We start from the raw sequence: 144,179 nt of genomic DNA on the forward strand, positions 1-144,179 counted from the left end.
AGCATTATCCTGCTAAAGGTTTGTAGGCTATGCAATTATGTTCAGTTATTTCAATTATTCATAATTAAATGGCAGATTTTTTTTTTTTTTTTTTTTTTTATGTCTGTGAATGTTTGTTAACTATCTGTTTGATTAAATTAATAAAATGTAGGAACAAACACTTGAGTAGCCTATTCATTAGTAACTGACAAGTAACACCTCAGTTACTATTAATGGTATATAATGTGTTTTCACTTTAGAATAATGGTCCAGATAACCTTTAACTCCCAAGGAAGGAAACAGTAAGATCTCATTAATAAATAATGCGTTACCTTGACCCTCACTTTAAAATAATGCCCCCCCCCCCCCCCCACACACACACACCCAGTATTAGCCTTGATTTAGTGACCTGTTACATTCATAAATTATTTCCCACAAAGAACCCATGCACCCACAGTAGGGTGCTTTTTGTGAACAAGAGCCTTCATACTCAACCCATTGTGTGCCCTCAGCACCTTTCCTTTATCACTGCCAATACTTCCTTTATTAAATTTCTTTTTCATTAAACTCCCACACGATTCTTTCATTTCATTCCTCCTATACTCCATCCATTTTTGCTTCCATTCAAACTGATTGTGGCGAAAAAGGGAGGATGTCCTCTCTTTTTTAGACTATGCCTACTTTACCTTCTATCCATCCTCCTGTAAATAACAGATGCTTATGTCACTCTCTAACTCCACCCCTTTACAGTTCATCCATCATTAAATAAATTAGTAATGCAATGGTTTTTGGACATCTACCATGGTATTTTCTGAAGTACCTTGGAGTAAATACACTATATTGCCAAAAGTATTCGCTCATCTGCCTTTAGACGCATATGAACTTAAGTGACATCCCATTCTTAATCCATAGGGTTTAATATGACGTCGGCCCACCCTTTGCAGCTATAACAGCTTCAACTCTTCTGGGAAGGCTTTCCACAAGGTTTAGGAGTGTGTTTATGGGAATTTTTGACCATTCTTCCAGAAGCGCATTTGTGAGGTCAGACACTGATGTTGGACGAGAAGGCCTGGCTCGCAGTCTTCACTCTAATTCATCCCAAAGGTGCTCTATCGGGTTGAGGTCAGGACTCTGTGCAGGCCAGTCAAGTTCTTCCATACCAAACTCGCTCATCTATGTCTTTATGGACCTTGCTTTGTGCACTGGTGCGCAGTCATGTTGGAACAGGAAGGGGCCATCCCCAAACTGTTCCCACAAAGTTGGGAGCATGGAATTGTCCAAGCTCTCTTGGTATGCTGAAGCATTCAGAGTTCCTTTCACTGGAACTAAGGGGCCAAGCCCAGCTCCTGAAAAACAACCCCACACCATAATCCCCCCTCCACCAAACTTCACAGTTGGCACAATGCAGTCAGACAAGTACCGTTCTCCTGGCAACCGCCAAACCCAGACTCGTCCATCAGACTGCCAGATGGAGAAGCGTGATTCGTCACTCCAGAGAAGGCATCTCCACTGCTCTAGAGTCCAGTGGTGGCGTGCTTTACACCACTGCATCCGACGCTTTGCATTGCACTTGGTGATGTATAGCTTGGATGCAGCTGCTCGGCCATGGAAACCCATTCCATGAAGCTCTCTACGCACTGTTCTTGAGCTAATCTGAAGGCCACATGAACTTTGGAGGTCTTTAGCGATTGACTCTGCAGAAAGTTGGCGACCTCTGCGCACTATGCGCCTCAGCATCCGCTGACCCCGCTCTGTCATTTTACGTGGCCTACCACTTCATGGCTGAGTTGCTGTCATTCACAATCGCTTCCACTTTGTTATAATACCACTGACAGTTGACTGTGGAATATTTATTAGCAAGGAAATTTCACGACTGGACTTGTTGCACAGGTGGCATCCTATCACAGCACCACGCTGGAATTCACTGAGCTCCTGAGAGCGGCCCATTCTTTCACAAATGTTTGTAGAAGCAGTCTGCATGCCTAGGTGCTTCATTTTATACACCTGTGGCCATGGAAGTGATTGGAACACCTGAATTCAATTATTTGGATGGGTGAGCGAATACTTTTGGCAATATAGTGTACCTTGGTACATGAAAATAATCATTGACTACCATGGTATACAATTTGATACCATCACTTTACCATATTCAGCCACTGCATTTTTATTGTAAAGCAGTCCTTACATTATTTTCTGCTGAGGTTGGTATACTATATTAAACCATGCCTCTCTTTTTTGTGACCTCTCATAGACGTTGGGTGGGGCTAAAATGGTTTGGGCTGGGTTGATTGATTGACTGGTTGATTTTGATTGATTGATTGATTGATAGATAGATATAATTTAGCCTGAAAGCTCTAGGATAAATTTAATTCAGAAAATTTGGTCTTGGTTTAGGGATTTTGAAAACACCCTAACCCAAGTCTGTTATAACAGAGAGACAGAGAAAACCAGACAGCAAAAAATGAAGAAATAAATTGGAAAACAGGCAACTTATTGTTTCCTATTTTGCACATACCAGGTCAGCAAAAAGATATTGTGTTTGCAGAGCTGTTTTTAGTGCTGGTACAGATGAGTAACAGTATCATGTTCCCAAAGGCACAAAGCTCACAATCAAACCACTGACCTCCTCACATCACACACACACAGAGAATCAGAGCCAGACTGCACTCATGAGCGTATTTGGTGGATAAGAGCTGGTAATTATGATTTTAGGCAATTTAAGAGCTTCATTATATAAAAATAATATAATGAATGCATGATTACACATGTACACTGAGGGAGATAAAAAATGTGTTAGGTAATTTCACTGTGCCGTGAAATGTCTGCCAACACCCAGATACACACTGTCAGACATCACATTCCACAATCCTGTATCAAATTATGGTGCAACGACACATGTGCGTATAACCCTGCAATCCAACTCACACACATGAACAAGCACACATCAATGCACCCTTTACCATGCTATGAGTAGTTGCTGGAGCCTTTGTGGTTAAGTGTAGATTTCTGTCGGTTTGGCTTGGCTGTTCTCTTTCACCACAAAGTCAATCAGTCACACACACAAATACACACACACACACGTTGAACACATGGGCACATGCACTTGAACGAATTAGATTTCAGCACACTTCATCATGATGATAGGGAATCAGAGAAATAGAAAGGAAAAAGAAACAAAGAGGATGGATGTCATCGTTAAATTAAAGGTTTCATTGCCATGTAATCATTACCATCCTGTTTGACTACACCCTGTGCTTGAGCCCTGATGTGTCTGAACTGTGAATTATAGTGTGTGTGTGTGTGTGAGTGTGTGTGTGTGTGTGTGTGTGTGTGAAAGTGTTGCGATTGAGTCTGGCATGGGTTTATCTCTGTGATTTCCTTACATGGGGTTAACAAGCAGGTTTATTCAGGGGGCAGATGGAGCCCCCATTAGTCTGACCCCTCCAATCACAATCTAGCCTGGGATAATTACAGGGGTCTGGGGGGGGGGGGGGGGTTAGCAGGACAGCCATTGTCATGGTGACAGGAGGACTGATGTTATCATGACATCACACAAAGAACAGAAGTTCATTCTGTGAGAGGCATTGCAGTGCATTCCACAGCCATCCTGACTCCAATCTTATTCCCACACATCACTCACTTGCCTAAACCCACCTGAAAAATTTCAGAGTTTCATATAAACGTACTAGAGAGCATTCCAATAATATGAAAGTTAATAATTATCATACAAAATTATGAGCTTTGATATTAACATTTAATCTATTTCCCATTCCAGTAGTTAGGCCATCCCCCTATATTACGGTACCTGTGCATTAGGTTTTCCTGCAGTATTCCTACATTTAAATGAACCTTTCCATTATGTCTGTGTTAGTGATGCCATGTTGACTTTTGTACAAATTGTAATTTCATTCTCGCCATGCAGATTTGGTCATCCTTTTAATATATGCTCTTAAATTTGTTTGACCTGACTTGATAAAATATGTTCCCATAAAAAATAAAAAAAAAATGGTGAAACCTGCTTAGGGTATTTTAAAAGAGCATTACTTACTTACTTACTTGTTTTGCTCTGGGTTGAATATCACTGCATTCAATACTGTCAAAGAAGCTTCACCTCAATCATCAAATGGTCAGGCTGTTTTCTATTGTTTACTGATAAAAGCACAAAATATGGAATATAACATTTTGAAAATGTCACCATAAATAACCGCACATACCTGTGCACGCTATTTCAATTGAGGTTTGTTTTCTTCATTGTTTTTCATGTCAGGATCTTTCTCTTCACACATGGCAAACATATGAGTGACCTTGGGCATCCCTTTGTCCTCTCCTACTCAACCTTTATTCCTCTTCTTTTGGCTCTGTGTCTAAATGAACTACCTCACACTCCCTAAGCGGTGCACTGTTTCCACAGCAGGCTGCCCATCAAACAGTGTGTGCTCAATGGCCTGTCAAGCTGACCTCCATGACCCACCCTCTGTAAGACCAAACCACCAATCACATCTTTCTTGTTTCACCCCTGTGACACTGTCATCTTATTCCCTGCTGTCCTCAAGATGACACCTTGTACTGAGGTGTGGTGAACTCTGCTAACCTGAACTACACTGCAATTCCAGTGAGGGGCCTCATTTCTCTCCACACTTTTAATCACATACAAGCACACACGTCTATGGGTGATTTCTTTGAAGGGGCACTTACTACTTCGAATAAAAAAAAAATTAAATGGAAACTTTTTCAAACAATGTTCCATTTATGTTCAAACATTTCTCACATATCCTGGAATAAGGAGCTGATCATGGCCTTGATCAGTCGTCAAATGGACTTTCGGAACTGTATGTGATGGTAAAGATGTATGATGGTAACGACATTTTTCAGTTTTGTGGGTCAATCCTGGTAAATTGTTCCTTTCAACACTATTAATAATGAGGAAAAAAACAAATAGAGATACACATTTTTTAAAGCTTTAAAACTTAAAAAAGACAAGTTCCCTGTCTAAAGAATCCCCTGTATACACAAGAGATAGAACACTTCCGTTAAGCTAATCTTTATATTTGGAAAACTTCATGAAGAAATGAAAAACCTGTCATATTAGACCTGTAGTTCAGAGCAAAATTTTACTCATGCGAGAAAATGTTAAAAATGCATATAAGAAGCAAATAAAGCTGTAGGAAAGTTATTCTGGCAAAGGTTGAGACTCAGTAAAGTGAAGAAAGATGCTTATCGTGATGAAAAGGAGAGGTCTGTTTGAGGTATAGCCTGCCTGTTTCTTGAGAAAATCTGACCTCCAATTAAACACAAATGAGGAGAAAAAATGTGTTCTTGTAAAATACAGAAATAGAAAAAAATCAAAGGAGAAAGAAAGACCCTTGCAGAACAGACTCGGGGCTCTGTGTTTGTTTCAGGGAAAATAACTTATTCCATAACACAGGGAAACAATGTGTTTAAAACAGCATCAACACATGGAGACCTGTATCAGCATCTGAAACATTCATGCATCGTTTCTATAGAACAATGCTTTTAAAAGCTCTTTTCAAATCTGTTTTACCATGGTCTGTTTCTTGTATTGACGGATATTTACTTTGCTCAATCTCTCAAAAGCACAAAGCTGGTTTTAGCTTGTGTTTGCCACAAAGCGAGAGTAAGTTCGCAAGAGAGAGAGAAAGCAAGCAAAAAGAAAAAAGAAAACAGACAAAGAGCAGACAACAAAGAAAAAGACAAATTAGATAAAACAGACAAGAGACTAACTCTAAGCTACCACATCCCAAATGACACACCAAACCCAAACCACTAGCAATAGATATGAAAATAAACTATTACAAACAGGTGTTTAGCTGTGTCCTCACACTGTGTGCATTTGTCTTTATGCTAAAGTGGGGGCCCCTAGAAAGCTCAGTGGACCCTGAAACACTCAGTGGCCCCAAAGCAATCATCTTAGAGAAAGACCCCCAACATCACAAACTCCCAAATCCAGTAACCCTGACCAGAGCCACGGGCAGCAGAACCTCCACGAAGGGGCTGGGCGTCTCCCTACAGCCAGCCCAGAAAGAGAGCAGGGAGGGTGGAGGCCTCAGTAAAGGACAGGAAAGAAAAAAATAGAATGGACCCAAAAATAAGGGCGAGGGAAATGAGGGGATGAGAGATGGAGAGATGAAAGGAGAGACAGAAGGTGTGGTGAGTGATGCTGTGAGCCATGGGATGTAGTTTCAAGTGCCTGAATGGGAGATAGAAAGAATGAGAAAGTGATATTAACCAACTGTGCCAGAATGACATAGACGCGGTCCAGCTTTACCCATAATCCACCTTCCATTTGCCAATATTTTATCACTCTCTCTCTCTCTCTCTCTCTGTAATTAGTTTCACCATGACAGCAACCTTGCCACAGAATGTGTCTTTAATAATGCAAGGACTCTATTTCTTTTTCTCTGATTCTGACTAGCACTACAATTTGCCATTAAGATCAGATTGCATGCATGGGTTGGAAGGCAGCAGGGATGTGGAAGGTTGCCAAGCGCCATGTCTGTGATGTGGTAACACACTGCTTATCCGAAAACTCTAAGAAAAACATGTGCATAACTCATATTTCGGTGAAACGGGTGCTACGGTAACCCTGCTAATTAGTAGCATTTGAAGCTAATATACAGAAACACTTTAAAACTAACAAGCATGAAATGGAGTGTCATGCTCAATCATCCATGAATTCCTCTCCCATTTCATTTTTAATCATTTTAAAATGAGTAACTTTTTCTAGGTTAAAATACATTTCTCATATCCCAGATTAATATGCAGAGAAAGCTGTGAGTAAACAATTTGTAGATTCATTTTCTAGAAAACTGTAAACACTGGCTGAGTTCAGAATGGCATACTACTCATACTACTCTTTCTACTTGTGTCATATGGCAGAATCACATTGCCAGTTCAGAACTTGGCCACTGTGTCTCTGTGGCGTTATAAAAATTCCCCATTTTGTTTTGAGCAACCCATCCACACCATCACAATAACATTGACTGATCCAGTGGCGTGAGTTGGGGGTGACACTATTTGTTTGTTCGACCAAGAGCGTATTCAGAAAGTGGTTTGAAAACAAAGGTTTAATTATGCATTTTCGTTTGGTGGCACTAGTGTAGCAGAAATTACACATGATACACTATATTGCCAAAAGTATTCGCTCATCTGCCTTTAGACGCATATGAACTTAAGTGACATCCCATTCTTAATCCATAGGGTTTAATATGACATCGGCCCACCCTTTGCAGCTATAACAGCTTCAACTCTTCTGGGAAGGCTTTCCACAAGGTTTAGGAGTGTTTATGGGAATTTTTGACCATTCTTCCAGAAGCGCATTTGTGAAGTTAGACACTGATGTTGGATGAGAACTCTTCGCTCTAATTCATCCCAAAGGTGCTCTATCGGGTTGAGGTCAGGACTCTGTGCAGGCCAGTCAAGTTCTTCCACACCAAACTCGCTCATCCATGTCTTTATGGACCTTGCTTTGTGCACTGGTGCGCAGTCATGTTGGAACAGGAAGGGGCCATCCCCAAACTGTTCCCACAATGTTGGGAGCATGGAATTGTCCAAAATCTCTTGGTATGCTGAAGCATTCAGAGTTCCTTTCACTGGAACTAAGGGGCCAAGCCCAGCTCCTGAAAAACAACCCCACACCATAATCCCCCCTCCACCAAACTTAACAGATGGCACAATGCAGTCAGACAAGTACCGTTCTCCTGGCAACCGCCAAACCCAGACTCGTCCATCAGATTGCCAGATGGAGAAGCGTGATTCGTCACTCCAGAGAACGCGTCTCCACTGCTCTAGAGTCCAGTGGCGGCGTGCTTTACACCACTGCATCCGACGCTTTGCATTGCACTTGGTGATGTATGGCTTGGATGCAGCTGCTCAGCCATGGAAACCCATTCCATGAAGCTCTCTACACACTGTTCTTGAGCTAATCTGAAGGCCACATGAACTTTGGAGGTCTGTAGCGATTGACTCTGCAGAAAGTTGGCGACCTCTGCGCACTATGCGCCTCAGCATCCGCTGACCCCGCTCTGTCATTTTACGTGGCCTACCACTTCGTGGCTGAGTTGCTGTCATTCCCAATCGCTTCCACTTTGTTATAATACCACTGACAGTTGACTGTGGAATATTTAGTAGTGAGGAAATTTCATGACTGGACTTGTTGCACAGGTGGCATCCTATCACAGTACCACGCTGGAATTCACTGAGCTCCTGAGAGCGGCCCATTCTTTCACAAATGTTTGTAGAAGCAGTCTGCATGCCTGGGTGCTTCATTTTATACACCTGTGGCCATGGAAGTGATTGGAACACCTGAATTCAATTATTTGGATGGGTGAGCGAATACTTTTGGCAATATAGTGTATGTTCCTTTTAAAACCTGCTGTCTGTAAATTCCAGTGGCGTGCGGTGCAGAAATCAGGTAACCCTTCAATATTAGTCTGTTCTTTTGAAGAAAATAATGTAATTCGGATTCTTCACTGAAAATCATCCACAGATTTAAGACTGCTTGCTCTGCATGTAGCTGTTCATCGTAGCCTCAGGTTGAGACAGAAACATGGCTGCAGGAAGGGAAACATTCCTGACTTGCGTTCAAAGCGTAACCCCTTCTCATTGGTTCTATGAAGTTGCAGAGTGCTGACACCCAAACCCCAAGGTGAAAATAATACATTTGATTGGTCAGAATTTCTGTCACTCTGCTAATACAAATGAATTACAGAACCCTTCAGAATCTCCTGTGAAGTGGGATGCAGTAACGCACAGCGTGATAATGAGACGTTTTGATTGGCTGTCACAGACTGCTTACACTCCATCAAACAGGTACAATATGAATATATTTATGGTCTACATTATATTTGTTTTTTAAGTTGCATATTTATGTTTTTTTAATGTATTAAATTATTAAATGCACATTCAGATTATAAACAGGGGAAAGAGCGTTTCATAATTTGAATAATGTTTCCGTCTCAGTTTATGTCACCCTTTCTCTGAAGGATTGAAGGGGCTGACTGGTAAATTCCACTAACAGAAAGAATCTGTGCAAGACTGTTCTGTTAGGTGAGAGACTTTGTGTAAGTGTGGTTTGCGCTCAGCTTTTTTGTGTCTGGGGAGAAGACGAAATCTTGGATAGTACCAAAGTAAAGGGTTGTGACCCCCATCCTGAGTCAATGCATGAGCTGCCTGATTTTCAAGACTGTCTGAAACTCACATTCTCTACGTGACATTAGAGCATGACACAAACATAATTAATGCATGAATAATCACAGACGATGCATGGGTACATACTGGAATGTGTGTGCTATGTGCATGCAATGAATTTATTGGGAAATACTGTGATATCTAAAACTGATTTCACAACTCCTACATGCTCAAACTAAAATTTCAGTGATGCTTAAATAGGAGAAAGTATTTTTTCACATTGAAAAATGACATACTTCAGCTTCAAAACACAGGGTTAAAAACCACAAATAGATGCCCAAGTTATGTTTGCCTTCAGTCTCTTATTCAAAAGACAGACAATACCCATACACACAAAGGAATTTCACTCCCTGTGAACCCCACACCAAACAAATTGAATAGGGATATGAGCTCTGAGGCATCTCTTTCAAAGCTGAATCCACGGAGGTGTGCAGTGTATGCGTTTGGGGCCAGCCATGATCTGAATGGCTTTTGGGGCCTGGTATGATGTGTTTGTGTGTGTTTGTGTTGTCGTTTGTTATAATGAGCATGCAGTATGTGTGTGCATGTGTTCATGACCGTGCAGTGTGGGATTTTGGTATCAATGGAGAGATGAATGGTGGATTATGCCTGAGCATAAAATAGAAAGAAAAGTGAAAGAGAGAGAGAGAGAAAGGGGCAATACAGCGGGCGAGAGTCACTAACAATATAGCCACCGGCCCACTTCCTGTTGATCAGCCAACCAGACAATTGCACAGAAAGAGAAAGAGAGAGATCAGCTTGTTAGACCCCATCTCACTTTCATTAGCTGGGATGAGCATTTAGTTCCAGATGGTCTTTGTAAAGCTTCAAAAGCAGCTAATTAAACCATTAACCATAAACCATCTGGGGCCAAAGCATCACCTCTCCATCCCCTTATTCCGCCTCTCTCTTTTCAGAACTTTCCGTTTTTCTCACCCATTACTGTTTTCCTTCACTCTCTCTTGCTTCTCGGGAGGCGGCTAATTGAGAACATATTGGTTTGTCTTTGCTGTGAATGTTCATTCTGCCTACTGATTTATTTAGAGTGAGGGGTGCTTGTCGGGGCAGTAAGTGAATTGCCGGGTGTTAACAGAACTCTTTCTGACTGAAGAATGAAAGAGAATGAGGGGGACAAGTGGTTGAGAAAAAGATTGAGGAATCTGAGAGTAAACAGATTGGGACATTTTTTTATGATTGCCATTCTCTAGGGTCTGTTTTGTCTGTCATCCTTCTCATCTGGACTTTATTTTCCATGAGTTTCTAAACTGCTAAGAGAAATGTGTTTGTGGGACACTAGTGAGACATGACCTAGTCAGAGAGAGAGCGATCAGAACCAAATCCAGATCTCTGTTTTTTCTAATGGAGTTTTTTATTATGTCTGATTCTATGGCTAACACCGTCCTGCTCACACACACTTCTTTTACCATTTTCCAACCAGCCTCTGAGCCTTAGAGTAAAATAAGTCATTTTTGCTTTTGTACCTTTAAGGGATAGTTCACCCAAAAAAAACTATTCTGTCATTATTTAATCACCCTAATGTCACTCAGAACCCACATGACTTTCTTCCACAGAACACAATAAGTGAACTTTTTAAAAGTCTTCACAGGATTTAAATGCTAAAATACAAACCCTCATTGGTCCTCATTGCATCCTGAAACCAAACGTCATGATGTTGTGTAGTCGCCATATTTGATTTAAGTGCTTTATTAATGATTTGATTCGGGAGTAGATAACGACTTAAATTTCATTCTGTTCAAAGCACAAAGTGATCATATCGCTTCAGAAGTCATGGAATATATTGCTTGAGTTGTATTGATTACTTCTGCTGGGGTTTAATTATGTTTTTTGGTTATTTTTCAAGCTAGACAGACCGGAATCACTATTCACTTGCATTATGGCAAAAAAAACAAAAAGTATAGACTTTTTCAAAGTTCTCTTTTTGTGTTCCACAGAAGAAAGAAAGTCATACAGGTTTGGAATGACATTAGGGTGAGCAAATAATGACTGAATTTTCATTTTGGGGAGAACTGTTCCTTCAAGTTCGGACTGATGTGATCAGGGACACTGTCAAAATAAACATCCGCCATTCTTGCCAAATGGTTAAATTCTTCACATTGAAAAATCTTATGATTAGTTATAGACAAACTGAAGTAACATCTATGATGTTTTGAAATAATAGGATCTATCCAACTTCCTCCTTATTAATTCAATGTGAAGTGAAGCGCAAGGTCCAAGCTTCTGAATGCCTAATATGCTTTACTGACATGGTGTTCAAATCTTTATCTCACATCAAAGTTGCAGGAGTTCAGAATGAGAGCTTAGTTTCAATAAATGGTATTGTTGGACTGGAAAGTAATTTCTGAATTCTGAAAGTTAAAGTATTTTTTCACAGAACAAGTACAATTCCATTTGTAATGATACAGTATGATCCCAGACCAAACAAGGGCCAGACCAAACTAACAGGACAACACTATTTAGGAACTGTTAAAAATTTTATCCAACAAGAGTGACTGATCATTGCTCTAATTTCTAGTTCTTCAACCTCAAAGGCAGCCAAATGCTGCATGCATTATTTCATGAGTGATAGATTTAAAGGTATCCAAGGATGTTAACACTCAAAGACTCTCAAGGGAAGAAGAGCTGTGCTCCGATTCTATTCAGACACTAGCATTCCAAAACCTTTTCTGGCATCATCACCCACTCTAAGATTCCGGTCTCCTGAGAGACAGAACTCTAACGATACAACACCTCATCAGAGAGAGTGAACCATGGGCCCCTCATTGATCGGAGACAAGCAGCACTCTCTGCACAGTGTGAGAAGGGTGATAGAGTAGGAGTAAAGGAGGGGTGGAGAGCAAAGAATGATCTGTTGCTGGGTACAGAAAAACTGGCAGATGATAAGAGATGAAGTGAATGAGAGAGGCAGATTAGCAGGGGTGGTCAGGGCATGAAGGACTTAAATGGATAGTTTACCCAAAAAAATGAATATTATGTCATCATTTACTCAACCTCATTTTGTCTCTCTTTGTTTGGAACACAGAAGGAGCTTGCTAAGGATTGACAGCCTCAGTCACCATTTAGTTTTATTGCTTCTTCTTTTTTTTTTTTCTTTTTTTTTTCACAAAATGAAAGCGAATGGTGACTGAGGCTTTAATTCTGCCTAACATCTCCTTTTGTGTTCAATGGGAAAAAAAAAAATAGGTCATGCAGGTTTGGAACAATGTGGGGGTGAGTAAATGATGACAGAATTTTAATTTTCGTTTGAACGCTTTAAGAGAAGAGGCAAGGGAACAGAAGGCTGCTGTTTAAAGGAAGAGAGAAACTGAATGTCTTTATGAAAGGCAAACTGAGAAATCAGGCTATTGAAACACACAGAACATGTGCTTTCTGACACTGACCGATAGTATTTAGAGAGAAAAAAACTTCAGAAGCCCTCTAAGACCCCTCAGACACACACAATCAACTTACTCTGTGCTTATGTGTGTGTGTTTTGGTTTTTGAGTATTAAGAGGACATTTTTTAGGTTATTCACTAGTAGTTACAAGGGTATTATGCTATAAAACACAATGTTTTTTTGAAAATGTAAAAATGCAGAAAGGTTTCTGTGAGGGTTAGTTTTAGGGGTAGGTGTAGGGGATAGAATATATAGTTTGTACAATACAAAAATCATTATGTCTATGGAGAGTCCTCATAATGATAGGAGTACCAACATGCTGCCCCCCCGCAAGATGCCGCCCTGGGCAACTGCCCATGTCGCCCATGCTTAAATCCGCCACTGGGGTTAGGTTTAGGGGTAGGGTTAGGGGATAGAATCTATAGTTCGTACAGTATAAAAATAATTATGTCTATGGAGAGTTCTCATAAGTATAGCCGCACCAACATGTGTGTGTGTGTGTGTGTGTGTGTGTCCCACTGTCTGGCTTTCTTTCCTTCTGAATCGTTCAAACATTCCAAGACTGATATTTATACTCCTACAAAAACAACCCTGTTGCTTCTATAAAGCTTTATAAAACAAAAACAAAAACAAAAGTTAAAACAAACAACCAATCACAAACTTAACCCAAACACCATCTCTCCTTTATCCCAAAGCTGTCCTGCAGAGAGAGAGCAGCAGTGAAGTCTGGAAATCTTAACATAAAGGACACTGAGGCATCTGAAAGATAGAACCAGGAACACAATCAAATCAGTAACACTAAATCTAATACAGCTTTAATAAAGCATGCAGGTCATTTCAAACAACATAACGTTGGATCTGATCACGGGTCTGTCTTAAGCGATAGTTCACGCTAAAAAATACAATTCTGTCATCATTTAATCACACTCCTTTCATTCCAAACCTGTATGACTTTGTTTCTTCTGTGAAACACCAAAAGACACATTTAGCAGAATGTCCGAGCTTTTTTCTTCTATTCAATGAAAGTGGATGGGAACCAGGAGCTGTCAAACTCCAAAAAACAAAAACAAAAAACATTATAGCATCATAAAAGTAGTCAAATTTATTTCTGTGCTATTTTCCAAATCTCCTGAAACCACATGATGGCTCTGTGTGAGGAAAATAAGGAAATATAAGTCATTATTCACTGAAAATCTTGCTTTGTATCTGTGGTCACCATTCACTTTCATTGTTTAATGAAAGGAGCAGCTTGGGTATTTTGCTATAAATACTCCTTTTGTTGTGTTCTGTTTGCAACAACATGCTGGTGAGTAAATGATGACAGATTTTTCATTTTTGTAGGGAACTATTCCTTTAAGACATTCCGAACTGAAAGACTTCAAGTACTAATTTCAAAAGTTCTGTGAACACATGTCAAACACACATGAAGTGAATATAATAAGCTTAAGATGAAGCGGAACACTGCTTAAGTATGCACATGATTTCATATCCACCTGTTGGCTGTATGCTTACTGTTTATCTGTGCCTCGGGGCTGAAGTATGTTCACTGCACTATAAGTACTCCTCTGACTTCACCAGTGTTAAACAGCCTTTTAATCTGAGAGCTGGAGTCATTTGTATTAGCATTATAGTGGTAACTCATGCAGGTCTGCGATCAGGAACATGTGGCAAACATTACTGCGGGTTTGTTTATGTTTACACTACTTTGAATGAGATCAGCCCTCTGATTGAAGGGTGATTACGCTGATTTTTTTCAGCAGTGTTTATCAGCCTATAAAGTTTGAAATTGTTCAAAAGGACAAAAAGTACCATGCTGAAACCATGTTTGTTTGGACATTTACTGTGTTAATATGGTTAATGTGGTAATGATTCAGTACCATGGCATACTGTATATCGAAGTACCATGGTGCTACAATTTAATACATTATTATACCATGGTAATGCTCCATTACTTTTAGTAAAGGGTGTTGGGAGTGTAACTAATGTCTCAGCAATAGGGAAAAGTGGTTAATGAATTCTAATATTACTGCTGCTTGGTTTATTAGATATGTGGAGTTTGTGTCTAAAAAAAATATATAAAATGCAAAACACTAAAGGGTCTCACTACTATTTGATGCAGTCAAAACTTCTTAAATTGTGGAACAACAACCTTAAACAAGCAACAGAGATGTTGTCAGTGTAGTGGTTAAAAATCTGGGCTGGCAATCAAAATCTTAATTTAGTTTGAGTCTTGGAGAAATCCATAAATCAGGGATTTGCTGAATTTCCCATCTTCCTTGAGCATGCACCAAATAACTAAAAATCTACACAGAGAGACACACACACTCTGGACATATCCTACCTTCAGGCCATGAAAATAAATATACAGTATATTAAACACATAAATATTAAAGGTGCTGTAAATGATTTCAGCCATTCTTCTTCCACAAGACGTTGAATTAGCAACGCCTTCTCTTTCCAAAACCATGCACTCCAAAGATAACAAATTAGATTTACTGAGACCGACATCAAGCAGAAACAGTTGTTTAAAACAACAGCAGCAAAATAGCACCCTCAGCAGACAACTGTTATAAACAAAATGGCTTAAAAATGGCGGTAAGCCTCAGCAGTTTGACAAAATGACTGACAGGTTGAAAGCATCATTGTCCGTGGACACATTTTATTTGCTGTTTACAGAGTCTAGTGCTGAAACAGAGACACATGAGATATCTTACAACACTTATTTCATTAATATATTTCAGGGAGTAAGAACACTTTTTGCATACCTTTCCATGAACAAAATCGCTTACAGCACCTTTAAAAGAAACGCTGTCATGTAGAGCCAGAAACATCTAATGCTGGACAAGCAGCAAAGAGGGAAGGGATACAAGAGGGCAAAAAACCATCTTACCAGAATCAGAATTAGCTTTATTGTCAAGTGTGCTTTTTTTCTTTCTTTCTTTCTTTTTGTGATAGAAGAAACAAGCAAGTGCACACAGAACATTTCAGTGAGACACAGAATATAAAACAAAGTAAGAGTATAAATAGAGGGTGGGGAGTTATATAAAGTTACCACAATAATGGTTCAGCCTGTGGGGGCACATACATAGTCTGATGAAGCCAAGGGCAAAACTAAGCTCATAATTACACAATGATAGAAAATTAAATTTGTATGTCTATACTCTGGTATGAGCCTGGTCATAAAGTGCATTGACTACTACACTAAAGACACCTACCAGTAAACAGAGTTTTTGAAATTACCAGAAAAAGAGAGCAATTAAGTTTGTATGCGAGGAAGTGTAATCGAGTCTAAATTACCCTGTTTTCACTCACAACGTTACACCCTATGATAAAATAAACCTAAACTCTTTTCCTAAAGGAATAGTTAACCTAAAATTTTAAATTATCCCTTCATTTACTGAAAAAAATAAATAATAATAATAATTATATATATATATATATATATATATATATATATATATATATATATATATATATATATATATATATATATATATCAGCTCTGTAGGTCCATACAATGCAAGTGAATGGTGATCAAATCTTTAAAGCTACAAAATGCACATAAAGGCAGCACAAAAGTAATCCATATGACCCCAGTGGTTAAATCCATGTCTTCTGAAGCGATATGACAGGTGTGGGTGAGAAACAGAAAAATATTTATGTCCTTTTTTATTACAAATCTTCACTTTCACTTGAAGGCTACTTGTTCAATTAAACATGCATATGTGGTCATGTGAAAATAATGTAGCATTGTACTATCTGATATATTTATTGTTGCATAATGCATTTTACGTACTATTTTTCAAGTATTCCTTGCATGTGCATTGTGATGTATGCTGATATATATCCCCAGTTCTAAGTGAGCATGCACAAACTCACAGATACACTACTGTTCAAACGTTTGGGGTCACTTGCCTTAAAAACCTTTTGATCTGAAGGCGTATGCTTAAATGTTTGAAATTAGTTTTGTAGACAAAAATATAACTGTGCCAACATATTTAATTAATTACAAAACTAAAATTTTATAAAAAATAAAAAAAAGTTTTTGAAATGGATGACTTGGACTGGGAATAATTAAGAAAAGCAGCCACTAATTGCCCAACATATAGATGGGAATTCCTTCAATACTGTTTAAAAAGCATCCCAGGGTGATACCTCAAGAAGTTGGTTGAGAAAATGCCAAGAGTACATTTCTGCAATTTCTAGGCAAAGTGTGGCCACTTTGAAGATGCTAAAATATAACATAGTTTTGATTTATTTTGGATTTTTTTAGTCACGACATAATTCCCATAATTCCATTTATATTATTCCATAGTTGTGATGACTTTACTATTATTCTAAAATGTGAATACAGATAAAAATAAATAAAGAATGAGTAAGTGACTCTAAACTTTTGAATGGTAGTGTACCTAACTAAACCTTTGCACATGTGCAAACACAGCATGAGGTTGTTTTTTTTTTTTTTTTGTTTGTTTGTTTGTTTTGTTTTTTTTGCAAATGCTTATTCAGTCCAGTGTAAAATTTTGTATAAAATTCTGTTTAATGTTTGGCTTCTCTTTGTACACTGAATGATGATGGATTTGTTATTTATTACAGAACACACACAATGTTTCAGCACCCCGTCTCACCCTAAAGCCCAGCAATAACACTCAAACGTTGACAGGAAATGTTAGTTCTTCAGAAGAGACTGAATATTCTATAGCTACTTCACTCCCAAGAAACGACAGAGTTACATGGCAAAACGGCAGGAGGGATGGAATGGAGAAACGAGAATATGACACAGAAAGGCTAAAAAGGAAGATGGCAGAATAATATGGTGAGGGATGGAGAGAGAGAGAAAGAGAGAGAGAGAGAGAGAGAGAGAGAGAGAGAGAGAGAGAGAGAGACTGTTTAACACATTTCAACAAGTGGTAATGCTATTAACTTAAGTTGTTTGGTGACAGTTTTGCCCTTTTTACCCAGTTTACTCTGAGCGATTACCTCCCCTGCCTGTGTCACCTAATGGACTCATCCATTACCGTGACATCCGAGCAGAGTGCGGCGGACCGGCCAACGAATGGAATCACGGGGGAGGATGGGTGAGATGAATTAATAGCTTTCAGCAGCATGCTAATAGCCCTAAACTCACCAAATACTTTTACCCTTCGGCCCCTAAACACACACAAACAAGGGCCGTTCACAGCCTATGAGAGGGTGACTAATATTTTCAGGCTTGCGTATCACTCACAACCACAGCCTTCACCAAATGCAGTAATGCAGTTCCCTTCCAATACTCATCTTAAACACAAAAACACTGGTGGAAATGCAAGACTATAAATCAAAATAAGAGTGTTTAATCCCCCCTTGTCACGCTTTAATCCCATCCAGAACTTTCTGTCCAAACACAATGATAACCACATACACACAAGCTTTTCATACCCCTTGCAATTAATTTCTGCTTTGTTTTATCATCAATTCCTGCTTGACTCTTTAATCTTCGCTCGTGAACATCACTTCTACCATCCAGGCAGCCAGAGAAGTGAGACCTTTCTTTTTTTCTATCTCTCTCATTTTTAAAGTACTTTATTGGCATGATTGTGTTTACATACAATATTGCCAAAGCATTAATACACAAAACAGATGACGAGACAATAATAATACAACAGTAACAAATAACAATAAAAATAGAAATAAAATAAGGTGCCAGGTTATGAATAAAATAAACTATAATAACAATATACACTATACAATATAAAATAAAATAAGCATTTAACTCTCTCTCATGCACAAACAAACACACAGTGGCAGTGTTCTCAGGTGACCCGCTGTGTCCTATAGCTTTCTCTGTAGGTCATTAACAATGCAATCTTAACTCTAACAGGACACAGTCTGCCCCAGGAGACCCTCTGCATATTGAAAATCCACATGCTACAATCGGCCATAAAACACTGTAAGATAAAGCTAGCTCGTGTTGCACATGCCATAAATTAAACAAATTAAAATATATAATAATAATAATAATATACAAATCACTAAAAACAGAGTCCACAACAGAAACATAATATTTGAATAAATCTGTCAAAGGGGAGTTTACATTTTGTGTTTTTGATTTTAAGGATAAAAATGTGGCAAAGTACAAAACTCATTCAAGGAAAGGAACTCTGACAATGAAATACACTACTGGTCAAAAGTTCTAGAACACATTTTTGTATTTTGGAAGAAACTGATGCTTCTGTTTACCAAGGATGCATTAAATTGATTAAAAAAATACCGCCAAAACATTAGTAATGTTGCAAATTATTATTAGAGTTTGAAACAAGTTTTTTATTTATTTTTTTAATCAATCTTTACTCTTGATGGCAAAGTCCCATTTTCAGCAGTTTACTAAGAAAACACTTTGTCCCCTAATGCTTGAGAAATCAATCATTCTAATGTGCTCATTTGGTACACAAGAAACTTTTCTTATTACAACAGTTGAAAACCGTTGTGCTAACTAATAAAGTGTGGAAATTGCAATGCAGTGTCCTTTTCCAGTTGCTGAAGTATTAAGTTCACTTGTCACTTTACACTTGCAAGTTATATTTTGGTTTTAAAAATGGCCAAAAAGAAACTTCGCCTGAAATTCATCAGTCTGTTGTTCTTTTGAAAGACGAAGGCTATTCCATGCACTGCTGTTTTGAAAGAAGAAAGCAAACTGGATTCAACCAGGACCGAGAGAAGAGGACGGCCCAGAGGCACAAAAACAAGAGACAGTGTACATCAGCATCTCTAGTTTGAGAAACAGTCCCCTCATAGGTCCTAAACTGCCAGCTTTAATGAACATTACATGCCAAATACTTGATCTGCTTTAAGTAGAGGATTCTTGGATGAACAAAAAGTTTGAAAAAAAAAAAAAAATACAGCATTTATTTAAATAGAAATAATCAATTTATATGCATCTTTGTTGAACAGAAGCATTTCAAAAACAAAAATGTCTTAGTATTGTAAAACTTTTTATGGGTAGTTTAGACCCCAGAATCTTAGATCATGTGAACTTTTATTGCAGCCACCATCAATAGGGTGCACACCTGGATCTTGTGTCTGTGTACATGTACTTCAGTCACAGTAACTGCAACACATTTCTCTCTTGTTTTATGTTTATAAACATCTTGGTACACATTTCTCTCTCGTTTCATTTTTATAAATATCTTAGTGTGAAACACAGGCCACAATGGAATGTTTAACATATCTGCAGATACATTTTTAGAAACTATAAAAAAAAAAAAAAAAAATGTATCATATTTTCTTCTATTTCCATTCTAAAAGTACATGTATTTTATTCTGAACTAAACTATTCTACAAACAAGCTTCACAATTATACAGTTAAGGGTAAAAAGGTAGTGAGGAGTAAACCTTTAAATCTTTCACAAAACAAAAAGCATGACTGTTCGGATTTTGGCTCAGATTTCTCTACATAATGATTCCATCCTTCGTCATTTGACCCATTATTTTGCTGGGCTGATTAAACTTGGACAGGTCTGCTCTCTAGTGGCCAGGGACCTGAATACTCTTTGGGTGCCCAGAAATATTAATAAACATTTAGTTTTGGCAAAAATGTCAATGATGATGTGTGCAGACAGAAAAACATCTTATGGATATTTTATGTGTGTTTGAGAACTTCAGTACTGAAACAGCAGATTTGCAAAGACCAAGAATTGTTGTTGTGAGTGCTGTCAATTTAAATGTTCTTTGAACCACAGAACAATGTTGAAGAAGCAGTCAGACTGAGTGCTGACTTTGGACAATGAGTGACCCTCATCACTGTACCATAGTAACCTGAGAGAGACAGAGAGATAGAGACACAGAATGTGGGAGAGACAGGAAAGCAGATAGAAATAGAGAGGGGGGGAAAAGAAAGAGGGTGAACAGAACACTCTGTAGAAAAGTGACTGAATCTGAATTTTCAGTGTGTGTGTGTGTACCTGACTGGTGTGTTCCTGCTCCTGAGTGCTTTGTAGAGCTCCAGGCCCTGGTGAGATGATACTCTCCTGTCTCTCCCACCCAACATCAACAACACAGGAGCGCGTATCTTAACACACACATAGAGGGAGTCATATTAAGGTAACAGGTCAACACATCATCAGCACTTTATCATGGCATGTACACAAGCTACCACATAAATATTTTCTCTTCGTCAATTTTCCTATATGTATGTCTGTGTGTGTGTATACGTATAATATACCTGTGCAGCATGTATTATAGGCGATTTCTCTAGCATGTCAGTGAGGGACTGTGATGTGGGCAGCAGGTCAAAAGAATACTGAATCCCAACAGAGGAATATCTCCTGTAATGTGCACAGTATCATTACAGAAACTATCCACCACTCTAAACTAAATACATTATATTATGGAATATACAACAGATTTAACATTATTATTTCAAAATACCACTACAACATCGTAGCATATTATAAGAGGATGTCCTGACTAACCCTGTAGTGCTGCACTAAATAACACTTATTATTTATAGGGATTGGACCAGAGGCGGACTGGCCATCGGGAGAACCGTGAGTTTTCCTAGTGGGCTGCCGTGAAACAGGGCCACGATATGATGAAGGGGGCCGCGATATGCAGAAGGGGACAGTGAAACACACTGCCAACAGCCAATCCCACCCCCCGAACTCCGATATATTACAAACCAAAAATATTACTAACCATATCAAGGCAAAACTCGATATTTCGAAATTCGCAACAATGTTTTCTGTCTATGTGATCATAAATGAAATGACCCGTCAAGCATTATAACTTTGACTTTACCCAAACTGCGCTTTTTTTTACACTGTTTACAGGGTTCGCACAAGGTCCTTAAAGTGCTGGGGTTTAGCTTTTAGAAATTTAAGTACTGGAATACCTGCAAAATCACCCTGTTTTGTTGAAAAGTGCTTGAGATTAAAACAGAACATTTCTTCCGTGTAATGTGTGTCCATCAAAGATGAGATCCCGCACATTTTATTGAATATTTGTGTCTTTTAAAATCCTTTGTTCTTTAAAGTCAGATAAAAAAAGTAACTAGAAATATTAATCACAAATAGCACAGATGCACTAAAAAAAAAAAAAAAGACTTCTCACTCGTTAATAATAATAAATAAATGAATAAATAAATCAAATAAATAAATGAATGTAACACCAGTGTAAGTCTGTGAGATGCACGTTAAACTCTTTAAGTGACAGTCCCATTTTAGCGCTTGTTATACAAAAGATTGTAAACTCAGTGTTATTTCTTGTAAATTGTAGACATTGTTTCAAACATTGACAGCTCATGTCATTATTATGAATAATATTAAATGACAGAATGTACAGTTTTTATATTTGAAAAAGTTAAAATGTGATTATTATAATCATGACAAAAAATTCTAAAATATAGCCCACTATTTTTGAAGGCTTATTTGTTTGTGGTCTTTTCTTACAGTGAAAGGTTATGAGAAACTTATTATTTAAACTTATATTGTGTATTAAAGCTTAAGTATGTAATTCCTGCGACACTAGCGCCACCAAACGAAATTGCAAAAATAAACTTTGTTTTCAAAACAGCTTTCTGAATACGCCCCCCATCTGCCGTTGGTCAAACAAAGAGATAGTCCCACCCCGAACTCACACCATTGGTTGAGTAACATTGTTGTGGCGGGTCTAAGCGGGACGCTCTAAACAGAGAACTTTTCAAAGTGCCACAGAAAGACGGTGCTTACAGTTTGAGAAAATGTACCTATGAATATGTGCATTTTGCGCAAACATTTTTCAAAAAAGACAAAATGTTCTGCCATACTTTGTCATTTAAGTGTTATTATACTATTGAATCATGAACCTCATATATATCGAACCAAATGGTGAGATAACCATATCGTCCCATCCCTATTAATTTAGAATTAAAGGGGTCATGACATGCCTATTTTTATTATTTTAATATGTTCCTTGAAGTTCACTTATAATATTAGCAAAGTTTTTTATACATAAAGCTGTCTATATTTATAAAACATGATAATTTTCCAGAAACTTTTGGTTTTGTATGGAGCTAAATAAAAGACAAAAGATTTGAATTTGAATTTTAGATGTGGCATTTAACAAAATTTAATTTTTCATGGCATATTTTATAGTTTTCAATTTGAATTTCATACATTTGAATTATAAACGTGGCATTTAACAAAATGTAATTGTTTTTGTGGCATATCCTATAGATTTGTATTTTTAAACAGCAGATTTTGTGTTCTGAATTTTTTTTAGAGGTGAAATTAGCTGTAAATATTCAGATTATAAAATTACAGCTAAAGAAGAAATTAAATATTTTAAAATTCAATATAGAATTAAATATTCTTAAATTCAAAATGCAGAAATTAAGATCTTACAGAAAGTAGGCCAGAGGTCAAGCATCCGGGTTCCACAGAGAAAAGTAGAGGGTTTCAGAGAAGTCGAACAGAGCATTTTGGCCAATCACAGAGCTATAATGGCAATTCCAGTATTTGCAGTGAAAATGTCAAATTTAACATATCAAGTACACATGACCAGTATATATCGAACTATTGCAATGAATTATCATAGACACCTGCATATTTTCTTCCACTTTAGATCGAGAAATGAACTTGCAATACAGACGTGACTGAAGTGGACATGAGTAAAAACTTTGTGAACTGAAATGCACAATCCAGAAATAATACCAGCCACATAATATAGAAGGGTTGACATTCCTAAGAACATGTAGTAATAATTTATTAATTGTTGTTTTCACTGTTGTTTTCAGCAGCACTTACTTGATGAGGGGGAAATCAAAACACAAAAATTTGTAACTTTGATCTCTGAAACATCTGTATGATACAACCATCATAAGATTAAAATTGCGATATGGCCTTGCACAAACAAAGCCGACATGGGCTGCATTTTTAAATATATAGTCTGAATTTACCATTTCAGAAAGTGCTGCGCGAGCGAGCTGTGCCCTGGTGGAGTAAAAGCGGAACACGCAGAGTAGCACAGCAATTATTATCATGTTACATTTCAAATCGCAGTTTGTCAAAATGGTCCCTTCTCAAATGCTGGCTATAATTGCAGTAACATGAAACAAGTCATAGATCAAAGCAATAGTCAATCATCTATCAGAATAATCATAGCAAAGGAGCGCTGATGTTTGTGATTCTCTCGTTGACATACATATGAATGCATTTTCATGAGTGTTTAAAGTACAGAAGGGAGACCATTTGTTCATCATACTCAGCATCAACATATGTTAGCTTTGTACAGAAAGTATGAATTTATTTGAATGAATATTGTTTTAGTGATATAATCTTAACTTCTAAAATGTTACAGATGTGACAAAGTGCTGAAACACAACAATATCATAAATGTGGCTCTTATAATGTAAAAAAGGTGCTGTTATGACAAAGTGTGCATATTTTTCAGATAATTCCTTATCTCTCTGGAAAATGATTATTGTTAACAAAGTGAAAATAAGTAGTTCTTCAATCCCTCTTTTGCATTTACAAAATATAGCTCTTTGAAAATTTTCATAAGAGGATAAAGCAATTTCCTTAAAAAAAAAAAAAAAATCCATTATAGCACTATAATACAGTGAAATCGAAATGAACAATTGAAAAGGGGTTTTGTGCCTTTGCTTAAAACTTTATTTTTACATGGTATGGTTGACATTTTCGTGGAATTGCTCACTACAGGTTTCTGACCTTTGTGAAGTTGGCACCCCATATAATTAAATCATTACCAAAATTATTCCATTCGTTTGTGCTGATTTGTGCCGTTAAAAGAAACACTAACTACTTCCCTTTCTTAGATATCGCAAAAAAACTTTTCGGGAGCAGAGATGTCACTCTCCACCCATCGTCCAAACCGTTCCAAGCCGGTGCCTTTTATTTGTGCTCGATTTGTGCTGCTTATATAAAACATCATAAAGTTTTCCTTGTATTCAACGAGATAGCTTTTGGGACCCGTGTGGTCACGCAGGCTACACTCCATGTCAATCACTCTCACCTGTCTTCATCGTTTATGCTGGTTTGTGCCGTGTTTGGTATTGTCAAAGCATTTATTATTCATGCTATCAAACTCCAAATGCAACAAAAAAATTCGTCAGTGTTTAAATAAAAAACAACAGCCCATCCCAAACCATATTCAATTTTAAAAGAAACAGATCAAAATAAACAATTAGCAATACACAGACACTTTTCGCACCATTTCTAAACAGCTATATTTTATAATTGCAAAAAAGGGATTGAAGGACTACTTATTTTCACTTTAACAAAAACATTTCCCAAGAGATAGGCCTAAGGAATTATCTGAAAAATATGCACACTTTGTCATAACAGCACCTTTTTTAAATTATAAGAGCCACATTTATGATATTGTTGTGTTTCAGCGCTTTGTCACTTCTGTAACGTTTTAGAGGTTAAGATTATATCACTAAAACAATATTCATTCAAATACTTTCTACTAAGCTAACTTACGTTGATATGAACAAATGGTCTCCCTTCTATTGCCTATTTTAAACACTCATGAAAATGCGTTACGGACATGATCGTTATGCTTCATATCAAATCATATGTCAACAAGAGAATCACAAACATCAGAACTCCTCCATTTGCTATGAATATTCTGATAGATTGACTGACTATTGCTTTGATCTGTGACTTGTTTCAAGCTACTGCATTTATAGCCAGCATTTGAGAAGGGATCATTTTGACAAACTGTGCGATTTGAACTGTAATATGATAATAATTGCTGCACTACTCCCTGCTTTTTACTGACCTGTTCTCTCCTTGCCACCTCACTGCTCACAGCTACTGGGCGGGGCTACGGATGTGATAAGTTAAAGTAGGCATTGATGTGTTGTTGTTGAGGAGGTCAGATGCAAATGTCTACCACAGTGTGACATCACAATGTGGAGGAAGTAGAGAACAAGTCGTTTTGGCAGCTTGGTTTAAACAAACGGTCTTTTTGCCGTGAGGAAGTTTTGCGTTCTGAAACTTACAGTATGATTTTATAATACAATGACCTCTAAAATGTCAAAAGATGAAGAAAAATTTGATTCCTCATGTCATGACCCCTTTTAAGTCTTTTACTGGGCCTGAATAAATTGGTTCTATGCATATAATAGAAAAGGTATAAAATAATTTATCTGAGCATTACCAGTCTAAAATGTCAGTGGTTCCGAGCAGCGTGGCTGCATTAATGACAGGGTTCCGTGCTGCACACACTCTGTAAAAATCTGGATACTGACCAATCAGGTGGCAGGCCAGAAAGCCACCATGAGAGCCACCCATTACTGCGATCCTATCAGGATCAAGTGTTGCATCATTCTGCAAAGCACACAACACAGCTCTCTGGAAAACAGGAAGAGAGCAAAACAGTGACAATTTGGTCTATGTAATTTGTTTTGAGCAAGAACGCTTTATTTGTTGTGTGTGCTTACCTGAACATCTTTGACGTCCTGAATGCCGACGTTTCCGAGTAGAGACTCTATGCTGTCCTGGCCAAAACCAGTGGAACCCCTGTAGTTAACTGTAATACACATTCTTAAATCACTTCTCAATATCTTCTAATGTTCGTACTGTGACAGTAGCTTTAAAATACAAAAACACTTACCCATCAGAATGGCAAAGCCCAGTTTGGATAAAGCAGCGGCTGTGGCATTCCATTCTGCAGCAAAATGACTGTGAGGACCACCTGCATACACAAACACTTCACTGATCACTAGCTATGTTTACAGTACATGCACTAATTTATGTCAATCCAAATAAATTCAATCCAATTACAGGTTCTGAATGTACTGTTTATATGTCCCCTACACTTTGCAATCCAATAAAAATTTTCATTTACATGTGCATTACATGTATTCTGAACAAAACTTCTGCGCATGCGAAGAGCGTCAGTCATCGAAGAAGCAGAGAATGGCTGAAAAAGTGAGAATGGCACCAAAGTATGCCAGAAAAGCTCTCTTCTTAGGCTACACACTCTACTCGGCAAACGAATAATTCGAAGCACCGTCTAATACCCTGACTGAGTCTGACTTAACCATATATTTGCCTCATGCCCATTCCTCCTCCAATATAACAGCAGGCACCTCTGCTCTAGTTGTGAGTACGAAGACAGGTGGGTGTTGTCCTTAAAAGGAGTTTACAGATGTGGAAAAGAAACAAAATATGGACTTTAAGCAGCAGCTGCAGACAGGATGCTACACAAAAATCACTAAGCAATAATGACGGCAGAATGGAGCATTTAACAATTTAAGAAAAAAGAAAAAGGTATTTAAAACAGCAAGAGAAGGGATGCTTGCAGTGTAAATAACGGTCAGAAGTTTCACTCTTGTAAGATATAAATAGCCTAGATATTATTATTAATAGGCTATTGATATTTTTGAGGTTTATTCAAAGCCTATAACCAACCCTGTGTAATAAATTTAACATGAGTTTTATGAAGGATTGGTAAGGCTATTTACTGTGCTCCATTTGCATTTTCTTGTAAAACATATTCTAACATTTACTTTCCTAATCTGTCATGTACTATCGACTGTCACTATGGCAGAGAAGAAATGCTTTAGAAATTATGGTTATGACTTCAGGAAGTGAGTGAAGTCACGTACATGCAATGGAACACAAAACACCGTAACCGCACCTGCTGCTTAAAGTCCCTATTAAGAATGACACAACGTTCTTTTTTTAATTATGTGATGTCATGAAAGAACATACACTACAGTATGTGCCCTGCAGAATATTCAGTGCGAGCCCGCATACCCGTAATAATGCATTTTCTCATTGCTGTGTGAAAATTAGGTTCCTGCAAAGAGTATCATGTATAAACATACCTACGCACCACATCTCTGCGCATGAGCGCAAGGTATTTTAGAATGTTACTGAGAAAGTAGTCGGATTCAAATGTTTACATGGCTCATATTTTTCTTTTAAACTCATTATTTTAGATCTACACCACCCCTTTCAATCGGATGGACATTTAATTCAGATCCAGCTCAATCGGTTAATTTTGTGTTTAAATGAAGGCTTTTCAATCTGATTGAGCCACAGTCGGATTATAAACGGATTATTTGGTTGCATGTAAACATGATTCCTGATGTCTGAAAAAAAAACTGAGGTGGACAAAACTATTGTTTGTGTCAGCCATACCATGTATGTTCACCACTAGAGGAGTTTTCCTTCTCTCGGGAGCGTACGGCTTCAACAAAATTGCTCCAAAATTCAGATCAGCTATAGAGGAGGCAAGGGTAGAGAGAAGAAAGTGTAAAATCACTAAGAAATATTGATGTACCTAATAAGTGTAAAGGAATTTCACACAACTGGAGTCATTCATTTTCAATGACAGCTGGTGATTTTCACTGACAGTGACCATCAGTGATGCGTTGTGGGCATTTCCAGCTATGCAACAAAGCTGACAAAAGTTTAACTTTATGCAAATGAGCATTAATGCAGCAACTACCAATAGGAGTGAAGATGGAATCTTCCATCTTCCAAAAATCCATCTTATTTTTACAGGCAAAACACCCCATTTGTAATCAGACTTAATAACACTATGGCCAAATGTGCATTTCACCAATAACGTTAGGGTATCCGGCAGTAGAAACACCCACTTCAGCCACTATGAGACTTCTAGCAGTAAAATCTCTGCGTTTGTGGATGGCCCATATGTGATACATCCAAGCTACTCACAGAACTGATGGTTTTCCTCTTGAGAAGGGGGCGTGATCAACATGGGCTGCCAATCAAATCCCTCATACACGTTTGCTCTGCCCAGATTATAAAGTTGCATGTCCTCAGCATGATCTACTGATGAGAGAAAGCCGACTCTCTACAGAACACATACAGGTTGATATGTAATTTCTACAAAAAAAGATTGCAAAAAAGCGTGCTCATGTGTGTTTGTGTACCAGGCAGGGTGGCTGATTTGGAGATGAGCAGCTCATCACCATCATGTCTTTCTGTATTGTCAACAGCTGCACACTCCCAAAGTCATCTAACAAACACACCACAGTAATCAATGACTGTCACAACAGGCAAGAAATCAAAACACACAAAATTACATAAGGATAACTTGTCAGAACACATGCTATATATACAAATACATATGCTCACACACACACACTACCTAGTCTTAGAGCATCTGTTCCACACACTTGTGTGACTCTTCCTGTACATCTGTTCACTGAGAACACTGCCTAGCAGAACACACAAATCACAAAAAAAAAAATCACAACTTACCACACGCTACAATCAATACTTTAGAAAACACAGAGAATCAGAGCTTTAAAATGCCCTGTGTTACTCTGAAGGAAACACTCTGGTCCCTAAAAAATTAACACATGTAATCATGCTCCCTGCCCCATATGTAAATAAGGGATTTTTCTATACCATTGGATCAATGTTTAATTGGCAATGTTCAATCATAAGGCAATACATAAACGATGTATTGATTTTATATTGAATATTCTATTCAATGTTCAACTTGTCTGCAATAATAATGTAAGGTCTTAAAATACCTTAACCCTAGAAGTTAACGCATATGTAACTTCAACCTCTTTAAATGCAAATGTAAATCAAAAAAAGATCCAGGTGATTATTCTTTGATTAACATATTTAAGGAAAATTAACTTGTAATAATTTGATTAGTAACTTAAATGTTAAAATAATTGATATATCTTTTTTCAGTTCTGTAGTAGGAATTATGTGTGACAGTGTAAAAAAGCCTGTATAACAGAAATATGGGCAATCCCATATGATTTTGGTGGCAATATGAAATGTCTTAACTCTACCTACACAAACACGTATAAGTGCAACAGACTGGGATAAAACATTTTTACAAAAAACTTGTAAAATGGCAACCTTACAGTCTTTACTTGCCATCTGACACTATTTCTATATTACTATATGTAGCTATCTATACTTGTTGGGAGTAGTCAGGCATACTGAAAAAAGAAAAGTTGCGGGTTCAAACACATTAAGTGGTGGTCCAGGAACTATGACCATTGTGCCCATTGAACAACCTGATAAAAACCCCTAAATCTTCAGATACACTGGCAGCCATAATTTGGAGTAATGTACAGATTTAGCTGTTTCAGAAGGAAATTGGTACTTTCACCAAAGTGGCATTCAACTGATCACAAAGTACAGTCAGGACATTACTGATGTAAAAAAACAGCAACATCACTATTTGAAAAAAAGTCATTTTTGATCAAATCTAGACAGGCCCCATTTCCAGAAGCCATCACTCCAACACCTTATCCTTGAGTAATCATGCTAAATTGCTAATTTGGTACTAGAAAATCATTATATCAAACACTGCTGAAAGCTATTTGGTTCGTTAAATGAAGCTTAACATTGTCTTTGTTTTTGAGTTGCCACAGTATGCAATACACTGGCATGTCTTAAGGTCAATATTAGTTAAAAAATGGCAAAAAAAAGAAACAGCTTTCTCTAGAAACTCATCAGTCAATCATTGTTTTGAGGAATGAAGGCTATACAATGCTTGAAATTGCCAAAAAACTGAAGATTTCATACAAAGGTGTATACAACAGTCTTCAAAGACAAAAGACAACTGCCTCTAACAAGGACAGAAAGAGATGTGGAAGGCCCAGATGTACAACTAAACAAGAGGATAAATACATCAGAGTCTCTAGTTTGAGAAATAGACACCTCACATGTCCTCAGCTGACAGCTTCATTGAATTCTACCTGCTCAACACCAGTTTCATGTACAACAGTAAAGAGAAGACTCAGGGGTGCAGTCCTTATGGGAAGAATTGCAAAGAAAAAGCCACTTTTGAAACAGAAAAACAAAACAAAAAGAAAAAGGTTAGAGTGGGCAAAGAAACAGACATTGGACAACAGATAATTGGAAAAGAGTGTTATGGATCTTAACCCCATTGAGCTTTTGTGGGATCAGCTAGACTGTAAGGTGCGGGAGAAGTGCCTGACAAGACAAATGCTACAGGAAGCGTGGGGTGAAATGTCACCTGAGTATCTGGACAAACTGACAGCTAGAATGTCAAGGATCTGCAAAGCTGTCATTGCTGCACGTGGAGGATTTTTTGATGAGAACTCTTTGAAGTAGTTTAAGAAGTTCTGAACATTTTTTTTCAAACTGTAATAGAAATTTTTCAAGTTATTAATGTCCTGACTATACATTGTGATCGGTTGAATGCCACTTTGGTGAATAAAAGTACCAATTTCTTTCCATAAGAGCAAAATCTGTACATTATTCCAAAATTTTGGCCGCCAGTGTATTTTCAGTACCACACTGGTTTCTTTGAAAAAAATAAAAATAAATCTCATGAAATTCTGTAAAATACAAATGATACTTGAATGTTTGATGTTTATAATTGTTCTTCATGGTTCATGTTTGTAAATATTACAAATAACAAATACTACTACAAATGTTTTGTCTGTTCACCTTATAGTTTTCACAGGCACTGCTGAAGAAGATTCTCTCACTGTCTGCAGACCAGCAGTGAGACGGCAACGATTCATATATACCAGCAAACTGACCTGTGGGGGGACATTGTCACTCACATCAATCTTAAATATGTGTTTGTGTGCGTATGAGTTCGCTTTCATCTAGATACCTTTTACTGCTCTCCTGACCACATCAACCAAGACTGAAGTGGTTCTGTTCTTCATGTCATACTAAGAGAGACAAAGACAAAACAGTTATGTTTGATAAACAAAAAAACTCATTTAGACATTCCAAAATGTTCCCAGGCATTCCAACTGTTCTTGTAAATGAATGATGTGTTTAGTCACTGATGTAAGGTCTCACCAGCATCATACTCAGGCACTGATGATGTGGTCCAAACACTTGTCCTTGCAAGTAGACGATCCAGCAGGAGTCTGGACTCATTCGAGGGCTCAACACAGACACGCCTTCAGACGACAAGCACTCTGACCAGGTCAAAATACAGTAAAGGACAGAGAGAGGTTACAGGACACGGAGACATTAGCCGCTTTTCCACCATCAGGCTGAACAGTTCTCGTTGCAAAACTGTTCCTTGCCGATCTGGGCCAGTTGCCACGGTTACAGTTTCCTTTTCCACTGTGGTGCAGTTGAATCAGGAGAATGTACATAACAGATCCGTCTTTTGGTGACAGCGTGAGAGGTAAACATTGGAGCGAGAGCACTATGGAGGATGATCGAGTTTTTAGGACTGCTTTTTACTCTGCGAATACACAGGCAAGGCACATCCCACATCGAAAAAGGAAAGCAAATGTGTATGCCAACAGACATGAACATGCAGAAAGGTAAAGTTCCCAGACTGGCTAAAAATTATATTTATTGACAAATTATTATACAAGTATAATATGAAAATAGTATATGAGAATATATTGATACAGTTTACGTTTTAATGAGCTAATAATCTACTTCCCTGACAAAAATGTGTGTAAAAAATTAAATGTAGGCTACAACACTAGTTAAACCATCATCATAAAATCATGAAGATACACTAAACATACACTATTTTTATTAACTTTTATTGACTTCATCAAATATTAGCGAACTTGAAAAGCTAGAAACTACTAAAAGTGCTATAAGTTACCTTGGCATTGGCAAATTGACAATCGTGAGTCGCCACGTACTAAAGCCATTTCACCAGCATGGTTTAGTATGGTTAGGTAACCGTGCCAAGAATTCCGGTCTGAGAAAGGTTTATAATTGTGCCGTGCCAAGCTGTGCTCATGTGGAAATGCTACTGTAACTGTTCCATACTGTGCTCAGAACCGTTCGCTTTATGTTGGTAAGTGGCTATAATGTGTTTTGTTTTACAAAACTGAATATCACTAGTCAAAAGCCCATAATTTAAAAACCAAGGTGAACACAATTACTTACAAATACGCATACACACAGTATCTGTTATAGAGAATCTTACCACAGTTCCCTTTCAAATCCAGGTAATACAGGGCTGATCTAGAGCAGGAGAAAATCAGCAACAAAAACAAAATAAAAAAAACATTAAAAGGGAATTGAGTTGTCTTAAAAAAAAGAAAAAAAAAAAAAAGCATGAATCAATCAACTGAGTTAAGCATGTCAGTTCATGTAAATACTGTGGGGTGGGAATTATTACTGAATTAATCAAACTGAATTCATATCAACTGACAGTCATCATTTCAGTTTAATTTAAAACGTTTATTAATGTTGACTTTTTCATATGAATTAACTTTTTAATTAAATGGGTTTATTTTCTGTTGAATCAACATTGGCATAAAGAATCGTGAAAAGTTACTGGTATTGGTATTGACTACTGAAGTTTTGGTTTTGTGAAAACCAGCATATTGGAACAAAAAACCAGATGCTTGAAGGGACTGAAGCATTCTCTAAGTTCTCTCACCTACGATTGGAGCAGAACTTCAGGCCCAATCTGAATGGCTCATTCCACTGGCCCACAAACAACACGCCCCGCCCATTAGGCGCCCACAAAGCCTTGAGAATAAACAATGATTACCACCTCGTAATTCAGGTTTAAGATTAAGCACACAGAAAGAATAAGCTCACCTGCCCTGGTGATATGTGAGGAGGGACACCAGCATATACGATGACTGCTCCTTTATTAAGATCAACTACACACAATACCGGACAGCATTTACCCATCAGTCCCTCTCCCCAGTCTTCAGCGTACAAATTCTTATCCTGACAAACACATACAGAGACACACAGTCTCATACACCCTAAATACATAGAAAAATCACAAGGACTAAAGGCCGATTTATACTATATATACTATATTATATCCTACGCCGTAGCCTGACGCACACCTCTTCAAAAATGTAACTTTGCGTCGATGAAGACGACAACAGCTGTGATTGGTCCACTTTGTTACCAGAGACCACCCCCCAGCATGACAAGAAATTATCTGAGGTAGTGGCGCATTTTCTCCAAGATTATTTTATCTATACATCTAAATGCACTGATCAGTGATCGTGTCACTTTGTGTTTAGACCCGTTTCGATTTTGTGAGCATCTGCTGGTTTTATATTCTGTTTTATATGAACAAGCGAAAATGCAATAAAAGATACATCTGTTTACATCTAATAAAAGTTTTTTTTTTATCAGGTCTTTTACTCTATATATCAGGTATATGAGTGAAACAATACTTGTCGTATTCTAATTCAGAACTTTCCGATCTGTATGATGTTATGGCCGTATGTTTGACAGTACGGTGTAAATAATATTTCATAAATTATGAAAACAGAACACTTAATTTGTCAGGAGATTAAAAAAGCACTTGTTAAGAGTTGGTTATTTTGCCTAAATGCACATTGAGGATTTAAACTTTAAAAACACACCCATTGTGTGTTGGTCAAGCAAGCAGTTATTGATTAATTTCATTCATTTTTCAGCACGGAGCATCTAAGTATGCCACATTATTATTATTATTTAAGCGAGTCAAAAGCAATCATACAGTCTATGCCCGATTTATTTTCTCTCTGCATGGCAGCAGAATGTATAATAAATATGTTCCTAAATACTACATACTTTGAACACGTTTTGTTTTCAATGCTTTAATCATTTAATAAATACTTTTGAATCCATGAATAACATTGCCTTTATTTATGAAGTGTACAGTTATTTCAGAAATTAAGGTATTTTCTTTCAAAATAATAGCATTTTGTCTGCGTACTCACAAATAACACAGACACAAAGCAGAACTATAAATGCAAACCAACGTGTTGGCCACTACGTGGACCCTACGGCGTAGGTTCAACGCAGAAGTATAAACGGCTTTTAGAGTTTAGACGTGATGCTTCATTCCAGTTAACTCAACACATATTCTATTGTATAACCATCAAAAGTTACTCTAAGAAAATGTGGTTGAACCTCTGTTGACAGATATCTCACCTGTTCCTCCAGCAACACTATCCCTCCATCCTCATTGGCTGATCCAAGTGATGAAAGCCCTGATGGCTCCACCCTTTTCTTCTCAGCAACATACAGTAACTTTTTTTCACATGGTGACCAGGCTAGACATGCGAACTGAGCTACACACACACACACACACACACATAAATGAGCATACATAATCAGACATATTTATGCACAAATGTTAATTGGTTTAATCATAGTAAATGATGTATAAAATGCAAACATAAACAGTGAAAGGGTCTCTCTTACCATCTTCATACACTTTTCCATGTTTATTCAGAGCTGTGAGGTCAAAACTTTTCTCCAAACCATTTTGACCCCATACCTGCCAAAAGGAAAATGAGGATTAAGTAAAATCCTTCCGTACTAAGGGAACATGCGAACGTCAGTAATATCTGTCATTACCTCCAGGTACTGATGTACTGCCTCTTCCCGGACGACAGCTCTAAGGGTCCCAGATGGAGATTGGCATCTAAGCAACCTGAGATTGAGGGATATATTTTGAATCAGTGTGCACATTGTTTATTTCAGGTTAGGGCTAGGTGATATATTGAGCATTCACAATATACACTGGTGGCCAAAAGTTTGGAATAATGTGCAGATTTTGTTCTTATGGAAAATAATTGGTACTTTTGTTCACTAAAGTGGCATTCAACTGATCACAATGTATAGTCAGGACAGTAATAACATGAAAAATTACTATTACAATTTGAAAAAAAAAAAATCTGAATTTCTTAAACTACTTCAAAGAGTTCTCATCAAAAAATCCTCCACGTGCAGCAATGACAGCTTTGCAGATCCTTGACATTCTAGCTGTCAGTTTGTCCAGATATTCAGGTGACATTTCACCCCACACTTCCTGTAGCACTTGCCATAGATGTGGCTGTCTTGAAACACTCTTTTCCAATTATCTGTTGTCCAATGTCTGTTTCTTTGCCCACTCTAAAATTTTTGTTTTTCTGTTACAAAAGTGGCTTTTTCTTTGCAATTCTTCCCATAAGGACTGCACCCCTGAGTCTTCTCTTTACTGTTGTACATGAAACTGGTGTTGAGCTGGTAGAATTCAATGAAGCTGTCAGCTGAGGACATGTGAGGCGTCTATTTCTCAAACTAGAGACACTGATGTACTTATCCTCTTGTTCAGTTGTACATCTGGCCTTCCACATCTCTTTCTGTCCTTGTTAGAGCCAGTTGTCCTTTGATTTGAAGACTGTAGTGTACACCTTTGTATGAAATCTTCAGTTTTTTGGCAATTTCAAGCATTGTATAGCCTTCATTCCTCAGAACAATGATTGACTGACGAGTTTCTAGAGAAAGCGGTTTCTTTTTTGCCATTTTTTAACTAATATTGACCTGAAGACATGCCAGTCTACTGCATAATGTGGCAACTCAAAAACAAACACAAAGACAATGTTAAGCTTCATTTAATGAAACAAATAGCTTTCAACTGTGTTTGATATTATTGCAAGTGATTTTCTAGTACCAAATTAGCAATTTAGCATGATTACTCAAGGATAAGGTGTTGGAGTGATTAAGTCTAGATTTGATCAAAAATGACTTTTTTCAAATAGTGATGGTGCTGGTTTTTTTACATCAGTAATGTCTATACTGACTATGACTATACTTTGTGATCAGTTGAATGCCACTTTGGTGAATTAAAGTACCAATTTCCTTCCGAAACAGCAAAATCTGTACATTATTCCAAACTTTTGGCCGCCAGTGTATTTGCCATGGCCTTGATGGAGATATACTACTTGATAGCGTTATACACTATATACAGTACCACTATATCTTCTTGGAGATAACCTTGTGACTATCACGATTTTAACGTATTTTTGATTTGGCGATTGAGTTTCACAAAAAGTGTTTCATTAGACTAATTTCACAATCCCACCTTGACTCATGACAAGAAGGATGAGGGTGTTAAGACAGATGTTTTAATAGTGTCTCTGATTTACGCTTCAATAGCAAAAATGGCGTAAGTTTGATTCGAGTGAATCAGTTCATAGTGTTACAATGAATTGATTCATAACTGATTCAACGAAGATAATTTTATATATATATGTATCTTCCTTCATTGTTCATTTAGTAAAAAACAGTATGGAAAGTATGTCTTCATTATTTTTACCTAGATTCTTCTGTACTTTACTTTTTGTATTGAAAATTTTGAATATAATCGGCTACAAAAGCTTAAATTGTTTGTATTATTACAGATTAAAATATTGTCAAAACCTGAAAAATATTGAGATTTCTTTAGCTATATCATTTAGCCTTAACTAAATTTAAAGATACATAAATGCTTGCAAGTAACATTCTCTTGTATCTATGCTGAAAGTATATGTTTGTGTACATGTGTATGTCTTACGCTCCCTGCATGTATGTGCTCGTTCCAGATGGAAGTACATATTCTATTATGCCATGTTTACACAGAAGTGTCCATTTCTGAGAGAAAAGTAATTTCACCCCTCTCTCCAAGTCACACTGACTCCAGCCTACAGAAAGAGAGAGAAAACCATGCATAATTACTGTAAATACTCATTAAAGGGATAGTTCAAAAATAAAAATCCTCTCATTTACTCACCCTCATGCCATCCCAGATGTGAATGACTTTCATCTGCAGAACACAAATGAAGATTTTTAGAAGAATATCTCAGCTCTGCAATACAATACAAGTGAATGGTGGCCAAAAAGACAAACTTTGAAGGTCCAACAAGGACATAAAGGTTAACTCCATATCTTCTGAAGTGATATGATAAAGATGTTCTTGTGCATTTATCCGCTTTTTCTTTTTTTATCCCCATTTCTCCCAATTTGGAATGCCCATTTCCCACTACTTAGTAGGTCCTCGTGGTGGCACAGTTACTCACCTCAATCCGGGTGGCGGAGACAAGTATCAGCTGCCTCCACTTCCGAGACCGTCAATCCGCGCATTTTATCACGTGGCTCGTCGTGCGTGACACCACGAAGACTCCTCATGTGGAGGCTCATGCTACTCTCTGCGATCCACGCACAACTTACCACGAGCCCCACTGAGAGCAAGAACCACTAATCGTGACAACGATGAGGTTACCCAATGTGACTCTACCCTCCCTAGCAACCGGGCAACCGGGCCAATTTGGATGCTTAGGAGACCTGGCTGGAGTCATTCAGCACGCCCTGGATTCGAACTCACGACTCCAGGGGTGGTAGTCAGTGTCAATACTCGCTGAGATACCCAGGTGGGGCCTTTATCCGCTTTTTTAAATTTTCAGATCGGAAGGTTATTTCATTTTAAAGGTGCTCATAACCGCCAATGTTTAACTAATGTTTTAGCACAGTGGTTGACTGACAGGTGAGGGGTGGTGCTTCACTGCTGTCCGGGACGCATTCAGGATGGATTAGCGTTTACACCTCCAATGCGATGTGGTCACATGCGTTTTTGACCTCATTCGTATGTGGTTTTTGTGATCTGATCACAAAACGTTGTAGACCTCATTTAGACCTGTATTAAGTGCTGACCACATCGGATCACCAAAAATGCATCTTAATACCAGGTGGAAACAGGGTCTTTCACTTTCATATTCAGCCACCTACTGGTTGGGGCTGGTCAAAGGTGGACGTTTATAGTAAAAACGGATTTAAATATTGATCTGTTTCTCCCCCTCACCTATCATTTAACTTCTGAAGACATGGATTTAACCACTGGAGTCTAATGGATTACTTTTACGCTGCCTTTATGTACATTTTGGACCTTCTGAGGTCTGGTCACCATTCACTTGTATTGTGAGGACCTACAGAGCTGAGACATTCTTCTTAAAATCTTTGTTTGTGTTCTGCAGAAGAAAGAAAGTCATACACATCTGGGATGGCATGAGGGTGAGTAAATGATGAGAGAATTGTCATTTTGGGGTAAAGTATCCCTTTAAGTAACTAAATCACAGAACTGTCCAACAGTGTTAGGACTCAGTGGCATTAGACTCACAGGTCAATATGGTAATGCACCGCTTTTCATTGGCAGTGTCCACTGGCTCGTCAGCGATCACAGAGGCAGAAATAGGATTGGGAAACCTGATACAGTGTCTGAACACATCTCTGATCTCACTCTCCATTGCAATCTAAAACCACAAACAATGCGTTAATATAAACAGAAAACAAATGTGAACAAACAACAGGAGTTAACCAACACTACATGAGAGCTCACACTGTGTAAACAGCCCTTAGTCAGATACTTCATATATTGTCTACAGTATGTCCAGTATAACATCTCAGAGATTACAGCAACAAAGCAGTATTTATAAACTAATATCATTTCTTAAATGTAACAGTTGCTTTGCATATTTGGAAACAGAATCATCAATTAGGTAAAATTTTTCACTAAATTTGCGACATTAAATAGCCTATTTTATCCCATAAGTCTTTATAACGAATTGATAAAATCAACGGCACTAGTACGTCTCGCGAATACTCATAACAGAGATAAATCCTATGAAATTTAATTCAACATGTTACTGAAAGTGAGAGTCCGTACATTACCAAGCAGCCCCGATTCGCACCTCAAAACAGAAGGGTGTCTTTTGGGCACAAATGAAAACTGGTTTATACAAAAACAACAGAGGCGACAGCGGAGCGCATCGTATCAGCGACAATTATCCACTGGCGGACTCAATTTATCATAACACTTGAATGTTTCGACCGTTTTCTTTGCGGACGCGTCCACTCTGAGAGCCGAGCAGGGGGTGTTCGGTTCGGTTCATCCACAATATTTCGACACCGTAGTCTTCATTTAACTGCGTCGATAAGTAATAACATCTCGGGTTTAATCACGGAATTTGAATGGATAGTATCACAGAGTACTGAAATTTGCTGCCCCTGAAAGCAGGAAAGTGTACATTTGTATTTCCCTTTACTCCTATGGAATCGTCCTCTCCCCTCTATAAAGAATGTGTACGTTGTTGTTGGTTAACTGTGATTAAATAGGAACATGTAATCCTTAACCAGTTAAGATATTGAATCTAAAATTATTTAAATTTTTACTTTGAATTGTTTCCCTGCTTAAAAAAAAAAAATAATAATTAAAAAAAAAAAAAAAAAAAAAAACAGAAACGCTAAAACCAGCCCAAGATTACTTTTAGCTGGTCAGGATGGGAGACCAGCTAGCCTCCCAGCTTAAACCAGTTTGGCCAGGCTAGGAGACCAGCAAAAACCAGCTAAAAAAACAAAAAAAACAAAAAAAAAAACAAAAAAAAAAAAAGGGTTCAAAACCCCTCTAAAGCTTAGGCTGGTCTTTTCAGCAGGGATATGTTCCGAATAGTAGCAACTGTCAGTACGTCTTGACTATAAAAAGTCAAAAAGAACTGCCAAACATCACAATAGCTGTATTTCTTCTTATCTCACCTTTTGTTGTTGTCGCAGAGGGAGTCTCTGCTGTTTTAGGTTTTTCACCTGAGCCGGTGCCGGTTTCTCTTGACTTGACACTTGCTCTGGGTGTTTCCTCCTTAAGTGCACCTGCAGATTTTTCCTGTGCAGCATTAAACCACAGAAAGGACACAGATCTTGTGTATCGGATCTTGACCTTAGTGGGACGGTGCTTTCAACAGGTGTGTGTCCAGAGATTTCATTAACCAAAGTCCGTATGGCAACATCAGTCTCTGTGGGGTGAGGGTTCTCAGCAGAATTGCAGACATTGTGATCCCCTACAGAGACACTGAGGTCTACCACTGAAGGCTTTCCTTCATCCATTGAGGCTTTTGATGGTTTATCTGTGCTCATCTGCCCCTCCACAATATCTCCATCAGCTACATTGAAGAAGAGTAATGCTATCAAGGTGTCTTAAAAGCAAATCATATATACAAGACTCACCATTATACTTCATATATTGGATCTCATTGTCTTGCTGTTTAGCAGTCTGTTTGACAGATAATCAGTCGACTGATCTGGTCTTTGATTTCAGAATCTAAAGTAAATCTATAATCTCACTGAGGAATGAAGCACAACATCAGAGCTTTCTGAAATAATGGTTTATGGGAACCAGATTCTGTTTGGATTGAGTCCTCACCTGTGGGACCCTGGCCCACCATCTCATTTTCAGACCCTTGGACTGCCATCTCTTCACATGTGGGCCCCTTGTCTACTCTCTGCTCATCTATAGACTGCAGGACAATGGGAGCCTGTAACAGCACAGGGTGAAAAGCATTTCCACTTGTGTTCATTTTAACTCATGAAATGAGCTTATTTGTCACCTGTTCAGGGAATGAGTGTTGCACAAGATAAACTTTTCTTTTCCCGTTTATCGGAGTGTCCCCAGAGACCAGGCTCTTGGCTCTGTCACTAACAGTCATATCTTCAGCACTGCCTGCCTCAGATGAGACTGCTGTAACAGTTTCTGACGCAGGTGAGCTCTCCTCTGATTTGACCTCCACTACCACTACCTTGGGTTTTTTGCTCTCACACATCAGCAGGTGTTTTAGAAATCCATCCTTCCTCATGAAGGTGGAAGTGCAGCTGATGCAGTGAAAGTGTGGAGCAGTTCGGCACTTTAAATGACATTTGAAAATAAAGAACTCTGGGGGAGAAAAAGAATAAAAGGAAAAGACACCACAAACTAACATTGTTGTATAATGTGTGAACTTCAGACATTTTTTTTTTTTCAAAATACTTTCAACATTTCATACAGCAGATGTTATCATCAACCTTAATGTTTCAAATAGAGTTCATTTTAATTTTATATGGATGATTGTGAAGGAATATTGCCAACATTTGGGTAAAATACTAATTTAAGTAATTCAAGATCAGAATAATCTAATCCTGTGATACATTACACATTCAAGTAAACACTATGAATTTAAATATGTAAATAAGCATGCTATAGAAAATAGTGCATAATGTATTGTTTAGTACTTGCCTTTGTGTCGTATTGCTCTTCTGCGGTGTCCCTGTAAATGTTTCAAACACTTGCTTTTGATGGTGGGTTTGAACATATCAGGCCCACAGTAAGGACAGTGGTACAGAGAACAACACTCCACACATCTTTTGACAACTGGCTGCTCCTCTCCTCGCAAAATAGTTCTGTGTAGCTGTATTAAATATAAAGACTATAACCAAATTCTTTGAAATGGGTGCTTTCTTCATGTTTACCGAGAACAGGATATAAAATAATCAATATGGGATTTTCAACTAAAGACTAAAATTAAGTTTTGTGACATTCAAAAAAAACAAAAAATAAATCTACACCAATTGTGAAATTTAATGCAGGATTAAGTCCATTACGAGGCCAGTCCCTTAAACATAATAAACATCAAAAGTTGATCCCATGAGGGGCTGCTCTTTCCAGACACCGATCTGCAGGCCTGCAGCTGGACATGTCCTGCCAGTGCATGAAGCGGTCACTCACCTGTAGCTTTATAAACTCTGTATTTCGATAAACATTCTTGTTCAGTGCGAGATTATAAGTCTGCCCTTATTGTAAAGTTAATATATATTCATAACAGTATTTACCTTAATTTAAACTTAATTTACCTCTGTGAGTTGACTTGTACAGCTGAACATTTTGGCTAAATTTGTGTTACACGCTAGAAACCGTGAGCCCGATTTGTTTGGACTGTGTTCACGCGAGACTACAAGTGAGAAGATAGATAGGCGGATAATTTCAAAATAAAAGTTACAAAATAAGAGTGCAATAATGAACTAAGTAACAGCTAATAATTTGTAAGTGTTATGTAACAAATAAATGCATACCATCATTCAAAATAATAATAAATAAGAACCGAACATCACCATAATCACTCTAAATGTTAGTGTTAAATGATTGAAAGTAAAACATTTTAGAGATCACACACTTCCATCATAATTTGTTTTATTTAAAGTCACCATGTCTTGGTACAAATACATTTGTTTTTTTGTAAAGAAAGCTTCCAACTGTGAAGGATTTTACACAACTGATTTACTATGGTTTCTTCCAAAATCATCCTTCATTACTTTCCCTCTAAACCATTCAAAGGTGGCTCTTGATATTTAGAGACATTTAAACAAATGTATGAAACATGACCTAAATCTCCAGAAACAAATTGAGGTGCAAGAACCATAGCTGACCGGTTCAGACTGGGAGATGGAGCCAATAAAATCTCATTATTTTAGCAGATGAGAAGAGTTAAAATGCAAAACAATGGTCGTTTTAGTGGCAGTGAGAAAGTTTCACGAAACTGTCGATACATACTCTGGCATTGTGCAGTCCAAGATATATTTTCATTAGTTTGCATGTTGAGATCACAGGTGAACCATCAATGTCCATTTATAAAATGCATATAGAAAAACTAGAAAGAATTCATGTCCCTTGGCCTCTTTGTAGAGCTGTAAAAAGTTAAGTTTCAGTGTTAAAAATTCTTTTTTTCCCCAAAAAACACTTGAGGCAGTAAAATAAGTTTCAACAGAAAAGCTGAATACAGCCTTACAAGAGGTTGTTACAATATCTTTACAATAAAAGATACCATATTTCATATTGGTTTAATTGTAGCACTCCTATCTTTTGCACACTATGTTAAATAAAACACACCGCATACACTAATGTGCACACGCCCAGTCTTTCACACTCACACACACATTTCCATTGTCAAGTCTCTGGCTTGGCAGTTTATTTCAAGTGAATGGAGAGGGTTTGGAGAGTTTGGAGGAAGTAGTATTTCTCTCACTGCATCTTCATCCTCACATCACGTCAGCACGTTTGTCCCTCACTTTGTTCCTAAGTTTAGTTCGAGCTTTGAATGCAGCAGAGTTAAACAGATGCTGTAAACAGACAAACCAAAGACTTAAACTTTTACTGTACAAGACAGGAAAATAAATCCTGAACAATTAAATATTGTACAATTATAGGTCATAAACACACACACACACACACACACACACACACACACACACACACACACACACACACACACTCTAAAAACAAATACGTCACACCTGAGGTGGTAATACGGTCATGACGCGCAGCGGATTTTTTCAATAATTCAATGGGACAGAGTCAATTATTCCCCTTATATCACGGTTACCACACCTTAAGACATCGTTCAGGGTTTTATCTCAAGACATTTTCTGGTTTTCGTCCCTAAAATGCTCTTGTGAGTGGAACTACTGTCACGGATTCGGCGTCTTGCTCTGATACAGCTCAAGCCTGCGTTGCTAGTTCGAAAACGTCACTTTAGAGCTAGCAACGGAGGATAGCTTGCGGTGCTTTACTGGAGCACTTGCTGGAGTAATAAGTTAGTGCATTTGTGTGTGTGAGTTTGTTTTTGAGGGATCGAAAGAGAGAAGCTCGGAAACTGACAGAGATCGCCTGTAGGATTACCTTTATTTGTTGCCACTCTCGTCAGAAGTAACATCGCTGCAAAATTGGCAAGATGCAAGTTTAAGCACTTCTCAGCAGTAGCGAGTGTTGCCATATTTCTGTTGTAAACCTTAACAACTGTTTTCAACCCCACTGAGATGCAGGAGCGTGCTGACATGACGGCTCTGTTTTTCGCTCGCTCGCGTGTGCGTAATGCGTATAATGTATGTGTGTCCACGTGTGTAGGAGTGTGTAAAAAGAGGGGAAATGCAAGGGTGCTTCCCACAGATATTCCAGATAATATAGAAACTGCTGTATTGATCAAGTGTATCTAGATTTGATACAGCTCAAGCATTCGTTACTAGTTCGAAAACATCACTTTATAACTAGCAACGGAGGATGCGCTACTTTTCGGCATTGGAGTAACGAGGCAGTGTGTGTGTGTTCGCGAGCGAGCGAGCGTGGGTTAGGGGTAGCGTGGTGCTTTCCATTATAGATATGTGAGTCTGATTAGGGCAAAGTACATTGAAACATAAAAAGTTTCACATATTAAAAGTTATTTCAGATAATAGAAACTGTTGTATTTATCAAGTCATGGGGGGTGCGGCTCTATTTGTTGGTCATGACACGAGTCTCAGTGTGTGTGTGTGTGTGTGTGTGTGTGTGTGTGTGTGTGTGTGTGCGTGTATGTGCATGCCCGTGCGTATGTATGTGTGAGCATGTGTAAGTGTGGGGGAGACAAGGGAGCTTTTCAACCGAAATTGAAATAAATGTAGGATATTATAAATATTGTTTGATGTTCTTAACTGATTTACTTTAACCAATGTCTTTGTTTATATAGTTATTTTGCAGTGGTAGCATGTACGGTGTGTGTGTGTGTGTGTGTGTGTGTGGGTTTAAGACGAGAGCGAAAGAGAGGGAGCCCAAGGACGCTTTTCAATTGAAATTTAAATAAATTTAGGATATTACAGACATTTTCATTCTTATCTGATGTATTTAACCAATGTCTTTGTTTTAACTGGTTATTTTGTTGTGGTAGCCTGTAGGGCTCTTTGAAATAACAAATAATTTAGCGAATTTATATGGAACCGTTATGTTGTCAAGACCTGGTTCTACTTCATAGCCATGCGTTTACTTGGAAAAATAATTGCACACCTTAGAATGTCCGTCAAACAATCAGAATCAAGCATTCAACAGACCCGTGGTATAGGTATAAGTATAAACATATATATAGAGAGTGTTCATAAATAATAGCATGGCTTCACTTATTAAGAGAAGTTTAATCAGCTTTAATTATTTTACTAACAAACTTAAGTTGAATCTTATTTTATTCTACAAACCAAAATTAATTTTGCACAGTCCATGATTTATGACACTTCAATGTGCAAAGGTAACAGTTTACCCTCTCTGTGCGGGAGATCCTGCTGGCTTTGACTGAGGCATCCAGGATGAGAGGTGGGCCCAGACCAAAAATATCCCTCAGCAATGGATTAAACTAGACACAAACATTCTACATTAAATAATATACTACATATAAGAGAAAACAAATCAATTAGAAGCTTGTCTAGAATATTAGCCTGTAAAATCAAACATGATCTGCTACAAATTTATTCATGTAACTGAGCTTCATACTAATCCATATGCAAATAGACAGTTGCAGTCTGTCCTCCTCACCTGTAGATGGTGTCTGACTCCCGACTCAAGCACCTCCTTAAAGGCATTATACATCCTGTGGCGCATCCAGCCATCAATGTAGATGGACTCAGTCCCAAACTGGATCTTTTCCTCTGTGAAATCATCATTCTGAAAACAAGAAAGGGGATGATTGAATGCAAAATGTCAATTTAAAATATAATCGATCAGGACAGATCCTGGATCAGCCCTGTTTATTAGCAATTAGGAATGGCATAAAATATAGATATATTGATTATTGATCGATATGTTATTTTCTTGATTCGTTTTTGAGGCATCAATATATTACCATTAGCACACATTTAAATCAAAACCCTTTTTTGTGTGTTTTCCAATTCACTGTCAGTTGGCCTTCCGTTCAATGTGGTCTGGCATAATAGCTTACGGAGACCAGAAGGGGTGATATAACATTTACTGTAGTTAATACTAGTGCCCGACCGATATATCGGTCGGCCGATATTAGCCTTTCACCCTGGTATCGGCGTATATTTTAGCGATATGCAGAACATATAATGCAGAAAACAATACTTTAGAATTGGTGTCATTACGTAGTTTGTCCAGCAGAGTGCGCTCCGACTCCATTGTTTCTGTAAACTGACACTGAACTGATGGTGGCTCTGCAGACAGGGCGGAGTTAAAACCGTGTGGATTTGAGCGATCTCTTCTCCTTAAATTGCTAACTAGTTTGTGAAATACATACTGGAAAGTTAATAAATTACCCCATCATTTTATATAACTAATATAACTTTAACCCTTTCCCTGAAAACCATGTCACTCATGTCTGTTTGTTATTAGCCAGCTATAGATTGTCAGTGTAGTCAGTAATGTAGCAGATTGATAGGTAAACATCAGAGCATCTTTTTGCAGCTCAGCAGACAATGGTGCAGTGGTGGATTGTGTCTGTTGAGTGTTGATTTCACGCTTCGCTGTTGCCTAGTTGGTGAGACACAATGCTGGAAAGTAAATAAATTCCATTTTTTACTCTCCGTGACAATGAGCTTATAGCTAACTAGCTAATCACGTAGCTACTTTCATTGTTGTCAGCTGAGTGGAAGCTAATGTGTAAACATGTATTCACCAAACTATTTTGTTCAGAATTCGCAGTTTGGTACCCCCCTCAACCGAACAATTCCAGTCGTTGCATTTATAAATTTAATATTTAAAAGTCTGGTTTTCCCGACATTAAAATAGGGTACGTAATAAAGTAGATTTAATAAATAGTATATTTGCCCTGTGTAAATAATAATATATAGGAACTGTATCTAAAATAAATGAGGGGTGATAATACAACAGACTGGAAAAATAGACATTTATTCATTTTAATATCATATATATATATATATACTGAATGTGTTGAAACTTGACACCGGGCGACGCACCCTAAAAATGGCACCGTTAGATCGGTTTCATACTGAAGAAGCTTAAGTACGTTTTTTTTTCTCTCTCTCTCGTAAATGTAAACGAGTGTAAATGCCAACATCATTATATATGTCGAAAGGACTGATGTCTGTCAACCAAAACATGAGCACATTGATGTCATTAAATGAGTCTGCTTTTTTATTCCATCAGTTACTCCTGGTTGGAGGCTTCCATATATGTATATGTTTAGTTTATACGTAGAGTTACTTCCTACATAAATTTAATGGTGCAACGCTCAAATATTTAGTAGAGCGTAAATTGTGACTTAGTGCCCATTTATGCCACAACTAGGCTAAGTTGTAACGTACGTATGGTGCAACCGGCCCCTGATGTTATTTAGCTATTTATTTTATTTTAATGTATTCTTTATTTAAATGGTCAGCATTTGACTGATACTAAACATACAGTACTGATGTTAATTAAGCTATTTATTTTATTTATTCTTTATTTAAATGGTCAGCAATTGACATACTAACAGTACTGATGTTTATTAAGCTATTTATTGTATTTTTATTTATTTATTTCTAGAATTTGATGACAATGTATAATAATAATAATGTCAAATGTTCTTTGAAAAAAATATTTAAGAAAGCAGCCTTCTGAGTACCTTTGCATAGTCATACTGGTGCAGAATCGGTGCACAATCTGCATAGAAAAGGTCTGTTTTCATTCCAGCTCAAAAATTAACTATATCGGTCACCATATCGGATATCGGTCACCATATCGGTAATCGGTGAATTTTCCCTCCCTAAAATCGATAACGGTCTCGGTCGGGCTCTAGTTAATACTGAAGGACACAGCAATGCGGTGCGGGCAGGTGGCAGTCCAAAGTTATGAATCTACTCACCATACACAAGTTACAAAGGTTTTTTGTACTTCAAGAATGAACAAAGTGACATTACTGATGAGTTTGCAGGTTAGTGTATGAAACTAATCTAACTGCGTAAACTGTGATTAGAAATGGGGACATTTACTTAGCAATTTCTCTGTATGTAGCCTTGAATAGGTTTCATTAAAGCTGTCAAACCACTAAAAGACATACTTGTAACTGAAAAAAAAAATCGTGTAGGCTTTATGAAAGATCCATATACAAAATATATCATCCAGTGATGGCTAGCATAAATAATCTATGTCCTTTGATAATTATTTGGGTTGAATTTAAAGAAAAACATTGAAAGTTGCAGTCCGTGGCGCTACACAGTTTTGAGCAGCCTCTGTAGTCTTAGCTGGGCGGGGTGGTGGGCGTACCCTCATAGAAAACAATAGTTTCACATTTTAGAATGTGTCTGGTGTGCGACCCCATTTAAGTTACCCTGCCACTCACATATTACAAAGGTTGTGTTGAGAAATATAGTAATGTGATTTGTTCTATTTTTGTGTATTTTTCATTCTAAATTGCTTTAGATCTTCAAACAAGATATAACATAAAACAAAGGCAACCGATTAACTGGAGATCAGTCTTTCACAGTGCTGCGGTGGAATTTTGGCCCACTCTTCTTTGCAGAACTGCTTTAGTTCGGCCACACTGGAGGATTTGAGCATGAACTGCCCGTTTAAGGTCCTACTACAGCATCTCAATTGGTTTCAAGTCAGGACTTTGACTCGGCCACTCCAAAACTTTAATTTAGCTTCTTTGAGCCATTCAGAGGTGGCCTTACTGCTATGCTTTGGATCATTGTCTTGCTGCGTAATCCAGTTGCGCTTGAGCTTCAACTCACAGACTGATTACCGGAGGTTCTCCTTTAGGATTTTCTGGTAGAGAGCAGAATTCATGTTTCCCTCAGTTATTGCAAGTCGCCCTGGCCCTGTAGAGGCAAAGCATCCCCACACCATCACACTACCACCAACATGCTTGACCATAGGCATGATGTTCTTTTTGTGGAATTCTGTGTTTTATTCACAGCAGATTTAACGGGACCCCTGTTTTTCCGAACAGTTCCACTTTCGACTCATCAGTCCGCAGAACATTCTCCCAAAAGGTTTAAGGATCATCAAGGTGTGTTTTGGCAAAATTCAGACAAGCCTTAATGTTCTTCTGGGTTAGCAGTGGTTTTTGCCTCGCCACTCTTCCATGGATGCCATTTTGGTCCATTGTCTTTCTGATAGTGGATTAATGATGCAAGAGAGGCCAGCTGTTCCTTGGATGTTGTCCTTGGCTTTTTTGTGACTTCCTGGGTGAGTTGTTGCTGTGCTCTTGGAAGGTCGGACACTTCTGGAAGGTTCACTACTGTGCCAAATATTAATCATTTGGAGATAATGGCTCTCAACTAAGGGGGCAAATTGGTATTGGATAACTTTTTTGCTTCAATAAACAACATTATAATTTAAAATCTGTATTTTGAGTTTACTCAGATTGCCTTTGTTTTGTTACATTTTGTTTGAATTTTTGAAACAATTTAGTATGAGATATACACAAAAACAGAAGAAATCAGGATTGGGGAAAATACTTTCACAGCACTGTGAGTCGGAGGGGGACCACTATGAAGTCAAGGTTATTACCTCAATGTAGTGCAGCACCTCTCTGAAGATTGAGCGTTGTTTCCTACGGTCGTTTTTAGCACGATGTTTATTTCCATCAGTTGCGAGACTCTTTAGACTGTCGCACAATGCATCACAGTCCTCGTACTCATACTCCTGAAACACAATACTCATTACATGTGTATTCACAAACTTTTGCAAACACATTCGTACACAGTAAAACCCATTTGACACTATAAAATACACACCTGATCAATGTCACGTCCCAGTTCATAGAGTAGAGCAATGGTCTCCCCCACAGCAATTCGGAAGTTCACCTCGCTGCTCTCCAAACACGCATGCAGACATGGCAAATGACTGAGAAAAAAAACAAAAAACAGAGATGGATCATATTAGAGACAACAGAAGATATCTTCACCCTTTAACTGGGTGTTGTCACATTACAGTAGAACCTGATGAAGGGGTTAGCCAAAACACAATAAAGCCAACACATTAAGGCTATTATTATAATGGCTTTTTAATTCATCGGCTTGGATTTCAGACTTTCATTAGATGATTTTGCAGGGAAACAGGCCACAGAACAAATAGGTTACTGTTAAAGGAATAGTTCACCCAAAAAGGAAAATTCTTTCATCATTTACTCACTCTCATGCCATCCCAGATGTGTATGACTTTCTTTAGCAGTACAAATATTTTTTTTTAAATATCCCAGCTCTGTTGGTCCATACAATGCAAGTGAATGGTTGCCAATTTTTTGAAGCTCCAAAAAGTACATACAGTAAGTCAGAAGTTTACATACAACTTGGCCAAATACATTTAAACTCAATTTTCACAATTCCTGACATTTCATTGTAAAAAACATTCCCTGTCTTAGGTCAGTTAGGATCACTACTTAATTTTAAGAATGTGAAATGTCAGAATAATAGTAGAGCATTATTTACTTCAGCTTTTATTACTTTCATCACATTCCTAGTGGGTCAGATGTTTACATACAATTTGTTAGCATTTGGTAGCATTGCCTTTAAATTGTTTAACTTGGGTCAAACATTTTGGATAACCTTCCACAAGTTTCTCACAATAAGTTGCTGGAATTTTGGCCCATTCCTCCAGACAGAACTTGAGTAACTGAGACAGATTTTTAGGCCTCTTTGCTCACACACACTTTTTCAGTTCTGCCCACAAATTTTCTATTGGATTGAGGTCAGAGCTTTGTCATGGCCACTCCAATACCTTGACTTTGTTGTCCTTAAGCCATTTTGCCACAAATTTGGAGGTATGCTTGGGGTCATTGTCCATTTGGAAGACCCATTTGTGACCAAGCTTTAACTTCCTGGCTGATGTCTTGAGATGTTGCTTCAATATATCCACATAATTTTCCTTCCTCATGATGCTGTAAGGCTGGCACCAGAATGTCTACAACCAAAAGGCGCCATTTCCGGTATAAGTCAAAGAACACTGCGAGAATCAACGTCATAGAACTCTCTCACAAAAGCTGAAATCTACACGTGAATATCACCACGTGTGATAAATTGCAAATCGCCTTGCTGCCCCCCCTTCTCTCTCCCCCTTCTCCCCTTCAACAGCTCTGGACCAACACAGAGACATAAGATTTATATTTAAAAATATAACAAATACCATGAAAACAAAGAATGCAACTGTAAGTGTTTGATGTCATTTAAGAGGTCTCCGTGCGACTGGTATAGTGGTCTCTTTCCCATGTTGATAAAACTAATGGTAACAAAGTTATAAGGTCTTTGCCAAATACTGCATAATTCTGGAGGTGTCTCCCCCTCCTTGACCTTCAATTGAAATGATCTCCTATATGTTAACAAGGTTAAACCCCAGGAAGTCAAGAACCCATTCACCCCCAAATCCTCATTGTTCAAAGGATAATACCATTTGGTACACAATGTTTATTCTGTCTAGATATTTAAGGAAGCTCTAGGGGATCTGTAAGCAGATCTCCCATGCTGCACCGCTGCATGTAGTTTTGACAGGTATGTTTCTCTGACCTGTCGTTTATTTTTAGTAATGCTTGTTTATTCTGATCATGTGAAATTGGCTTTGATTTGAATTTCTGCAACAATGTTTTATATCGTACCTGACAAATAAATTGTTATTATTTGATTTATTCTGAATTCCTCTGAAATCATTACTGGAGCTTTAATATAGGAGGAAGCCATTTAAAGACTCTCAGTTTGAATTTAAACCACACAGGACAACCAGGTAGACAACCACCTAGGACAGCCGGGTAGGATTTGAATTTCATTAGACCAGGGTAGACCATACTGGTGATTTAATATAGGAGAAACCACTCAGGACAACCGTGTAGGAGAAAGCCATTTAAAAGACTCTCAGTCACTGCTCACCACCCATCTTAGCAAGTTGTATGTACGTGACTAAGCGGCAATATCGTCTGGTTATGAGAAAAGCCAAACCAGACGATATTAGTTAACCCTACAACCACTGACTAAGAACGGAATTGGCTCTCCATTTTCGGGAGGTTTACATAATTTAATAACGGCCGGCGTAAGTCTCCAAAGATCGAAAGGACAATGAATAGAATTGGATTTAGAGTAATCAATAACCTAAAAATGTTAAATTAAAAGAATGATCAGAAATTAATAAGAGCTTAAATATAAATTAGAGGTCAACTTAAAATTGGAGTCAGATTAATATAAAATTGGAGTCAGATAAAGTGAATGACAGAATCAAATGTGTGAATTAACAATAATTGCTTTACTTCAGCGCTCAGAAAAGACAGAACAATGCAGAGACTTTCAAGAGCAATTTACTGAAGTTCCACTCCGGAACGGATAGAAAATGATCCCTCTTTTTACAATGCCATCTATTTTGTGAAGTGCGCCAGTCCCTCCTGCAGCAAAGCACCCCCACAACATGATGCTGCCTCCCCCATGCTTCACGGTTGGGATGTGCTTTGTTTCATCAGACCAGAGGACATTTCTCCAAAAAGTAAGATCTTTGTCCCAGTGTGCACTTGCAAACTGTAGTCTGGCTTTATGGTTTTGGAGCAGTGGCTTCTTCCTTGCTGAGCAGCCTTTCAGGTTATGCCAATATATGACTCGTTTTACTGTGGATATACACTACCGTTTAGGGTCACATACTCTTTTTATTTTTTTCACATTTTAGAATAATAGTAAATTCATCACAACTATGGAATAATAGAAATGGAACTATGGGAATTATGTTGTGACTAAAAAAAAATTCAAAATAAATCAAAACTATGTTATATTTTAGCATCTTCAAAGTGGCCACACTTTGCCTAGATTTTGCAGACATGTACTCTTGACATTTTCTCAACCAGCTTCTTGAGGTATCACCCTGGGATACTTTTTAAACATTATTTATGGAGTTCCCATCTATATGTTGGGCACTTAATGGCTGCTTTTCTTTAAGTCATCCATTTCAAAGACTTTTTTTTTTTTTATAAAATTTTAGTTTTGTAATTACATAAATTAATATGTTGGCACAATTATTGGAAATTGCTCCCAAGGATGAACCAGACTTGTGGAGGTCCACAATTTTTTTTTTCTGAGGTCTCAGCTGATTTTTTTTTTATTTTCCCATGATGTCAAGCAAAGAGGCACTGAGTTTGAAGATAGGCCTTAAAATACATCCACAGGTACACCTCCAATTGACTCCAATTAGCCTATCAGAAGCTAATTGCCTAAATGCATGACACAATTTTCTGGAATTTTCCAAGCTGCTTAAAGGCACAGTTAACTTAGTGTATGTAAACTTCTGACCCACTGGAATTGTGATTAAATTAAATCAATTAAAAGTGAAACTGTCTTTAAACAATTGTTGGAAAACTTACTTGCGTCATGTAGATATCCTAAATGACTTGCCAAAACTATAGTTTGCAAATATGAAATCTGTGGAGTGTTTAAAAAAATTAGTTTTAATGACTTAAACCTAAGTGTATGTAAACTTCTGACTTCAACTGTATAGCCATCATAAAAATAATCCATACGATTCCAGTGGTCTAATCAATGTCTTCTGAAGCGAAACGCTAGGTGTTTGAAAGATAGATCAATATTTAAAACTTTTTTTTTTTTTTTACTAAAAATGACTAAATGTTTGTTGATGAGGGTGGAGTTCAAACTGCCTCTGGCACCCATTCACTTGCATTTTATGGACCTATAGAACTGAAATATTCTTCTAAAAATCTTTGTGTTCTGAAGAGGAAAGAAAGTCATACACATCTGTGATGGCACAAGGGTGAGTAAATAAGAGAATGTTCCTTTTTGGGTGAACTAATCCTTTAACCTTGTCAATTGTTGACTGTGCATCCAGATGTCTGTTTTCCAGTTTTTGAGTGACTCACTGGTTGAGAATGCTGTCAATACGTGATGCAGGGCAGAGGGTGCAGAGCAGTGCCCAAGCCTGCAAGGCAGCACTGTGAAGAGCAGGGGTCCCAGCTTTGACAGAGGGCAGTGTACCATCACCCAGAGGATACGCACCCACAAACACACTCTCTAAATGTCCAAGAGATTTTATCAGGTCCTGAGACAGAGGCGTTAAATGTCAAGAAGCAGTGGATTTGTCAAAAAAAAAAAAAAAAATTATACTTCAATAAACATGCAGATCTATAAATATTCATATGCATTTTACAGGATGCTCAAATCTATCAAATTGGCACAGGTTTTGTTTGTTGAACAGAACTGATCGTACCTCTGCATCATCTGAGGCAGACACATAGCAGCACATACCCAGAGCTCGAGCACACTGAACAAAGATAAAGAGACAGAGGACAACAATGATTTTCATTGATCCATTAGAACTTCTAAAAAATTTGATATTTAACATCTTTGAGACACCATTTACACTCTGTCGTGCTGACAGGCTGGCACAGCTGTCAATCAGAATGGAGTTGAGGATGGGGCAGAGAATCTTGAAGCCCTCCTCGCCTTCGACCCCGAGCTGCACACACAGGAGAGCACACAGTGTAGCAGCAGCGGCCTGCTCCTCTCCTCCACCTTCGAAGAGACAAAGAGCACTATGGTCACCTTTCTAACCTACATATTAGATTAATCTTATAGTGCATATATATATATATATATATATATATATAAATAGTACATGGGCAAATAGTGCATTGTTAAGACATCTACACAGTGAGCCAAGCCACTTCATTTGCCAAGATCAGGGGAGGGATTCACGAAACGTTAAGAAAATTCTTCTCAACTATCATTTTCTTCTTAATCTCTTCTTCTTAATAAAAAAAAGGTTAATTGATAGATACATTTATTGTCATGATTTACCAGTGTTGAAGTACTGACTTTGTTGTATTTGACAAGGCAATCTCATGAGCAGGCTAGTATAATCAGACAATGAGCCTGTTCTTATGTTCTTAAGAAAATATAAGGATTTTTGAATTGCACTTTACATTCTATTGAACTTCTTATAATTTATCCTTAGAAATGTCAATTTTTTTTTCCTAAGAACATTTTCGTGAATCCGGCCCCTGGGTGCTGCAGTCAGGTCTGTGTCTGTATTGGCTTTTTCTCCCACATAATCACACGCACTATACAGTCTGTAGCAGTACCAAATAAATAAATAAAATAACAAGAGAAACGGGGCCCAAATCACTTAGCTTGTACTGTCTTTTTATTACTTTGTTTCATTAATTTTCATGTAAATGTTTTTATTCTACGTAAATATTTCCTATTCTATTTGTGTGTGATTGTAGAGCCATGATTAGTGATGTTCAAATTATAGTCCAATTTATTCAGCCAAGTGGAAGAAAATTCTACTACTATTTTCATCTCTGGCAAAACAAGCAAACAACAAAAAACACATACACAGGGTTCACATCCTATGACTTTTCCGGGCATTTGTAATTACTAATATTTAAACACAGCTAAAGATTTTTTTTTTAAATACTTTAGATTCAGACCAATCTGCTAATGAATTTAGACCACTTTGTGAACATGTTTCACCTGAAAAATTGAATATAACTGATTCACTGACTAATCAGACATCACTAAGGCTTTCAAGCAAGATTAAGCTCTATAAAAGAGCAATATCCAGCTAGCTCATGAAAGATTTTAGAGCAGAGAAAAACAAGAAAGAGAATTAAAAAAAATAAAAATAAAACAAATACTTCTCCAGGCCTTGAAAACACAAAAAAAAATTCCCTGATATTTGGACATTTCCCATGACCATTGGAACCCTGCATACATGAAGTACAACAATTTGAATACGTGATACAGAAAAATGCTCAGCGGGATCTTTTAGACTTCATACTCACCTTTCCTCAGGCTTCTTTCCAAACAGTCACTTATGGTGAAACGTCTCTCTAACAGAAAGTCATACAAGACTCTGGAGGAAAACGCCAAGTGCAGACTTTCCATCGCAGCCAGACGGGTCTTAGCACTGATAAATAGACAAACAGATAGTGTTAATCATGCCATATTAACCTTATAAAATCCTTATTTTGTTTTTTAAAGTAATCAGTTGCATCTGTACAACTCCGAACTCATTAACTGACTGCGCTTACATGCATTACTGACTCCCCCCCCGCCCAATTTGGAATGCCCAATTCCCAATGCGTTTTTAAGTCCTCGTGGTGGTGTAGTGATTCGCCTCGATCCGGGTGGCGGAGGACGAATCGCAGCTGCCTCCGCGTCTGAGACCTCCAACCCGCGCATCTTACCACGTGGCTTGTTGAGTGCGTTGCTACGGAGACATAGCGCGCGTGGAGGCTTCACGCCATCCACCGCGGCATCCGCGCACCCCACCGAGAATGAACCACATTATAGTGACCACGAGGAGGTTACCCAATGTGACTCTACCCTCCCTAGCAACCGGGCCAATTTGGTTGCTTAGGAGATCTGGCTGGAGTCACTCAGATTACTGACTGTTTTAAAGATGCATTTGAGCGTACTGATACCTTTTGTCCATTAGATTGTCGATGCATTGCTTCAGTTTGTCTTCTGTTTCTTCCTGAGCAGTCTGTTCATCCACTACGTCACCTGCACAGCACAGAATGTAGATGTGTGGGTGTTCGTTTTTGTGCTTGCATGTAAATATGAGTGGCTATATGCGTGTTTGAGTACTAATATGTATTTGCGGTTAGGTTTGTGTTTACGATTTGAGTATTAGTGTGTGTGCTTGTGATTACTACATGTACATTATGCGTATTTAAGTTAGTGTTTGTTTGTAATTGTGTCCATACCTGTACCATCCTCAAGGACTGACGCACTCTCGCTGGCACTGCTGAAGTGACTGAGCACCTCAGACGCTAAATCATCATCGCTCATACCAGACTCCACTTTCACCCCATTCCTCCCTGATACAGAGAGAGAGAGAGGGGAACAGGGTGAATAACATTGAATACAGAAGATTAGTTTAGTGGTTAAAAAGAAAGACAGACAGAAGGGAATGATCAAGAGGTATGAATTGAGGGGAATGGATGCGATTTCGAGAACGATCATTTGTATTTCAACTATCCACAGAGTTCATGTGCCTACACCCTCTGCTGGTACAACACCATGTGATTCACTTCATTGCTCACAGAATACAAACACACGTGTAGGTTTGTGAAACCAAGCAGGTCCCCGAGTTTAAATAATCTACAACTTCCCATTGACTTTACATTGAACTCTGACGTAATATGTGAAAAGTCTGACTGATCTGTGAAACTTTAAAGAGATAGTTCACCCCAAAATGAAGATTCTCTTATTATTTACTCACCCTCATGCCATCCCAGAAGTGTATGACTTTCTTTCTTCAGCAGAACACAAAGATTTTTAGAAGAATATCTCAGCTTTGTAGGCCCATTCAACCTTTGTAGCTCCAAAATCACATAAAGGTATAGTGACCGACCGATATATCGGTCCACCGATATTAGCCGTATATGTTTACCGATATACGCAGATATAAGCAACTTTTTTTCAGAACATATAGTGCAGAAAACAATGCTTTAGAATTGGTGTCATTACGTAGTTTGTCCAGCAGAGCGTGCTCCGACTCCATTGTTTACAGAGCTGACTCTGAGCTGACAGTGGCTCTGCAGACAGGGCGGAGTTGAGCGGTGTCTTCGCAGTAAGCTGCTAACTAGTTTGTGAATTACATAGTGGAACGTTAATAAACAATGACCCCATCATTTTCCCTTTTCAATATAACTAATATAACGTTAACCCTGTCCCTGACAACCATGTCACTCATGTCTGTTTGTTATTAGCCAGCTATAGTTTGTCAGTGTGGTCAGTAAACGTAGCATATTGAAAGGTAAACATCAGAGCATCTTTTTGCAGCTCAGCAGACAACGGTGCAGTGGTGGATTGTGTCTGTTGAGTGTTGATTTCACGCTACGCTGTTACCTAGTTGGTAAGACGCAATGCTGGAAAGTAAATAAAGTCCATCTTTTACTCTCCGTGACAGCGAGCTTACAGCTAACTAACTAATCACGTAGCTACTTTCATTGCTTGTCAGCTGAGTGAAACTTTGTGTGTAAACATGTATTCACCAAACTATTTTGTTCAGGATTCACAGTTTGGTACCCCCCTCAACCGAACAATTCCAGTCATTGCATTTATAAATGTAATATTTATGTCCTGTTTTCCACCGTTGAAAGTTTCCCCTGAACTTGTATAGCAGAATATGGTGTAACACCGCTGCCGCTGTTTTTCTCTCGTCTCGGCAGGTGTAAATGCTTCTCGTTTTACAACCTGCCAATAATTGACTGGCAGTATAAAATAGTCAGCATTTGACTAATACTAAACAATACTACTGATGTTTATTTAGCTATTTGTTTTATTTTTATTTATTCTTTATTTTCTCAGTGTTCATTTCTAGAATTTGTTGACAATGTATAATAATAATAATAATAACGTCAAGTATTCTTTGATAATATTTAAGAAAGCAGCCTTCTGAGTACCTTTGCATAGTCGGTGCAAAATTGGTGAACAATCCACACAGAAAAGGTTTGTTTACATTCCAGCTCAAAAATTAGCTATATCAGTCAACACATCGGTAATCGGTGAATTTTCCCTCTCTAAAATCGGTATTGGGCTCAAAAATCCCATATCAGTCGGGCTCTATGAAAGGAACCATAGAAGTAATCCATGAGACTGGTTAATAGTGGTTAAATTCATATCTTCAGAAATTATATAATAGGTTTGGGTGAGAAACAGAGCAAAATTTCCAAAAAGTCTTTTTTTTACTCTAAATCTCCACTTTCACTTTTATATCTGAAAGTCACATGTAGTGCCCATTTAGTGTCACTCACATATGAAAGTGAAAATTAAAGTGGAGGCTTGGCAGTAAAAAAGGACCTAAATATTGTTCTGTTTCTCACCCACACCTATTATGTTGCTTCTGAAGATATGGATTTAAACACTGGAGTCATATGAATAACTATTATGTTTCCTTTGTGATTTTCAGAGCTACAAAAGGTCTGATCACTATTCACTTGCAATGTATGGACCTACAAAGTGGAGATATTTTTCTAAGAAATCTTTGTGTTCTGCTGAAGAAAGTCTGGGGTGGCATGAGGGTGAGAAAATAAGAGAATTTTCATTTTGGGGTGAACTATTCATTTAAGAGGCCAAAAAGATGCACTGTAGGCATATTAACAAAAAATGCAGTCCTCAGTCAACACTCAGCTCTCTCTCTCATATATACTCTTAACCTCTTTAGCATCCCCATCCCAGAAACAGATTTGGGCCAAAGTTCAACGTGACCTAACACAAACACACATTCACACACACAATGGCACACCTGTTCCCCCCTGAGGTACCAAGAAGCCTTTCAGCTCATAACATGAAAGTGTCAAGCACATACAAATACTAGAATGTGCAAATAGTAAGTTCAAAAAATGATGAAGTGAATTATAACTATTTTAAATCAATAGAGCTAGGAAGACACCCTCATCAATAACACCATTTCACTATCTGCATTGATCCACTCTGGATCATGCATCTACTGAAACAGATCTCTTTAGTTTATGATCAGTTTAATCTCTGCATTGTAGGTCATGCAGTTCACACTTTAGAAATTATTTAAATTAAACCACAAGAAACTATTGGACGGCACTGCATAACGCGCTTTATCTGATTTCAAACAGATTTACAAGATATTGTCTAAAATCATCCTGTTAGTTTGGTTTCAGTTTTGTTGATTGTAGTCCTTGGCAGATTTTAATAGAGGTATTAAAACCTCTACTAACCAATATCTTATTCATAACTGGTTCACTGACTCTACAGCAGAGATATAGGGACAGAAATTGAGGCCCATCTGCTACAATTAGATATACAGTATCTGTGAGATACCTATTCAGGAAATTTTTTTTGAATAAACTCAGAATGAAGAATAACACAGGAATATGCCTTTTTTTTTTTTTTTTCATTCTGAAAAATGAAGAAAAGGCCTCACACTATCAGTTTAGTCAAATTAAAGACAGAAGTGGGAGTATAACAGCCCAAGAGAAATTGACATGTTTTGACAGTGTATCTGCTGTACTAATACATGCATAAACATACATACAAAGACATTGGATCAGCTGAGGAAGCAGCAGTGCATTTAGCACAGAATAAATGGCATGTGGAGGAAAAGTCTAGAATGGTTAGGAATTTATGGAAACACTCCACAACAGCCTCAGACTTTGCAAACAAGTCCGAATGTGTATGGAAATAGTTAGTCCAAATATTTTGACCCGAGTTCCAGAACCCTCCAGAAGCTTCGTCACAAAGTGGAGCTAAACGTACAACAGACTGGACAGATTTGAACATATGACAATGTCTGCACTCATCCAGAGGTGGTATATGCTTCTGGGGAATTTTGGTTCTCAAATTATCAATACCATTCAGTCAAGCATGGGAGGATGAATGTAAACAAATAGATATGTATTAGATGTAACATGGGTATTCGCATGCAGCTTTCTTTAATTAAAAAAAACATTAATGGGATGAGATGCATGAGGTCATGAACAATATCAGAGGTCATGCTACCTGGATGTGACTGGGCAGTCTTTGACAACTGCAGCTGAAGCACTTCCTGTCGGAGTGAGCCTGCTCACAGCGAACAGGAGGAAGAGAAAGATTAAACGACTCTCACAGCTAGTCTGATATCAGTCTGTAATTTTAAATGTTTAGTTCCTCTATACAATTACAATTCTGTCATAATTTACTCACCCTCATGTTGTTCCAAAACCATATGACTTTCCCCTCTTCAGTGAAAGACAAAAAAATATTTTTTTCCCCATGCAATTACAATAAATGGGACTGGGGTTATTTATACCCTATTTACAAACAGAATCAACCAAATCATTAAAATCATTATACAAGAACGATTTAGGGAAGGGTTAAAAGGTTAGTTCACCCAAAAATGAAAATTCCCTCATCATTTACTCACCCTTATGCTGTCTAAGATGCATATGACCTTCTTTCTTATGCAGAAAACAAATGATGATTTTTAGGAGTATATTTCAGCTCTGTAGGTCCATTAAATGCAAGTGAATGGAGGCCAGAACTTTGAAGCTCCAAAAAGCAGATAAAGTCAGCATAAACAATCAATCAAACTCCAGTGGTTAAATTAATGTCTTCTAAAGTGATCCAGTTGGGTTTTCGGGGAGAACAGACCAAAATATAACTCCTTTTGCATTGCACATCTTGACAGCAGTCTCCTTGGCGATCATAATTTCAAGCTTGATTACTCTTCCTATAGCACCATCTAGCACTCTGCATATGCGTCAAGCACTGGGAAGTGTAATCAAGCTAACAATCATGATCGTGCCTAGAGACTGCAATGGTAAGATGATTTGTTTCAGGAGACATTGATTAAACCACTGGAGTCTTATGGATTACCTTTATGCTGACTTAATCTCCTTTTCTTTTAAGCTTTAAAGTTATGACCCACCATTCACTTGCATTGTGAGAACAAACAGTGCTGAAATATTCTTCTAAAAATCTTCATTTGTGTTCTGCAGAAGAGAAAAAGTCATACACATCTATGATGGCATCAGGGTTAGAAAATGAGAATTTTCATTTTTGGGTGAACTATTCCTTTAAAATCTTGATTTTCTGCTGCTCGATACAGATCCTTAAATCCCAAGATCGATCGTAAATCACTTGCATATGCTACCAAATTTTGCACTTGTCAGCGATTGGCCACTGGTTGTTAAATGTTCAGATTTCACTCACCAGTAATTGAGTAGTATATTACCAAGTTCAGCAGCGAGATCCTTTCACTGCATAAGGGGAGTAAAAGTATGGTTTGACTCGTTCTATCTGTCCAAAGAAGAGTTCCATGCAACTCATTTGTCACTGAATACTCACTTTTAATACCCTTTCTGTTCTTTACAGTCAGTTGCCGATCAAAAAAAATATTTCATTCGAATCACACACAGCACGGATGTAAAGAAACCATGCGACTCCTCTCGTTAATGTGCGTTCATCCAAAAAAACATTGACAGTCACTGAACTGCTGCTATTCTTAAAGAGACAGTCCCACTTTACCACTTGTCCGCAATTTCAAGACATCATATTTATTGGCTGTATCTCGAAGGCTGTGTGCTCCGGAGGTTGTATTTGTTAACCCCATACATCACAGAGGCCGTCTCATTTCAGAAAATCATGTAGGACACTCCGAATGCAGCCTTCAAAAGCGACCTTCTGTCACAGGAATTCTGAGGATGCAAGAGGTGTATCCTTCATTGGCAATTGGGACAATTCTTTGCTTCAACATAAGCGAACATAATTTCTCTGAAAAAATGAAGCTAATTTACCCGAAAATGACGTTCAAACGAAATATTAATTCCTAAATTGAAGTACCTCAGTAGACGGGAGAGAAATATATAATCTAAGAAAGTTAAATATAAAAGTACAGCCGCAAAATCTATTTTCTTTTTTCTCTACATCATAATAACTCTCCTAAAGTTTACCTCAGAGATTCCCTTCTCACTCAGAGCGCTCATGCAGGTTGAAAGCGACACATGCTGTCATAGCAACAATGATACGTTCTGCTTCAGTTTGTCTTATGAAGGCTGTTTCGTTTAAATGAAGCTAATTCGAAGTTGAGGACCGCTACATACAAGGAACGCGTCCTACCTAGCACCAGCCTTCAAAACAAGACACACCTTTTGATGAAATACCGTACATGGAATTTGTGCTTTTGTAAAAATCTAAAATGAAACCAAAATTATTTTGAAAAAAAATCAATACCCACTCCTTTTTTGTTCACGATTCAGACACTGCTAGTCCTCTCATGAACACGCCAAGGAGAGCTAGGGGTGGATGTCAAGACTTTCTATGAATAACTTCAATTTAATTCCCTTCCTTAAACAAAGCTATTGTATGGCTTCAGAATAGAGGTCGACCGATATATTGGTTTTGCTGATTAATATGCACCGATAACAGATTTCTGGAACTATCAGTTATCTGCAAAAATCCACACCAATAGTTTTTCCCTGTTGTGTCCAGTGCTGCAGCGGCTGTTTAACACGGAGGATTTAAACTCAAGGTCAAATCCAGCCCGCCACCTCATTTCATGTCACCTGCGAGCTAATATCAGAAACATAGGATAGATACAGTCGGCAATGCGTCATACTCGGGAGCGTGGTTTAGCGTGGGGGAAAGCGAAGCCTTGTCACCATACATTATCCCTACATTCCTATGAGGAAAAAGGAGAGAAATATCAGACAAATTTGGCTATTTTAACAATGAAAAATTGTCGTTTTTGTGCTTCAAACAATGCAAAAAAAAAAAAAAAAAAACAATTAAAAATGAGTTTTTATTGCCCACAAACTGACAGAAATAGAAGCCTAAAGATGAGCACTGTGGCTGCAGTCGACCAAATGCTGGATCTGTGCTTTAATGTCTTTGAGAAACATCAGAGCAGATTCAAGACTAAATCGCAAGTTTGAATGCGGCACAAAATTCTGTTGCAAAATTCCAAATGTCTCTGTGATTATATGGTTTCAAATCATATGAAACAGCCCCTACATTCTAAACAGCACTGACCAAGAAAACAGGCGAAAACACTATCATGCAAACATAAATTAGAAGGCTTTTCAATCCACACATCACACACACAAACCTTTCAAACATTTACCATGGACTGACTGTCGTAACTATATTATCAGTGGTATTTAGACTACCGTTTTTCATTACAAATATGTCATAGTTTGTTATATAGAAACCACAGTCACTAACCATGGTAATTAAAAGTCATGCATGGTTTTACATAGGCTACATGTGGTCACCATGGTCATTTTACAAATGCCATTTCTAAAACTATGGACACGATGGAAGAAATATTATGCATTTTCATAATTATTATGGACCAAGCAGTCAGTTTTCCTTCTGTGTAAAATCTGTTCTCCTTTAATGGTCTCTGATTGTAAGAAAATGTAACTGGTTTTGTTTGCCTTAATAAATTCTAAGAGATGAATGTGCTATAATCAGTAGGAGCCTGATTTAAAGAAATCTGTAAAGGAGACCCAAATTAGTCGCACTATCAGAGTATTTCAATTTAGCCCTTATATGAATTAAGTGTTAATTCTTTTCACAGATGCTACTGTTAATATCATAATTTACATCTGCATCCCAAATTCTGTCAAATGTGAATTTCAATGCACAAAATATGCAATATAGCATGGGTGCTACCAAATCAGGTGCCAGTGCCACATTTTCAAACGGCCCTTCTAAGGCATACATAACGCTCATGTGGCCCCAGGCTAAAATTGAATTTAACACCCCTGGTTTAACAGAAAGCAGGTGTCTGAATATGCTTTTTAAAAGTTATTTTTAATTAGACACATCATCTAAAAAAAAAAAAAAAAGCGCTCCTGCACGAGATGCCGAATTAACAAAAACAAAGGGAAACAAAGACGTTCATCTGGTGCGCGTTTACATAGAAAAACAAATGGATGGTTGCAAAAGCATTTGGTGTGAACAGCCCCTTACAGTTGGTGGAAGTCTTTGGCCGTTGTGTCTTGCTCTCTTATAAGCGTTTCTCAGATTAAGCAATGAGTTGTTTAAATGCTTTGTCAGGAAAGATGTTCAACTTGGAAATATGTGTCTCGAGATTCTCGCGTTCGGTTCCAGTCTGTTTGAATAGCCCCTGGCCTGGGCTCATAGTCTGAGCAGCTTCACCGAGTTCAGCCGAATACCACTGCTATCTGGGAATATTTCTACTCTACATACAACTGTACTGAATAAAAAACAATGTGGTATTCCGCTGTTTTGCTGTTATGAAGCTTAAGTCTGGAGTAGTAGGAATCAGTGCAAATGTAACACCATGTGAACTGTCTATTGAAGCGTCCCCCCCCATTTTACTTTTGACCTAACATTTGAGAACATGGACCGACTAAAACGTATTTTATGCACATTAGTTGAAAATGAAATGCTCTTTTTTAACAGACAGGATAGGAAAGTTTTATATGCAGTAATATAACGGTGCTGAATGGTTTATGTATTTATTGCACACTCTTGTGGACTATTTAAAAATCAGCTGACTTTAAAATTTTAATATTAGTTCATATATATATTCATATCTATATATTTATTTCATTCAAAAATTGCAATACATTTTCATGGTTCAGTCAGTACTGTTTATTTTTGTAATAAAGTTCAGCACTATTTTACTTTGAGTGTTATTTTTTCATTCAGTATCAATTTTAAAAACTATCGGTTGATTAATCAGTTATCGGCAGGTACTGCCCAACTTAGATATCGGTAAAATCCACTATCAGTCAACCTCTACTTCAGAAGACTTGGAATATAGTGCATGATTTATATGAACAACTTTCATGATATTTTTATGGTGCACTTAGTATGTCCTTTTGAAACTTGAAAACCTCAGTCCCCATTCATTGTAAACACATGAAAAAAAAACAACCATTGCAATTCTTTAAAATTTCCCCCTTTGACTTCCACAGAAGAAAGTCATTTGCTTTTGTTAAGATATGAGGGGTGCCTTTACCTTTAAGTAGAACTGTGGGACAAGGCCAGCTGACAATTCCTGTTTTTGCAGTTTTAAGTTTTCAAATGACTTTAATTTCTGCCAACACTATTCTCCCTTTCAAAACAAACATGCATAAAATATGTCTTGGCTGTGTTTTAAACAGATTATATTTAAGATTCTCAATTACACAGAACTTCAAAAGACGGGTTGTCATCCAGACTCATCAAAACTAGCACTCGTCGCTGTCAATCTTGTCACGAGCGAGACCGAAGCAAAGCGTTTTTTGCGATGCTTGCATATTTGTACCGGGTGACGCCACGCGGCTCTCGTCAATCACCGGTTGATACGGTTTGACGGGATCTCCACATGCACGGGGAATGCGTGCACGTTACAGGATCCCGAACTGCTCAACCCGTTAACATATCTTTTTCTTTTTAAAAGTAAATCTCACCGCAACAAAGAGGCCAATTGCGGCATAAACAACATATGATACAACATCGCTCGAGTAAGCGGTCCAGAATGAGCTCGGAAAGGCCTGATTTCCGTGGCTTCGTGACACTTGGGCTAAATATACTCGAGTTGGCACGAGCTTCACCTTTCATGCTGCTGGAGACTGTGCGGCCCTGACATTCAATCATTTTACTTCTATCCTTACTGCTAGGGTTAAATGCAAACCACGTGAAACAAACAATCATCAAAATGCTTAGATTATAATGTGCAGTGAAAGTGTTTAGAAGAGGATTGGTGCTTGAAATTAACCTAATTCCCTCTTTTTGTCTGTTAATGCTCGAAAGGAAAAAGGAGAGAAGTGAAAAGTCACACAGTGAGCAGCAGATCCAATACTGATCCAAACATGGCTCAAAAGTCATTCATGTGAACACTTTATTAAGATAATGTATCATATTCCAGTATGGCCGAACTGTCCATGCATTGTAGCAATAAAGCGTTGTTATAATACTTTGATTGTCTGTTTAAAATGCATGAACTGACAGCATGGTAAGTTTAACTCACCTTTACTAGAACCGGTACCACCGCGTTTCCCCTTTTTATTTCGTGGCATGCTGACAGCCGGTACAGCTTCACCTCCAGCACCAAAACACCAAAGCCCAAAAGAGGCGGATTATAACGAATAATATAGTATGTAGGCAGTGAACTGTTTGTCAACAATCCCAGCCGAGAAATCCCTCCCAGAGTATCACGACACCGTGGTCTGGTGCAGTTTGGTCGCACGTTTCAGGCACCACCAGTGTTAAGGTGCGCGTCCCATCCGAATCAAAGAGCGAATGATTCTTCCTTAGTTTTAGTAATTATTATCTATGATTGTCCCCAGGTAACCGATATCTAATGCCAGGTTGTGATGAAAACTGTTTTTGGAAATGTTTGGGACGGAGTATCGTGCACGTTGCAGCTCCAAATTCCACCATCTTCCCTCGGTAAAGACTAGCGCAACCGGCACGCTCCACCTTCCCGTTTCAGTGTATAATGGGTATTATGGGTAATGTAGTTCTCTGTAGTGAATTAGAGTGAGGGCCGCTGCACGAGGGCGAGGATTGAGAACTACAACTCACACAACTGCAGCACACTCGGGGTTTTGGAAGGCGGAAGTAAATGTTTGCAGGGTAAACTTCGACAGCGCTGAATGGGAGCTCACAGCAAATATTATTTTCACTTACCCATTTACTCCAAGAGCAAAAGAAAAAAATCCATCATTAAGTTTGAATGACTTTCCAGAAGAGGAAAAAAAATAGAGAGCTGTGGATAAAGCAAGTCAGATGGGAGAAGATGCCAAATGTACTGTCACTCTCTCAGCAGCTGTAATAGAAACCCCCTCGCAGCTGTGGTAAATTCGTTTTTTAAAACTAATTCCAGGGTAATATAACACAAAGCATAATGTTATAAATTTACACTCAATATTTAAAAAATGTATCATATAAAAAACAAATCGCGAGATTTACGCTGCTAAATAAGGCGGAAACGCGTCATCACAGTCTGTGAAAAAGGTCTATAATCAACAGTTCAGAAATGTTTGGATTGACCAGTCTGAAAAAAATGTTACAGCTTTCAACAACTTTTTCGATTTAGAAACAATGAAAATAATTTGAAATGATAAATTTAACAGTAGACTGGTGTTTCGAAGGTATAAAAATGAAGATTTCTCATTGTGTGGCAGGGTGGAACACGTGACCTTCTGGTCTTAATTTTTACCAATCGTCTCGGTTACGTACATAACCTCGTTTCACTGAGACGAAGGGAACGAGACATTGCATGCTAATGCACATGGGGAACAGAATCCCTTCAGGCCGCACTAGGTGGATTTAATCGTCTTGCTCCTCTAAGGAACTTTATGATTAAATCATGCTTGCCTATAGAGGTGCTGGCTTCAGGTGCATGATACGCAGATATAGTCGCACATAAACTTTGAGCATTGACGGAGTGAGTCCTGCGTCTAATTGCTCTTGAAGAAATATGAGAATTTAATGTATGGGGCAGTTTACCGTCGCCGCTGAGGCGGCTGCCTTCGTTTGAAGATTTCTCATTGTGTGGCAGGGTGGAACACGTGACCTTCTGGTCTTAATTTTTACCAATCGTCTCGGTTACGTACATAACCTCGTTTCACTGAGACGAAGGGAACGAGACATTGCATGCTAATGCACATGGGGAACAGAATCCCTTCAGGCCGCACTACAGCACATAACCTTCTAGAGAAGAAACATGACGCAGCAGTCCCGCGGCACGGCGACCGACATGAGTATGCCGCAAGTGATGTTGGGCCAGGAGGGGGAGCACTCAGGATGAATATATGTACTATAGTCATATAGTATGAATTAACCCCTTCACGAACCCAGTCGTTCATTTGGCAAACGAAATAGCAAGCGCTCTAATCAGAGAGGACTTGTGAAGAGAGAGATGTTACATCTAGGTTGTAAAACATTGCAAATGTGTTTTAAGAAGACCATCCTGCTGCAAAACATATGTCTTGTAAAAAACACACCGTTCATCCATGAGGCGGCTATGCCTCTAGTTGAGTGTGCTTTAACACCAATTGGGCAGATCTTACCCTGCGATTCATAAGCCAGGGCGATCGCATCAAAGATCCAGTGAGAAAGTCTTTGCTTGGAGACGGACATTCCTTTTGTGCATCCTCCATAGCACACAAAGAGCTGATCAGACAGTCTGAACTGGCGGATCCGCTCAATATATGCGTGTAGCGCCCACACAGGGCATAACAAATGCAAGGATTGTTCCTCATCTGAATTAAATGGAGGAGGGAAGAAAGCTTGAAGGTGAACCACCTGCGCTCTGAAGGGTTTGGTTAGAACCTTAGGCACATAGCCTTTTCTGGGTTTGACAGTGGCTTTTTAAATGACCGGGGCCAAAATCCAGACATGAATTGTCGATTGATAGTGCATGTATATCACCAACCCGTTTGACTGAGGCAAGAGCCAGCAGTAGTGTGGTCTTAATGGAGACCATGCGCAAATCAACAGAGTTCAAAGGCTCGAAGAGGGGAGCTGCGAGCGCTTTTAGGACCAAAGTTAGGTCCTAAATTGGGACTGTAGCCGGCCGAGGTGGATTTAATCGTCTTGCTCCTCTAAGGAACTTTATGATTAAATCATGCTTGCCTATAGAGGTGCTGGCTTCAGGTGCATGATACGCAGATATAGTCGCACATAAACATTGAGCATTGACGGAGTGAGTCCTGCGTCTAATTGCTCTTGAAGAAATATGAGAATTTAATGTATGGGGCAGTTTACCGTCGCCGCTGAGGCGGCTGCCTTCGTTTGGGCCACGGTTTGTGTGGCTTTACCAGTGGCTTGGCGGCGACATTTGGCAGCACTGAGGCAGCTGGTGTGGTGTTTTTATCTGGGCACTTCTGCCTCTTTCAGGGGGGGTAGTTGGGCATAACCGTTTTCTTGCCCGTGATCCACATTGGAGAGGATGTAATCGCTGCGTGGGCGAGCCGAATAGGGTGCGCACCAGGATTTTGACAGATCCTTATGAACTTCAGGGAAGAATGGAGCAGAGCTACGAGACGCGGTCACTTGACGGTGTCCGGACTGCAGGAACCATTCATCAAGGCGAGATTGCGTAGGTTCCTTTGATATCGAGCTCTTCGACCGCCCTTGAAAGGACGCGAAACATCTCCTTGTCAGTGGTGCATACACGCTCCTCACTGGGGGGAGGGGCAGAAGCATCATCCAGACCACTCGCCTGATGCAGCGAGAGACATGACATCATCATCATCCTCAGCATCAGAACCACCGAACAAGATGAGGCCGTGCGCTTGCATGGAGATTGAGGGGCTCGTGGCCCCACCGTGCCTCCTCGTATGATCCCTCGGGTGTCAAAGAAGAGGTGGGTGGGAAGGTGCGTGAGGCTGAATCGTCCATCAGAACAAGGGCAATTCGCGAGCGAAGCGTCTTGAGACTCATGCCCTTGCAGTGAGGGCAGTCTGTCTCCATGAGAGCTGACTCTGCTTGGGCACGGCCCAGAGAGAATGCAGCTCTCATGCTGATCTGAAGGCAGTATGTGCCTCTCGCACAAGGAGCACTTACGGAAACAACATCTTTAAAAAGACGCGAACACATAAGTATACACACACACACACACACACACACACACACACAACTGTGCTCAAAAGTTTGCATACCCTTGGAGAATTGGTAATATATGTACCATTTTTAAAGAAAACATGAGTGAGCAGGCAAAACACATTTATTTGATTTCTTATAGGATTCATATTCAACTGTAGGTTATAACAGAATGGCACAATCATAAAACAAAACAGGGCAACAAAGAAAAAAAATGAAATGACCCCTGTTCAAAAGTCTGCATACCCTTAGTTCTTAATACTGTGTATTGCCCCCTTTAGCATCAATGACAGCGTGCAGTCTTTTGTAATAGTTGTCTATGAGGCCCCAAATTCTTGCAGGTGGTATAGCTGCCCATTTGTCTTGGCAAAATGCCTCCAGGTCATGCAAAGTCTTTGGTCGTCTTGCATGAACCGCACGTTTGAGATGTCTGCCAGTATTTTCTGATAACATGCTGCATTCATCTTGCCATCAATTTTCACAAGATACCCCGTGCCTTTAGAGCTCACCCACCCCCAAAACATCAGTGAGCCACCTCCATGCTTCACAGTGGGGATGGTATTCTTTTCACTATAGGCCTTGTTGACCCCTCTCCAAACAGCACTTATGGTTGTGACCATAAAGCTCTGTTTTGGTCTCGTCACTCCAAATTACAGTGTGCCAGAAGCTGCGAGGCGTGTCAAGGTGTTGTCGGGCATATTGAAAACGAGCTTCTTTCTGGCAACTCGACCATGCAGCTCATTTTTGTTCAAGTATCGTTGTATTGTGCTCCTTGAAACAACCACACCGTCTTTTTCCAGAGCAGCCTGAATTTCTCCTGAGGTTACCTGTGGGTTTTTCTTTGTATCCCAAACAGTTCTTCTGGCAGTTGTGGCTGAAAACTTTCTTGGTATACCTGACCTTGGCTTGGTATAAAGAGATCCCTGAATTTTCCACTTCTTAATAAGTTATTGAACAGAACTGACTGGCATTTTCAAGGCTTTGGATATCTTTTTATATCCTTTTACTTTTCCATCTTTATAAAGTTCCCTTGTTACACAGGTCTTTTGACAGTTCTTTTCTGCTCCCCATGGCTCAGCATCTAGCCTGCTCATTGACTATTTATACACATACACTAATTGCAATTTAAAAAGCCACAGGTGTGGGAAATTAACCTTTAATTGCCATTTAAACCTGTGTGTGTCACCTTGTGTGTCTGTAACAAGGCCAAACATTCAAGGGTATGTAAACTTTTAATCAGGGCCATTTGGGTAATTTCTGTTATCATTATGAATAGCATATTCATATTAACAACTATGTGATAATAAATGGCTTCATATGATCACTGTCCTTAAATAAAACTGTCCTTTTTTGCATGATCAGTCATATTTTCAAAATCAATGCCAAAATTTCAGTTTCTGCCAGAGTATGCAAACTTTTGAGCACAAATGTATATATACACACACTACCGTTCAAAGGTTTGGGGTCACTTGCCTGAAATGTTTCTCATGATCTTAAAAACCTTTTGATCTGAAGGCGTATGCTTAAATGTTTGAAACTTGAAACAAGTTTATTTAATATAAGTTTTTGAAATGGATGACTTAGACCGAATAATTAAGAAAAGCAGCCACTAAGTGCCCAGCATATAGATGGGAACTCCTTCAATACTGCATCCCAGGGTGATACCTTAAGAAGTTGGTTGAGAAAATGCCAAGAGTACATTTCTGCAAAGTGTGGCCACTTTGAAGATGCTAAAATATAACATAGTTTTGATTTATTTTGGATTTTTTTGTCACAAAATAATTCCCATAGTTTCATTTCTATTATTCCATAGTTGTGATGACTTTACAATTATTCTAAAATGTGAAAAATAAATAAATAAAGAATAAGTGACCCTAAACATTTGAACGGTAGTGTGTGTGTGTGTGTGTGTGTGTGTGTGTGTATATATATATATATATATATACACACACACACACACACACACACACACACACACACACACACACACACACACAAAATATACAATTGCTTTATAAGGATACACAACACCTACTGGAGCGCTGCAGGGAATCACTGCAGGGGAGCGAAGAGTCTTCTCATTGCCGTGAAGATTCCGCCTGCTGATTCGTGTAGTCGACGGTGAAGCTGTAGAGAGCTTCTAGACAAGAGATGTATCGCTGTGTTGAAGGAAGAATGTTCTGAGGTATGGTGTTTGTGCACCTGCTTTTATAGCAGACAGCTTCGTGCCTAAAAGAGCGGGGCTCAAACACCATAGCCAATATTAGAATATTGGCTTTATTGTAGAGAGGTTTCAACTAGGTCATGTGGAAGGACACTCGCCATATGCGTTAGCACGCTATGTCAAGTGTACCGAGTCGTAAGGGAACCACAGTTTTCCTGGCGGCGCCATGATGATTCTAATTGCCTGTTTTGTATTTCTGGTCTCGAGATGCCAAGTAAAAACTGCCAAAACAGGTGATCCAGAGGAGAACAACAACCATTTAAGTGTTACTTGGAGTAAAAATGAATTTCGGGCTCAACTTGTGCAGTCGTTGGCTGTCATAACTCAGAATAATTAATGATATCAGCGTAACTAACCTTAGGACCATCTCTTCATGTCATCGACACACTCAGGTGAGGCACTGTCTATATAAAAAATCTGTACTATAAGTATCGCCATATTTTTTGACAATTTTTATAAATGTATTACCTTAAACATTACTTTACCCACTAAGAATATACGTGAATCACTGGAGACTGGAAATTGAAAAGTCGAATCGTGGAACACTTCCACATTCAGGAAAAAGGTGGATACTCGTGCAGTCTTTTTTATCATACAGCTCATTCAGTTTAGATTCAGTTATTCACAATATGACTTGTTTTCCACTTTAACATTTTACTCATAACAAGTCGGCACATTTGTTACTCACCCCTTAAAAAATACAAATTCACAGACTGCAAATAGTAATCATAATTCTGAACTTACAACACAATACTAACAGTAAACTTTTGAATCAGGTGTGTGATTAACTGTATGTCCTTTACAGTTATTGCAAGACACTCAGAAGCCTTGAGAACAGATGTCACCTTCCCACACTCCAGCAAACAGATGTGCAGGTTCTCTGTTTACGAGCAATGTTTAAAAAACCAACACACACACACACACACACACACACACACACACACACACACACAAACATCCCATTTCCTGAAAATCAATTTGATCAGAATCTCTAGTGCAATGGCATAATGTTATACCAGTATGACAGACTGTAAAATATTTATGGAATATAATTTACTTTGAATTACGCAGTGTGTAACTGTTTAAAGTGTGCATTTGTGTCTGCATTATAGAATGTTTATTGTTGAAATGTGTCTTACTTTTCACTCTCTCTTATTTTGGTCTGGTAATCCAGTGTCTTGGACCTTCACTATTTTTTTTTCTCCCCAGTTTGGAATGCCCAATTCCCAATGCACTCTAAGTCCTTGTGGTGGCGTAGTGACTCGCCTCAATCCATGAGGCAGAGGACGAATCTCAGTTGCCTCCGCGTCTGAGACATCGATCCGCGCATCTTATCATGTGGCTTGAGCGCGTTACTGCGGAGACGTAGCACGTGGAGGCTTCACGCTATTCTCCACGGCATCCACGCACAATTCACCACGCACCCCACCGAGAGCGAGAACCACACATTATAGTGACCATGAGGAGGTTTCCCCATGTGACTCTACCCTCCCTAGCAAACGGGCCAATTTGGTTGCTTAGGAGTCCTGGCTGGAGTGACTCAGCATGCCCTGGATTCAAACTTGCGACTCCAGGGGTGGTAGTCAGCGTCAATGCTCGCTGAGCTACCCAGGCCCCCTTGGACCTCCACTATTAAACATTGCCAGGTAGGTCTATAAGTGACCCTCTCACAAACACAGATGTTTTTATCAGTCTATGATCAGTAGGTCTACTGGCCCGTGTAGTACTTGGTGGCTATGAATGGCATCTTGCTGACCACAGCTGGCACTGCTTTTTTCCTCCCTTCCACCTGGATTGGTTTGCCCACTTTATTTAAGCCAGCTTCTACATAGCTCATGGCAACGTTCTGTTTCAGGCAGGGGGAAGGGCATCCACTGGTGACCTCACCTAAAATAAAGGGGGTGGTGCCCATTTTTACAGATGCTAAAAAGGACTTCTGTCCAACCCATATGATTTTCATAGCAATTGGTTGCAAGACATGCAAGAACCAATGATGTTTTATGTAATTGATGTCAACCCAGTGCAACATGTCTTGATATGGCCTATTTGAATATACATGAACACGTATGAGATTTCAGAGCAAAGTCAAAAAGGGAACATTTTCAGCGAATGACGATTTAAATGTCGGTCTGTTCCTCACACAATTCGATTGTGTGGCTTCAGAAGACTTGGAATATAGTGCATGAGTCTTATGGACCACTTGTAAGATACTTCCGAAGCACTTTTTTGTCATTTTTGAAAACCAACAGCCCCCCATCTCCATTTACAGACAAAGTCATACAGGCTCGGAATGCTATGAGGTTGAGTAAACAAGGGCAACATTTTAATTGAACTATTCCTTAAATCTCTGCCTGTTACAAGAGCGTTTGTTACCTATAACAACTCAATGAAGGGTTTGTAACATGAGTGAAAACACAGGCATACATATGCAGAAAAAAAAAATTATTAGTACTGATGCACCTAGAGTCCACACTAGACTTGCTTCCACAGGTGTGGTGGTCTCATCAATATCCTTGCCATAGAGACAAAGTCCCACCTCCAGCCTGAGACTGTCCCTGGCACCAAGATCAGCAAGTTTCACCTCCCTGTCAGCTCACAGCTTTTCAGTCAGTGAGACAACATCTCCACTTGGTACTGAGATATGAAAAAGATCAGCAACATCTCCCTTTATATTCCATGGAAAAAAAGTCATGCGTGTTTAAAACAACATAAATGGTGACAGGATGTTCATTTCGAGTACAGTCAAGAAACAGAAAGGCAATCATAATTTTAGGCTACCGGCAGTTATTATTCATTAACATCAAAATCACACAGACATGTGCGCACACACACACACACACACACACACAGACCTCGACTCTATCCTCCCCTGTATATCCACAGCGGGTTAAAACATTGGTCATAAAGGTCAGCTTACTAAGGTCATCACACAGACCCTTCTGCAGAACCCGTGCTATTGACGGACCTGCATACATGAAAGTAAACACACATGAACATTGAAAAGTACACATAAACATTGAAAATTGTAAATTGCATTACACACACACACACCAATGCAAAATGTATAGTGTGGCTACTAATACCATGTAAATAAATACATTACATACCCATGTGTGTGCATAGTACATGCAATACAAACATATAAATCATGGCTGACTTACCCTGCAGAGCAATCAGACTTTCTTCAATGAACTCCAAATCTACATCATGACCTGCTGATTTAAACTTCTGCAATCTGACCTAAAAAACAAAAAACAAAAAAAAAACAAAAACAAAACCACACAAACTGAAACTTTTGAGCAGATACAAATGTGAACATAAATGTGTACAGTATAATATGAATAAACTACCAAGATTAAAGCATCAGATTCTCACATCAGAATATATTTTTAGTAAACTTCATAATTCAAGTAAGGAAAGAAATTTGATCGCCCCATAGTGGTCATTAGGTTTACTGTTCCTGGAGTCACTTCAGTGAAAGAACTCACTGGATTACTGAAACTGTACAAGAATTAGAGAAGCCCATCACAAATCTCCACTACATATAAAACTGTGGCTCAGTAACTCACATTTTCAAATTCTATCATGGTTAATAAAATTATTATCTTATTAATGGATGGCAAAGCCTTGCATAGACATGAAGGTTTGCGAAACCAAGTAAGGGATAACATATAGTCAATAGTCAGCTAATCGTTATTGAAAATGACACCTTGTAGGGTGATAAGGATGACCATGCAGTTTAGTGGTTAGATATTATAATATTTGACAGCAGAATGCCATGAACGCTCAACCAGAATGAAAAAGTTCATAGAGCAGTGTAAGAAGCAATTTTAAAAACTAACCTGCATATGAGCAGAATCTTTGTCTGCACAGCCAGCATTGGAAACAACATGCAGGTACCCTTGATCTGTTTTAGTCACAATCAGATCATCCAAGATTCCTCCTTTAATGTTTGTGAAGAGGGATAGAGTGCCCTAGAAAAAACAGGGAGAGAGAGTTACTAGAATTAATTTGGATAACTGAAAATATGGTTCTATTCTAAGTTTATATATATATATATATATATTAGTTAACTGAAATTAAATTCCATTAAAAAAAATGTAAAAACAAATTTAAAATGTAAAAAAAAAATCCATGAAATAAACTAAAACGGTCCTGCATTGTATTGAAACCAACAAAATTAAATAAAAATGCTCATAAAATAGTTTCACTTGTGCATGTTACAAAATATTTTTTGTTTCTTTTATAATCTCTGTTTGTTGCATCGTTTGGGGGTTCTTTAAATACAGTGCACTGCCTGTGGGGCAGCGGGGCCCAGCTAACCAGTGAGTGTAGCAGTAGCTATGTTTCCATTCAAGTTACTCATTTAATTTATACCAAAAAATTTGGAAAATTTCAAAAATAATATGCGAATAAAGTAGCGTTTCCATCCCATGTGTTCAAGAGAACAAAAATCGCCACTTCTGGGGAAATTGGCGCAAATGACAAATGAAAATGGAAGTTGAAGCCACCGTGGCTCTTTTATTAAATGTAATGAATTATTTGGGTTTAGAGTGCGCAGACAAAACGCTTTGACGAACCTAATTTATGCTAGCATTCAGTAGCAGAGGCCTTATGTCTGGGAGCCAAAGCATGTCACACAGTTCTGGGAGGTATAGTTGCCAATCATTTTGATGACAGGCATTCTGTACAGCTTTTCAGAATAATCAAAGCAACATTTGATGCTATGCGATGACACTGATGATATTCTCTGAGCGAATTATGTATTCACATGGCTTGTTGAGGTAAAGTCACATGACTTTTTTGATTTGCATCTATTTTCCTATATAAATTCTACAGGAATATATTCATCAGTATATGTTTTTCCCTCGTAGTTTACACGCATGTCTTCTAACTGAATAAAAATATTATCCACCTCAAGCCAGCATAAACGTTTTTAGTAGAGGTGGGGAAAAATAGCGATATGGTAAAGTATTGGGATATTTTTCCTTGTGACATTGTATCGATATTTGCATGCCAAATATCAATATTATTGTTTACATTTTTCCAATTTAATATTGTGGTCATGGGGAATTTTTTTTTTATCTTTGCCAAACCGACCAAGAAACTCAACAACAGTCCCTTAGAAGGTGCAGTTATAATGCTTTACATAATCACCCTCCCTTAATAAAATGTATTACGATTTTACAGTAGTAACATTAACTGAGGTATTTTGACAAATTTTAGTTGAAATCAATTATACTTTTGTGTATTGAAACTGTTGTAATAAATAATGTAATAAATAATAAAGTGTTAGGCTACTATTGTATTGCTACATTGACCTAACCACAGTAATAGGGAGCCATTATGGTGTTATATGCTTGTGGCTTTGCATTGTACATAGATATTAGGAAATAAACTGGCCTTGTTTTGTAAACTGGCACTTTTATATTAATTTAACAATGCATTTGATGATTTGGAAACAGTTCTCTTAAGTCCGATGAAGATGAATGAGAAACATTGAGTGAAAAATCGCAATACCCCAAAAATAAAGAATTACAATAATATTGTATTGTGGCCTAAATATTGATATTATATCATATCGGCAGTTACCTTGTGATTCCCACACCTAGTTTTTATGCACATTTTGGAGATATTATTCACATCTGGGTGTTTCCATCCAGCATTTTTATGCAGTATTCCAAAATTCTCTTATAAATATATGGATGGAAAACCAGCTAGTGAGATGCCCTCCAGCTCTAGTGGCAGACCAGGGAAGTCATCTCAACTGGTAGGCCAACAGATGTTGACGCAGTGATTTAATCATTAATGTGTCGTTTACTGTGAATATCTGTGATGATAGAAATAAAAAGAAAATGTTTACAGACTAAAATTAAAACTAAAACTACAATTCACTGAGCAACTCAACTAAATCTGACAAACACAGTTTGCAAAATAACTGAAACTAAACTAAATAATTTGAAATTGAAAATTAAATAAAAATGCTAAAAAAGTATTTAAAACTCAAAACTATAATTACCTTGTACTTGAGTTGAGATTTTTTCAGTTGTCAGTTCAGTTGACTCTTCAGACACACAAGCACAGGAAACATTAGCACAGTATTTTGTGTGTCACTTACCTGGTTGTCTTTTAGTTCAGCAATTTCTACAACAATCAGAAACTCCATAAACGTCACTTGGTCTTTTCCATGCACTTTAGTCTGAAGAGAAAACAACACATTTTCAAAACACACAGATGGTTTGTTAAAAGAAACAGTACAAAAGTATCACTTAACAGAGATATCTAATAAATAATAATAATATATTTTTATAACAATAAATTAATAAAATGAATATATACACTGGCAGACAAAAGCTTGGAATAATGTACAGATTTTGCTGTTTCGGAAGGAAATTGGCACTTTAATTCACCAAAGTGGCATTCAACTAATCACAAAGTAATGTAGACAGGCCCCATTTCCACTCCAACACCTTATCCTTGAGTAATCATGCTAAATTGCTCATTTGGTACTAGCAAATCATTTGCCATTATATCAATCACAGCTGAAAGCTATTTGGTTCATTAAATGAAGCTTAACATTGTGTTTGTTTATGAGTTGCCACAGTATGCAATAGACTGGCATGTCTTAAGTCTCAATATTAGGAAGAAAATGGCAAAAAAAAAAGAAACAGTTTTTTCTTGAAACTTGTCAGTCAATCATTGTTTTGAGGAATGAAGGCTATACAGTGCTTGAAATTGCCAAAAAACTGAAGATTTCATACAAAGGTGTATACAACAGTCTTCAAATCAAAGGACAACTGGCTCTAACAAGAACAGAAAGAGATGTGGAAGGCCCAGATGTACAACTAAACAAGAGGATAAGTACATCAGAGTCTCTAGTTTGTGAAATAGGCGCCTCACTTGTCCTCAGCTGACAGCTTCATTGAATTCTACCCGCTCAACACCAGTTTCATGTACAACAATAAAGAGAAGACTCAGGGGTGCAGGCCTTATGGGAAGAATTGCAAAGAAAAGCCACTTTTTAAACAGAAAAACAAAAAGGTTAGAGTGGGCAAAGAAACAGACATTGAACAGATAATTGGAAAAGAGTGTTATGGATCTTAACCCCATTGAGCTTTTGTGGGATCAGATAGACTGTAAGGTGCGTGAGAATTGCCTGTCAAGACAGCCACATCTATGGAAAGTGCTACAGGAAGCGTGGGGTGAAATGTCACCTGAGTATCTGAATAAACTGACAGCTAGAATGCCAAGTATCTGCAAAGCTGTCATTGCTGCACGTGGAGGATTTTTTGATGAGAACTCTTTGAAGTTCTGAACATTCTTTTCTTTTTTTTTTTTTTAATTGTAATAGTAATTTTTCACGTTATTAATGTCCTAACTGTACATTGTGGTCAGTTGAATGCCACTTCGATGAATAAAAGTACTAATTTCTTTCCATAAGAGCAAAATCTGTACATTATTCCAAACTTTTGGCCGCCAGTGTATCTGTAAACTCTTACTAGTCATCAGTCAGTAATGAACCCAAATAAATATACACAGGTTCAGCAACACTTTGCATTCCTGAAGAGCCACCACATTGACAAGTCTTTGAGCACACACAAACACATACACACTGACCTGCAGCATGTGACTGACATCAAAGATGGAGTAGTGCTGATGTGTGTGCATGTGGGAGTGTATGTGACTGTCTTTGTACTGCACAGGCATCCTCCATACCGCAAACTCCACCATCTTACCACCCTGAGCTTCGTGATGTCATGTAGTGGGGTCTTTTTCAGTGCCACCTGGATACAGAGAGACAGCAACCCAAAAACCTCTTATAATTTTAGGAAGCTCTATAAAATACATTAAATACACAATATATTAATGTAGTGTATTAAAATATTTCAATGTCATGGCATTTAATAATTAGATTACACAATAAATTAGGTCCTTTAAGTTTGTTATTAAATCAGCTCACTGTACTTTGATCTCCAGAACTGGCTCCTGCCTCTGATCCCACCCACTTACCCCACATAAATATGCCACATTAGGTATAATATATATTTTTAGGTATAATAATGTTTCTTTAGCTATAAGTCATGTTTTTGCAGAGTCTTTGTATCAATTTGGGTCTATTTTAAAATGTGTCAATAGTTTAATCCCACTTTCGTGCGTACCTCTGTAGAAGAGTACCTGTCCAGCCGCCCCGTTACACCGATTACAACAGTCCGCGTAGTTTCCCTTGGAACTCGGTTCCCAAGGCCATTTGCAAACTCCCGAGCAAGCATTCTGCCCTTCGTTCAGTTTCCGACCCAGCTCTCCGTTAAAAGCAGTCCGGCGCAGTCAGGCAGCACGTTCTCTCAGTAAACTGTAAGCTTTTTTGAACTCAGCTCTTGTAATTCTGCATTCACTGCATGAATACAGAGAATCTTGGGAAATGTAGTTGGAATTCCTGGCGTTCACATGCTGTGGGTAAATTTCCTTTACAGCCTTCTGTGACGAGTAAGGTGCTGTTCAAGCTTAAAAAAAAAGAAAAAAAGTTTAACGTTCTCTTCAGGTTATATTTTTAAACCCATAAAATAACGTTTCTAGAATGTTGCAGGAGGCAGGTTTTAGTGCGGCAAATCTTAAAAGAACTTATACAGAACGTTCTCTAATGGTAATTTTTAGGTTCTATTTTTAAAACCATAAACTTACGTTTCCAGAATGTTGCTGGTAGGTTTTTATGGGGCAACCGAAAGAGAACTAGCAGAAAGTTTTCTAATGTTTTTTTTTAGGTTTTATGTTCATTCACATTTTTCATTATCATATTTGATTATTTTTCATAAACATTTCAGAGAGGTTGATAGACAACAGTTAAATTAGCATAAATCAGTATAGCATTTAATTAAATGTAGAAAAAAAGATAACAGTTACATTTAACAGTTGAGGTTCTTATTTACTTGACACGCGGTACTTCTCCATGAGACACCGTCCTACTAGCGCATGTTTACATAGAAAACAATGGAAAACAACGCAGACTGATACAAACACGAGTTCGATGCAAAGAAACTTGTGTCTCTGCAGAACAAAAATAGGCGTTTTCCAATCAGTGGGTGTTTTTAAACCGGCCTTTACACTTTACCCTACTTTCATTGGTTAGTTTAGAAACGGCCATCCTGGTTTGGAAACGCCCACTGATTTCTACACTGAGATTCCCTAGTTTCATTGGATAGATTAGAAATGCTCATCCCGGTTTGAAAATGCCCACAGTTTTGAAAACACCCATTACTGTTCCGCAGAGACCTGTACTACATTGACATTGCCTACTTTCATTGGATAGTTCAGAAATGCCCATCCCAATTTGAAAATGCCCACAGATTTGAAAACACCCCATACTGTTCCGCAGAGACCTGTACTACATTGACATTGCCAACTTTCATTGGATAGCTCAGAAACACCCATCCCGATTTGAAAACGGCCACAGATTTGAAAACACCCATTACTGTTCTGCAGAGACCTGTACTACATTGATATTGACTACTTTCATTGGATAGTTCAGAAACGCCCATCCTGATTTGAAAATGCCCACAGATTTGAAAACACCCATTACTGTTCCGCAGAGACCTGTATTACATTGACATTGCCTACTTTCATTGGATAGTTCAGAAACGCCCATCCTGATTTGAAAATGCCCACAGATTTGAAAACAACCATTACTGTTCCGCAGAGACCTGTACTCAATTAACATTGCCTACTTTCATTGGATAGTTCAGAAATGCCCATCCCGATTTGAAAACACCCACAGATTGAGAAACGTCCATTACTGTTCCACAGAGACCTGTACTACATTGACATTGCCAACTTTCATTGGATAGTTCAGAAATGCCCATCCCAATTTGAAAACGCCCACAGATTTGAAAACAACCATTACTGTTCCGCAGAGACCTGTACTACATTGACATTGCCTACTTTCATTGGATAGCTCAGAAACGTCCATCCCGATTTGAAAATGCCCACAGATTTGAAAACACACCATACTGTTCCGCAGAGACCTGTACTACATTGACATTGCCAACTTTCATTGGATAGCTCAGAAACGCCCATCCCGATTTGAAAACGCCCACAGATTTGAAAACAACCATTACTGTTCCGCAGAGACCTGTACTACATTGACTACTTTCATTGGATAGTTCAGAAACGCCCATCCTGATTTGAAAAAGCCCACAGATTTGAAAACACACCATACTGTTCCGCAGAGACCTGTACTACATTGACATTGCCAACTTTCATTGGATAGCTCAGAAACGCCCATCCCGATTTGAAAACGCCCACAGATTTGAAAACACCCAATACTGTGCCGCAGAGACCTGTACTACATTGACATTGACTACTTTCATTGGATAGTTCAGAAACGCCCATCCTGATTTGAAAACGCCCACAGATTTGAAAACACCCATTACTGTTCCGCAGAGACCTGTACTACATCAACATTGCCTACTTTCATTGGATAATTCAGAAATGCCCATCCTGATTTGAAAATGCCCACAGATTTGAAAACACCCATTACTGTTCTGCGGAGACCTGTACTACATTAACATTGCCTACTTTCACTGGATAGCTCAGAAATGCCCATCCCGATTTGAAAACACCCACAGATTGAGAAACGTCCATTACCGTTCCACAGAGACCTGTACTACATTGACATTGGCAACTTTCATTGGATAGTTCAGAAATGCCCATCCCAATTTGAAAACGCCCACAGATTTGAAAACAACCATTACTGTTCCGCAGAGACCTGTACTACATTGACTACTTTCATTGGATAGTTCAGAAACGCCCATCCTGATTTGAAAAAGCCCACAGATTTGAAAACACCCATTACTGTTCCGCAGAGACCTGTACTACACTGACATTGCCTACTTTCATTGAATAGTTCAGAAATGCCTATCCCGATTTGAAAATGCCCACAGATTTGAAAACACCCATTACTGTTCCGCGGAGACCTGTACTACATTGACATTGCCTAATTTCACTGGATAGTTCAGAAATGCCCATCCCGATTTGAAAACACCCACAGATTGAGAAACGCCCATTATTGTTCCACAGACCTATACTTCGATGCGAACATCCCCTATCTCATTTAAAGCATCCGATAAAACTATGGTGCATTAGAAACATTAAAGATGAATTATGAATGTTAAACAGCAGACGAAGCTACAAGAAAATCATGTTGCTAAGTTTATAAAATAGGCTACAGTAAACATTTTATATATGTCTATATATTGCATGTAAGTTGTTATGCTGTCTATTATTTTGCCTTTTTCTCCTCTAAAGCAAATCTCAAAATATACATTTTATATATCACATTATTCACTGCCCACATGTAACCGAATGATTATAAGGCTCAACATTTATAAATAGCCCATGCGTCTCCTCCATGAGGCTGCAGTTATTTTGGGTATGGTGCCAGGCGGATGAGACAGACCCAGATCGTATCAGACATGTGAAGACCATCGTCAGCTATATATATATATATATATATATATATATATATATATATATATATATATATATATATATATATATATATATATTTTACTATCCAAATCATATCGCTTCTCTCTTTTTCTTTGGTGTACGGGATAAGATCTTGTGAACTACACATCAGCACAAATAAACTTCTTGCAGCGTTTGAGGGTAAGTTTGAACACAGGCAGGCATTAACAGTTTTCCATGTCAAAGTCAATACTAAGAAATATAATACATCTGGAAAGTTTCTTTTAGAACTGCTTTGTGGCAATTTCTGTCTATTTAGTGCACATCCATTCACCTTTTTTCTGCTCTTTTTCTTCTGTTATGAAGAAAATCATCTCCTACCTACACTATTAAATCAGATGTGTGTTCTCTCTCAGTTTCTCAGTGGTGGGAGTGATCCACTCCTTCTCCTCCTCCAGCGTTTGTTCATGTCAGTGACCGAGACCTGACAGAGACTGAGCTTCATCCAGTCGACTCCATCAATGATTTGCACCTAACACACTCTGAGCAGCACAACAAAGGTATTTTCAAGTATCAGAGAGTGCTTCTATCTGTGTCAAACACTGAATAAGATCTAACATTGATTGATCTATGTCCACGGCACTAAATAACTGATTTGTGTCACACCAGAACACTTATAAAGATAGTTTGTAGGACTTTAATAATTTCTTAGCAACTCTTTCCTTACTCCTTAAATTGTAGGAGTCATACCACCCCGCTCGCCACCTCCCTCCAACAATGGGAGCCTTCAGATGCAAGACAGAATAGTTGTCTGTCAAACGGCACTACCCGTGAGAAGACCCTGTGTGGGCAGACTGAATGATATATGCACTTCCAATAGGTGGTGCTATTTCTTAGTATGTTCAGCTATTATTGTATGCCTCCTCACTCTTGTTCTTATCTTCAGTTTTTTAGGTGAGAAAATCAGTTTTTATCTCTTTCTATCCAATCATATTTAATTCTGAAATGAATATGTTTTAAGGTTAGACTTAAAGGTAAAGTGTGTAATTTCTGCACCCATAGTGTTACCAAATGTATTTGCTAAAGTGATTTAATCACTTATGCAATTACCCAGGTCGAAACTCACATAATTCCCATTTGAGCTAATTTTGCTGTGTCAGGCTAGTTGGGCTCAAACAAATAGAGCAGTGTTTTGGTGCCGCCACACAGTGCTTAGACCTTTTGGAGAAATAAACCTACAAGTGGTTTTTAGGAATAGTTCACCCAAAAAATTTAAATTCTCTCAAAATGTACTCACCCTCATGCCATCCCAGATGTGTGACTTTCTTCTGTAGAAAACAAACAAAGATTTTTAGAAGAATATCTTCGCTCTATACACTACCGGTCAAAAGTTTTGAAACACTCATTCTTTATTATAATTATTTTCTTCACATTTTAGAATAATAGTATAGTCATCAAAACTATGAAATAACAAAAATGGAACTATGGGAATTATGTTGTGACTAAACAAAATCCAAAATAAATCAAAATGGTGTTATATTTTAGCATCTTCAAAGTAGTCACCCTTTGCCTAGAATTTGCAGACATGTACTCTTGACATTTTCTCAAACAACTTTTTGAGGTATCACCCTGGGATGCTTTTTAAACAGTATTGAAGGAGTTCCCATCTATGTTGGGCACTTATTGGCTGCTTTTCTTTATTATTTGGTCCAAGTAATCAATTTCAAAAACTTTTTTTTATTTTGTATTATTACATTTTAGTTTTATAATAAAATTAATAAATATGGTGGCACAATTATATTTTTGTCTACAAAACTAATTTCAAACATTTAAGCATATGCCTTCAGATCAAAAGATTTTTAAGATCATGTGAAACATTTCAGTCAAGTGTTTCAAAACTTTTGATCGGTAGTTTAGGTCCATGCAATGCAAGTGAATGGCGACCATAACTTTGAAGCTCTAGTGTAAAAGGAGTTATATTTTGGTCTACTCTCACCTAAACTGACTGGATTGCTTCAGAAGACATGGATTAAACCACTGGAGTTTTATGGATTACTTTTATGGTGCCTTTGTGTTTTTTGAAGCTTCAAAGTTTTGGTCACCATTCACTTGAATTGTATAGACCTACAGTCTATACAACCTTAATTTGTGTTTTTCAGAAAAAAGAAAGTCATACACATCTGGGATTGAATGAGGGTAAGTAAACGATGAGAATTTTCATTTTTGAGTGTTGTATCCCTTTAATTATAGTTCACTCTGCACATTAAACTGGCATTAGAAGAGGTATTTTAGCTTCACTTCAATTCACACACTTCACCTTAAAAGGGTCTGTTCAAACATATATGTATTTTATCAAATGACATCTGTTTCTGTTACTAACACTCCAGTCTAACAGAGCACTGCTCTCCACACACTCTTGGAGATGGTGAAACAGAAACAGGAAGCAGCTGAAGAAATCTCCCTACTCTTACAGGAGCTGCACAAGATGCACTTTAAACTGACTGATGTGGGCAATGAACAGTGACCATGAATACTGTATATACCACTCATCTCAAAAGCACAGCAGAAATTCTGCTATACCTTGACAACACAGAGGAGCACTGATCAGGAGCCTGGTACTGATGGAGAAATTCAGATCAACATGTGTGATTCTCTGTCTTATGTCATTCCAAAAGTATCCGCTAGTCCATTGATTTGCTCAATGACATTTACTTGGCCTGTTTTTATTTTTTTATGAGCAATAAGATCTGACAGTTTTATGGCTGAAATTTCTCATAATATGTTTTAAAAGTGCTATTTGTGTAACTCTGAAAGAAATCAGCACATAAGGCCATGAAGAACTCATGCCCACCACATTTTCTCTGATTTAGCTGGAATTTCAATTAAACTGTCATCAGACTCATTCGTTTTCTGGTCTCTTACCATTCCACTCCTATTAAATGGCCTCTGCACTTCATCAGAGAAAGGGTTAAAAATGGACAGAAATGTAAAGATTTTTGTGGACGCATCTGAGCAATTTTCCGAAAGGGATTTCCCTCTAGAGCAGTTGAGAGACAAAACCCTTAGGCATGCCCTTGACCAAGTGAAAGTTATTGATGGTCAACGTATCCAACCAAACATTGCACTTTCATATCCCTATTTTGCGATAATAAAAGTACGGTTGTATCGAGTGACGCAGGACGCTCAGACAAGAGAGGATACAACCCAGCTGTTAATACCGCAGAGCCGCCAGGAAATGTTATTTCAGGCAGCTCATTGTAATCCGATGGCAGGTCACTTAGGGGAGAGGAAAACACTGAACCGACTAATGGGCCATTTTTATTGGCCGGGCATTCGCGGGGATGTTCGCAGGTGGTGTGCAGCATGCCGCGAATGTCAGCTGGTGAATCCACCAGCCACACCAAGAGCACCATTGCGCCCCCTTCCATTAATCGAGGTCCCCTCCAAAAGAATTGGCATGGACCTCGGCGGCCATTGGACTGGACAGCACGCGGACATCTTTGTCCTAGTCCTGGTGGACTATGCAACGCGATATCCGGAAGCAGTGCCTCTGCGCAACATATCAGCATGCAGTGTTGCGGAGGCACTCTTCAAAATAATCTCCCGAGTGGGGATTCAGAAAGAAATCCTCACTGATCAAGGCACGACATTTATGTCACGGACACTCCGTGAACTTTATGAATTATTGGGTATTAAATCGATTCGCACCAGTGTTTACCATCCGCAGACAGATGAGTTGGTGGAGCGATTTAATAAAACCCTGAAGAATATGATTCGTAAGTTCATACACGATGATGCTAGAAATTTTGATAAATGGCTCGAGCCCCTGTTGTTTGCAGTGCGAGAGGTCCCGCAAGCCTCCACAGGGTTTTCACCATTTGAGCTGCTGTATGGGTGGCGCCCGCACGGTGTGCCCGACGTTATACGGGAAACTTGGGAGGAAGGACCTTCAACCAGTAAAAGCAAAATTCAGTACGTTCTTGATCTTAGAGCAAAACTCCACACTCTGGGGCAACTAACACAGGAGAATTTGCTCCAAGCTCAGGAACGTCAAAGCTGACTCTATAATAGGGGTACTCGGCTACGTGAGTTTGCACCGGGAGACAAAGTGCTCATATTACTTCCCACATCGAGCTCCAAATTACTCGCCAAGTGGCAAGGACCTTTTGATGTCACACGATGAGTGGGAGATCTTGATTATGAGGTGAAATGAACCAATAGAGGGGGCGCACTTCAAATATACCACCTCAACCTCCTGAAATTGTGGAGGGAGGCGGTCCCTGTGACGTTGGCTATGGTAGTTCCGGAGAGGGCGGAGCTCGGGCCGGAGGTGAACACAAAACACAGTCATATCGTCCTGGTCACTTACGGAGTCCACCTCTTACCGTATCAAGTCACAGAGGTTGCCAAGTTGCAGGAGGAATTTGCAGACGTGTTTTCAACTCTGCCGGGTCATACGAACCTCATCCAACACCATATCGAGACTGAGCCGGGAGTAGTGGTACGTAGCCGTCCCTAATGCCCGAAAAAAAGTCCGGGAAGAATGCTCGATATGGGGGTAATGGAGGAATCCCACAGCGATTGGTCCAGCCCGGTTGTTCTAGTCCCTTAGAGCGACGGGTCCGTACGGTTCTGTGTGGATTATAGGAAAGTCATCGCAGTGTCTAAATTTGACGCCTACCCAATACCTCGTGTTGATGAGTTGCTCGATCGGTGGGGCACCGCTCACTTTTATTCGACACTGGATTTGACACAGGGTTATTGGCAGATCCCCTTAACCCCAGTATCCAGCGAAAAAACAGCCTTCTCCACAACTTTTGTGTTACACCAAATTGTGATGCTTCCATTTGGTTTGTTTTGAGCCCTGGCTACGTTTCAGCACCTCACGGACTCCGACCTAAAAGGGGGTGAGACAGTTCCTGGGACTGTCTGGCTATTATAGAAGGTTTGTGCCTAATTATTCGGACGTCACCAGCCCACTGACTGATCTCACTAAAAAGGGAGCTCTAGACCCAGTCCAGTGGACAGAGCAGTTTCAACAGGCGTTTACGCAGGTGAAAGCCGCACTTTGTTGGGGGCTGCTTTTACATTCACCCAATTTCTCTCTCCCTTTCATTCTACAGATGGATGCTTCAGACAGGGGCTGGGGGCCATGCTCTTGCAGGAGGTGGAGGGGGAGGAGCACCCGGTGCTGTACATCAGTCGCAAGCTCTCGCTGAGGGAGACTAAGTACAGCACCATTGAGAAGGAGTGTCTTGTCATCAAGTGGGCGGTCCTCACACTCTACTACTACCTGCTGGGGCAGGCTTTCACCCTCTGTTCAGATCACACCCCACTCCAGCGGCTCCACTGTATGAAGGATACCAATGCGTGGATTACCCGGTGGTATCTGGCTCTTCAGCCGTTTAAGTTTGAGGTGGTCCACAGACCGGGAGCGTAGATAGCTGTCATGGACTTCCTTTCCAGAAATGGCAGGGGAGTGGTAAACAGACTGGATGTCTCCCCGGCCTGAGTCGGGCGGTGGGGATATGTGGCGGCGGGGGCGTGATCGAGTGTCCGTCTGGAGAGAGAGAAAATGGTAAGGGTGCATACACCTGAGCCTGATTATGACTAACACCTGTTTCCAATTGCAGTAAGCTTTGGAGAGAGCGGTATAAAGGGACCATGCCAGTAACGAGGGTAGGAGAGAGAGCTGCCTGACCCAAAGAGACTGTGTTATATTGTGTGGAGCTGAAAAGCCATTCTTGAGTTTGTTTAATTAAAACCTATCTTTGAGTTGAGTTCCCAGATTCCTGTCTCCTCTTTTCCACCCAGCGACCTCTTACACTAACATATGCATCTTTGTGCAAAGTGCTTGGATAAGTAACAGTCTATCCAAGAACATAAATTATAAGCACTTCAGAAAATAGATTTTACATTTACTGACTAAAATGTGAGTGGTGCTTCCTCATGTTAAAAAGAAGAAGAAGAAAAAAAACTGCCACCACAATGCTATTGCTAAGGTGTTCTGGGTGTATTTGGTGCATTGCTATGTTGTTAGGGAGTTGCTAGGTGCTTACTGGTCCAAATCAAAAGGACAAGTAATAATGTTCTGGTTCCTAGATATGGCTCAGGTCCCTCCTTCAATGCAAGTCTATGTTTTTTTTTTTGCATGCTTACGAAAGTAATAGCACATACAGCATCTCCTCAACTATCCACACTTAGATATAACATTTATATACGTAGCACATGGGATGCAGGATGAGTTATGTGCTAAAGTTTAATCCTTAAGGATTTGTTCAAATCATTAAACCTAAGTATTATTGTGGTGTCACAAGAAAAGCAAAAAAGTCTGTTTATATAATATTGTATATAAAATAATAACTGCTCATACAGTATTTATTATGACAATGTCTTTCTAATAGTCTTTGTATTGCAATATGTTGCAGATGATTGTAAGAGTGAATATTTTGTTTCCCTTTTGGATTTGTGTGAGCAGCTGGGAGCACAGACATTTCAAAATGAAAGTCCATGGTGTATTAGAGGCTTGTTTATAGTTAAAAGTTCTGCGTTATGCACCAAATCGTCATTCAGTTAATCAGTTCTCTCCTTTTCCCACCACCTAAGTTATTGGTATTGGCAAACATCTCGGTTACGTACGTAACCTCGGTTCCCTGAGATGAAGCGAATGAGACATTGCGTTAATTAACGCATATGGGGTGTGCCTTCTTACACGTCCTAGTTGAAACCTCTCTACAATAATGCCAATATTCTTATATTGGCTATGGTGTTTGAGCCCCGCCTGTTTTGGCGAGAAGTTGTCCGCTATAAAAGCAGGTGCGCAAACACCATTTCCTCAGAATTTCTGACTGAGAACAAGGAGCGCATCGCTCGTACCTCAAGAACTCTGAGTCTTGTAGTGCGGCTAGCGTTCGCAATGTCTTGTTCCCTTTGTCTTAGGGAACCGAGGTTACGTACGTAACCGAGACGTTCCCTTACGATTCAGTCTGCACTTGACATTGCGTTAATTAACGCATATGGGGAACAGAATCCCATCACGCCGCACTCAGGTTTAGGAGGGTTACTTTTGAAATGTATTCCACTACAGATTACAGAATACATGCTGTAAAAAATCATTTGTAACATATTATGTTAGATTACTCAAGGTCAGTAACGCATTCTAATTGCTTTGGATTACTTCTTCAGCACTGGTAGATTTTTTCACTTGTTTTGGCTATAAAAACTCTGCCACTACAGTAAGACAAAATACACATGTTAAAGTCTGAGTCTGATTAACTGGCGTCCAAGACAACGGAGGAGGAGATGGAGGTGGTGGAGGAACAGAGCCAGACAGAGAAGGAGGACAGGCAAGTGGAGGAGGGAGTGGAGGTGAAGGCAGAATCAGGGAATGTGCAGAATGTGTGGGATTGTTTAATGACTTTGAATACAATTTAGCAGCATTACTCTTCGCCTGTTCCTCCTTATTCTCTGAAGTCCTACAGAACTTGTGCAGCACCTCCATAGGCATGAAGGTGGCCAGTGTTCCGACACTCTGGACAGATTTGGACAGCACAAACCCCAGATGGGCGTAGAAGTGTTGCTTATCATGGGTGGTTAGGCACAATCAGGTGCAGCCATGCCCCTTGGCATATCGCTCTACACCCTCCATCAAGATACATCCATATCCCTTCCCTTGCAGCGTGCTACACACCATGACTGACTCCACAAACAGACTACGGCTCCCCAGTATGCGGGATAAGCGGGCATGGCCTATTAACTTCTCATCTTGACTGTGCCTCTCCCCCTTCAGTAGGAGGAGACACACAGGATAGTTGTGGCTTGACTGACAGAGGGAGTGAATTCATGCTCCAATTCTACGCTGCCACTGGGCATTCAGTAGCTCCGCACATGCCTCCACAAGGTCCCTGAAGAGGTTTGATTTGAATGACTGCGCAGCCGATATCACACCTGCACACACGCCAAGGGCAGGGGTCAACTCAGAAGTAAATGTCAGTGACTCTCGTTTTAAATAGCACCGGGAGTTATTGGAAAACATCATTAGCAGCTAAAAGGAATAGTTCACCCAAAAAAGAAAATTCTCTCATCATTTACTCACCCTTATGCCATCCCAGATGTGTATGACTTTCTTTCATCTGCAGAACACAAACAAAGATTTTTAGAAGAATTTCTCAACTCTTTTGGTCCATACAATGCAAGTGAATGGGTGCCAGAATTGTCAAGCTCCAAACATCACATAAGTCAGCATAAACGTAATCCATAAGACTCCAGTGGTTAAATCAAAATCTTCAGAAGCTATATGATAGGTGTGGGTGAGAAACAGAATAATTTTAAGTCCTTTTTTAATTATAAATTCACCTCCCTGCTCAGTCAATAGCCGCTTTAACTTTCACATTCTTCTTCTTGTGTTTTTGGTGAATCACATTCTTCATGCAAACTGCCCCCTACTGGGAAGGGATAAGAATTTCTAGCAAAGGAAGACTTAAATGTTGATCTGTTTCTTACCTACACCTATAATATAACTTCTGAAGATATGGATTAAAACACTGGAGTCGTATGGATTACTTTTATGATGCCTTTATGTGCTTTTTGGAGCATCAACATTTTGGCACCCATTTACTTGCATTTTATGGTCCTACCGAGCTGAAATATTCTTCTAAAATTCATTTTTGGGCGAACTATCCATTTAACTTTCTTCTTTCATTATGCTATACATTAAGTGTACACAGCAGAGAAGTAAAAGCTGTTCTCTTCACTCATTACCTTACAATCACTTATTTCCTATATGACACTCATTTCTTGTGACTTGCTGCAACAGCTGGCAATTATTTTCAACACTCAACAGTTCAGTTATAATCACCCTGATAGCCACATGTCACTTTTACAGGCAAATGCTAGATTGATAAAAAGGTAAATTGATTTTTAAACATAGTTAAAGGCATTTTGAGTAATTAAAGGGATCAGAAAATGAAACAAAACGGCTTTCAACAGCTTTTTATTTTATTTTATTTTTTTTAGCAAGTGTGAAATGCTGATCAAATGTGTGGGTTTTAGAGAGGTTGTGCTATAATGTTGTTTGCAGGCCCAAATATGGAGACAAATCTTAAAATGGGCAAAGTAAGGCTGTTCTGGATATTGCAATTCAACATGAAGAGTCAACTGATTGTTAGACCCATATGAAGCTCATTCAGCCTTTTCACTTCAAATTAATTACAGGACTAGTACTACCAAAATGAAAATTCTGCCATCATTTACTCACCCCCATGTAGTTTTAAACACATTTGACTTTCTTTCCTCTGTGGAACCCAAACGTTGGGCAGAACGTCAGCCCTAGATACCATTCATTTTCACCGTATAAAAAAAAAATAAATAAAAAAAATAAAAAAATAAAATTAATGTGTAGGCTATATAAGAAGCCTGCACATTATAACCATTAAAAAAGGGGAACTCGTAATTGGTGGTGTATGTCCAATTTGCACGGTAAAAGTGTGCAGACTTCTTATATACCTTATCTTTTGGATTTTATTCGTGGCCTATAAACAGTTTTTTGGGGGGCTTCTCAAAAGGTGCGGTAAGTTCCTAACATTTTTTTTCTGAGGAAAAAAAAAAGGATGCAATAAAAGTGAATAATGACTGATTGTAAACATACTGCCTAATGTCTTTCTTTTGAATAAAGAAAGTCATATGGGTTTGGAAAAACATGAGGGTGAGTAAATGATGACAGAAATGTGTGTGTTTGGGGGGAGGGGGGTTAACTATCTCTTTAAAGCGCTGGATTTAAGCTGGACATTGATGATGCCTTCGTTTAATCTAGAGTGATAGTGATGCACAAGTACATACTAAAAGTACGAAAAATAATTCCACTGTCACAAATGCCCAAGTGTCGACACAGCTGAGCTCAAGAATACAGACCTCAGTCATTCATTTGCTACAGTCTGCGACGCTGTTCTCTAACAGGAAATGAAGTGTTTCGTTTAACATTTCTAAATATGGCAAAAGCTTATCTTAATGTTATAGTAACAATTTATCAATGTTGGCAGTTTGAAAATAACATGAATGCTATGCAGTAACACTCAATATCAAACCATATGACAATCGACAGAAACGACAGACCGGTTATTTAGCAACCCATAAGGTCAAGAAAGAAAAGGACAAACCCATATGAACACAGCAATCGGTGATGTGTCTGCTGCTTGTGAAAGACGCGTTCATTTTATTTTGATTTAGTTTATGAGCTCTAATCTCTGATACCTATATGCTGGTAAATTATTTCGCCTTCACAGCAGAGAAAGCAGCTGTCTTTGAAACTCCCTCTTCTTCTGCTGAGATTTAAAGCAGATTCAACATAGAAACGCGTAGTACTGTCAACTAAAGGACAGTTTCTAGTTCTAACAGAGATTCTCTGGTTCTAATCATGAATGCGCATTGCATTTTGGCAGTACTCTTTTCCACCACCAATTGAGGGACATTTCCTCCATCCTTCCTATTTTGTCTCAATCAATTCAGTGCAGCTTTGTAAAAAAAAAAAAAAAAAAAAAAAATTAAAAATACATTTCCACCAAAATAATTTCTACTCTGCCTCGTTTATTAAAAAAAAAAAAAAAAAAAAAAAGCAAAAATCACCGTTACAGAACATACAATGGAAGTGAATGGGCCTGCGCATAACCGTTAAAATACACACTGTTTCTTAAGTATAGCCATAAGATAACATTATACATGTTAACATGATTTTAGTGTGATAAAATGACAACTTCACTTACGAACCTTGTCTGTGTAAAGTTACTTCCAATAGGATTACAAGGTTTAGTTGTCATGACAACAAAGTTGCGATATCGGATATAACTTCACAATGATGAGGTTAGAAAGCCATTTTATCACACAAAAACCATGATAACTTGTATACTGTTTACGTCTTGTGGCTGTACTTTTGTTTCTGTGTTTTTGGCATTTATGGTCTGGCCCCATTCACTTCCATTAAAAGTGCCATACTATACTATAACAACAAAAAAATAATTAAAAATTAAAGTTTAAAGTGCGAGTTAAAAGTGTTTTTGTGGTAATCATCAACATTATGCTACAAATGCTGTTAAAGCGATAGTTCACACAAAAATGGAAATTCTCTCATCATTTACTCACCCTCATGCCATCCCAGATGTGCATGACTTTCTTTCGTCAGCAGAACACAAAGATTTTTAGAAGAACATCTCAGCTCTGTAGGTCTATACAATGCAAGTGAATAGTGACCAAAACTTTGAAGCACCAAAATGCACATAAATACAGCATAAAATAATCCACAAGATTCCAGTGATTAAATCCGTATCTTCTGAAGCAATATGATAGGTATGAGTGAGAAACAGTTCAATATTTAAGTTTTGTTTTTGATAAGTTGCATTCTTCGTGCATATCGCCCCCTACTGGGCAGGGAAGAAAATGTATGGTAAAAACTGACTTATTGATGATTTAACCACTAGAGTCGTATGGATTACTTTTATGCTGACTTTGTGCATTTTGGAGTTTCAAAATGTTGGCACCCATTCACTTGCATTGTACAGACCTACAGAGCTGAAATATTCTTCTAAAAATCTTTGTGTTCTGCAGAAGAAAGTAAGTCAAACACATCTGGGATGGCATAATGGGGAGTAAATGATGAGAGAATTTTCATTTTTGGATGAACTATCCCTTTGCGTTGAACTTGTATTGAACCCTGGAACATTAATTTAATGGGAAGGTTATGAAGGAATCATTTAAGTACCTCCCTAATGAGTATTACCTCCTACTTAGAATCATCCAATCAATCGGATTCATTGCTGCATATTAATATTTATTCTTTGTGACTCAGATGAACACACTAACACCCCCTCCCAAAGGGGGAAAAATATTTTAAATAAATGCAGACAACCTGATTTATCCAAAGTTTATTAAAAGTACAATCTGTAAATGCCGAAACTAGCCAACCCTCAGTGGTGATACCCAACTAACAATAACCAATTAACGCCCTAAAGAGAGGGGGGTGGACTCCATTCCAAAATATTTTTATAGTGCCTTCATTCAAAAGTTTACAAACACAAAACTGATTCCTGACATTTAAATGGCACTGTTCCGATAATTACAGGCCGCACCTTTCACCACACGCACGCACACACATTCGCAACATAAGAGTCCCAGCAGGTTATCAAAATGTCTGCTTTATTTATTTTTCAGGTTGACTTGTTCAGAAAGACTAAAGGGAAAATCTGCACTAGATTTTACCTCGCATCCTCAAATTTGGGGGGGTGGGTCAGCGAGTCAATCTTTAACAAAAATAATATACAATAATAATAATGATATTAGTAATACATTATTCAATACAACGTGGAGTTTAAGTGAGAAAATCGGTCACTGTGGATACCACCAGCAAAAACTTTTATGCACCAACATCAGGGAAGGAAACAGGTCATATTTAAACAAGTGTTTATCAAAGCTTTGCATCATCATAAAATGCTCTAAAACTTTGTTACATTTTTGCACTTTTTTTTTTTTGCATTTTTTTTTTATTGAAAGATAACTTGTTTAAACATAGATTATTATTATTTTTTTTATCTTATCTCTTTATTCTTTTCTTTGTTGCGACTGCAAATGACCATGAGAAAGAATGGGTCCTTGGCTGGGGATTTTTGGTGTAAGTGAACGTGTGTTTGCGTGTATATGTGCGCACATCCTCTCCAGGCTGTGGTTGGTTCAGGGTCACAGCATTTGGGCTGGTAATGCTTGTATTTCATACTGAGCAGCTGACGCAATGACAGTAGGTGTGTTTGTGTGAGATATGATTTTTATGTGCGAGCATGTTGGTTGGAGTATGAGTGCACATAAAAAGGAATGTGTGCATACAAAATGATTTCGGTCTGTGTTGTGTATAGGGTGTTTGTGTATGTGTGTGTGTGTGTGTGTGTGTGTGTGTGTGTGTGTGTGTGTAAGGCACAGCCAGTCTGTCTCAGTCCCTAAGGTCCATGCTGGATCCAAACAGAGCCACCAGTTGCTCTTCATAGTGGGTGATGTTCCTCTTCATGATCTCTTTACAGGGTCCCAGCAAACGCTCAAAGGCTTGTATATCAATCACTGAAACACACACATCAACCATGTGATATCATTATTGGAGACTAGCTAGCACTCAGTTGCCTGCACTTGTCAAACATTTTACTTATAGTGAATACGCTTGATGAGTGCAGTTTTCTTTTTCTGTGTTGATATTTTCTACTGAAACAGGAAGTTTACAAGGTACATTTCAAAGGGCTCATCCCTTCTTTTTTTTAAACAGCCAATAGGCTTTAGTTATGTCACAGCCATAAATCACGGCCATAAATAACTGGACAAAAATCTGTGTATAGCAGTCATAATTATTTTTGGTCCATTTTCCCCAGAAGAGAACGACTGTAAATTTCAAATGCACATATCTGCTAAAACTGACTTTTGTCAAGGTTTGGGAGCACACTAGCATATAGATGACCACAAAGCTAACAGACACAAAACTCAGATTTTGATTTACCCAAGCATTTGATGTCCCCAATAGCATAGGCTGAGGCAGCTCGTGGTTTATTGGTGACAAGAGCAAGTTCTCCAAAATACTGCCCTCTGCTGCAGCGAGCAATCTCAACCTCAGCGTTATCATGTCTGTCTGCTTTCGTCTGAGAGAGACAGAGATTAAAGGTGAAGTGTGAACTTCCTGCACCACTTGCACAAATGAGTGACTTAAAAAGTTGTCTCTGCATATTAAGTTGTGAAAGTATTTTAATATTCAAAAATTACACTCTTCACCTTAAAAATCTGAACTATTTTTTTATTTACAAACTAAGCAATCAACAGATGTGTCTAAGACTGATAATATAACAGAGTGATGGAAAAAAGATAAAAAATAGAGGAAAGATACTCACTTTACTCTTCATCATAATCTTTACCTCTCCAGACTCCACAATGTAGAAGCAATCAGCCTTATCACCCTGGCAATGCAACAGCCCATAATAATAATGAATAATGATACAATAGCATCAGTCAGAGCCCTGATCTTTAGCTTTGCTCTATTATTATAGTGCTATAATTACGCCTGCTGTATGTGAGTGTGGCGTGGTTCTTTTAGACATTCTTTAGCTGCTGCGAGAGTTTGAGAGCTGAACAGAATGTTAACACTCTCACCTGTACCACCCACTGACTAACACACAATGGGCCTTATTCATGAAACACAAGCAGAACAAATTTCTGTGCAATTCGTTCATAAATCCATTCTTATGTAAATAGACCTTTTCACACTTCCGGGATCTGGAATGAGTAAACTTCAATAGCAGTAAATAGGAGTGAATGGGAGACCATGGCAAATATAATTTTTGCTTACTCATTTGCTCCAACAGCAAAAGAAAAACGGCACTATTACATTTCTACAACTTTCCAAATGAAGAAAAAAAAAATAGAGTGATGAATTACGACAATTAGAAGAGAGATGGCAAATTTACTGTCACTCTCTCAGCAACTGTATCAGAAACCTCATTACATCTGTAGTAATTTGTTTTATGTAAAACTAATTCCAGGGTAATATCAAACAAATTCTATAGATAGAACTGTACACTTAACAATTTTAAAATTGCGAATATGAAAAAGTTTGCTAGATTTACGCTGCAGAATTAAGGCGGAAACGCGCTTATATCTGTGAAAAGGGTCCATTGTTGCATTGACTTGAATGCGACAATCTATGCAAGAATGGTTCTACAAATGATTTACTCAGAAATTCGTTCTGCTCGCGTTTCATAATCACGGAATAGTTCACCCAAAAATGAAAATTCTCTCATCATTTACTCACCCTCATACCATCCCAGATATGAATATCTCAGCTCTGTAAGTCCATACAATGCAAGTGGATGGTGATCAGCACTCTAAAGCTCCAAAAAGCACATTAAGGCAGCATAGAAGTAATCCCTATGACTCCAATGATCGCTTTGGGTGAGAAACAGATCAATATTTAAGTCCTTTTCACTATATTTATTTACTTCCAGTCACTCTCCACTGCACGTTCATGAGAGGATCCAGTTCATGCTGTCTCACCGTGATGCAAGCGGGTTGGCAAGTTCAAATGAAAGCAAAACCAGTGACGCTTGCGAACAGTGTTCTCTTGTAAACAAATCGAACTGCAATTCCAGTTGTATCATGTCAGTTCTCACGTGAACATGCCAAAGCGCTTACATCATGCGAGAGGCAGCATGAACTGGGTCTCCTCATGGACGTGCACTGGAGAGCGATGTGAATAGGACTTAAATATTGATATGTTTCTCACACAAAGTGATCGTATTGCTTTAGAAGACATTCATTTAACCACTGGAGTCATTTAATTTTAATTAGAATGTCTGTGCTTTTTTGGAGCTTTAAAGTGCTGATCACCATCCACTTGCATTGAATGGGCCTGTATACAGAGCTGAGATATTTTTCTATAAATCTGTCTTGCAGAAGAAAGTCACACACATCTGTGTTGGAATGAGGGTGAGTAAACGATGAGAGAATTTTCATTTTTGGGTGATCTATTCCTTGTACCAAGCCACACTTAATGTATGAATTTCACTGCTTTTGATACCAAGATATTAAACCAAATAGCACATTTTCAATCAAATGATGCAAGACCTTTTCTCAGAACGCACTTCAATTTTCTCATCCATTTTTGCAATGACTTTTAACTTACTGATGTCATTACATTTTTAGTGGGTGTACCGATAAGTCAGTTCCTCTTCAGATAAGTGTCTTTGCAGAGTAACCACAGGTGTCATTCATTGCATACTATATACATATAACTATAGACATGTTCCACTAAGTTTATCAACCAGAAAGTGTCCAAATACTTTTACACATAATTTTCAATAACACCTTGTGCTTGTGCTATCTTTCTTCAAAATAAATGCCACTTGGTTTAATATTTTGTTACCTAATGCAATTACATTTTTAAGTACGGCTTTAAGTGTCCTACTCTTGGGGGCCACTGTACGCAAATAAACATCTCACCTGCATAATGATTCTCTCTCCATCCTGAAATGATTTTACGCCCAAGACGTCAACAATCTTCATTCTCTCAGACAGCTGAGAGACAGAAAAAGAATGTCATTACTTGATCATTTTATTACCAAAAAATATTCTTTACCTCCTAAAACTGCTCAATGTTTGCTTTAGCTTTACAATCCTGACATTCTTTCATTCTTTTAGTAAATGAATAGATTTTCTCCATCTGTCTTGGTCTCACCTCTAGTGATTTGAGCAGTGGGATAGACTCTATAAAGCATTCATACATCCTCCTCTTTTTCGCATTGTTCTTCACTATGAGTCTACGGAACGTTGCTCGGTCCTGAAACAGACACAGGGTTCAGCTGAAAAAATATTGAATATCAGAATACATTTTGGATTTATGCTTCCGTCACACTTATTTTCAGTGTCTAAGACTGTTCTGGGTGAAATTAAATAAAAGTCCAGCAGTAACTTCTTAACATTATGAAAATGAAGTTGCAGCCATTCAGTGTTTCAACTACATGTCCACAAGGTGGTGCTGTTGTAGGGCACTAAGTCAAAAGTGTTTGCTGTAAGTTGCTCTTTCACACACTCACCAGTGCCCAAAGGGCTCCCTCCTCTTTAGCAATTATAGTTGCAGCACGTGGAGTGTTGTACATGAGGGCCAATTCTCCGAAACTGCCTTTATTATTGTACTGACCCACACAGCAGCCCTCACCACCCTTCTGTACCACAATATCAAACACTCCCCTGCAAACACAAACATTTGCATAATATAAATACACACAGTTTGTGTTGTGATAGCGATCTAGTTACTACACTTCTATTATTCACAATTTTATAATAATATTCTGACCTCTAAGTACTGACATGCAATAATATGGTTTAAATAACAATGAATAGTACTGAACACATTTTAAAACAATACTTAGGTGAAAACTTTAATATTCAAAACTTCTATTGTGCCTGGTGGTGATTAATTGAAATACTGTAATGAAGCTTAATATAAAAGGTGGATGATGATAAGTGCTGCATTAACTATAGATAAAATCAACAAAAGACAACAAATTGACAACAAATGTCACTGTCGATTAGTTTGGTCTGTGTGCTTTCGCACAGAGAACATTCTTAGGTTAAGTCATTTTACAGTTGTGAAAAAGTCTATTCATATGAAAAAAGACATCTGAAAAATGGTGGGGAATATAGACCAAGCTGCAGCAGAAAAAAACAAAAAACAAAACTGGGTTGCACACAAGCTGTCCAAATCACTGAAGCACTTTACAGTGTTTCCCCTAGGGTATTTTTAAGCAGCGGTGCTGTTGTGCTCACATCCATGAGCCCACAACGCTGGATCCGTATTTATGCATATCGGCTTAAAACGACCTTAGAATCATTACAGATGTGTTATTCATGTTCGCCTTGTCGTGTGTGTTTACTGGGGACTTCTGACACTTCTGGAGTGCTCTGGGGGTAAAATTTACTAAAACATCTGAAAATGTAAAACAATCTCACGGGGGATACTTACCTTTAGTTTTTTCAGATGGAATGACTTTTAAAGTATATAGCCTAATTATGGTCCTCTGCTTCAGTCACTTTTTTCTCAGCAAGACATGATGCAATCATGTGCTGAATTGATCCTACGCTAAGCTCCAACCCCCTTCGTTATGGTTGCTTGCTCTGACAAGCTCTGCAGAACTCCCCATTGGAATGAATGGGAGATTGCCGTGAACAACGCGTTTTTGGACAAATATTCTCTTAAACGGAATGGCTAATATTTTTATGTGGGCTGGTATGAAGAGTGACACTGCAAAGCATTTTTACATAAAGTTCTTTGTAAAAGAAATTTGGTTAAAGACTGTGGAGACTGTGAATCAGAATCAAGGCAAACGATTACAGTCACTTGAAGAGAGAACAACTTCATTTAATAGCGTTTACACATTTAATAACATTAACAGAGCTGTTTATAACATCTCATAACACACTAATTTTAATGCTGTGAACTGTTTATTTACTATCGCTTTTACAATGACCTGAATTGAATTAACATTCAGTTATTAGCTTTAACTTACCTTGGGGCAAATGTAGGTGTCGTTGCAGATGTTATATGTTCACTTGGGAATGAGGGCTGACACAGTTTAATCCATAATATGATCTTTTCCAGATTTATTTAAAGACACTGCGTGTATCCTCTGTGGGTAACTCATGTCACTATTACAAATGACCCGGCAACATCGTGTTTGACATTTTTTGATTATTTTGATAACATCCCACTTAAAACTACTCACACACGTCACTTCCATAAGCTGTCATTGTAAAATAGCTCTTGCGTGTAAAGAGTAATGGCGGCAGGGCTTAGCAAAGGGTCAATTACATTTATGTTGTTGTTCTTGGCAAATACCTTTAACAAATATTTTAACAGGTAGTTCAAAGGAAGTTAATTCAAAATTGAAATTTCTGTTATTACTTCTTAAGTCTGTATGGATTTCTCTCCCTTGTGGAACACAAAAGGTGATGTTAGGCAGAACATTAGTTTCAGTCACTATGCACTGTCACTATATTTTTCCTCCATACAACTGAAACAAACATTCTCCCTAACTACTATCACTTTAAGAGTACCAGTCAATGCTCAACAGTTACATTAAAAATGGCCATTTATGTTGAAAAACTGCATTGAAAATTTTATTTTTACATACTTATTAAAATTAACTGATTCACTTGGAAGAGAAAATACCTGTACATGCCAGATGGCAATCTAGAGAGATGAACAAGTGTTTAAGAGTTTCTCTTCACCCTGCAGTAGTTCTGGTAGCATTTTACACAAAGCATTTTTGCTGTTTCTGCCTTTGTCAAATGTGCTGTTTTGTGACTTTGTGAGGGAACGCCATGGTATACGGGTGTCAAAACTAGATCGCTCCGATGTCCTGCGCTTGCAACGTTGACAGCTTTGCTTTCTTGATTATAAACAGGAGCGCTTACACTAACCTCAACAAGCACTCAATGAGCTGCTGCATGAGAGAGGGATGCAGAAGAGCTGATTTACTGATTTGCTGATTCTGGAATTACATTTTGTTACAAACACAACATTACTGATTTGATTTGTTCATCTGTATGGATTGGTTTACCAATGCTTAACTACATGTTAAAGTGAATAAAGGCGAGCAGGAGTTCCCCGCATTATGAACGTGGAACAAAAGGGAATGATTAAATTTGCACGCAATGGCTGCAATACCGTGCCAAATTTCAGGTTCTGCAGGTGTCCCACACTCCCGTAGGACTGCTATATGGTGACATCACTGTGAGTTCTTGTGTGTACTTGTGTGTATGAGGTAGTGTGCCTTTCGTTTCATACCAGCCATTAGTATCGTCATGGTACCAAAATTTCAGTAGTCGGTACCGATACCAGTGAAATTTCACGGTTCTCGATACCAATTTCAGTACCACAGCATAAATATGCTAATATGACAATGTGCTATTGAACACACCTGTCTAGACTATTTAAAAAGTTACATTTCAATGTAAATAATAAATGAAAAAAATGTCTCAATCAAGGATGCATTGCTTAAGTGTTTTAAGTAGCGTCCTACTGAAATCTGTTTTATTCTTTACCAAATCATGTTTTCCTTTTTGTTATTATTTTCCAGAACTCAATGTTTTGAGTTTAATTTCATAATCGAAATGGTGTCTAATCAATTCATTCTTAAAACTTTTCACAAGTGAAAATATAACTTTTCAACATGCCATCATTGCATTTTTTTTTTTGCCAAACTTTTATTCAACAGCAGTCTTGCTTGTGATATATTGCTTCATTATTATTATTATTATCATAACAGTGAATATTACATTTTACTATGCTTTTGTATTATATTTCTTTCACAATTTCTTCAATTTCATGGCTCTAGCTAATATTTTGAAACATGCTTTTATTATGACGTGTATTTTTTGCCTGAATCTTCATTTTCCGGATAAACAGTTTGAGACACTTTTAAGTCACGTCTGAAATCTCATGTCTGTACACTGGCATTTGAGTCTGACAAATGAAATCTAGGACACAGTTCGAATGTTTGTATTTTGTGTTTTAGATTACTGGTGTTTGTGTATATGGTAATTTTTAAAAGTTATGTTTTAAATGTTATTACTGCAAAGCACTTGTTTTAAATGCTTTATAAACAAAGTTGAGATTAAAGCGCAAATGCTGTGATTTAATTATATAAATATATAGTTTACATGTGCAGCATGGTTCACAGTAGATTAGTGCTCTGCTCTGTCATCTGATACAATGTGTCATGATTGATTCTCAATATGTATGAGCTGTCAGATTTATACATTCAAAGTACGCAACTCATCCACAATAAGACTGCAGCCTTTAGCGGTTTAAAAATCACACTAGGACATGTCATGATTTAAATTTGATTAATTGTTCATTTCTATGTAAGGAGTAACAGAGCATGTGTCAGTAATATTGCACGCTAGTACCAGATTGAGTCGTGCTCGGTACTGCAGAAACACTGGTATCGTTACATCTTGTTTATTTTAGTATCGACTTGGTACCGAAGTACCGGTACTATTGACAACACAACCAGCCATATTTAAATGCGTGCAGCGAACTAGGGCTAGCAAGCATTAGGTTGAGTAAAGAATATTAATGAACCATGTGAAATCTCAGCAGCGGTGCTCTTAATTTAGCAGCGGCGGTGCGCCGCTGTTGAATGCATATAGGGGAAACACTGTTTTATATTAAACACTGAGGTAATAAGCATATACTGTAGTGTCTTGTGGCCAGGTTGCCATGTCAAGTGCTGTTTAATGTGGTTGTGTTGCTTTTCACCAGGACATATAGTAACTTATATTTTAATGCAGTATTCTTATCTCTAGGTTATAATAAATTCAAAACAATGCATGTATTTCCATTGTGGAAAACAACCTATTGTATACAGTATAAAACTGTTCCTGTTTAACTTTAAATACTTCCTTCATAAAGCATGCGTGCATGTGTGCCCACTATTCAGAGCATAGCATAATTTTGATCAAAGTAATCTTTTTGATCGAAGCAATATTTGTTATTCAATGTTTAATTAACCCATTTAACAATTTTCAATGTAATGCAATATGTGCAAATGTTAAGCAATTTACATTTTCAAACTTTTTTGTGAAAAGCAATCTGTGCTTTTTATTGTAACTATATTGTAATTATATTTTAGACCTTCTTACTCAAAACATACAAACACATTTAAATTTTTTTGTTTTTAAAAAAAAAAAATTAAACGTAATTTGTTTGAAAGAGCATTAGATAAGATGTGGAATGGCATGCATTTTTTTACATATTGCTGGAAACAAAATATGCATTTCCTTTTTATCTGATTAATCAATTATGCAAGGAAATACATGACAGATTAATCAATTATCAAAATAGTTGTTATTTGCAGCCCTAATCATGATATACAGAATATTGTTATAACATAACCCACCATAACCCACCCATCCTGTTACACAACATTATCATTACACACACCTGCTGCCTGCATCAACCCATTATTAAAACACACACACACACCTCTCGATTACATAAAAGTTGTCCCCATCATCTCCCTGATCAATTACGTGTTCTTGTGGCTGCACGAGAACCTCAAACATGGCGTCCAGCACCTGTGAAAACTGCTCCTGTACAAGTAAGAGACAGAGAGAGAGAGAGTGATGAAGTAACTCGTGCTTGTGTACGTGCCATTTATGTATTTAGAATCACTCTTGATACAGAAGTGCACTAAATGACATCAGCAAAAAACTGCAGTTCAAGTAACAGTATGTTAAATAATTTTATCACGATAAACAGTTCAAACAGTTGCTGGTTAAGCGTGGCACATGTGATGAGCCACATAGGCAAAGCAAACCTATCTGACTAGCCCGCACACAGTCCAGGAATGACCCAACCTGGATGACGTCAATCTGTTTACTGCTTTACAGCCCTCATATCTGAATGATTGTGTGTGCGCGCATACCTGATCGAGAGCCTTGAACAGCAGTATGTCCTTGCAGGCCTCCTGTAATCTACAACGCTGCTCGTCTGTTTTTGGATGGACAACTCTCGGTTCAGAGTCTTCCTCATCATCATCAGGGTTAAAGGCCTCCGCACACACTAAGAAAAAAATTATAATTTATTTACATAACAAAAGTCATCGCCAAATTTGCATAAAATCAGTGCATTTAAAACAAACACTCTATAACTGGGATTTGGCACCCCAGTTTTTAGAGCAGTCAAAGTGACATTGCTAAATTAAGATATTAAATTTATATGTTAACATTTTAAACAGTTTAACTGAATTTTTAATTTCATACAACCATTTCATTCTTCTTTCTAAATACTGTTTGGAAATCTTGAGGTTAGCCATGATTATTATATTCTATAAAACATGCATTGTCAATTTAATACAAAATAACTCTTTTCCAGATATTATTTTAATTTAATTTCATATGCTTTGGCTAAAGTAAAACCATGACACAAAACCCAATTATTGAATTTGGAAAACAATGCAATTTATAATATCACACTTATTAATATTTATATAGAGTTAAAATAGGTCTTTATGCCTGAAATTTTATAGATGTTGTTATTATTTTAGGATAGGGCTCGCTGCAATTGAATTATCGTATTTATGGAAACTTGGCATCACAAATTTGAAAACTCCTGCTCTAAAGACATCAGTTTAACACTATGAATTTGAAAGAAACATCTAAAACCAAAGACAGAAGGTAGGAGAGGAAGACATGTGAATGAACTGCAATTGTTTCATGTGTATAGTTTGGAATGAGTAAGCTTACAATGTTGACAAAATGGACAATGCTTCTGAAATTCACAATTTTACAAATTAGGATTCTCGTTGAGTTAAACTATTAGGCTCTACTCAACATTCTTTATAGGTAGCATATCTTGATTCTTTCACTTGATGTGGGACTTAAAATATCCCATGCGGAGAAAGGTTATTCATATCTTTAAAGAGGGGATTTTTACTGGAACACAATTGAAAGGGGCAGAATTATTGTGCATATACAGTCAGAGCGATGACATTATTACTATAAAACAAACACAGGGGGAAATGACAAAGGCAGGGCACTTATCTTACACATACACACACACACACTTTAAACCACATGATTAGTGCAATGACGTCAAACAGAACTCACCCGACACTCTCCGGTTAAATCTGCTGGGGGGAGGAGCTACAGAGCAAGAGAGAGAAAGAGAGAGTTAATGAATCTTTAAATTCTTGTGTTCACTTTGGTACTATAAGCTGTAAATGACAACTGAAAACACATACACAAAAACACATTATTCCCAGATGATGTTAATGATCAAATACAGTCTCAAAATCTCACATGTGCCCTACAGTAACTGTGTGGGTGTGTTAAATATTCTGTGAGGTCAGTCAAAGGCCTGTCCTTCAGGCTGTACCAGTTTAGGAGATTGTGATTGTGTGTGTTTTTGAGAGATCACAACTGAGTGCACTAGCATGACTCTCAGGAGCTCAGCCCAGGTCTGCACCCCCTTCCTCTCTCACTGTGCTGTTACAATCCATCAGTCCATTATCTCTTTGGTGTAAAACTAGCAATAATCTCTCCCACACAAACACTCCCTTGTTAGTGAACTACACTCTTAGTAACTGGTTTGCTCATGCTTTCCAATGGCTCTATACAACATATGCACACATATTGGTTTCTCATAATGTGTAGTCATGTTAGAACACACATCCAAGCAGTTATAATCCTGCAACACATATTACACACACCACACATTTTGCAATTCACACAGCACACCTACAATACATGAGTTGCACTCAAGTTAATGCCACTGAAATTGTGTGCTGTCACATACAACCATTCAAATTTACACCTCTCAGCTAATTATTTAACACTGTGTGTGTCTGTACAACATCCAGATAAGGCAGCTTGATAAACAGCCGTGTTGTGAGAGTACTCAAAGGAACGAGTGTGCGCACAAGCGTTTGAAGTATCGTGAGATGGGGTGCTTCAAACTCACGTGTAGGGGATATCAAGTGGCCAAAGTTGCCATGACAACAAAATACAAGGAAGACCTCCCTATTGCTATAACAACTATCCCCCCAATACACACCCACTCACTCGCTCTTGGCAACCAGAGAGAGAAAAAGAGAGTGAGACACAAACAGTGACACAGGAAGGAAGAAATGGGTATGTGGAATCATATGGTATGAAAACACTGCTTTACTCACAATTTGTTTTTGCAATAATCCAATTTTTTGCATAAATTAAATTAGCAACTTGGATGGAAACCCCACTCAACTTAGACGAGAAGCACAGCGTCGCATCACTGGTATCACACAAACGGTGTGGTGCAAAGGGGTGTCAATCCAAAACAGTAGCTGGGTTTCCATCAAAATGTTTTTTTTTTGCGCATTTATGAAAATTAGACTAAAGAAAATGCGAAACATTGCACGTTTCCATGAATTGTAAACGTGCATTATCTTGAGGATTTATTCATGGAGCAGCTGAACGATCTCTTTGCTTCGGGGAGAGTTGTATTTGCTGTAATAAAGCAATCGTACATTATGATATTAAATGCTGCCAGGAGACATTGCAGAATAAGTGCAATAGCTCACATAACGAGGGCTCAAATTGCTATTCCCATTCGCCGACAGCCTCCATATACATGGGAATGCCCGTGCTCAAAACAGTTCTGTTGGATTGAGGACCCACTTTAACGACGATCTGTGGGTGAAGCACTTTAAACTAACCAGGGCTACGTTTGAAGAATTGTGTGCCATGGTCGGGCCTTTCGCTAAGCCAGTCAAGTCAAGCTCTCACACACCTATACCATCCGAGCGCATTGCCATCGCGCTTTACAAATGGTCATGACACATCATTGTTCATGCGAATAAGCCATTTCCATCACTTTAAAGCAAATTTTAACAAATGCAAAACTCCAGAAAATCCACCTCCTCCTAGCGCATTAAATATTATGCAAATTTTTTGAGTTAATATGCATTGAGCGTTTCCATTCAGGATTTCTTATGCGCCTTTTCATAAATGCGCATAAAAATAGTTGGATGGAAACGCAGCTAGTGAATGTACAGTAATCACCGTACAGACAAAAGTTATATATAAATGTTTTTGTACTTCTTTACGAATAAACAAAATTATGTCTAAGTGCAAACTTTAAGATTAGAAAGAGGGACATTTATCATGCAGTTTCTCTATGCATTGTCTATGTAGCCTAAGCTTTAGTTCAAGCTGTCAAAACACAAAACAACAAATTTGTGACTGAAAAATTGCCTATCCACATTGTATTTTCAAGCCAATAGTCAACAGTATATGTCCCTTGATTACGATTTGGGTCAAACTTAATGTAATTTCATGGAAAACTATGTGAGTGGCATAGCAGAATTTTGAGCAGCGACCTGGAGTTGTGGCTGAGCGCCAACAATGGATGGCGAGCAGCGACGGCAATGTGTGTACATTAATAGAAAAAAATGGATTCGATTTTTAGGATGCGGTATGGCATGACGCATCTGGTGTGCGACCCCCATTAGTGTTAGGGGTCTGTTTAAATCCCTAAAGTATAAGCAAAAGCAATACTGACTTGTCTTAGCAAACACAACTAGCTGTACACAACAGTTAACAATGAATTACAAAACCTAGAGTTGTTTTAGAAGTGTTTATTTTTTTTCCTCAGTGGCATTATTGATATTCTTACACAGTCTTATCACTCACTAACTGCTGGCAAATATTAGCCAGAGAGAGACAGACAAGAAATTCTAAAAGTAAACAGTGTATGTGTCTGCGATCTCCGTAATGGTATGGCTAAACTCAGCAACGCAACTATACCACAAACACACTAGAACTCTGCTTTCTCACACAGAAAATTATGGATAAACAATAAGGATGCACACAAATTTGCATATAGGTATACAAACCAGTGGTCCACAAATATGTTTTTTTTTATGCTGATGGTAGGGTTGGGTAAATATAAAAATTTTCCGATGCATCGCGATCTTCATGTGAACAATCTCAAAATCAATTCTTAAATCCCAAGATCTATCTTTTACTGTATGTGCAACCCTCCACTACAATGAGAGGAAATCACTCTCATTTGCAATCAAATTCCATGCTATGCACCGAAAATGTTTTATTTATTTGGCAACTGTCTGTTAAAAGTTAAGATTGTGTGGTTTAGTGGAGTATTTAACAGAGATCCTTTCATTGCGTGCTGAGAGTAAAAGTTGTTCCGTGTAATGCGTATCCAAAGACGAGATCCATGTGACCCATTTATCACTGAATAATGTCTCTTTTAATATGCTTTGTTCTTTACAGTCAGTCAAAAACAGATTGAAAACAACAAAAAAGAAATATGTAATGCTAATCACGCATAGCAGGGATGATGTAAAGCCATTCGAGTCCTCTCTCGTTAACATGCGCTCTTTACAGAAATGTATGTAAATACTTGTAATAGTACAAATTATGCAATTAAACAATACAAATGTAACAAAAATTAATATATGCAATATAAAATCATATTTATTGATTGAGTACATGGATTTGTTTATTTTTAAGCTAAAATGTGACCAAAAAAATGAAAAAATAATAAAAAATAATTAGTAAAATGTATATTTTCAGAATGTACCTACTTAGAAGGTCCCCTGTATAATTAACAACATTAGCTTGAAGAGAATTTCTTTCACATGAAGTAAAAGGGACATTATAACTGAAATATACCCATATGAATCGATATAGAATCAAAATCGAAAAGCTTGTGAATCGGAATCAAATCAGAAAATCTGTATCAATACCCAGGCCCAAGCTGATGGCGATCTAGACAACAGGGTTGCCAATGGTTGTTATATTACAATATAATTGATAGGCCTGTTGCGATTATATAATAATAGTCGGATCACGTTTATTTGATCTAACTGTGGTTATTTGAGATAATCGTGATTATTGTGCACTTCAAATTCCAATCACAATTTAATGCCCAAATAAGTGAATTTTAAGCAAATATATAAATGCCATAAAGGGCACGTTTGTGTGTCATTCAGTTGTATTCCATGTATAACTGGACGTCAACCAGAGCAGCTCCTGTGCGGAAGAGCGCATGCAACGCTTCTCAAGCTCTCTGATGCGCCCACCATCAACAGAGACTCAAATATAAACGAGTAGAACAAGTATAAACTTTGATAGAGAACGCTAAGCACTCCAGCTTCACTTAAAATGATCGGGTTATGCCAAATGTTTCTGGTAAATACACGCAAAGACACAGAGGAGTAGATGCATGCTTACTCTATTTCTGTGGAGTGATTAAACGATGAAACAAAATCTCAAAGGTTTTGCTTCATGATAATCTTAAGGGCTTGTGGGTTTAATCAAAGAGCATTAAAATAACAAGAAAGTGCAGAAATTAGGACAGAAGTATTTTACTATTGCATAATATAATACAATACAATAATAATAATATAATAAATTATATTTTATTTTTATAAAAAATATAATATAAAATATGAGTTCCATATACTGTAAATGTAAAATTTACCAAAACTAAAGTTGTCCAAAAAAAAAAAAAAAAAAAAAAAAACATTTAGAAATATTTTTATATTTAAAACATTATTTTTCATGTAACTGATTTGTTTTTAAAGCCTTAAAAGAAAATCACATTTCCCTTTTTTATTATTTGATTGATATATTTGATCTGTACCTAGACACAATCCTGTCTCTGAGCTCTGCAGACATTTCCTTGACCTCATGGCTTGGTTTTTGCTCTGATATGCATTTTCAGCTGTGAGACCTTATATATGTAGACAGGTATGTGCCTTTCCAAATCATGTCCAATCAATTGAATTTGCCACAGGTGGACTCCAATCAAAGTGTAGAAACATCTCAAAGATGATCCAGAGAAATGGGATGTACCTAATCTAAATTTCAAGTGTCATAGCAAAGGGTCTGATATTTCAGTTTGTGTTTTTTTTTGTAAATAAATTTGCAAAGTTATCAAAAATCTGGTTTTTGCTTTGCCATTATGTGGTATGGAGTGTAGATGGATGTGAAAAAAATAAATAATTTACAGCATTTTAGCATAAGGCTGCAACATAACAAAATTAAGGGGTCTGAATACTTTCTGAATGCACTGCATACAGTATATTATAAAACAAAGCAGTCTGTAGTCCTAAAAACCTGAAGAGAATTAGCATTTTTCATTAATTTTTGTAATGGATTTTTAAAATAGCGATTTTCAATAAGTAAAATAAGGTCTGTGTTGTGGCTAACACTACTGTAGGCGACTTTCCTGTTTTGTTCTACAACAAATTACACAGTCATTCTCAAACTTGAATTTTGAAACTGTTGTGTGACGTAAGTGAAACATAGGTTGTTAATTACACATCATTCGACAAACACGTAAACTGTTTGTGTTCTCATTCACGTCACGAACGGCAATTCATTTTGTTGAACAAATGGGAATGTTGTAGAAGAAATGTTAACCAAAGACCTTATTATTCTCATAAATTGCAAACTTCTTTTCTAAAAACCCATTAGAAATTCCAGAGGGAACCCATGGCAAATTAGCCTTCCAGGTTGGCCTACAAAGTGAAGTCATGACAGAACAGCTCTATTTAAATTCAAGTATTTTAATGAACACCTATTTTACACAATATAATACTAAAAGTATTTTTTTTAAATGTATTGTTCAATTGTTCATTTTGAAACTGACACTAGGCGGAATGAACATTTCTGTTAATCAATCAAGTGGCACAGCTTTCAAACAATGCAGATCATTTCAAAATGGTGAAATGCAGGCAGAAAAAATTGGCCTGGCAAATATATTGGTCTATCACTAACTCAAATACATGTAGGCTCTACAACTTCACATAAATGAATGCACTACAAACACTGTATATGCAACATTAGGGTTGTCACGATACCAAACTTTCAGTAGTCGGTACCGATACCAGTGAATTTTCACAGTTCTTGATACCAATTTTGGTACCACAGCATAAATATGCTAATATGACAATGTGCTATTGAACACACCTGTCTATCCTATTTAAAAAGTTACATTTCAATGTAAATAATAAATTTAAAAAATCCATGTTTCCTTCAAGTGTTTCTCAATCAAGGATGCATTGCTTAAGTGTTTTAAGTAGTGCACTACTGAAATCTGTTTTATTCTTTTCCAAATCATGTTTTCCTTTTTGTTATTATTTTCCAGAACTCAATGTTTTAGAGTTTAATTTAATTTCATCATTGAAATGGTGTCTAATTCATTCTTAAAACTTTTAAAAGTGAAAATAGAACTTTTCAACATGTCATTGCATTTTTTCCCCCAAACTTTTACTCAACAGCTTAATTATTACTATTATAATTATAATTACAGTGAATATTACATTTAACTATACAGTTGTAATATATTTCTTTCACAATTTCTTCAATTTCAGGGCTCTAGCTTATATTTTGAAACATGCTTTTATTATGACGTGCAGTTTTTGACGGAATCTTCACTTTCCGGATAAACAGTTTGCGACACTTTTAGTTTTAAATGCTTTATAAATAAAGTTGAGTTGAGATTAAAGCTGTGATTTAATTATATTAATATGTAGTTTACATGTGCTGCGTGGTTCACAGTAGATAAATGCTCTGCTGTCATCTGATACAACATGTCGTAAATGATTCTCCATGTCTGAGTTTCCAGTGTATGAGCGGTCAGATTTGTATATTCATTCAAAGTACACAGCTCTTCCACACTAAGATTGCAGCCTTTAATGGTTTAATTAATCACGCTAGGATGTCACGATTTTAATTTGATAAATTGTCCATTTCAGTGTAAGGAGTAACAGAGCACATGTTCAAAATGAGCATTTTAAAACGATCGTGTGTCAGTCATACTGCACGCTGGTACCAGATAGAGTTGGTGCTCGGTACTGCCGAAACACTGGTATCGTTACATCTTTTTTATTTTAGTATCGACTTGGTTCTGAAGTACTGGTACTTTTGACAACACTAGTCGGTACCAATACCAGTAAAATTTCACGATTCTCTGTACCAATTTCATAGAGCAAAAATGAATAAATGCTACTGAAATGCTACTTTTTTAGCCTATTTAAAAGGTTGCATATCAATGTAAAAACAACTGCAAGTTTGGAACTATGGCATGGTTCACATGAGTGAGAAAGCAACCTGTACTCTGGTCCACACATGTTCAGGAAGTAAAGTAATCTGCGCATGAGTTTTTGCTAATTTAACATGATACAGATTGAATAGTTAGGAGTTATAACTACAGAAGGCTCAACTCGTAAAATACAACAAGTACATCAATTTCACACACAAACTAGTGTCTTTAGCTACCTCGCATCGCTCTGAGGATTATTTCTGAGGATCTTTTTACCATGTTAGTTGTTTTGGGCTTACTTTAATCGCAATGCTGTGCTTAAGTAACGATGTGTTATTTTCCATATTCTGTTTATGAAGTAATAAGTGAAGATGACTGCCCCCAAGTAAAATGCATACATGTTTTTGCTGCATTTCATTTATTGCTTCATGAAACAAACATAATATGTGAAATGGCATATTGTTACTTACAGCAGATGATCCCAAATTAAACCAGCCCCAAAACAACAAAGTGCAGAGATGCTGAAATAATCCTCACAGAGCAACATGAGTTTTTCTCACACTGACACAAGCTGTGTGTCTGTGCATCCACACTGTTGCTTCAAGGGTTCATGAAGTGGAAAATGTAATTTTCCTTGATATTTAGACATATAAGAGGTGACTGTACTATAAAAACATAATGTAAATTTCAGAACTCAAAACTTCCCAGTCTAAAAAGAGCATTTATAGTTTCAACCTGTTTGAAATGTCAGGTTTTGAAAACTGTGTTAGTGATGTTACAAGGCTTTGCTCAGTTGTATTTACACGCCCCACAACATGCTTCATCGCACCCTTGGCCCCGCCCACTAGCGTTCAATTCTATCGTAAACAGAGACTGAGTGCAGACCTAGTGTGACCAATATTTCTGAACATCAAATGGGACCCATCTGGACTATTTTGAATGTTTTTGTGCATATAACATTGTCATGTTTATTGCACTGCTTTTAAAAGACACGGTGTCAAGTTACAATTCAGAAATGGAGATGCCAAAAAAAAACAATTTGCATTTCATGACCCCTTTAAGACTACCCGAGTCTATGTCTTAAGAGATTCTCAACCGCAAGAAAACAGTAACAAATTATCAGCAAAGAAACTGACATGACAATATTTAGATTTTCCTGGTTATTGGCCAATAAAATATTGGATATAGATATTGATATATCATGCATCCCTGATTAACATAATCTGCAGACACTACACACTTCACAGTGAAGAATCACTCTGTTCTGTCAACGATTACAACACAAACAGCACGTGTAATGCTTTTAATGCAGTAATTTTAGCTAACGACCTGCTTCACACATTCACAAAGCACATGCAGACAATATATTTAATTAAATTGCATCCTTTTGCCGTTTAATTGCGGTCCATAAATTTTTCCCAATTACATCAAATTCGCATCTTCTTTCAGTCAGACAACGGGCGGGTATCGAATTGAGTTGGTCCTTGGCACTACTGGTACAGCATAAACACTGGTATCATGACATCTTTTTTATTTCAGTATCGACTTGGTACCTAAGTACCGGTACTTTCTACATCCCAATGCAACATTGTATGCAAGACTGGCAAACACAACCATACACTCTTCTCACAGGCAAAAAGCTACTGGACTGATTAATTAAACTTTCAAACTGTAGTCAAACAAGAAGAAAACATGCACATTTACATTTCTCTCTACTTATAATATAATTCCGAAGGAGCTGGCTGCATGTGTTTGTATAAGTGTGTTTTCAATAATCACACATGGTTCTTGTACATCAATGGGAGATCCTTAGTTGTGCCAGTATATTGTGCTCCTCCTCAGGGATTAGTGGAGGTTTGGATTACAAAATCAAAATCCCACTATGCTACGGAGCCAGCTGTATTTTCTCGCTCTCCCCTTCTTGCTTAAAGCAATCAATTATAATGTCTGCATGTCCCCCCTTTCCCTCACTCTCTCAAAACGTTTTCTATCTTTCTGCAGTCCTCCATTTCTCCCTCTCTTTCTTTAGCCCTTATAAGGTAGTGAGGCTCTGTCTAGCTCTGTGCCTATGGATTTAACCCTTTACTGACAGTTAGAGGATTACTTAAAGAGAGAAAATGCATGAATGACATCTGTGAAACAGGGGATCAACCAAATTAGATATTTTCTCAAACTACATTCATTTCTTTCAATTTTTGTAAACTTCATGAAAGTGTATGAGAGTATTGGCTCAGTATTGGCAGTGGACACATCTGTTAATGTGCATTTGTGTGTATTATATGACCATTAGCGGCAAGGTCAGTTCTGCCTCTGATTAGACAAGGCCATCCGCCTGCTTAATCTGCACGCTGACTGGACAAGGTCAGTGTCTGTTCTTTTAACTCCTCTCTGATTGGTTGATAAGGTATTATGGATCGCTGGCTGAAGGGAACCGTATTTCCAATCAAAATGTGCACCTCGCAATCTGTGTCCTCCCATTGGTTACACCCTGTACCAACTACCTCCTCTCCTTGAGTCAACACAACTAATCAGACTGACCTGCAAGTCTTAAAATGTTGTGGTGTCACTAGGCATGTGACGGTATCAAATTTTCACGTCACGATAATTGCTGAAGTTTTTAACATGGTATAACGGTTATCACGGTATTGAATTACATTACAAAAACTGGTTGAATGATAAACAAACTTTATTGTTCTCTTAATAACAAGTTTAATTAATTTTTCAATACCACACTGTCTTTTAAATTAACAGATTACAAATAACTTTGAAAAGAACCCTGAACGTTTAAAAAAACTACCATCATCAAAACCATAGATACATAACCAAATATAACATTTAGTTGATGTCTTAATATTTAAATGGTCATTATGCCACAGGGCCACTGATTATTACAGATCAATACAGGTCTTGCTGACGCTAATGTTAAATTAAGTCTTGACTAATTTTATCCAGCCAGCTACTAGGCTACAACAATAGTATGCATGTTTTTTAGGATAGCAAGCCAATTACTAATATATAGCTAGGTGCAAGCTACACATTTATACCCACAAGTTCACTCTCACTGCATGGCAACGTACGATTGCGTTGCGTTCCAACTTGAACTTAAAATTTAAATCATCATAGTGCCACATTGCCATTATTAATTACAGGACACAGTGTTAGCTGATTACAAGTGTATTTTAGTTGTTAATACAAGACGCAAATGTTACTATGTAACTAGCGGAGTTTTAGAGAACTACTCTTTGGGCACTTGAAAGCAAGCTACACATTATCTGCAAGTTCACGTTCTTTGTCATCTTAGTTGTCACTTAGCTAGATGTCACTTAAAATGTCTCTCGGTTTTCAAGAACAGTTTGGAAAAATGAGCAGAACTGTCACAGCTTCCTTTTATCTCGCTGAATTGCACGGGATGATTGTCCCACAAATGAAAACATGTTGGAGGTGTTCCCGTGTTTTGCTGCCACTCTTCTGCCGCATGCTTTACACAAAAGGAAACCATCTTCCACCAACAATCCCTCTGCATTTTTATGGAACCCAAAATACTTCCACTCTTATGACTTAACCCTATTAGAATGCGGATAAAGGGTTGGCAGTGTTCCTCCTTTAGCCACGTTCTCTTCCACACTGGTTTATTTACATTAGAGTGCACGTGTCATTTGTGAATCTCGTTTCATTGATAAGATAAAAACTACTGTGTGATCAGACAAATCTAAATAATTTGGCTAAAAGTTTATCTAAAATTATTTACGGTATTTTGAAGTGCCCACAATAACAATATCATGCATGTTAATTTCTGTGATATACCGAATAACCGAAAACCGTCACATGCCTAGGTGTCACCAGAAGAAACTTACAGTGGGGGAGATCAGAACATTGGGGGTATTTATACTTGGTCACAGGTGTAAATAAGGGGTGGGAATCACAAAGTAACTGGCGATACAATATTATATCAATATCTAGGTCATGATATGATATTATTGTGATTCTTTATTTTTGGTGTATTGAGATTCAAAACTGTGATATATTGCGATATTTTAATCACCGTTTCTCATTATTCTTCAAAGTACTTCAGAAAACTGTTATTACATCACCAAAGGCATTGTTAAATTAACAGAAAAGTGCCTAAAATATGAATATAACCATTTATTTGTGAACATAAGCATTTCTGACCCTCAAATAAGTCTTTTTACATTTGACTTTGACCTTTAAACAAAAAAACAGCCTTCTGAAAAGTGAACATATAAAATACTAAGTCCTGCAGTCCTTGCAACTAAAAGGATAGTTTAAACAAAAAGCAGAAGTGAACAATGTTTTTGGAAGTACACTGAACACATATATAGTTTACATTTACATTGGATAAGATATTTCCCATCATCTAAGTAGCTATAGGGAACCTTTTGAATTCGACAATTTTATTTTATTTAATTAAGAACTTAAAAATAGTTTGCTCCATAACAGACATTGTTTTCCTTTCATCAGGCTCTTCATGATTTAAGGAATCTTTATGAATATCTGATGCAAACAAGGCCAGTTTATTTCCTAATATCTAACACCATTCTAACAGAACATTATTGACACATTATTTTGGCGCATGCAGCAGAGCGGTTCCCTCGCGATAGTGGGTCTGTGATGGCTCGTGCAACATATTTAGACCGCAAGATGAATTTAATTATTTTTTTTTTAATGAAGGAAAAACCCCGAACAAGCAAAATGCAGCCAAAATCTGGATTAGAAAAAGGCAGATTTTGAATCATCTCCAAAGCATCCATGCTGTCAACAACATTTCTACATTGTGGGTGACGTCTGAAGAGTTCCGTTTCATCTCAGCGGTAAAGCATAATAACTACCCCATCATATCAGACTGCTGTTTAAGTACTAGATCGATCTGGTTAAGAAGATGTGAATAACATTTATGTGGAAACCGGAGGTGTTTTGAGATGCATTCCATATGAAAACAGGTAAATATTTCTGGCTGTTTAATCCACTTATGTATACTTTACTCCTGTGTACACGCACCGGGCAAAGTCACTTGGAATCAAATAATATCTCACATCTTTTAAATTCACTACCTGGCAATAGCATAATTATGGAAGTGAACTGTTTTATTTGCATATAGTTCGGGAATTGAAGATCGGATTTACATCTGTTTTGCAGCAACACACTGATGTGCTTATTCAATCAGACAGCAATCCAATCAGTAAAAATGTATGAAGTGACCAAGTGTAAATACCCCCATTATTTCCAACTCAGTTTCCAACTGAATGGCAAAAGAATGGGAATTGAGAACTAGAGAAAGACCAGAAACCAAACTAAAGGACTGTAGTTAATATGATACTAAAATAGTGTAGGCAACAATGTAGATAATGTGCAGTGTATCCACATCCTGCCTAACCTTTGGCCTTACCCACGATGCCTTGGGAATGGACTACTCCGTTGCTTTGCTCTACAGACAAACAAATCTAAACAAAGTGGTGACTGTAGCATTTAGTTGAATCTATATTGAATGTATTGTTCTCCATGCATTGACTCTGCCAGCACTGGACTCAAATCCAGCAATAGTGTTAATTTTCACAGTAACAACATTCTGCCTCAAATGTCTATGACAGCTGCTGAGAAAACACTTCATAGGCTCTTGTGACCAAATTATAATGCTGCAGCTCCAATCAATGGCCATGGTGGGAAGAGCAAACAGTTCTAGGGATGAGTTGGTAATTCTCTTGCTGACAGAGACATGAGGAGGAGGAAGTTCTAAAGTCCAGGTTCTATCAGAAACCTCAAACACAAGAAACTCATACAGGTATGACACACCCAGGTATACAAAACACACAAACAACACACATAGACAAGAAACCAAGTGTGAACTGTGTGACAGACAAACAGCTAGTAGCAGGTGTGAATGCATTCCTAACACTTAAAGCGCAGTATTTAACCCAAACCCAAAGAAAAAGTATTAGGCCTACTTTTTCTTCTGTCTGAACAGGAAAAGTCTGTTCTTATTTTACTTTTAGGCTTTATTAACTAGTGATGGACATGTTGTCTACTCTAGCACTTGAAGAATGTACATATCATATCTCGTAAACAAATCTTGTATACAAGTTATTAATAACTGTAATTCATTAACGTATTAAACAATTTAGAAATTCATACTAAGGATAGCATAAATGTCTTAAAATACACGGTACTACGAATAATTTAAGAGGAAAATGGCAAAACTTCTATTTATTAAGTGTATTCATTTAAATTATACTTAAACAGTAGGCTGCATGCACTTATTATCTGGAGTCCTCTATGTGCATTTTGCAGTATTAATGTTAACAATCAATTGATCATTAATTTCCACGACAATCGATTATGAAAATTTCAGAAAATTGACATCCCTCACCTATTCATTATTATAGGCGGTCATTATGTAATCCGTTACAAAAAGTACAAAAGTTTGTACATCAAAATTTTATGTTTTGATTTAGACTCACTGGCCAACACAATGAAAGAATGCTCAGAAAACGTGTCTCTCTGCTCTTCCTTCAGGTTAACGTAATTATATAGCCTACTATGTACATATGTCAGACATACGTCTTTGGCTGCTGCATTGTATCTCATTGTTCCAGTGTCTCGCCTTTTCATTATCATAGGCTGTTATTACTTAATCTGCTACAAAAGTACAGAAGATGGCATAATCAAAATTTAACGCATGATATTATTTCATTATGTGAAGACTCGCTGGCCAACCCAATGAAAGAATGTTCAGAAAGAGTGTCTCTACTACTCTTCATTCAGTTTACTGTAATTATCTTTATAAGTGCGCACCACTGTTTCATTGTGGCTGAAAAGTGTATCTACAAATTGTGGTTGGCTTGACCGGAGACGCCATGAACATCGTGTTTTTAATACGCAGTGTTAAGTTGAAAATAATTTTGAAGACCCTGCGTTTTTTTTTTACATTCAGCTGCGCTCCATCTAGCTGTTTGATAGGAAGAACTTGTCTGGTGTGTGTGTGCTTCTCTAGAGTGTTGAACGCTGTCTGTGCCCCTGTGCCTCGGGCAGAAAGTCATGGTGTGCTGTGTTGGAGCTTATTACTGAGATGATTAATGCTGCTTTCCATTAAACGCAGAGTTAGAAAAGTTCACTATGGAATGCCAATTTATGTTGGACTTCCAACTTGGAAACCCGTGCGGAAACTTCGATTTCACCAAGATGCAGGTGTGTGACGTCATACAAACATGTCAGCACAAAGTGATAAACATTCACTTTTAGTGTCACGGTACCAAAAATGTTTAAAGTTTAAATTTAATTTCATCATCAAAATGGTGTCTAATCAATAAATTCTTAAAACTTTTAACAAGTCAAAATACAACTTTTCAGCATGTCACTGCATTTTTTTTTTTTTTTGCCAAACTTTTATTCAGCAGCTGTCTTGCTTGTGATATTTTAATTATTATTATTACAATGAATATTACATTTTACTATACAGTTGTAATATATTTTTATTCAATTTCAGGGCTCTAGCTTTTATTATGAATCGTGCTTTTATTATGTCATTGTTGCCGGAAGCTTCACTTTTCCGGATAAACAGTTTGCAACATGGACTTTTAAGTCACGTCTGAAATCTCATCTCTTTACACTCTTTTACATTTACACTCTGTTGACAACTTCACCCTGTGGTGCAGTTGTACATTTTTCTTGCACATTTGTTTCTTATAATGAAAAGAACTTAGATTTCTCTAACCAGGTTGCTTTCATTGATATATAATATAGAACTGGATTGCTCATGACAACATATCAATGAAGCTACTGCGCCACCATATTGCTATGCCCAAACATTCCAATGTCCCTATTGACTTATTAGGGAATCATCTCATTTCAGTGATTAAACATTAGTCATTCAATCACCAATTTTACACCTGAAATCTGCCTGAACATTCCTACAACGCAAACGTCCTACACATGTAATTATTTATTTATTTAAAGTCTGGAAGTTTTCCTGTTTCTTGAAAGCCCGAGTGAGTTATGTGTATCTATATCAAACAGTATTCACCACTAACAAACTTCATTGGCGAACAGATCAGCTGAATGTAAACAAGTTCACTGAAACTGAGGTAAGATACAATTACCCGGGCATTTTATGCAAATTCAAAATCCTGGTTTGACTTTTTTAAAGACCCTCTGAGGCAAACGGACATGTTGTCACCCCAAAACAAGTATATTACAGCTTTTCATTCTTACATTACAACTTGTGGACAGTTTTGTTGCTTCATTTGGTGATTGTTGCGCTGCACTGATAAGACTGAACACAGGGCAGGTGAAAGCTCTGACATCGCGATCCGCGTATATCTTCTTCCTCATAACGAATATTATCCATAACGAGCTAATCAAACATTAAACATGATTGTCACTACAGGGCGAAATGCAACTGTCGTATCCGGAGGTCTGAGACAGTTAAAACAGGGGTGTTTTCCCTGTCAGTCAATGATGCTCTATGGCAGTTTGGGCATACCAAAATGGCCGCTCGAACACTTCCGGTGGCTTCACCTCCTGCTGGCAGTGTAACGTTGCATCAGCAATCCAGTTCTAATATTATATATATATCAGTGGTTGCCTTGCATTCTAACAAAGAACATACAATTTGAATCATGTTAGAGTACATTTAAAAGTTGAAAAAATCAAATCGTGAATCGTCCATAAATTGATAAATATCAAGATTTTATTTTTTTGCCATATTGCCCAGCCCTACTTGGATTCTGTTCTCTTGAACTCACACACAGCTAAAGGTTGAGGATAATGAGACTAACAGGTCTCCATCTCTGAATTCTGAACACAAAGACTGCTGCAGCTGCTCCAACCCAAACTACTGAAAGAGCACAAAAACAAGTACATAATCTCACACTGCTCAATGATCTGAGATATTGGACTGGAGCTTCCCCTTTTGATTTCAGTAAAGGTATTGAGTGAGGTTGTGACACAGCATTAAATTTAAAACGCATTCAGGGCAAACAATGCATATAAAATATCATAACCCACACAGAAACAGGCAGGTATTAGATATTACATAACATGATGTAATATGATTAGGTGATTTGTGCAGGTGTGATTATCCCTGTATCCATTTAAACCTTTTCTTGAAATATTCTGCATAACTCCTTGTACATGGCCCAAATTTAACTCATTTACTTTTTTTTTTTTTTTTTTTTTTTTCATTCAGATATGTGTATACCATAAACACATAAATGATCTGGATTTAAAGCGATATCCAGTTGGTTTTCAATGCTGGATGCACTACGAAAGCACAGCTGCACGCTGCTCACTACATGAAAGGAAAGAGGGGTTGCTTTGATGTGCGCGAGCGCACCTCTCTCCATTATGAAAAATCCCTGATAGCGTTCTCAATGGCCAGCCCGCATCCATTCATACAGCACTGCCAAACCGATCACAAATCACAACACTTCTCAATTTAAAAAAAGGACTTATATAAATAATAAAACTAAAATGCAAATGAGCATCTATTACCCCGTCTCTTATTTACATGATCTACTCATGGCCGGGGATGCTTGTGCAGGCCCCTTGTCACCTGTCAATCAACTGCATGGATGAGCGCTCGAGCGCATGCCGAGAGTACAGCGCGAGGCTTTACCTAGATCATGCTCTTCCTCCGTCCACTCGAGGCTATCACGTTACCCATCACAAGGGAAATTTGACACTCTTGTTAGCAGTGCAAACATACTATCAGCATCCACAGCCCGTAAAATAAACACATGCAGTTATTTCATCTAGTGATGAACACAACCCCGGCCCCGGTATACATTCTTTGAAATCTACACTTACGTTCAAAATCTGAGTCATCATCCTCGTCATCTTCGTCGCCGTTCGACTCTGTCTGCATCGGCTCGCCATCAAACATCACCCCCTTCCCCCCGGGTTTGGCGGCGGTCCCAGACCCGTCCTGGCTCCTGGTGTCCCGCAGGCGGGTGAAATACTGCACGGCAAACTCCACCAGATCCGGCGGCCTCTGGCGCAGCACCTCCACGGTGTAGCCTTGAAGCAGCTCCGTCAGACCGACTGGAATCTCAATACTCATGTCTGAACAGTAGTAGAGGGCTTTATGCAAATAAGTGACCCTGTTCTAAATTGCTCCTGATCTATGGTACAAAAATATAAAACAAGTCTTTTCCGTATCAGTTCTGAAGCGCAAAGAAGCTCACCAGGGGCTTTGTTAATTTGGTACCGAGCAAAGGTCAGCTGAAACCAGCCCAACACATAAGATTTTTCTTTTTCCCCCCAAGGTGGGAATTATCCGACAGCTCTGTTTTCTTCTTCGGCTCAATAGATATCTCAGCAAGCTTGGCAATGATGTAACTATACTGTGCGTTGAACGAATAACTTTTAATTAAAATCGCCCCTCTTTTGTGCAGTATGGTACAAAACAAACGTTGAATGAGAGACAAAAAGTGCACTGTTAATAAGATTAAGAGGCGCTGAATAAACCCAGACTGAGTTAGCGATAGAGCTATCGGAGTTAGCAGACAAGGCCTTGCCTTAGCTCAAAGCGTGTTTAGTTTCTGTGTTTTGACGTTTCGGTGTCAAATAGCTTAATAGCTGTTATGCACAAGAGAATAAGATATTTGCGTGAGAGAATAAACAGAAATTCTTTCAATTCAGAGAGCAGTGGAATGGGAATTTTTGTGTTGTTGCTCTGCCTCGTATATATGCTAAATGACAGCTCCGCGTATCTATATCTCCAGTTTTCTACCGTTTTCCCAATTTGAAACCCCCGATTCGATGATCGCTGTAAACACGGCCGAGTGCTTGTTCCGGGCTCTACAGAGGAGGTAGCTGTGTCGTCAGGGGCTCGACAAGGAGCGAGGCCGCGCCGGGGTGAGTGTGCAGGCAGCCCGGAGCTGAGAGGGACACCGGGTGAACAGCACAGAAGACAGAACCTTCAAAGGACTTCTGGTCTTCGGGAACAGGACGTACGGGTGTCACCTGTCAAAAGAAAGCAAGAAACGGCACCCAAGGGAACGACGATATCGGCACTCAAGCGCCTCCAAGCACGATACTGCTATAAAAAAACCCGGCAAACACCAACCACTGAGAGCTGCGGATATTCACTTCGCCTGTCGTTGTCAGAGCCACGGTCCCGAATTGATACGAGTCTGGACGTCGAATACAACCAATTTCGCCATGTAATAGCGGAGATATTTTGTTTTTTTTGTTTTTGTTTTTTCTATAGGAAAGGACAGTTGGTGCCTCTTAACGAGGCGCGCACTCTTCTTCTCCACCGCGAGCCGCTGAGCCTCGGGGGCGCGGTCACGGAGAGAACGGCAAGCTCTGATGGACGTGTACATTCACCAATCAGAGAGCAGCATGAAACGTCAGGCCCGCCTCTTTAGAAGCGTGTGTGAGATTTAGGAAGTGGGTGACGATGGCTGTGTCTCGTTTTGAAGGCTGCATGCTAGGTAGGACGCGTCCTTTGAAGGCTGCAGTGTACCGAGCGTCCTCCTTTAAACAAGTCTCGTTTAAACGAGACGGCCTTCGTAGGACAAACGGAAACGGAACGTAACATGGTTGCTATGACAGCACGCCACTCTTTAACAAACGCGAGCGCTTTGAGTGAGAAGGGAACAAAGTCCTCTGGAAGGGAATGTATGAGGTAAAATTTAGGACAGTTATAATGATTTAGACAGAAAAGAAAATAGATTTTACAGGTGTAGTTTTAATTATATATTAATATAATTATACATATTATATATTCTGCACCCATCTACTGAGGTATTTCAACTTGGGAATTAACTTTCCTTGCGTTTGAACATCATATTTACGGGCAAATTAGCATTATTTTTTTTAGACATTTCCGTTGAAGCAAAGAATTGTGGGTTATGAGTGCCCAAGAAGGATACACCTCATGCGCCCTCCGAATTCCTGTGAAGGAAGGTCGCATTCGAAGGCTGCATTCGAAGTGTCCTACTCGCTTTTATGAAAGGAGACAGCCTTGATGACGTATGCGGCCGACAAATGCGACCTCCGGAGGACGCATCCTTCCAAACGAGACACAGCCGATGTGATCTCCAGGGATGAAGAATGGGGCTCAGGGACAAATGCTAACCTTTCAGGTGAAGATAAACGTCGATATATTTACTGAAACTCAAATAATATAAGCAAAGTGAAAAAAGAACAAACTTACAACAAATATGCCCTCAGGCTGCAGCTCTCTCGTGCGAAACTATCACCACTTTGGTCTATTGCTGCATTACATACTGTACGTACTACTGTAGGCTATATCCTGTGTGTCTTTCCCAGCAACCATAAAAATAATGTAATTAATTTGGACTACATTGACAGATGGCTACCATCATTCGTATGTCGTATGTCCACCATGTATGTGCATAATATGGAATTGTACTTAAGCATATTTACTGTACCATGCTAATGTACAACTGTACATATGACAATACACTGATGTATATTTCTCATCATCTGTATCTGTTTTATAACTAGTTGTATTAAAATATTTCAGAATGATGTCCACGTCTGTCCTACCCTTCTCATCATTCTTGTTTAATATCTGTACAGTGTAAGCAACTGTCAAGTCAAATTAGTTGTAAAAGCAATTTACCTGACCAAAAAAACCCCCAAAAAAATCTCATTGTGAACCACCTTAAATTCTATTTTTGGGATTCCTAGAAGTGCCCCATGGCCTAAATGATCTCAGGTGGACATACCGTGAGAGGCATGTAGGCCAAGAGAGATGGAGTTCCCTTTAGCGTGTCTCAGTAAATATAGAGCAGCTAATCTATTCTCGGATCTCCATTCAGGTCGCAGGTAATGCCGTTACCATGGCCACAGAGAACCTACCATTAAATCCTACTGTCATCACTCTGTTTTTCCCTGTGCGCCCCCTGCCGGGTGAAAATAGCTCACTGTGACATGAGGATTTCCTCTCATCTCACACCTGAAACGCGGGCAGCCGGTTGCACTCCAATGTACAGTCGGTGAAAGATAAAAGCATTTAAAGCAGGGGTCGGCAACCTATGGCATGCCAGCAACGGCAAGAGGAGTAGACTATTTTATTTATAAAATTCCGCACCTGCATTCCAATCTACACCTTGAAGTAATCCTTCCTCGTGATCACGCAGCGTGTTTTTATGAGCTTAATGAGACGCTAAACAAAAAGTTCAAATCTGAGGAGATTGCAGTTTACCCAACAGCGTGTGCAAGCCATTCGCACATCACCAGCCGGCACCGCTTCACTTTCAGTTAATCGCGTGAGTAAATGCACCAGCATTGCTTTGGTCAGGCTGCATGGATGACAGCCTAAATTCCGTGTTTCATTTGTTTCTTTTTGCTTTCAGAACAACACGTGTTGTAATAAGGAAAACACCACTATTAATCCTTGAGATTTCCAACCCAGCATACAGGTACACCCTCCTTAAACCATGGTCACACTCAAAATTACATTAAACGATTAAAACATAAACGCACATCGTGGGGTTCAAAAATCTTTTCAAGTCTATTCAAAATATTAATTAAACCTGGAAATAAAGTTTTAGGATTTTGCAGGTGCGATTCACCGAAAAGGGCTAAATAGTTGATCGGCTGGTGATGCGTGAATGGCTTGCACACACAGCGTGAGTCTTGTCATATTTTAATAGTGTTTAGTCTCCCATTCAGCTGATGAAATCATGCTGCGTGATCATGAGGAAGGATTACATCAAGATGTAGATTGAAATGGCACTCCATGTCAAAAAGGTTGCCGACCCCTGATTTTAAGGGATAGTTCGCCTAAAATGTAAATTCTCTCATCATGTACAGATGTTTATGACTTTCCTTTTCTGCAGAACACAAACAAATATTTTAGAAGAATTTCTCAGCTCTGTAAGTCCTCACAATTCAAGGGAATGGGTACCAAAATTTTGAAGCTCCAAAAAGTGCATAAAGGCAACATAAAAATAATCTGTTTCTCATACCCTCCTATCAGTTTGCTTCTGAAGACATGCGCTGCGTCCGAATATCCATACTTCCCTACTATATCGTATGCCAAAAACAGTATGCCAATTGAGTAGTATGCCCGAATTCTTAGTATTCATGAAGCAGTAACCGAGAAATACCTGGATGACCTACTATTTACTATTCTATTTACTATTCTGAAGTGCTGATCAGCTGGGCATTTCACAATCCCATAATCCCTTGGGAACTGTGGAAACATCACGTTGAAAACACTGGATTTAGAAGGACGGCGATGAACCAAGAGTCAGGTGGCACTTTTCAACTGTAAGTGATTTATATACCAAGAAAATTGTTATTTTATTTCCGCGGTTGTTGTTCTTGCATCATATATTCGGGTCACACGACAATGCCCATGTCCCCGGATGAAATATGTCCGAAATCAATTCATAATACTCGCATGCATACCTAAAATTATGTATTCACCATCTGAGAAGTACGTCCTTCATCCAATACAGTACATACTCTGACAGTACGCAGTTTTGGATGCAGGAATTTATTTAACCACTGGAGTATGGATTAATTTTATGCTGCCTTTATATGCTTTTTGAGCTTCCAAGTTTTGGACCCTGTTGACTTGCATTTGTGTTCTGCAGAAGAAAGAAAGTTAAGTCAAGTCAGATTTATTGGTATAGCACTTTTCACAATACATTGTTTCAAAGCAGATTTACAGAAAATTTAGTAGAGGTTTTAAGCATTATAAGAACAAAGCAAATCTACCTTTTTCCTACAGTCTGTCGACTGCACACCAACATAGAGGTAAAAAACAAGAGCTGATATTAAAAAAAGCTTTACATATTTAACACAGATTTAGTAATCTGCTTTAATAAGCAAAAACAACCTATCAAACTTTTACCTCACAAACATAATGTAAAAAGCATAACTTAAAAATTCATGCGCTGATATAAACTCCACTTACAATGTGTGCTTAAAAGAAGGATTGTCCTTTGTATTTTTCTGCAGAGCATTTCACGTAATGCTGCCAATCAAGAACGATATGCCAAAATATAACTCTAATTTGTGTGTTCCTCATCTCTAGATTATTAATTTAGATCAACATCAATGCCGATAAAAAACATGGATAAATGAGCATTGTTAAAAGCAACTTTGTAGAAATGGAGCCACATTGATTAGACTGTCTGACTGACAGCCTATTACGTAAGGGTTGTTTCGGCTAATGAGACTCACCTGTGATTGGCTGGATGGTCGCTCAATCAGCCCAAAGTAACAAAACTCACTGTATACAAATCCACCATTTTGGACTCGGTATGGGTTTAGCTTGGAAAAGTGCGGGGAACAAAAATTACCTTTTTAAAGAGTGCGGGGGACGTGTCCTCCATGTCCCCCACGGCTGCTACGCCCCTGGCCAATATTAGTTATCTATGTGTAATACAAGTCTTGTTTTAAATAAGTAAACTGAGTAGATGTTGGTGGCCAATGTTTAAACTGAAAGGATTTTGTACGAACTAGAAGATTAATGATTAAGTGTCTATGAATTCCATCCCAAAATGTTTGCAGAAGTGCACATAGATGCAGTGTCCATTTATTTGGCTGATTAAGGCTTTAGTTGGTTTTAATTTATCGTCTATGTATAAGAAAGTGTAGTCCATCCTGTGACCAAGATGATGCTGGTGGAGGTCAGCGAGCGTAGTCCTGCTGGGAGCTTGCCAGTTCATTTCGGTGCAGTTCATCCTCTGTGAAGAGATGCAGTCAGTGATCATCGAAGCGCCCCTCGCTGTCAGGTTGGCACAGGCTGTAATTAGTAGTCAAAGTCATAAACATCTGGAAGGCATGAGGTGAATTATTCCTTTAACTCTTTTCAATCAAAGAGTAATAGATTTATTGTAATCATAATGGTTACTACAGTACACCCTCACTGTAACATATCACTGGTTGCTTGGTGTTTCTTTGGTCCGTGTACCTTCGGATATTTCGTTTTCTCATTTTTGTCTTCAAAACTAAATAATACAACAAACCGCTCATTGATCACATTTCCCGTTTTCTCTCTTTATCACTGTGGCAGCGTGTGCGTGGTCGAGCGTAAGTCCGGAGAGAGAGAAAGCGGTAAGGGCACATACACCTGAGCTAGATTATGTCTAACACCTGTCTCGAATTCCAATTCAAGCATGGGGAGAGTGGCATATAAACGGCCACGCCACCAGCAGAGAGACAGAGAGAGTCTAGCACAAGGGAGCCTACAGTGCTCGTGGAAGCTGATGTGTTTATGTTTGTGAAGCTAATGTGTTTACGTTCGTGAAGCTAATGAGTTTGAGTGCCTACGTGCCTCTGAGACTGTTGAGTTTGTGAAGCTGTAAAGCATTGAAGTGGCCGATTAAAAACCAGCTTCTGGAAAAACCCGCTTCCCTGTGTCCTCCTTCCCTTCTGTTTGTGGAATCCTTCACACTGGTGCCGAAACCCGGGTTTGAAGTTGGAGGAAGTACGCCCCATGGAGTCCTCGCAGTTGGCAGAGATCCTCCAGTCCCTTGCCGGCCTACATCAGTCCCACCAGCAATCCCTGCTTGAGCTTTGCCAAGACCAAGATCGCCGGTTCTTCGAGATCCTACGAGCTCAAGCAGAGGACCGGCATGCGATCCGGAGCCTCCTCAGCCAGGAGAGAGCCCCGGCCGCAACCCCGGACAACCACAGCCCCCTGCCCCCACCCACGCTCTTGAAGATGGGGGCGGAAGACGAGTGGACCGCGGAGATCTGGGGCTGGCTGCGTGACCAGTGGGCAGCCAGGCTCCTCCCGTTGCTGTCTGGGGAAGCCCAGCTTGCTGCTCAACAACTGCCGGTGGCTAATCTCCTGGCTTATGAGGATCCTGCAGTGGGTTGGCCGCAGTCCAGAGCACTACCGCCAGCTCTTTCAATCCATGAAACTGGAGAGGACCGGCCGCCTGACCCGTTTCTACCAATGGCTCCGAGACGCATGCCAGAAATGGCTGCTGGCGGGGGATTGCGATGTCATGGGAGTGATCGCCCAGGTGGTGCTGGAGCAGCTAATCCATCGACTGCCAAAAGGAACGGCGGAGTGGGTCCAGCGCCACCTCCCGGTGTCACTGGAGGAAGCTGTCTGACTGGCGGAAGACCATATGGCAGCATACCCGAGGGCGGAAGAGCCCTCCTACTCTCTCTCCCCTCCCCCTGTGTGTCCCCCGTTCTCTTCCCCCTTCCCCCTTCCCTCTCACTCTACTCTCTCTCCAGAGCCTGTTCCTGCTCTGCAGAAGTGAGGAGCCCTGCCACCAAGGCCAGTTCCCCGCGCGTGGGGGTTTGCACCGCCCCCAGCATCTACAATGCCCCGCCACTCTCCCCCTCAGGTAGAAGTGTCCACCGACGCAGGCGCGGGCATGGTGCCTGGGCCAGCCTGCTGGAGTTGCGGGGATCTGGGACACTTCCGGGATCAATGCCCTGTGATGGAGCTGGGGATGGTGGTCCAGATCTCCGACACTCTGCAGGCTGCCTCCGACCAGGCCGGAGTGTACCAGATACTGGTAAGTGTCAAGGGGCGTACTCACCAAGCATTGGTGGACACAGGTTGTAATCAAACACGAGGCTTTTGGCACAGCTAAAAGGGTGAGGGTGAAGTGTGTGTAGGGGGATATTCACAATTACCCTGTGGTGACCCTTGTGATTAAATTCCAGGGAACAAAACATAGAGTGGAGGCCGCGGTTAGTTCCCACCTCACACATCTGCTGATTTTGGGGACTAATTGGCCTGAATTTAGAAATGTATATATGCGCGGATGGGTCCTGCACAAAAGCGACGAGATGTGAAATGTGCGATGCTCTGGCAGGGGAGGCAGAGCCGGAGCCGTCTTCATCAGCTCCACGTCAGGATGACATGAGGGGGGGAGAGGCTGCGGCCCCTCCTGTCCTCGGGGGATTTCCCGAAGGGGATTTCCCTTTGGAGCAGTCGCGAGACGAATCCCTCAAGCACGCCTTCGTCCAAGTGAGAGTGATCGATGGTCAACAGCTACGGCCGGGTGTCGCACTTTCATATCCCTATTTTGCAGTTATAAACGAGCAGTTGTATAGAGTGATGCAGGACGCTCAAACAAAGGAAGATACAACCCAGCTCTTAATACTGCGGAGCCGCCGGGAAATGGTGTTCCAGGCGGCTCATTGTAATCCGATGGCAGGTAATTTAGGGTAAAGGAAAACACTGAACCGACTAATAACCTGTTTTTATTGGCCGGGCATTGGCGGCGGTGTTCGCAGGTGGTGTATCCACTGGCCACCCCAAAAGCGCCATTGCGCCTCCTTCCACTGATCGAGGTCCCCTTCGAGAGAATTGGCATGGACTTTGTCGGGCCATTAGAGCGATCAGCATGCGGACATCGCTTTGTGTTAGTCCTAGTGGACTATGCAATGCGATATCCGGAAGCAGTGCCTCTACGCAGCATCTCGGCACGTAGCGTTGCAGAGGCACTCTTCAAAATAATCTCCCAGGTGGGGATTCCGCACTTTGCGGGGGCCCGATTTTACGTACACCTAATTTCTCTCTCCCTTTCGTATTGCAGACGGATGCTTCAAACAGAGGGCTGGGGGCCGTACTCTCGCAGGTGGTGGAGGGGGAGGAGCGCCTGGTGCTGTACATCAGCCACAAGCTCTCCTTGAGGGAAACAAAGTACAGCACCGTGGAAAAGGAATGTCTGGCCATCAAGTGGGTGGTCCTCACATTCCGTTACTACCTGCTGGGGCGGGCCTTCACCCTCTGCTCGGATCACGCCCCTCTCCAATGGCTCCACCGCATGAAGGATACCAACGCGCGGATCACACGGTGGTATCTGGCTCTCCAGCCCTTTTTTTTTGTTTGTTTTTTGGATTTTTTTCCCCTTTTTCACCCAATTTGGAATGCCCAATTCCCAGTGCGCTTTTAAGTCCTCATGGTCACATAGTGATTCGCCTCAATCCGGGTGGCGGAGGACGAATCCCAGTTGCCTCCGTGTCTGAGACCATCAACCCGCGCATCTTATCACGTGGCTTGTTGAGCGCATTGCCAAGGAGACATAGGCTTCACGCCGTCCACCGCGGCAACCACGCTCAACTCACCACGCGCCCTACCAAGAACGAACCAAATTATAGCGACCACGAGGAGGTTTAACACCTGTCTCTAATTCCAGTGAGCATGGGGAGAATGGCAAATAAACGGCCACGCCACCAGCAGAGAGGCAGAGAGAGTCTGGCACAAGGGAGCCTACAGTGCTCGTGGAAGCTGATGTGTTTATGTTTGGGAAGCTAACGTGTTTACGTTTGTGAAACTAATGAGTTTGAGTGCCTACGTGCCTCTGAGACTGTTGAGTTTGTGAAGCTGTAAAGCATTGAAGTGGCTGATTAAAAGCCTTACCTGAGACTGGAAAAACCCGCTTCCCTCTGTCCTCCTTCCCTTCTGTTTGTGGAGTCCTTCACAATCACATCACAACAATTTATGTTGTATCTGCTTGTTTTTCAATTAAAAAATAAATAGCCAAAAACAAGAAAACACATTTTTCATTCATGCATATAAACCGAGTTTATAACTTGAATGTGCACATGCATGTAGGCGGGCCTGACACCCTTATTTCCATTGATTGGCACCGTCATCAGTTCTTCCTTAACCTCGTACATAATAAGTTCACCAGAGTTCAAGTTTACAGATTGTTTTTGCAGACAGATTCTAATCATTTTAAGGAAGAACATTAATATTTCTTAGAAAAACTTCTGAATGCTGCATGTTTATTGCAATCTCATCAAGCAATGGACACCTGGATATGACAACCATTGAACTCATCAACTCACTTGTCCCTTTTTTATCTCAAAAGGAAAATTAGCACAATTATGAATTGGGATGCTGTGCACAGACCTAACTGTAACTAAATATACTTTGTTATCTGGTCATTATTGTTGTTCTTATTATTATTAATGATAATTAAAACAAGCCAATAATTGCAGGGGAAACATAAGGGAAAACATAAGTGTTAATTTCATCACAGTTCTTCACTTACCGCCAACCGCCTTTCCGAGGCCCGCTCGCCATTCCATTGAATTCATGAAATAAAACGCAACCAAACGCGCCTTGTTCCTGATTTACTTTGGCTGACATGCAGTTGTATTTTGCATGCTTTATTTAAAAAATAAAATACGATTTGAACCTAAAAACAGCCCCTCGCACTCAAAGCATGAATCCCTGTAATCAGTTTATTGATCATATGAGTTTGAAATTGATCAGTTGTTCATCTGTTTTAAACTTTTTTTTTTTTGTATCAGAAAGGTAAATGTAGTACACCAAAAGTGTATTAAAAGTGTAGTCTAGTTCATCCAAACTGAATCACGTTGCTAGTACACCAAGCCAAAAATCCAAGGCACTCATATATAGGCCTTAATAAGGCCGGCTATTAAAATGAGGCAATAATAATAAAAAGCATAATCAAGAGTTTTACTTATGTACAACAATTATTTAACTTAATTCCCATTAAGTTTTAAACACATTCGCTGTCCATAAAATATAGTATTTTACTGTGTAATTGTTTAACGCATATAGTGAAGGTAAAATCTTGTCTTCATGCAGATCGTATAGCCCAGATGTTAAAGAGATACATACAACTAAATAATAGATAAGGGTGTCATTTTATTCAATCAGTTCATGGTTAGTTGTTGTATCCTAAAAAGAAATGAAAACTATTTTTAGACATTAAAAATGTAAGGTTCCTTCTGTTCAGTCAAAAATAAGAACACAAATTTACTCCCCCATTGTTCACTACAAAAAAGGTCCTGGTTGAATAAAGCACCTTAAGTGAAATTTTCCCTTAAGATCGTCCTAAAGTTTCCTTTAAATTTAATGGTGTTGCAGAAAACAAGCTTAAGTTTTACTTAAGAGTCTTAACAGGTAAAACATCATAATCCCCTACAAATTCCCTTAAATATTTATTTTTTACTTAAGTATTCCCTTAAGTGTTGCATAAAGCCCCTTAACTGCCATTTTCCTACGTAAACCTTAAGGGTTGTAAAACTTCACCTTAAGTGTTGGCTAAGAGTTACAATGTTTCTGAAAAAGGAGAAATGCCGATATTTATAGAACAGTTGAAGAGTACAGCATACTGATGCAAATTTTTCACGATAGGGAGAGCTCTTTAGACCATTTTAGTGATAATAAACAAGTGCAGGATTACTATGGGGAAATCGCTAACATGATGAATGGCAATCTAATATCACAAACACCTCAAATTCACCTCTACTCACTATCAAAGCTGTCTTCCTGAAGTGGACACTCACCAGCCATAGAAGCAGAATTCTCCATTAATTGCTCCATATGATAAACTCAAGACGTTTTTTAATTCACACAGAAAAAAGTTGTACAGACAAAATAGTGTTTAAATCTAATAATTTTGAGGATTGTACCTGAGAAACAAAAGGAAATCTGCCTGTATAACCTCCAGAAAATGAGTTTTAAAAATGTTTATGCAGTAATCACAAACTGCTGTAATTGATGCATCCAGAAAAGCTACCATTGTCACAGGTACCACGTGACAATGCCATTTATGCGCTCATTCGGAAGAGGTCGAACAATAATTTGCACATCAATAATAATACTGTGAAACTTTATTAGTCACTAAAATGAAAATAAAAAACTGTAAAAAGTTAAAGTATTATTTGTGTTAAAATTGCACTGCAACTTTTTTTTTTTGCGATAGAAAAACGATTGCATGCAGGGCCGGCCCATGGGTTTGTGGGGCCTTAGGCGAAGTAATTTTTATGGGGCCCCTCAGAATGAAAATTGTTTAAACTTTAAAACATCCTAGAACCACTGCAAACGTGATAAGCAGATTTTAGCAGAAGTAGAAAGCACTATAAAAGAAGCACTATACTGTATAGCTCAATAGACGCCAAATAACATATTCCAATAGCGTCACAATTTTAATGCCTTATTTTTATCAAATTTTTTCTAGAAGTACAAATAAACCAATGTCTCAATTAATATGAGGTCATGGAAACTGCAAGTATGAATTTTACTAGGTAACATTTAATAACAATGTTTGCATTAGGTATCGTTAACAATGTATTATAAAATTTTCCAGCATTTATTAATCTTGGCTAATGTCAATTTATAAAAATACAATTGTTTATTGTTTGTTCATGTTAGTTCATATTGTATTAACTCATTTTAACTTGTAGAATTTTTCATGTTAAAAATGGACTAGTATATGTTGAAATTATTATAAATAAAATTACATATTTTAAATAGGGCCTATGAACACAACTTTGTGTATGTTAAATGAACAGGTCCAAGCATGTTGTATGCTCTCCTGAGTGTGTGTGTGATAGAAACCATAGGACGGCTGAGAATTTCAAAATTAAAGTCATCAATGTTTCTTAAACTTATAACTTGATCATTTACTTTGCACGTGTTCGCTATTTCACTGGGCCCTCCCAGGCACATCGGGGCCCTAGGTGGCTGCCTGTTTCGCCTGTAGGACGGGTAAGCCCTGATTGCAGGAGTACATATTTGACCGTCACATAATATGAGAAATCGCCAACAAGCTGGAGGGTGATCTATAGGAATACACACACAGAAATGTGCCTAGTATTTTCTGCTCTCTGCATCTTTATAAATGACATAAATGGATGCAATAAAATCATGTTGCAAGTTAATTTGTGATATATCACGAATATGTATATAGGCTATATATCTTACAGTCTTACAGACCACCACTAATATTCTTAATCTCAATCAGTTGCAATCAGTTCTCTGCACAGTTATACAGGCATCTAAACATCTTGCCCCACCATCCAGCCCATACCTGGCACAGTCATTCAAATTCAAAGGTGTCTTCCTCAGGAGGGTGCTTACCCAGGGCCGTAGCTAGTGGGGTGAATGGTGGTAACAGTTCTAGGGGCCCAAAGGTCCAGGGGGCCCCACAACAAATTCTAAACTGTATGTTTTAATAGGAAAGGGGCCCAGAGCAATATACAGTCAGGGGGCCCAGATTACCTCATTACGGCCCTGCGCTTACTGGCCGTAAAAGTAGAATCCTTCATTTAATGGGTCCGCATACAAAACTCAGGATTTGAATCCTGAAAAAGTGTTTGAATCTATTAATTTAGAAGATTGTACATCATACAAATGGAAATCCGCCCGTGTTTCCTCCAGAAATTAGTTGGAAAAATATGTATGCAGTAATTACAAACAACTGTGATTGGTGCAACCTGAAAATTGCTGAGAAAAGGAACAGTTGTCACGTGACAACACTCCCCTCGTGCATTTATTCGCCGCTTCAGAAGAGGTCAGACAATAATTTACACATTAATAATGATACTGAGAAAGTTTAATAGTCATTTAAATGAACATAAAAACATAGTATAAAGTTAAAGTATTTTCTATGTGGTAATTGCCCAAAGGTTGGTCGGGACATTTCCGATCTTCTGAAAGGAGGTAGGGATATGTTGTATCCATGGTAACAGTAGAATTTTATTATGGTTAAACCTTGCTCATTGTAGTAAATCCCTTAAAGGTTTCCCTTAGCTAAGAGAACTGTCTAACGCAAACGTGGAGTGGGGGGTCCCGGGGTCGTTGCCGTGATATGGGGTAGGAGGAGACCTGATAGCGTGTTCAGGGTGTTTGGTTTGAGAGTTAACCGAGGTGAGGGGGGAGTGTGTGTTTGTGAAGGATCAGTGATGTATGGCTTCATGCGATTATAGTGAATGACTTTCGTTTTGGCGAATTTTATTGAATGCAAAACCTCATAAGGACCCACAAAGCGGGGACGTAGTTTGTTATGTTTATTGGCCGGGTCATCAATGAGTACTTAGTCGCCCGCCTTGTATGAGGTATACTTTACATTGCGATCATAGTAAAGTCGCTGTTGTCCTTGTGCTTTGTCGCAGAAGGCAGTTGCCGACCGGTAACCGGCAGGCAATCTTTGTCATAGCGAGTTCGCAAATGCTGCGGGCGTACCCTTTGTGGCTGAAGTGATGTGGTGCTGTCTTGAAACAGCGCGTCCAAGGGAACGTGGGGCCTCGCACCCATGTGCTAAAAAGAACGGCGTGAACCCGGTACTGGAATGATTGATGGTGTTGTAGGCTAATGCGACATGTGGGAGGTGTTCATCCCATTCTCTACCAGACTCAAAGAGGTATTTGGCAAGCTCATCTTTCAAGATGCGATTGAGGTGCTCCACAGCACCATCGCATTGGGCATGATAGGGAGATGTGCGTAGCTTTTTAAAGTCCATTAACTTACAAAGATGTTTAATGAGGTAAGATTCAAATTGTCTGCCTTGGTCAGGAACCCCATGTTGCGGTATATAATGGTCAAAGATGCAACCTGCCACAGAGATAACCATCTGATCCTTCAAAGGACACAGATTCATGAATTTAGTGTACAGGTCCATCATCACTAAGACATAACGGTAGCCTTTAGTCGACGGAGGTAGCTCGGTTATGTCCGCGGCAATGATTTCGAATGGACGATTCGGAGGTATGGAAATGAGCAGAGCCTGTGGTCGGGGCACAGGCAAACGCCGTGACTAACAGGCCGCACATCGAGAACAATGTTTAGAAATGTCTGCATGTAGGGCCAATAAAAGAATCGTCTAGCCCTATTCAGGGTTTTAGCACGGCCATAGTGGCCAACTGAAGGATCGCCGTGAACATGGGTCAGTACGTCTGGAACCAAGGACATCGGAATGATAATTTGGAGGATGTCGTCAGTGGGAGGGTTGCGCGACATTGTACACAAGACATCTTCGTGTATGGTTAAACGACCAAATTACATCCACAGATTCTTATGTATGGTGACGTGTTCCGGAGCCTCCACAAAGGGGGCTTGTGTCCCACTTCTACCCATGAGAGGACGGTGGCTAACTCAGAGTCAGAATGTTGTTGTTCCGCTACTTTCCAGTCGCTCTGAATTTGGATGAGGTTCGCTGTGACATAGTTTGGAACAGGCGTGACTACGAGAGAATTAACATGCTTCTTTGATGTTTGCGCAGGTGTTGATGCCGGGTTTGACTGCAGCTCGAACAATGGGGTCTGCGTTGCGACCAAAGACACGGCAGACTCCCTCTCAGCGCAATTATCGTGTTGAACGATGTAGAATATTTTATAAAGTTAAATATAAATTAATCAAGTATAATCAATGTAAATATAGACATTTTATTCTACAATTGTTTCTGGTGGTCAAGCATGTATCTTGCTGTGTGTGCCTGTGTAAGAATGGAATGTGCTCACATATGGTAAACTAGTCTCCTGTGTTGACACTAGAGAAGACATATGGTGAATCCCCTCCACGGACATTTCCTGTTCACTTCTTGAGAAACAACAGACTGGACATGTGATGGATGGTGGTGACATGTGTGGAATGTATTAGCCACGCCTTGGTAGATCATATGTATTTAAGCAGGTGCAAACCCAGATTCTGGAGTTGCTCTGCAGAGCAACTCAGCTTTTTTATCTCTGATAATAAAGTCTATCTTCTGGCATCAAAACCCTTTGAGAGTGATTTTTCACAGAGGTGGCAGAAGCCATGACAAATTGGCGACCCCGGCAGGATTGGAAAGGAGCAGAAGAGTGGAAGACCACAACAGGCTGGCTGGACAAGAGGCAGAAGCCACAATAACGAACTCAACCTGTGGCCGTCGAGACATAGCATCTGCGTTCAAGTGTTTGGCACCCTCGCGGTGGCGCACGCACCAATCGTAAAGATCTAATTCGACCGGCCAACGTGCACGTCTGCCCGTTGGATCGTGGTCCAAAGGGAGCTTTTTGAGTCCGACCAAAGGCTTGTGGTTGGTGATGACAGTAAATGGGTGGCACGCAAGGTAGTGGTGGAAATGGTGCACTGACCACACAATGGCAAATAATTCTCGATCGAAAGTGGACCATCTCGTTTCCGACGCTGATAGCACATGGCTGGCATTTGCAATAACATGTTCCCTGCCGTCTGCTTGTTGCGAGAGGACACAGCCAACCGAATACAGGGACACATCTGTGTAAAGTAAAAAGGGGATCGAAAGGTTTGGAAACGCCATAATAGGCGGCGACGTCAATGCTTCCTTTAGGACACGAATCGATTCATCCGCCTGAACTGACCAAGTGAACGTAACACCCTTGTATGTTAACTGGTGTAAGGGTTCTGCCGTATGAGCAAAGTTTCTGATAAACCTTCGGTAATACGAACAGAAGCCTAAGAAAGCCCTGACCTGTGTGGCGGACGTTGGAATTGGCCACGTCTTAACTTTCTCGATGTTTGATGGGTCAGGCTCAACTCTGGAGACACGATGGCCCAGGAACGTAACCAGGGGGCATGCCAGATGGCATTTAGATGCTTTGAGTTTAAGTCCGGCTGAACGACAGCGTCCGAAGTGTTTTAGGTGTTGTTTGAAGTCAGCACTGTAAACGATTATGTCGTCTAAACAGATCAAGCAGATGCTCCAGTGCAGACCGCGGAGCACCAACTCCATTAAGCGCTGGAAGCTAGGCTGCGCGTTTGAAATACCCATGGGCATCATACGGAATTGATAAAGCCCTGCGCCTGTCGAAAACGCGTTTTTTTCTTTGTCTGCTGGGTTAAGGGGTATTTGCCAATAACCCGCAGTCAAATCAATCGTGCTGAACATTTGTGCTCCAGACAGCCTATCTAAAGTGTCATCTACCCGAGGAAGAGGGTGTGAGTCCTTGATCATGACAGCATTGTGTCGTCTGTAGTCCAAACATAACCGGTGTGTACCGTCTCTCTTTCGTACGAGCACAACCGGGGCTGACTATGGGCTCTGCGACTCCTCAATGATGTCATGCTCCAAAAGCTTAGACACCTCTTGTTGTAGAATGTTCTGCGTCGCTGGTGATGTACGATATGGGTGCAGTTTAATTGAAGCAGCATCGCCTGTGTTAATGGTGTGTGTGACTAAATTAGTCTTTCCATAGTCATGCGGATGTGAGCTAAAAATGTAGGCAAATTCTGTCAGCAAATCCTTAATTAGCAACTGCTGGTCTGCATTTAAGCAGGTGTCTGCTAAAAGCATGTCTGGAACAGCGTGTGTGTCATCAGTGGAGGTAGTTACAGCTGACACTAGCACATACTCATCATGTGTTTTACCCGTTATAGAGAAAAACTGGCCCACGGGGTATCCCGCCTCTAAAGACACCGGTTGGCTTGTCGGATTAACGACTCAAACGATGCCTCTACCTTTTTGTATTAATGTCAGAGTTAGTGTGATGCCTAGGGACACCGCATGGGGAGACTGAGGCTCTAAAATACCCACATACAAGTCTGTGAAGGGGTTCACGACAGCACTGTCTCTAAGAGAAAATGAGATTGCCATTTCTAAAATAGGTGGCACCGTTACCTGCGCGATAGTGATCGCGGCACTCTGTACTGGAATGAACAACTGTGGCGGTGAGAGAAATACTGAAGTGTCATACAATCGTAGTTGTGCATGTGGTATGTCGACCGTAACTGCATATTTGACCATGAAATCCCATCCGATGAGCACAGGATGGGTTGCTGTGAGTGTTACGTGAAAAACGGGAGAAAATGTGACATCCCCAATATGCACAGGGGCTGTTACAGAGCCCAGTATATCTAACGGTTGTCCTGTGACTGAGGAGGCCAACACGAACGATTTACTAATAGGTTGAGATGCCAAGGCTGGAATCGATCTACGACAGTCGTCGGTAATGAGGGATAAACACGAGATGGTATCGACTAGAGCGTAGATTTCGGTGCCAGCCAGCGTAACTTGAATGAATGGTGTAGGTGGGGTGGATGTACATTGCATATTATCAGAGTGGACCACGGAGTGTGTTGGAGCTGACATTTGGTCCCCAATGACAGCTTCTACTCGTTTCCCTGATGTGGCGAAGGAGGGGCTGTATCCCTTTTGGCTGATGAGAAATGTACATGGCGTGTAGGGGATATGTGAGATCGTGGTGGCTGTTTGTAATGAGAGGGTGGTGATGGCGAGCTGTGAGTGTGATAACTAGAATGTCTGTAATGTGAGTTTGGTGAGGGCGAGCAAGTGGTATGTGGTCTGGTTTAGGGTTGTGTAATTTTGTCTGTGGGGGCTATTTTGATCGAGATATGTGTGATAAGGGGTGTGTGACTCACAGCACCGGGTTGGGGGGGGAGGGAAGAGAGAATAGCTGCGACGGCTCTGACGACGGGGGTCTTCATAAGATGTAGTATGATCATGAGCAGAACAGCGGTGTCGTGAGGGGCCGTAGTCATCGTAAGGTTGTTGTCGTCATTCTCTCGGCAGTCCTGATGATGATGGTGATGGTCGTCCCACTCGGGCTGGCAATTCCATGGGGTCATGTTGTAGTCAACAGCTGCGCAAGCATGTGTGGTTTCCATCACCTTATGCTGAAGGTTGGAGATCTGTTGTGAAAGTAAGTCCAGGCGTTCGTCAGTCCAACGCTGGTGGGACTGGCGTAAAGTATGCAGGTCCGTCTAGATGTCAGCAATGGCCAACAGCAGATCTGCGATGGGCGTTGGGGTCCCGTGGCAGATGAGGGTTGCTGATGCACAGTCACTGGCATGATAGCCATTGGTTTGGCTACTCTGATAGCTAACTGTGCACGTTCACACTGAGTGGCTATTTTTAAAGCATTGTCCAAAGTCACTGCTCCATGTATTTTCAGTTGGACTGTTGAATCTAATCTATGAAAAATCTCACAATTTCGAGCTGTGACGTCATACTGAGGGAAAGCTTCCGTCACTAAGCTGATGAACTCAGCGGCATAAACTTCGAGAGGCTCCTGAGGCTTGTGAGGATGAGCATTCAAATATGTCTGGAATGTGGCCAAAAATGTTGCACGTCCAAAAACAGCACTCAAACTGGCCTCAGAGCATAGTCCGCTTTAACAGCAGGGGAGAGAGACTGTCAATATGCAAATGCGGGTCCCGTGAGCTTAGCAGGAAGAAGTTTAGCTTTATCCGGTGGTGTGGCAGAGACATTAAGTGCAACCTCAAATCTCTGGATCCACACGCTGAATGGTTCAGTCTTATCACCCGAAAGAGGAGCTGGAAGATCAATTCTGAACGGCATATGTGAACTTGTACTGGCCATTGCTTTATGTGGTTGCGGCAACTCCACAAGATCATTCTCATCATCAGCCATTTCATGTGCAAGCGATGGTGAGAGGAGGAGAGAGAGAGAAAAAAAATAAATAAATAAATAAATTAAAAAAAAAAAAAAAAAAAAAAAAAAAATATATATATATATATATATATATATATATATATATATATATATATATATATATATATATATATATATATATATATATACAGGTGCATCTCAATAAATTAGAATGTCGTGGAAAAGTTCATTTATTTCAGTAATTCAACTCAAATTGTGAAACTCGTGTATTAAATAAATTCAGTGCACACAGACTGAAGTAGTTTAAGTCTTTGGTTCTTTTAATTGTGATGATTTTGGCTCACATTTAACAAAAACCCACCAATTCACTATCTCAAAAAATTAGAATATGGTGACATGCCAATCAGCTAATCAACTCAAAACACCTGCAAAGGTTTCCTGAGCCTTCAAAATGGTCTCTCAGTTTGGTTCACTAGGCTACACAATCATGGGGAAGACTGCTGATCTGACAGTTGTCCAGAAGACAATCATTGACACCCTTCACAAGGAGGGTAAGCCACAAACATTCATTGCCAAAGAAGCTGGCTGTTCACAGAGTGCTGTATCCAAGCATGTTAACAGAAAGTTGAGTGGAAGGAAAAAGTGTGGAAGAAAAAGATGCACAACCAACCGAGAGAACCGCAGCCTTATGAGGATTGTCAAGCAAAATCGATTCAAGAATTTGGGTGAACTTCAGAAGGAATGGATTGAGGCTGGGGTCAAGGCATCAAGAGCCACCACACACAGATGTGTCAAGGAATTTGGCTACAGTTGTCATATTCCTCTTGTTAAGCCACTCCTGAACCACAGACAATGTCAGAGGTGTCTTACCTGGGCTAAGGAGAAGAAGAACTGGACTGTTGCCCAGTGGTCCAAAGTCCTCTTTTCAGATGAGAGCAAGTTTTGTATTTCATTTGGAAACCAAGGTCCTAGAGTCTGGAGGAAGGGTGGAGAAGTTCATAGCCCAAGTTGCTTGAAGTCCAGTGTTAAGTTTCCACAGTCTGTGATGATTTGGTGTGCAATGTCATCTGCTGGTGTTGGTCCATTGTGTTTTTTGAAAACCAAAGTCACTGTACTCATTATTTTGAAGCACTTCATGTTTCCTTCTGCTGACCAGCTTTTTAAAGATGCTGATTTCATTTTCCAGCAGGATTTGGCATCTGCCCACACTGCCAAAAGCACCAAAAGTTGGTTAAATGACCATGGTGTTGGTGTGCTTGACTGGCCAGCAAACTCACCAGACCTGAACCCCATAGAGAATCTATGGGGTATTGTCAAGAGGAAAATGAGAAACAAGAGACCAAAAAATGCAGATGAGCTGAAGGCCACTGTCAAAGAAACCTGGGCTTCCATACCACCTCAGCAGTGCCACAAACTGATCACCTCCATGCCACGCCGAACTGAGGCA

General features: G+C 38.9%; 4 protein-coding genes and 1 pseudogene across 10 annotated transcripts; 1 reads left to right on the plus strand and 4 right to left on the minus strand.

Annotated features, from left to right (window-relative positions):
- Positions 1–824: 824 nt before the first annotated feature.
- LOC127424703 (uncharacterized) lies at positions 825–8,325 on the plus strand. Its single transcript, XM_051670105.1, has 2 exons — positions 825–1,083; positions 7,375–8,325. Exons 1-2 carry the CDS (start codon positions 980–982, stop codon positions 7,892–7,894), a joined length of 624 nt encoding a protein of 207 aa, XP_051526065.1. The 5' UTR covers positions 825–979; the 3' UTR covers positions 7,895–8,325.
- A 9,801-nt stretch (positions 8,326–18,126) lies between these two features.
- Positions 18,127–42,029, minus strand: LOC127424693 (acylamino-acid-releasing enzyme-like). Of its 6 annotated transcripts, none has more exons than XM_051670086.1 (26): positions 41,923–42,029; positions 41,330–41,501; positions 40,668–40,990; positions 40,484–40,595; positions 39,823–40,223; positions 38,411–38,543; positions 36,815–36,941; positions 34,855–34,930; positions 34,699–34,774; positions 34,426–34,565; positions 33,082–33,216; positions 32,918–33,009; positions 32,459–32,496; positions 31,354–31,475; positions 31,160–31,220; positions 30,988–31,082; positions 28,688–28,757; positions 28,470–28,555; positions 28,252–28,390; positions 27,712–27,792; positions 26,177–26,257; positions 26,004–26,092; positions 25,721–25,914; positions 20,781–20,883; positions 20,521–20,627; positions 18,127–20,374 (listed from the first exon to the last, which is right to left on the minus strand). In XM_051670086.1, the coding sequence occupies exons 2-26, from the start codon at positions 41,403–41,405 to the stop codon at positions 20,272–20,274; spliced, it is 3,060 nt and encodes a 1,019-aa protein (XP_051526046.1). In that variant the 5' UTR covers positions 41,406–41,501; positions 41,923–42,029; the 3' UTR covers positions 18,127–20,271. The 6 variants fall into 6 exon arrangements, 5 of the variants coding, with proteins under 5 accessions (XP_051526046.1, XP_051526045.1, XP_051526044.1 ...); XM_051670085.1 differs by having other exon boundaries at positions 40,484–40,577; positions 41,944–42,027; XM_051670084.1 differs by having other exon boundaries at positions 41,944–42,027.
- A 234-nt stretch (positions 42,030–42,263) lies between these two features.
- On the minus strand, positions 42,264–66,711 carry LOC127424698 (interferon-related developmental regulator 2-like). 2 transcript variants are annotated; one of them, XM_051670097.1, is made up of 13 exons: positions 66,275–66,711; positions 60,310–60,369; positions 56,535–56,648; positions 56,250–56,331; positions 55,608–55,732; positions 54,182–54,333; positions 54,029–54,082; positions 53,682–53,860; positions 49,582–49,690; positions 49,355–49,489; positions 45,419–45,547; positions 45,147–45,239; positions 42,264–43,206 (listed from the first exon to the last, which is right to left on the minus strand). In XM_051670097.1, exons 1-13 carry the CDS (start codon positions 66,321–66,323, stop codon positions 43,126–43,128), a joined length of 1,362 nt encoding a protein of 453 aa, XP_051526057.1. In that variant the 5' UTR covers positions 66,324–66,711; the 3' UTR covers positions 42,264–43,125. The 2 variants fall into 2 exon arrangements, with proteins under 2 accessions (XP_051526057.1, XP_051526059.1); XM_051670099.1 differs by lacking the exon at positions 60,310–60,369.
- A 6,983-nt stretch (positions 66,712–73,694) lies between these two features.
- Positions 73,695–80,566, minus strand: LOC127424705 (aminomethyltransferase, mitochondrial-like; annotated as a pseudogene).
- Positions 80,567–95,705: 15,139 nt separating this feature from the next.
- LOC127424700 (cAMP-dependent protein kinase type II-alpha regulatory subunit-like) lies at positions 95,706–124,969 on the minus strand. The gene is made up of 10 exons (XM_051670100.1): positions 123,483–124,969; positions 106,721–106,756; positions 105,538–105,674; positions 105,096–105,202; positions 100,141–100,294; positions 99,783–99,884; positions 99,548–99,622; positions 97,444–97,509; positions 97,059–97,197; positions 95,706–96,631 (listed from the first exon to the last, which is right to left on the minus strand). Exons 1-10 carry the CDS (start codon positions 123,733–123,735, stop codon positions 96,507–96,509), a joined length of 1,194 nt encoding a protein of 397 aa, XP_051526060.1. The 5' UTR covers positions 123,736–124,969; the 3' UTR covers positions 95,706–96,506.
- Positions 124,970–144,179: the final 19,210 nt, after the last annotated feature.

Source organism: Myxocyprinus asiaticus, chromosome 33 (genome assembly GCF_019703515.2).
Source record: "Myxocyprinus asiaticus isolate MX2 ecotype Aquarium Trade chromosome 33, UBuf_Myxa_2, whole genome shotgun sequence".
NCBI classification, from domain to species: Eukaryota; Metazoa; Chordata; class Actinopteri; order Cypriniformes; family Catostomidae; genus Myxocyprinus; species Myxocyprinus asiaticus.

Coding starts and splice junctions, on each gene's coding strand:
- LOC127424703 (XM_051670105.1), top strand. CDS start 980: ATGGGAATTTTTGACCATTCTTCCAGAAGCGCATTTGTGAGGTCAGAC. Junction 1,084..7,374: donor CACTCTAATTCATCCCAAAG/GTGCTCTATCGG, acceptor TTCATCCCAAAG/GTGCTCTATCGGGTTGAGGT.
- LOC127424693 (XM_051670084.1), bottom strand. CDS start 41,973: ATGTTCAGCTGTACAAGTCAACTCACAGAG. Junction 28,758..30,987: donor GTGCCTGTGAAAACTATAAG/GTGAACAGACAA, acceptor GTGTTCTGCTAG/GCAGTGTTCTCAGTGAACAG. Junction 28,391..28,469: donor CAAATCAGCCACCCTGCCTG/GTACACAAACAC, acceptor TGTGTTCTGTAG/AGAGTCGGCTTTCTCTCATC.
- LOC127424698 (XM_051670097.1), bottom strand. CDS start 66,323: ATGCCACGAAATAAAAAGGGGAAACGCGGTGGTACCGGTTCTAGTAAA. Junction 56,649..60,309: donor GACTGCCCAGTCACATCCAG/GTAGCATGACCT, acceptor TCTCTGTATCAG/GGAGGAATGGGGTGAAAGTG. Junction 55,733..56,249: donor GACAATCTAATGGACAAAAG/GTATCAGTACGC, acceptor TCTATTTATCAG/TGCTAAGACCCGTCTGGCTG.
- LOC127424700 (XM_051670100.1), bottom strand. CDS start 123,735: ATGAGTATTGAGATTCCAGTCGGTCTGACGGAGCTGCTTCAAGGCTAC. Junction 105,675..106,720: donor ATTTAACCGGAGAGTGTCGG/GTGAGTTCTGTT, acceptor TTTTTTTCTTAG/TGTGTGCGGAGGCCTTTAAC. Junction 96,632..97,058: donor TGGGGACATCAAATGCTTGG/GTAAATCAAAAT, acceptor TGTGTGTTTCAG/TGATTGATATACAAGCCTTT.